The 107,554-nt window shown below is 36.5% G+C and overlaps 6 protein-coding genes and 1 long non-coding RNA gene across 8 annotated transcripts; 6 read left to right on the top strand and 1 right to left on the bottom strand.

The window, feature by feature from the left end:
- Window positions 1–298: 298 nt before the first annotated feature.
- On the top strand, window positions 299–3,212 carry LOC110817138 (cytochrome P450 71B35-like). 2 transcript variants are annotated; one of them, XM_022045554.2, is made up of 3 exons: window positions 299–487; window positions 1,100–2,041; window positions 2,389–3,212. In XM_022045554.2, the coding sequence occupies exons 2-3, from the start codon at window positions 1,139–1,141 to the stop codon at window positions 2,995–2,997; spliced, it is 1,512 nt and encodes a 503-aa protein (XP_021901246.2). In that variant the 5' UTR covers window positions 299–487; window positions 1,100–1,138; the 3' UTR covers window positions 2,998–3,212. The 2 variants fall into 2 exon arrangements, with proteins under 2 accessions (XP_021901246.2, XP_021901245.2); XM_022045553.2 differs by having other exon boundaries at window positions 300–487; window positions 1,072–2,041.
- Window positions 3,213–5,266: 2,054 nt separating this feature from the next.
- On the bottom strand, window positions 5,267–6,938 carry LOC148252768 (uncharacterized). The gene is made up of 2 exons (XR_015813794.1): window positions 6,798–6,938; window positions 5,267–6,285 (listed from the first exon to the last, which is right to left on the bottom strand). It is a non-coding gene; the product is annotated as an uncharacterized LOC148252768 (long non-coding RNA).
- On the top strand, window positions 5,714–7,487 carry LOC110817110 (cytochrome P450 71B35-like). Its single transcript, XM_022045510.2, has 2 exons — window positions 5,714–6,433; window positions 6,760–7,487. The coding sequence occupies exons 1-2, from the start codon at window positions 5,714–5,716 to the stop codon at window positions 7,375–7,377; spliced, it is 1,338 nt and encodes a 445-aa protein (XP_021901202.2). The 3' UTR covers window positions 7,378–7,487.
- Window positions 7,488–13,223: 5,736 nt separating this feature from the next.
- On the top strand, window positions 13,224–15,243 carry LOC110817111 (cytochrome P450 71B34-like). Its single transcript, XM_022045511.2, has 2 exons — window positions 13,224–14,224; window positions 14,329–15,243. Exons 1-2 carry the CDS (start codon window positions 13,331–13,333, stop codon window positions 14,935–14,937), a joined length of 1,503 nt encoding a protein of 500 aa, XP_021901203.1. The 5' UTR covers window positions 13,224–13,330; the 3' UTR covers window positions 14,938–15,243.
- Window positions 15,244–30,594: 15,351 nt separating this feature from the next.
- On the top strand, window positions 30,595–32,554 carry LOC110817181 (cytochrome P450 71B37-like). The gene is made up of 2 exons (XM_022045612.2): window positions 30,595–31,566; window positions 31,707–32,554. The coding sequence occupies exons 1-2, from the start codon at window positions 30,673–30,675 to the stop codon at window positions 32,319–32,321; spliced, it is 1,509 nt and encodes a 502-aa protein (XP_021901304.2). The 5' UTR covers window positions 30,595–30,672; the 3' UTR covers window positions 32,322–32,554.
- Window positions 32,555–39,869: 7,315 nt separating this feature from the next.
- On the top strand, window positions 39,870–41,637 carry LOC110817177 (cytochrome P450 71B34-like). The gene is made up of 2 exons (XM_022045606.2): window positions 39,870–40,848; window positions 40,990–41,637. The coding sequence occupies exons 1-2, from the start codon at window positions 39,964–39,966 to the stop codon at window positions 41,614–41,616; spliced, it is 1,512 nt and encodes a 503-aa protein (XP_021901298.2). The 5' UTR covers window positions 39,870–39,963; the 3' UTR covers window positions 41,617–41,637.
- A 7,343-nt stretch (window positions 41,638–48,980) lies between these two features.
- Window positions 48,981–52,274, top strand: LOC148252767 (uncharacterized). Its single transcript, XM_088210368.1, has 4 exons — window positions 48,981–49,138; window positions 49,531–49,615; window positions 51,266–51,399; window positions 51,905–52,274. Exons 1-4 carry the CDS (start codon window positions 48,981–48,983, stop codon window positions 52,272–52,274), a joined length of 747 nt encoding a protein of 248 aa, XP_088066494.1.
- Window positions 52,275–107,554: the final 55,280 nt, after the last annotated feature.

Raw genomic sequence — 107,554 nt, 5'->3', positions numbered from 1 at the left:
AATTGATATTTCAAATATCAAATAAGATAAAAACTTTACTTTTAAGAACATTTAAATAAGTGAATAATTAGAAAAAGTAATAGAAAGGGATTAAATAAATAACTAAAATGCAGTTGATGATTTTTTTATTTTTTTATTTAAAAAAAAAAAAAAAACAAGTTGATGGAAGTGTGATTATATGTTTATGGTAGTATACGATATAGCTCTTAAAGATTCGAAAAGAGTAATTAATTTTTAATTAAACAAACCGATTTTCCATAAAATATAAAATGTAAAATATGATTTGTCAACTTTCTTGGGAAGAGAGTCTGAAAACGGCCGCTACCTCTCTATAAAATATGTCAGAATTGGAAGACCGGAGCAGGAAGCGAACCACGGCAAACCTCTCTCTCTCTCTCACTCTCGCTAGCTGTTTCTGAGTTGTTACAGGATTCTTACTCCTCATCTTCCTTCGGCTTCGCATTTTTCATTTCAGCCTCAAATTTCTGTGAGTATTCATGAGTTTTTTCTGTTCTCTTCTCTTCTCTTTTTCTCTTTAAAGAGCCTGTTTGGGTGTAGTTTTCTGTAGATCTGGTGCCAAAATGGTTGTCTGTGAGAAAAATAAGCGAACATCTCTGCTTCAAAACTCTTTGCTGGATTGGATTGGTAGGAGTAGAAGTGTCTAATTCATGAGTTGTGGAAATGGTTCCTTCTTCATTATTGAAAAGTTACTGGTAAAATTGCGTTGGTTCTTAATTTAGTCATAGAAAAACTGAGATAACGTCGACTCTGATTAACTCCCGTTTTGGTGATGTTTCATAGAAAGAATATTTGGATTACTTCTGTGTTCAATGGAAGCTTGCTAATTTTCCTGATTGTTTGTTTAGATACGCAAGAGACGTAAATTAATTACAGACAAGTCACATTTAAGAATCATTAGCAGAATACTTACCTGAGTTAATGGAAAATAACTAAGAATTCTGTTTTTTTTTTTTTTTTTTCTTTTTTGCTTTTGCATTTGAGATGAGTGTATAAATTAGTTCCCAAAAAATACAATCTTATATTGACTGGGATCATACGAAATGTTTACAGGTAATTTGACAATCTAAAATTCATTTAGGAAGCTCAGAGGCAAGGATAATTAAGACAGAGTTGCAAAATGATTGCTAGCTTCATCCCAGGATGGCTTTTGTTGTTGTTGCTCTTTACTGTGCTTGTTGTTGTGAAGAAGAAGATAGGATCAAGGAGACAAACTAATCTTCCTCCTGGTCCACCTAAGTTGCCTATTATAGGTAACCTGCACCAGCTGGGTTCATTGCCCCATCGTTCCCTAGCACAGATGTCCAAGAAATATGGACCCGTCATTCTTGTGCAGCTTGGTGGCGTTCCAACAGTTGTTGTCTCCTCTGCAGAGACCGCAAAAGAGGTCTTAAAAGTTCATGATCTTGATTGTTGCAGTAGACCCAGCTTGGCAGGCACTGGAAGACTTTCTTATGATTATCTTGATATAGCTTTTTCTCCCTTCTCTGAGTACTGGAGGGAGGTGAGAAAAATCTGTGTTCTTGAGATTTTTAGCACCAAAAGGGTGCAATCTTTTCGATTCATCAGAGAGGAAGAGATTGCTTCGCAGATGAAATTTATAGCTCAATCAGCTTCTACCAGTTCTCCTGTTGATCTAAATCAGAAGTTACTTGCTCTCACGGCTAATGTGATTTGTAGAGTTGGTTTTGGGATGTCTTTCCAGGGCAGTGAGATTGATAATGATAGATTTCATGAAGTGATCTATGAAGCCTTGGCAATGTTAGGGAGCTTCTCTGCTGCAGATTTCTTTCCGTATGTTGGTTGGATTGCTGATAGGCTCTCCGGTCTGCATGCTAGGCGTGAAAAGTCCTTCCATGATCTGGATGCTTTCTACGAAAGAGCGATAGATCATCATCGTAGAAGCAAAAAAGCCGAGGAGGGAAAAGAAGATATTATTGATGTGCTCCTCAAGTTGGAGACAGAGAAAGTTGAAATTGGGGATAAACCACTTAGCGAACAACATATTAAAGCAATCCTTATGGCAAGTTCTCATCGTTTTCTTAAATAATCTCTGCTCATGTTCCTTTCAATTTATTTCTTCATTTTATTGCTCCAACGTAATTACTCAATTTTGGAAACATGGCTAACTTGATGACTAAAGTATCTCGGTCTTGGGTAAATATTGTGTCAAGCCAAGAATTTATCACCTTGATTAGATCTTGCTTCATAATTATCAGGCTGCAGAGAGATGTTGCTTTGATTATATATATATATATATATATATATTCATATTCATTGTAGTAAACATGATTTAGAAGGATATGCGCATACATGTATATGCTTCATAATTATAATCTGCTTGCTTCTAATACTTGTATACTGCCTTAGGATGTCTTTCTTGCTGGAATAGACACTGCTGCACTTACCATGACTTGGGCCATGACTGAACTAATTAGAAATCCAAGAGTGATGAAGAAAGTGCAAGCTGAAATTAGAGAGAAGATTGGAAACAGAGGAAAAGTCCGTGAAGAGGAATTAGATCAGCTTGAATACTTGCAGTTAGTGGTGAAAGAAACTTTCAGACTGCATGCTCCAGGTCCACTTCTAATTCCAAGAGAGGCCATGACGGAATTTAAGATCAGTGGGTACACTATATACCCAAAAACTCGAATCCAAGTTAATGTATGGGCAATTGGACGGGACCCCAATATCTGGAAAGACCCTGAGGAATTCATTCCAGAAAGGTTTCAAAATAGCTCAATTGATTTCAAGGGGCAGAATTTCGAGTTGTTGCCATTTGGTGGAGGACGAAGAGGTTGTCCCGGTGTATACATGGGGGCAGTTATGGTGGAGCTTGCACTTGCTAATCTCTTGTACTGTTTCGATTGGGAATTGCCACAGGGGATGAAGAAGGAAGATATCAGCACAGAGGAAGCAGCTGGTCTAACTGTCCACAAGAAGGAACATCTCAGGCTTGTCCCAATCACTTATAACTAGTTGTTCGTAAGTTCATGTCATCATCCATATATATAAAGCAAATATGGAGCAGTTCGCATTTTATATTTGTCATCTAATACATATTGCATCCTCGTGTTTCTTTAAAACCAATTGAATTTCCATCTGTTCTGCTAAAAAATTTATGAAGTTAATTTGTATGATCGATTATTAAAATTCTAAAAAAGAAGTTATTAGTGAAAGTTGATTCCTGGAAATTGTATTTATTGATATTTTTTCATACCATTGCGGAGTAATATCTGAATAGGAATCGCAACTTTCCAAGTATCTGTCAGCAAAAAAAAAAAACACAACTAGTGAGGCGAATTTCCAAAGGAAAGAAGATGTGGCAATGTTCCGAATGGGAGAAAAAAATATTACTGCCTTAAATTATCAAGAGGGATTTGGTCGCGAGAACATAATTCGTTTGAACCCGCGATTTGTTTTTATAGAAAATAAGACATTTTCAATTATAATCGAATTAAGTTGAAAATGATGATTGGGAATGGATTCATAAGTTTCATGTGTTGGATAACTAATTTAATATTCCATGCATGAAAAACGTGATATGTCAATTTTTTGAAGGTCGATGTTGAAGTTTCATTATTATTTTAGAACATAAGAAATTGATGATGGTTACGAGTAATTAGGATTTGATTTGATTTTGTCTTGACTTTAAGACGATTAATTATATATTGAAAATTGTACTATGACTTTGCAGTATTAATTGACGGATCTAACACCACGTATACCGCGTGGATGTGGACAAGATAGGAAATTGGCTAGGAGACAGTGTCCTGTTTCGGTAGATTAATTTCGTGGTGAAACAGTATTTATGATAATGATGTTTGTCTGTGTTTGCTCTATAAAAGATGTGAGAACTGGAGGACTGGAGCAGGAGACGAACCAAGCAAGCCCATCTCTCTCTCTCACTCCCTCGCTCGCTCGCTCGCTATTTCGAAGTTGTTAAAGAATTCATACTACTCTTCTTCCTTCCGCTTTGCATTTTGCAGTTCAGCCTCAAATTTCTGTGAGTTTACGCTCATCAGTTTTATTGATTATTTCGACTTTTCTTTCTAAATGATCTGTTTGGGTATAGTTTTAAGTAGATCTGGTGCCAAAATGGTTTTGTCAGCGAGAAAAATAAACGAACATCTCTGCTCAAAACTCGTAGCCAGATTAGTAGGAGTAGAAGTTACCAGTTCATTGGTTATGAAAATGTTGCTTCTTCATTACTGAAAAGTTATTGGTAAAACTACAATGGTTCTAAATTTATTCATAGAAAAATTGAGATGAGTTCGAATATGATTTATAAAAAATTTGATGTAGGAGTTAATTTATCCATTTTTATTGAATTTAATACATTTTAAGAAAATAAAAAAGAATCATAATTACATATCATTTAAAAATAATTTAGCCATTAAAATAGTTTATAATTATTTTATAAACTGTTTGAGTGTAAACAAACAATGAAATCACAGCAATTGGATGAAATTTAGGACGAAAAAGAATATGCTCGCGAGCAATTTGGGGAAGAAAATATCGACTTGTCATTAAACGAGGGAGATTACATTATTTATACAAAGGTAACCTATGATTATTTAAATAAGCACCCCAAAGTTAAATAAAATTATATAAAAAATCTCATACTTTGTAAAATTACAAGATTACCACATATTCTAATAGACCCCTCAAATTGAAGTATACAAATTTTGAATATCCATCTTGAATATTGCATCATGAAATTGGGAAGAAGATAGAGTTTTGTAAAATGAGCAACCAAGTGACCAGACGACGAAATAAGTCATTCAGTAATCTTTTATTGAATCACGTGACAGTCAATCTTAATATATTTTATACGCTAATGAAAAAATGGATTCTCAATAATTTTAATTGTAAAAAAATTATCACAATAAATTAATACAGTCTACAAATAAGTAACATACAAATCATGAATTAAATAACCCAACCACGCTAACTCATATGTAACAACAATAAGAGCACGATACTCAATTTCGGAAGAGAACCATGAAACAATTTGCTGTTTCTATATTTTATATGATAAAAGAGATTCACTAATAAAAATGCAGAAATCAATAAGAGATTTATGAGAAACCAGTAATTTTATTTTTAAAGTTACTCATTTCATCAATGTATTTTTTTATTTATAACTGTTATTTATTATTTAAATATATTTTTAATTATTTTCACCTGTTATTATAAGTAGATAAAAAAATAAAATATTAAATTAATAGATCGTTCACTTAATTACTGTAGTTAATATGATTAACTTCTGTTCTTATAATGCTTAATAAAAAAAACTATAAATTAACTACAAACAAGGCACATTAATGAAACATTAACATAATACTTATCTCTCTTAATAGAAGGAAACTAAGAATTTCTTTTCTTTTTTTGTTGTTTTTGCATTTGAGAAGAGTGTGTAAAATTAGTTCCTAAGAAATACAAGCTTATATTGACAGGGTATTATGCGGAGTATTACAGGTATTTACAGGCAAGCATTTTGAAGACAGAGTTGCACAATGATTGGTAGCTTTATCTCAGGATGGCTTCTGTTGTCGTTGCTCTTTACTATGCTTGCTCTTATGAAAAAGAAAATAGAATCAAGGAGACCTAAGTTGCTCCTGGTCCACCTAAGTTGCCTGTTATTGGTAACCTGCACCAATTGGGCTCATTGCGCCATCGCTCCCTAGCACAGATGTCCAAGAAATATGGACCCGTCATGCTCTTGCAGCTTGGTGGTGTTTCAACAGTTGTTGTCTCTTCTGCGGAGACTGCAAAACAGGTCATAAAAGTTCATGATCTTGATTGTTGCAGTAGACCCAGCTTGGCAGGCACTGGAAGACTTTCTTATGATTATCTTGATGTGGCTTTTTCTCCCTTTGGTGACTCTTGGAGGGAGCTGAGGAAAATCTGTGTTCTTGAGATTTTTAGCACCACAAGAGTGAAATCTTTTCGATTCATCAGAGAGGAAGAGGTTGCTTCGCTGATGAAAGTCATTGCTCAATCAGCTTCTACCAGTTCTCCTATTGATCTAAATCAGAAGTTACTTGCTCTCACGGCAAATGTGATTTATAGAGTTGGTTTTGGGACGCCTTTCCAGGGCAGTGAGATTGATAAAGATAGATTTTATGAAGTGTTTTATGAAGCCATGGAAATGTTAGGGAGCTTCTCTGCTGCAGATTTCTTTCCTTTTATTGGTTGGATTGCTGATAGGCTCTCTGGTCTGCATGCTAGGCGTGAAAAATCCTTCCATGATCTGGATGCTTTCTACGAAAAAGTAATAGATAATCATCTTAAAAGCAAAAAAGTGGAGGGAAAAGAAGATATTATTGATGTCCTCCTCAAGTTGGAGGGGGAGAAAGTCGAAATTGGGGATAAGCCACTCAGCAAACAACATATTAAAGCAATCCTTATGGCAAGTCCTCATCACTTTTTTAAATAATTTACGCTTATGTTACTTCAAATTTATTTCTTCAATTTATCGATTTAACGTAATTACTCAATTTGGAAACATGGTTAACTTGATGACTAAAGTATCTCGGTCTTGGGTAAATATTGTGTCAATCCAAGAATTTATCACCATAATTAGATCTTGTTTCATAGTTATCTGGCTGCAGAGAGATGGTGCTTCGAATAAATATATATATATATATATTGTAGTAAGCATGATTAGAAGGATATATGCATGGGTACATTCATAATTATAATCTTCATGCTTTTAATACTTGTATACTGCCTCAGGATGTATTTCTTGGTGGAACAGACAGTGCTGCACTTACCGTGATTTGGGCCATGACTGAACTGAGTAGAAACCCCAAAGTGATGAAGAAAGTCCAAGCTGAAATTAGAGAGAAGATTGGAAACAAAGGGAAAGTCCATGAAGAGGAATTAGATCAGCTTGAATACTTGCAATTAGTGGTGAAAGAAACTCTCAGACTACATCCTCCAGGTCCATTTCTACTTCCAAGAGAGGCCATGTCTGAATTTAAGATCAACGGGTACACCATATACCCAAAAATTCAAATCCAGGTCAACATATGGGCGATTGGACGGGACCCTAATATCTGGAAAGACCCTGAGGAATTCATTCCAGAAAGGTTCGAAGATAGCTCCATTGATTTCAAGGGGCAGAATTTCGAGTTGTTGCCATTTGGTGGAGGACGAAGAGGTTGTCCCGGTGTATACTTGGCGGTACTTATGGTGGAGCTTGCACTTGCTAATCTCTTGTACTATTTTGATTGGGAATTGCCACAGGGGGTGAAGAAGGAAGATATCAGCACAGAGGAAACAACTGGTCTAGCTGCCCATAAGAAGGAACATCTCAAGCTTGTTCCAATTATTTATAACTATTGTCCATAAACTCGTATCATCATCCATATATATATATATATATATATATATATAGACATTTCGTCTTTATATTTATCGTCTAATATAGATATTGCATCCTAATGTTTCTTTAAGACCAATTATATTTCCATATGTTCTGCTAAATAAATGTGTATGTTGGTTTGTATAATCAATTATTAAAATAATACAAAATAAGTTATTAGTGAAAGCTAATTCTCGTAAGTTATAGTTATTGGTATTTGTTCATGTAATATTTAAACAAGAATAGGACTTTTCAATTATCTATAAGCAAAAAATTACAACCATTAAAACAAATATCCCAAGGTAAGGCAATGTGGCAATGCCCGAACAGGAAGAAAAAAAAAAATATTTCCGCCCAAATTATCCAACAAAATTTGATTACGGAAAAAGAATTCGATCGGACATATAATTTATTTTTTCTTTTTTTAGTAAAAAAATGAGACGTTTTCAATTATAATTGATTCATAAGTTTTATGTGCTGGGGCATTGAGTGATTAATTTAATATCACAGGCATGAGAAATGCGGTATGTGAATTATTTGGGGACATAAGAAATTGATGGGTACATGCGTGAGTAATTAGGATTTAATTTGTTTCGAGTTTAAAATTATTAACTATCCGTTGATATTTGAATTATGAGTGGAATAATAATTGATTCATCTATAATGCCACGATGACGGCGGACGAGATAGGAAACTGGCCTGGAGACTCGTGTTGGACACTTGAAATAGTTTCCTGTTTCGGTTTACTTTTTTTTTAGACCGACAAGTTGAGTTCGTGGGAATGCCAAAAGACGAGAATCTGTAGGCTTTTTTTAGCAAGTGTATAAAATTTTTATTGGATGTTCCAAAACTCACAACTAAACTTCTCGATATTTTTATTAAAAATCCAATAGGTTGAATTAAATTACAGTTTAAACCTTACAGATACTAAAAGCCAGAAATAAATACAATTGCAACTGAGAAAACTAAAATATATTAATAGTTTATTTTAAAAAATAAAGCAGCAAATCTTATCCATAGATTTGCCCCTTTGTTTTTTGGCAGCCTCTCTGCAACACCAAAAGCATTCAATAATGAAGGATGGGTTAATTTAGAGAAAAAAAAAAAAAAAAAAAAAAAAGCCTCAAAAATTGACGAGTACAAGGAGACGCCTTTTAATTTGTTTAAATTAAATAAAAACATAAATTATTAAGCGACGTAATAATAAACACGTCATAAATTTTTTCAAAAAAATAAAATTTCTTTTATTTTCTAAAAAGTAGTTGATTCGCCACCCTGAGGCTCACAAGTCAAATACTAGGATGGTTTATTCTATTTTTAAGCATATTTTAACTTTTTGTTTTAATTTTTTAATTTAATAAAATACATAATAATTCAAATTAGAATGAATAATTTACATTTTAAGTCCGAATTCACGTTTATATTTTTAATTTTCTTTAGTCAGATCAATCAAGAAATAAATAATCAAATTATTGAACATTTTTATATGCCAACAAAATTGTCATTTGGGTTCTACGGTATCAAATGAGTTATTTTGAAATTTACTTGCAAATTTAATACTTACAACAAAATTAATTATGGAAAGTGTTATGAATTAGGAAAGTGCGGAAGAAGCAAATGGCGACCATAATGTCGGAGCTGTGCGGCGCGTCAAAGGGAGTTGTCGGTTTGGCTTTTTCTAAAAGATGAAGAATGACGTAAATGCGTATGTCATCAGCCATTCACAGAGGTCTGGATTCTTCTAAAGCAAATCTAAGCAAATCTAAGCAAAAAGGAAAGGGATGAAATCATATTGAATTCGATGTGAAAAAAATAAAATAATTCATATCACGTTTTTTTTTTTTTTTTTTCTTTTTCCTTTAATCTAAAAGCCCTTTTATTCAAGATTAGAAAATATTATTATATTATAAAAAATTCACGTGAAGAAGTAATTAGGTTCACACCATCTCTTTTCCTATTTAAGTTAGTTTGGTGCTTTAGTTTAATTATAATTGACTTGGTTACTATTCCTTAATATATATATATATAAAACTAATTACGTGCTTATTTTTTCAATTGATAAAATATTAATCATTTTTTTTTTATTTCTTTGCTTCCCTAATATGGTATTGTAATATTATTTTTTCTGTTAAACTCACAAAACTTCTTTTTTCTATTTTTCTTTAAAATTTATTTCCGTTTCTAAAATTCTTCAATTTTTGTCTCTTTAATCTCATCCTCTTCATGGAAATCCTCAATTTAAAATTCTTTACTTCTTGCATTACTCTCATAATCTGAAATTCGTTTTGCTTTCGTAGTATTTAATTTGAAGATAACTGCACGTATTGAATTTGTACCAAGATAATTATCTTGTTAGTGAAGAATAAATTTAATTTTATTAATGGTTATATTTTTAAACTAGATAAAAGTTATTTAAATTTGTTCGGCACTTAGGTTCTAAATTTTAAAATATATCTCTAAAAAAATCTTTCAATTCAAATGAGAATTAGTTAGTCTTGTACAAAATCAATAACTGATAAGTATATATTTTATCAAAGTTAAATTTTTATGAAAAAAACTGAGTAACTTTATATTTATCTATATTTTTTATAAATTTACATATAGGAAAGTTAATGAACTTAACTTACTATTACAAAATAAAGTATATCATATTATTTTTAATGAGTTTCGATAAGTTTTTTTGCCTAAATTTAAGGACAACTAATGTTGATAAATCATTTATCGCCAGTAAATAAGTTTGAGGAAAGACTATGTAGTATTGTTCTAAAATGTTTGACAATAATATAAAATTTGTGCACACTTTCTACATTCATTGTAATTTTTATGATCACATTATATATAAATATTATAACAAAATATCAAAAGCTATTAATATTATTTTCTAACTGTCTCGCTTTTTTTTTTTAAGAAAAAAACATAAATAATCTGTGCAATTTATACAACATATGTTTCGGATATTTATTTTTTAATTTTAATATTTTCAAATTCAACTATAATAAATAAGGAGATATAATAAACTCTTGTGCGTCTAAATACATATGCTCAATTAATTGCTAAAGAATTTTTATCTCTCCTACTTAGTAAAGTCACTGTTATGCTTAAAAAAGTTCTATTTATTTCTTCAATTTGAGTGTATTATCTCATCTTTAAGCGCGCTTATTGATGATTCTTCTCTTAAACGGTTTAGAACTTAATATGTATATAATTATTTTCCCAATTAATGAAATATTAGTACTTCTTTTTATTTCTTTATTTCCTTAACATTTCCGAAAAGAATAAAAAAAAAGTGTAAGGCCGTTTAACTAAAGATGTATATAAATTGTATTTTATGGACTATTACTGTTAACATGGTATATATATATATTTTTTTTTTCATTTTAGATAAAACTTATTTAAAAGAAAAACAATAAACTCCAAAAAAAAAAATGCCCTCCAAATGCAATAATGTAGATTCACGTGTTCTTGTGAAACTCTAACATAAGTGAGTTACAAATTGAATAATTATAATTTCTCTTTTTTATTTCAGAGTATAATTTTAAATTTTAAATGGTATTTTTTTGTCAGAAAGCAATTAATTTTTTTTTTTTTAAATGACAAGTTGTTGTCTAATTGGGTTAATATATTTCGTGTGGATGGGGATTTTGGCCGCCCAAAAAATAGTGTTAAAAAAGTTTTAGTTCAGCGAATCAGTCGCGTGGGAAGTGCTTGCCCCCCCCTTGCCCGGCTGCCCGCTCTCCATGAAAAAGCCGTACGCCATAATTGAGTGGGGGCCACTCGTCATCCCGCTTTATTCCATTTTCTAATTTAAATTAATCACATGATCGAAGAAATAAAAAATTAATTAATTAAGTGATCACCGACCAATTGCTTATTCTTTCCACTTCAATTTTGTATTTAATAATGTTTTTCTTTGAGAGGTATCTAATTTAATTTTTTACCATTAAAATTAATTGAGAGCTTAAGGCGATGAAATATTATCACGTTCTTAAAATTTTTAAATAATTTTTTTCTATTAAATAAATATTTTTATTTTGTATAGTTTAAACTTTTATTTAAGAAAAAAAAATATTAAAAAATAAATTAAACTAACAATAATTATTTAATTTATTAATAAGAGATAAAATTGTAGGTAATTTTTAAAAATAGATATCGATATCAAGTATGTTATGAACTTCTTTAATCAATACATAAATTATTTAATTACAATCAATATAATATATTTTGTTCTACGATTAATTGAGATAAATAAAAAAAAATATTTATTTTGCATTCGACTCCATTACAGTACATACAAATACTTTGCACGCAATCTTTAAGTCAAAATGCAAGAGCCAAAGTTTCATGAATCTCTACCATACCATGAATTTGCACACATCTCATCCCTAACAAAGATAATATTTGCATTTCAATATCTAAATATTATACCGAAAATCAACAAAACCATCATCAAGAATGGAAGCATCCATATTACATTTGATCACACTTTATAAAGGAGGTAACTATGACATAGTTTTTATAGGTAGTTGTCCGTAATTTTCTAATATATCTAGTTAATTTAATTTAGATTATTATTTTAAATCGTAAATTATTCGTTATTTATAAATATAGATTCAAATTTTTTAATTATAATTTGATGCTTAAGTTAATAAAATTATCCATGGAACTCTAGAAATTTGATAATAAACAACATAATTTATTTTTGTTTTATCTACATTTTATTTTGTAAAGAGCTTGAAAGATAACAATTAAATATCAAGCTTAATAAGCTAAATATTAATATATGTTACAAAAATAATGCAAGTGTAATAATAATAAATGTTAAAGGAAAAAAATAGTTGCGATAAGATGTTTTTTTTTTTAAAATCATTTTAAAAGTTGTACCCTCAAATAAATGTACTATGTTTTTTAAGTTATTTTTGTATAATTGTGTAATTATTTTATTAAAGGTATAATGATTGTGGTAATATATACCAAGAAAAATATGAGACTTGCAATGATACTTTTTTGTTCTTTAAACTTTGACTCCAAACAATTTGTATTCCTAACTCATTTTAGTAAAAAAAAATTTAAATGTGTTAAAATAAATTTATAATGTTAGAAACAAAATCATAATATAAAATTAAAAATGGTGACATAAAAGATAGGGTAAAAAATTAAATGGTAACGTAGAAGATTAAATTAATAATTTATATTATTACAATGTTTAAGATTATTAAATTTAATTAAATATTATAAATTTAATAAGTTAATTTATCAATATATTAATAGAACTTATGTCACCTGATCACAATAAGTTATAGTAATAAAACAGAAAAAAACATTTATGAATAATTAAATTTTAAGTGCAGAGAACACGTGAATGGTTTACAAGATTGGCGCACATTGTATGGGCAAAAGTGGTATTGGATTTCCTAAAAAAATTAAGTTACATAATGTCAAATACAAAAGAGAGGATCAAGGATATATATAATGTTATTACTCGATGTTTAATATTAATTAATCTTAAATATTATAATTACCCTTTAAATTAATCTTAACTATTAATCTGTCACATGCAAACCACTTCAGGCTGTTTCCGGCACACGTTTGCCACGTACAGAAATTTCAAGAATCTTCTACTATCATTTTAATTAAATATTATTTAAAAATTGATAATACAAATAAAAATATTAGCCAATAATTATGAAGCCGACAATCTTGTTTTCGTTTTGATGATGATTAATTAAAGAAATTAGGAAGGTGCAGGAACTCAATTACACTTGAACTTTCCATTATATTAAATAATATTTTCATTATACCCCAAAAAGAAAGAAGAAATGCAGAACCTCCGGCTATAAATACACGCGCTGATTGAGAAAGACAGTCATCGGAGTCTCCTGATTTTATTCAAGAAAACTTCCTTATTCACAAAGACACACGTTACCATACGACATCGTTTCAATGGTTCCGTTCACAGTCCCTGCATGGCTTCCTCTCTTGCTGCTACTCTCCTTTCTTGTTGCTGTGAAGAAAGTGATGGAATCAAAGAAGCGACATCCGCCGGGTCCTCCTGCTCTGCCTCTCATTGGTAACATGCATCAACTGGGTAAACTTGCTCATCAATCTCTGTACCAAATGTCCAAGAAATACGGCCCCGTAATCCGATTGAAGCTTGGAAGTGTGCCCTTAGTCGTCGTCTCCTCTCCCGAAACTGCAAGAGAGATTCTCAAAGTTCACGATACCGATACCTGCAGTCGACCCAAATTGTTAGGCACTGGTAATTACTCTTACAATTATCTCGACATAGCTTTTGCTCCTTTCGGTGAGTACTGGAGGGAGATGAGAAAAATCAGCGTTCTCGAGCTTTTCAGCAACAAGAGAGTTCAGTCTTTTCGTTTCATCAGAGAGGAAGAGGTTGATTCACTCGTTGAATCAGTTTCTCAATCTGCTGCTTCTAAATCCCCTGTAGATCTAAGCGAGAAGCTGCTTTTTCTCACGGCGAATGTGATTTGGAGGGTTGCATTCGGAGGAAGCTTTGAGGAGAATAAATGCGAGAGTGGCGTCTTTCAGGAGAAGGTCAATGAGGCTACATCGCTTATGGGATGCTTCGCTGCTTCTGATTTCTTTCCTTGTGTTGGGTGGATAGTTGATAGGATCACAGGTCTCCATGGCAGGCTAAAGAAGAGCGCCAAGGAAATGGATATTTTTCTGCAAAAAACAATTGATAAGCATGAGGGAAAGAAGGTAGAAGAAGGGAAGGAGGATATTGTTGATGTGCTGTTAAAGATAGAGAAGCAGCAGAAGGAACAAGGCTCCGTTACTCTCACCAGAAGTCATATCAAAGCAATCCTCATGGTATATATATACTTGTATACATGGCTTTTTTCTTCTTATCCAATCTACTTAATTTACTGAACATTAGTATGAACTAACATTTAATCAATTTAAACTTGTGTCAGGATGTATTTATCGCTGGAATTGACACTGCAGAAATCACAATGGTCTGGGCGTTAACAGAGCTTATGAGGAACCCAAGAGTGATGAAGAAAGTACAAGCTGAGATTAGAGAAGTTGTCGGAAACAAAGGAAAAGTGAGTGAAGACGACCTTGAAAAACTTGCATATCTAAACATGGCGGTGAAAGAGACATGGAGACTTCACCCACCAGGTCCACTTCTAATTCCAAGAGAGGTCATTTCCCCATTCAAAATCAATGGTTACAACATATACCCAAAGACCCGAGTCCAGGTTAACGCATGGGCCATTGGAAGAGATCCCAAGGTTTGGAAGGACCCAGAAGAGTTTTTGCCAGAGAGATTTGCAGGAAGCTCGATTGATTTCAAAGGGCAGCACTTTGAGTTGTTGCCATTTGGTGGAGGACGAAGAGGTTGTCCAGGTATCAACATGGGAAACACATTGTTGCAGCTTGCACTTGCTAATCTTTTATATCGATTTGATTGGAAATTACCAGATGGGATGAGCAAGGAAGATATCGACATGGAAGAAGCTCCTGGTCTCACTGTTCACAAGAAGACCCATCTTGAGCTTATCCCTGTAAGCTGTATTTGAATTATCTCATCTTCACAAGACACATGTATGATATGTGTGCTGAATGGTCTGTAATTTGTGAGATTTTTTTATCTGTTTAATTCGAGACTTTGCCCTTAGATGGTTTACTTTTTAATTTCTTGGGATTTTCCATTTTGTTTTTCTCCTTTTATGAGTAAAGAATAACGATCGAATCCCCACTAGAATTGTGTGTTTAATTATGAATACTTTTTGTGAAGGATTTACTCAATTGATCAGTTAGCTTTTCGCCTATTGTATTAAAGATTACTTGAATTTTCAGATTAAAAAGAAACTATTTGAATTTTATGTTTGTCACTTGTTACACTTATGTACTTATGGGGACTACTAGTCCTTAAAAACGTTTCATGACAAGAAATATTTTGATTGAGCCAAGTAATTTTTGTTATCTCACATAAAATTATAATATGTGTCACAAATTTTGAGTTTGAATAATTTAAAATGATGAAAAGAAGTTATGCGGAATAAATTGTTAAGGAAAAATTAATGATTTTTTTTCTTATTATGAGTTTGAATCAAATTATAAATTTTATGTAATTTTATTAAAAATTATGTTATAATTAATATATTTTTATTAACTTATTAATAAAATATATAAATTTAGAAATTGAATTTTTTAAAAAAAAACAAGAAGGTAAAATAACAAAAGGTGAATAATCATTGCTTCTAGTCATATTAATTCGTTGCTCAAATAGAGAGAAATTGTAAAAGTTCGGAACCTTAAAGGAAATGAATTTATAATTTAAATGCGGAAACGAATAATAGAGTTAAAGTTTACATTCCTTGCACAATAATTTAGTATGTCAAATTGGGATACGAGAATGTTCATTTTAAAAGATAAATAGTAATTAAAAAAATAAAAAAAAAGAGCGAATAAATAAGCATTATAGGACAACCTTCACTAGCACTTGAAGAGAGTCCGGGTGGTGAATTACTCACAACCCTCTTACTGATCGGGATCTGAATCTTAGTCTTCTTGATCTGAAATAGTTAATGAAAGAGTGAGGTATATTAACCTAGCAAGGATATTACTGTAACGACCCTGAAATTTTAAAATGAAATATGTGTATTAAAAAGGTCAGATGCGGAAGCGTAATAAAAACTTTGATTAACATCCCTTACACCAAAACTAAAAAAGTGCTCAAAGTATAAAAGAACAAACTAACTAAAAGAGAAACTCGAAAATAAAAGCTATAAATATAACTACGGAGTCTTCAAGCGTCCCCTTTGCCGTCTTCCTGCGGAACGGGGTCGGGAACAATGTCTTTCTGATCTGAAATAATTAAATAAGGAATGAGCTACACCAGCCCAGTAAAGACATCACACTATCTCACCGTCACGGAGGTAAAAGTGGGTAGAAAACACAAAAAGACCAATGGAGCATAATTTACAACAAATTCTTTTATCAATAATAAAATCCTTTACTATTAATTTACCTCGATGAAGTTCATAAAATAAGATACGAAAGCAATAACATTATCATCATCATGAAATCATATGAATTGTATAACATAATGCTTATCACACCTTTTGCATTTCAATCGTTACACAACATATTTTTCCTCATTTACCAGCCTATTAGTATCCATGGGGATCCATAGGGGTCCCGCTGCCCGTGAACCCTTAAGACTTGTAATCAGATTCCAGGGCCGTCTCCATACCCCGTCCGGTATGGGCACCAAAACAATAAACCTCAATACCCCGTCTGGTATGAGGGTGAAACGGGCCGTCCCCACACCCCGTCCGGTATGGGCGCTAAAACACATAAGGTCTCCATACCCCGTCCGGTATGAGAGACCACAATCCCGCTAGGGTTCCCTACGGACCCGGTCCGTCCACCATCTCCTAAGATATCTAGTCAGGCTGACCACATCATACAATTATCAATTTACTTAATATTTCATTCCCCTTTTTCCTCAGTCAGCATCATCAAATCACACACAAATAAGCAAACCAGTAATTTATGCCAAACAAGACAACATACAACATCGGGTTCTCAGTCATTCAATCCATAATCAATAAAACAGTGATATATGCACACGAAACTATGAAATAAAAATATCAGACCTCATACTGCATTTAAAAACTGTAAAATAGGCCAAACAATAGCTGACCGACAAACACACCAGACTCGGGCTCCATTAGCGACCTTAAACAATTTCACACATCTATTGATTCATGAAATACCGTTTTATCATTTATTGAACTTTAATACCGTGATAGGAAATAGGGTGAGGGGTCCTTGTTTTGGGGTCTGAATACAGTTCTACAGTGCGCCTACAGGCTGTCCCTAATTTTCCCTGAATTTTTTCTGGGAAACTGAAACGCACTACTGGTACCTGCACGTGTCCCAAAAAATCCCAAATTAGACCCAGGGCCCCTTTCGACCAATATTGCAATTCCGGCACAGCACTGTCACTGTGTTCCGGCGATGACACCGCCACCCGCAATGGTGGTTTGCCTCGACCTGGTCGTTTTTGACCGTTTTGGCAAGTTTTGGCCGACTTTACACATTTCTACGGAAAAACAAGTTAGGGAGTTTCGGTTGCTCGAAAAAATCAGAAAACTAAAACCTACCAATGGTGGGATATTCAATTTCAAGCCACGGTAAGGTTTCCTATATACCCAATCCGTCCACTATTTCCTTTGCGGTTGGGATTCCTCCTTTGGTCAATCTATAGAAAATAGAATAATGAACACAACAGTGAAAAAATTTCATAAAACGGGAATCGAGAAGGGGCTCATCGGAGGAAGTTGCGGGTTTTGGGCCGTGGCAGTCCCGCTGGGCTTTGCCCGTGGTTTTCTGCTCACTTGTCGTTCGCTTTGCTCCGATATAGCCACATGGGTGCTTGGAATTGAATTCTGAGTGGATAAGATAATTTTTACCTTTTTTGGCAATCATAGGTGGCTCCGATGCAGAGACGGTCAGTTTCCTTCTTCGGTATTTGGTCCTTTTTCTCCGGTGAGGTGGGGGGTGAGGGGGGCTGGCGGCTAGGATTCGAATTTCGTGTGATACGAAATATTTATACTCATCCCACATTAATTTACGCTCATTGCAATCAATCTCGTCCGTCCGATCGCGCCTAAGGAGGAAACGAATCTAAATCGTTCATCGCGTTTGATCTTGATCGTTCGATCGCGCCTAAAGGAGAAATAGATCCGAACCGTCCATACGCACGGGATCGATCTTGGACCATTCGATCGGGGGGCACATGGATCACCAGCGTGGCCACCCACATGACACCTACGTCAGCGTGCCTTGCCACGCAATGCCCTCTGGTTCGTTGAAGTTGCTGACTTGGCAGTTCTACGTGGCCAAACTTTTTTTATTTGTACTTTGACTCCCTTGTTTCTAATTTTTCTTTCAAAAACACCAACAAAACCTACATTTTCACCTTTTTCTTCAAAATTATTTTCAGTCTCGTCCCTAATTTATTGTTTTTCTCAAATATAACAAAAATTAAATTAAATTAATTTGTAAAATATTTTTTTTATACATTTTTAAATTGCTAAAATTTATCCGAGGTCAATTTCTGGGCCCGAGTAGTACACTCTCAAAATGAATCATCCCGGGTTGCTCGGTTTAGTGGGGGCCTTCCTCTCCTCATATCCTTCCTGATTCTCGTTCGATGTGATTTTTCCACCATTGTGACAATCGTTTCCTTCTCTACAGGTTGACCGGAGCAAAACACCCAACCGCAACGTGAGCCGGAGGAGCCGCCGCACCAGAGAGCCCCACCGCCGGTGAGTTTCGGTTTTCTACATTTTTTTGGTCTACCGAGGGCCCTAAGTATGTTTTCTCGCAGGAACCGGTGCAAGTTTGACTGAATTCGGTCGAAAACAGCCAACCCGAGGCGGATCGCCGCCGCTTATGGCGACGCCGTCACTGGAGCACGGCGGACCCGTGCTGGATTTTTGAAATTGGTCGAGTAGGCCTTGAGACTGATTTTTGGGTTTATTTAAGACACTTGTAGGTACTGTAAGCGCGTTTCAGTTCCCGAAGGAAAATTCAGGGAACCTGAGGACTGCCTGTAGGCGCAGTAACCATCTAGTTTTCAGCGACAAATCAAGTAAGGACCCCTCACCCTATTTTTTTATCATGGAATTAAAGTTCAAATAAATAATAATACAGTCATTTGTACAAATTAAATCGATGTGCTTGATTAATTACGAATTACTAATGGAACTCAAATCGGACATTGTTTTCTGTCGATTACTGTTGATTTATTGTACAGTCTAAGAACATGATAATATATTATTTATATATTGTATGGTTTAAATGCATGTATTACTGTCTTACTTGACTACTGTTTGATTTTGGGAATCTAAGATATGATTGTATTGTTGGATGCACGTTACTTGTTTATGTATTTATGTTTAATTTGGTGACGGAGACTAATGACAGATAGGAATGGGATGTAATCTGATAAATGGATAAGATTACAGCCTCACTAGATATCCTGGGAGATGGTGGACGGACCGGGTTCATATGAAACCCTACCGTGAATGTTGTCTCATACCGGACGGAGTATGGAGACTTAGTCATTTGGCGCTTATACCGGACGGGGTATGAGGACGGCCTGCTTTACCCTCATTTTGGACGGGGTATTGAGATTTTATGTCTTAGTGCTCATACCGGACGATGTATGAGACGACCATGGAATTAAGATTGTTGAGGAAAAATGGTTCACGTGTAGCGGAGGCATCCCTATGGATCTCCATGAATACTAGTAGGCTGGTGAAACGAGAATCGATGATGATTAGCTATTGTTAATGAATACGAATTTATGATATGTTCTATGTTACTGATTATGCATGAAATTATGATCTGTATGATATTATTACTTCTATAATTTGTTTCCATAAATTCCCCAATGGTAAGAAAAATGATAAATAGTTTTATTTTAAATAAATGTATTGGTTTAAATCTACTGCTCCATTGGTTGTTTTAATTTTCTATCAACATTTGCTTCTGTGACGGTGATATAGTGTGATGTCCTTACTGGGCTAGTGTAGCTCATTCCTTATTTAACCATTTCAGATCAGAAGGACCTAGTTACCGAACCCGATCCAGAAGAAGATTGTAAGTAGATGCTAGATACTTTATAGTTTCTTTTATTTTTCTCATTTTTCGTATTTCTCTCAGAGAACTTATTCTGTGATGTTTGTTTAGTACTTTTAAGTTATTGCGTAAGGGATATTAACTTTAACCTTTATTTTATTTCCACACTCAAATTATTATATACATTTTCTTTTAAATTTTTTGGGGCCGTTACATTTGGTATCAGAGTCGCATTCCTCGGACCCATCCTTTATATAATAATACTTAGAGAAACACTAAACAATGAATTATCACTCAAACCTTCCTTGTGAAATGTAGGTATAAAGAGATGAGAAGAGGAAGGCCCCCACTAAATCGAGCAGCCCGGGATGGTTCGCTCAGGGAAGACGTGGACAAGATATTTGAGATGTTAGAGAGACTCATTGCGGCCTAGCAGGGCCGAAAGGAGAGGAGGGAGCTACCTGACCCTCCCCCGCTGCCACAGGTTGAGCCACCACTACAACGAGAGGATCTTGAGCCACCCCAGTATGACCCTGCTCCTCCACAGTACCACACGGCACCACCGTAGTATGATTCGTTACCCCAACCACAGTACTATCAGGCACCGCCACTGTACAATCTGAAGCCCCCACCGTATCAACAAGGACCACCACAGGGCCCCCTAGTCTACCATCAGCCTGGCCCAGTCCCTTTTCCACGGGACCCAGTTCATTCCATGATTGACCCGGCCTATATAAAGAGGTACAAGAGATTAAACCCATCCACTTTTGCAGGGGAGTCTTCTTTTGAAGATGCTAAGTACTAGTTGGCAAAGACAGAGAAGGCCTTTAAAACCTTAGGGGTGACTTCTGAGCAAAAGGTCACCCTTGCAACCTACATGCTAGTGGGAGAAGCAGATCGCTGGTGGGAACTCAAGTAGACCACCAGAAGCAGACTGCTGGTGGGAACTCAAGTAGACCACCCTGCTCGTTCCAGTTACTTGGGAACAGTTCCTAGCAGCCTTTCATGTAGAGTACCTCCCAGAGTATCTTCGACATCTGAAGGAGATGGAGTTCGTCCACTTGATCCTAGGGAATATGACTGTATCAGAATATGCTTGTAAGTTCCTGAAGTTGGGCCAATACTCCCTTAAGACGCTGTTGGATGAGGGCAGGAAAGCTAGGAGATTCCAGTGGGGCCTCCGCCCAGAGATCAGGCAGCATTTGTTCTTGCTGGGGCTCAAGACATATTTAGCCGTTCTGGCCAAGGCACAGTTGGTGGAGAGGAGCTTCCACACCCTCCCTCAGGCAGCAGGGAACCTCAGACCCTCAGTTCCACCCTACAGACCAGCACCTACTGTGTCTGTCTAACAGAACAAGAGGTCCAGGCCGGTGATCCAGACTCCCCCTCAGGCTCCAGTGGTAGGACATGGTAAGATCTGTCAGCATTGCAGCAGGGATCACGGGGACCGACCCTGCTACCGCCTCAATAACACCTGTCGCATATGTGGTAGTGCCCAACATTATGCGAGAGAGTGCCCAAAGAACCAGAATCAAGACAGACCTCCTATTCAGGGCAGAGCTTACAACCTCATCCAGTAGGATGTCAAAGCCGACCCAGACGTGGTACAGGGTATATACACAATCTGTAACCATCTTGCTCATGTTTTGATTGACACTGGTGCATCGCATTCATTTGTTTTACCTGTCTTTGCATCAAAATTTAATATATTACTTAATAAACTTGATTCTATGTTGTTTGTGTTTATTGCTGAGAGTATAACACTATTGGGAGAAGTTGTCTACAGGGTTTGTGCCGTAGAGATAGCAAATAAAAAACTGAGTGTAGACCTAATAGAATTATATATGGGGGATTTTGATGTAATTTTAGAGATGAATTGGCTAGCGGCGTATCACGCCACCGTAGATTATTTTAGCAAGAAGGTTGTATTCAATCCTCATAATGAGGAGCCATTTACAAATTAATAAAATCATTTAGTACTTATTCCTTGATGGCAAGTTTTCTTATTCGTCGAGTACCTCAACCTTGCTGTTTTCTCTAACTAGGCAAACCCAAGAAAGAGAATTGTATTCAAGAGATTCCGATAGTCTGAGACTTTTCAGATGTATTTTCTGATGAACTACCCGGACTACCAGTGGATATAGAAGTCGAGTTTACCATAGATCTGCAGCCAGACACCCAACTTATTTCGGTTACTCCTTACCGCATGAGCCGCGTTGAGATGGAGGAGCTGAGGAAACATATCATTAAATTGTAGGACTATGGTTCTATCAGACATAGTGTGTCCCCTTGGGGTGCCAGAGTCACTTTTTCCAGAAAGGGAGATGGAACGTTGAGATTATGTATTGATTACAGAGGATTGAAGAGGGTCACAATCAAGAACAAGTATCCCCTTCCCAGGACTGATGACCTCTTCGATTAGTTGCAAGGTGCGCAAGTCTTCTCCAAAATAGACCTGCGATCAGGTTACCATCAGGTGAAAATAAAGATAGAAGATATCCCCAAGACAGCTTTCGAACCAAGTACGGACACTTTGAGTTCTTGGTCATGCCATTTGTGCTAACCAATACCCCAGCCATCTTCATGGATCTGATGAATAGGGTCTTCAGATAATTCTTAGATCAATTTGTTATCGTATTCATCGATTACATCCTTCTCTATTCAAAAAGCATAGAGGAACATGCTCACCATCTAGCTCAAGTTTTGTAGGTTCTTAGAAGAAAGAACCTGTATGCAAAGTTGAGTAAGTGTGAATTTTAGCTTGAGCAGACCACCTTCTTGGGACATATCATATCAAAGGATGGAGTATCAGTGAATCCTGAAAAGGTTGAAGCGATACTCGACTAAAAAATTGACATCAGTTAAAGAAATCCGTAGCTTTCTGAGAATGACGGGCTATTACCGCAGATTTGTTGAAGGATTTTCTAGTCTAACTGCTCCCCTAACCCGAATCACAAAGAAGAATGTCAAGCTTGAGTGGAATGAGGACTGTGAAAGAAGTTTTTTAGAACTAAAGAAGTGGTTGACTACTGCACCTGTGCTGGCCTTACCGAGTGGATCGAGGGGATCGAGGGGATATACAGTTTACAGTGATACCTCATATCTAGGTCTGGGTTGTGTTCTAATGTAGTATGGGAAGGTCATAATCTATAGGTCCAGACAGTTAAAGAGTCATGAGAAAAATTATTCCATCCATGACTTAGGGCTTGCCGCAATCATACACGCCTTGAAAACTTGGTGCCATTATTTATATGGAGAGACCTTTCAGATCTATACCAATCACAAGAGTTTAAAACACATATTCACTCAAAAGGATCTCAATATGTGTCAGAGAATGTAGATAAAACTTTTTAAGGATTATGATTGTGACATCTTGTAGCATCCAAGTAAGGGCAACGTGGTAGCCGATGCACTCAGCAAAAAAAGTGCAAGTATATTAGCCCATTTGATGGTTTCAGAATGCAGGCAAATTGGGGCCATACAACAGGTTCGACTTCAAGACTTGAGGAGAGTCACATGTTTGGGTCATCTGACCGTCCAACCTGAGTTAATCCAGAGAATAAGGAAAACTCAGTCAGCTAATCCCGCCCTATTAGCCCTCAAGAACGATGTAGAACAGGGAGTTAGCTTAGAATTTCGAGTCGCCGTCAATGGGTTACTCCGATTCCAGGACAGGGTGTGTGTTCCAGGTGATAGTGAGTTAAAGAGAGACATCATGACATAGGCTTATGCCTCAAAGTTTTTCATGCATCTCGGAAGTACTAAAATGTACCAAAGTATGCGACCCCGGTTTTTGTGGAATGGGATGAAAAGAGACATAGTTGACTTTGTGTCTAAATGCTTGGTATGTCAACGCAGAGCATCAGCGCCCAGACGAGTTACTTCAGCCATTACCAATCCCAGAGTAGAAGTGGGAACATATCACCATGGACTTCGTGACAGGGTTACCTAAGGCACGCTCAGGACATGATGCCGTCTGGGTAATTGTTGACCGGCTTACCAAGTCTTCCCACTATTTGACCATCAGGATGACCGATCCCTTGGACAAGTTAGCAAGAATGTATATCCGAAAAATAGTCAAATTGCATGAAATCCCAGTGACAGTGGTGTCTGACAGGGACCCCAGGCTCACTTCTCAGTTTTGGAGTAGCTTTCAGCAAGCCATGGGAATGAAGCTATCCCTCAGTACTGCCTTCCACCCTCAGACGGATGGACAGTCAGAAAGGACAATCTGTACACTTGAGGATATGCTCCGAGCTTGTGTCCTTGACTTCAGGGGCAATTGGGACGACCATCTACCCCTGGTAGAGTTCGTCTACAACAACAGCTACCAAGCGAGTATTGACATGGCTCCGTATGAGGCATTATATGGGCGTCCATGCAGATCGCCAATTTGTTGGAAAAAAGCGGGCGATAGAAAATTGTTCTGCCCGGAGCTGGTAGAGGAGACTACATCTGAAATAGTTAAGATCAAGAAGAATATTCAGACGGCTCAGAGCAGACAGAAGAGTTATACGGACACCCGAAGGAGAGATTTAGCATTTGAGGAAGGCGACCGGGTGTTCCTTAAGGTCACTCCTTTCAAGGGAATCAGTAAGTTCGGTAAGAGGGAAAAATTAAACTCTCGATTTATTGGAACATTTGAAGTCTTAGATAGGATTGATACCGCTGCCTACAGATTAACACTACCTCCAGAACTTTCTAAGGTCCACAATGTGTTTCGTGTGTCCATTCTACGCAAGTACAACCCGAACCTCTCTCATGTCTTGGCCCATAAACCTCTTCTACTCCAGGAGAATTTATCCTATGAGGAAGTACCAGTCGGCATTGCGGATCGAAAGAGTAGATTACTTCGCAACCGGGAGATATCCTTTGTGAATGTCATATGGCAGAACCACACATCAAGGGAGGCCACATGGGAGCTAGAATCAGACTTTAGAGCCCAGTACCCCCCAGCTGTTCAATCGAGAGTAAGAGACAAATTTGAGTGATCAAATTTGTTTTAGGGGGGAGAGTTGTAACACCTAACATTTTATTTATTATTATTTTATATAAATATAATTATTATTTAATTAAATTGAATTGAATTGAATTTATTTTAATTTGATTTAATGAAAATAATAATAATGATAATAATAAAAAGAGTGAAAAAAAATTAAGAATTTAATTGAAAATAATTTTAGGAAAAAGGGGTGAAAATTAGGATTATGGGGGTATTTTTGAAAGAAAAATCGAAAATCAAGAGTCAGAACGCAATTTTAAAAAGTTACGCCACGTCAGCAGCCCCGATCAACCAGGACGCACCAGGTGGCAGAGGCGCTGACGCGGGAGGCCACGCAGGGGGAGCCTCGTGGGCTATCCACGTGCGCGTGATCGAACGACTGAGATCCATTCCCGCGCGCATGGACGACCCAGATTGAATCGCGCACGGACGTTTCAGATTGAATTGCGATGAACGGTCCAGATACACTCCCTATTTAATCCCGATCGAACGGTCCAGATCAAAAGCGATGGATGACCCAGATCAAAAGCGGATGGGTATAAATAACCCCATCCGCACCCAAACCCTAACCCTAGCCACCAAAGCCCCTCGCCGGAGAAGACAACCCAGCCGCCGGGGAGCCGATCGCCGCCACCCGCCGCTGTACCGGAGCAATGTTTGACCGCCAAACAAGGTAAAAATTTCCTTTCTTGCACGAAATTCAATTTTAACCCATCCATGGCCAAATCGGAGTGAAAGAACTGGCCAATTGGCCGGAAAACGTCGCCGCAGGGTGTTTCGGGAAACACCTCCGATGAGGCCCTTCCCGATTCCCGTTCGATGTGATTTTTTCACTGTTGTGTCCACCGTTTATTTCTCTATAGGTTGACCAGAGCAAAACACCTAATCACAACGTGAGCCGAAGGAGCCGTCGCACTAGAGAGCCCCACTACCAGTCAGTTTTAATTTTTTACATTTTTTCAGCTCACGGAGGGCCCTAAGTGTGTTTTCTTGTAGGAACCGATACAAGTTTAGCTGAATTCGGTCGAAAACGGCTGAAAAAAGCCAACTCGAGGCGGATCGCCCCCGCGGGCGGCGGCGCCGTCGTCGGAGCGCGGCGGAGCTGCCATGCTGGATTTTCAAAATTGGTCGAGTAGGCCCTGAGACTGAGTTTTGAATTTATTTGAGACACTTGTAGGTACAGTAAGCGCGTTTCAATTTCCGAAGAAAAATTCAGGGAACCCAGGGATCGCCCGTAGGCGCAATAACCATATAGTTTTCGGTGTCGAATCAAGTAAGAACCCATCAGCCTATTTCCTCTCATGGAATTAAAATTCAAATAAATAATAATACGGTCCTTTGTACAAATTAAATGGATGTACTTAATTAATTACGGATTGCTAATGGAGCCCAAATCGAACATTGTTTTTCGTCGATTACTGTTGATTTATTGTACAGTGTAAAAGCATGATGATATCTGGTTTATATATTGTATGGTTTAAATACATATATTATTATCTTACTTGACTACAGTTTGATTTTGGGAATCTAAGATATGATTGCTTTGTTGGATGCACGTTACTTATTTATGTATTTATGTTTGATTTGGTGACGGAGACTAAGGACAAATAGGAATGAGATGTGGTCTGATAAATAGATAAGATGATAGCCTCACTAGATATCTTGAGAGATGGTGGACGGATCGGGTTCATAGGGAATCCTACCGTGAACGTTGTCTCATACCAGACGAGGTATGGAGATTTGGTCATTTGGCGCTCATACCAGACGGGGTATGAGAACGACCCGTTTCACCCTCATACCGGACGGGGTATTGAGGTTTCAAATCCTTGTGCTCATACCGGACGGGGTATGAGGATGACCATAGAATTAAGATTGTTAAGAAAAATGGTTCACGTGTAGCGGGGACACCCCTATGGATCCCCATGGATACTAGTAGACTGGTGAAAGAGAAACGGTGATGATTAGTTATTGTTAATGAATACGAATTTATGATATGTTCTATGTTACTGATTATGCATGAAATTATGATGTGTATGATATTATTGCTTATATAATTTATTTTCATAAATTCTCCAATGGTAAGAAAAATGATAAATGGCTTTATTTTAAATAAATGTATTGGTTTAAATCTACTTCTCCATTGGTTGTTTTGATTTTCTACCAACATTTACTTTTGTGATGGTGATATAATGTGATGTTCTTACTGGGCTAGTGTAGCTCATTCCTTATTTAACAATTTTAGATTAGGAGGACCTGGTTCCCGAGCCCGATCCACAAGAATATTGCGAGTAGATGCTAGATACTTTATAGTTTCCTTTATTTTTCTTATTTTTCGTATTTCTTTCAAAGAATTTATTCAGTGATGTTTGTTTAATACTTTTAAGTTATTGCGTAAGGGATGTTAACCTTAACCTTTATTTCGCTTCCGCACTCAAATTATTATATGTATTTCCTTTTAAATTTTCCGGGGTCGTTACATGTAACGCCTCAATTTGAGAGTTGAGCACATTACAATGCTACATTTTTTTAGAAAATTTTATAAATAGGGAAGGATTAAAACAATATTAAACTTAATTAAAGCATATCTTAAGTTTTAATAATCAATAAACTCTTTTAAATTAAAACCTTACCTTAAATATCAAAGCATTCAACTCTTTAAATAAAATAATTTTTTAATTCAAATAAAAATTCACTAATATAATTTTGTTATCTACATAGAAATTCAAGTGAGTCACACGTTTTAAGTTTCTATATGAATCTTATATTTTTGAAATCTGTTAGGAAAAAAATGAATTGAGTTCATAACTTAGTGAATTATTAAAAATCTAGATCAAACAAACATAATTAATTAACCAAAAACAGATTTAATGCATAATTAAAAAACAAAGCAATAAATAATTTCAAAATTATTTTTTAAAATAAATATTTAAAATAATTACATTAAGTTTTAACAAAATATCAATAAATAAATAAAAATCTCGCGGTAGTGTTGCATTATATTCATGTTATAAGATGTAAAACTATATTTAATATCTGTGATGAAGACGATACATATCTTCCTATATTTAAAAAATATATTTTTAACATTATTTACTAAATATTTATCTTCATTAATGGAGTCAACTTATAACTAGATTGAGTTTCTAAACAAATTTGTAAATCACTTTTTATTATCGTCAAATTGTATATATTATTTTTTATTATTTTTAAAGTAGATAACTTTTTGATCCGAAATTTATAATTGAAACAAATAATAATATATAACATGTACTTTCAAAAATTTTGTATAATTCATAAATAGCTCAAAATTTATTAAATAATTTAAATTTTATAAAATATGAGAATAGGTTGAGGAATACTCGCTTGTAATGTGAAATCAAAATTTTTCAATAAAATGACAAAACTTATTTGAAATCCTACTTATTTAAAGTATCAAATAAATATTATTCCTTTTTATCTGGGAAAGTAGTTGAGTCCTTGCTGTAATAAAATTTTGTCATTGAACACTGAAAAGTAACATAAAATATGAGATTGGTCGTGGACATTTTGGGCTTGGGCTAAGTTTAAGTTGAGATTAATGGATTTATGTTATTGGATTTATGGGTTTTATGATTTGAAACAAGTTTAATGGATTTGGGCTTTATCGTCGGGGTAAACTTTATTTTATTTTATAGGAGGCTTTCAAATTTTCTTAGATATTTATAATTTTATTAATACTTTTAGTTCATCGTATAATGTTAATTTTAATTAATATTAAAATTGATTCAATTAATTTTAGATGACTATAAAAATGTGATTTAATGCATTTATAGTCAATAGAAATAAAATCCTATTTTTATTTTTTTAAAAATTAAAATAGATAATTATTATATAATATTATTGTATTAATTTTATTTTTATATTTAAAAATTACTTCAAATTTTTTTTTAAAAAAAAAAAATTGGTAAATGACATATTTTCTAATACAAATAAGAACGATTTGGGATGGGATGCGACGTAAACCAAGAGTCTCCGGAGGAAAAGAAAATAGAAAGATGGATATTAAAAGAATAAAATATTATTTTTCTGCTGACAACACTTTCAACAGCTTCTTCTACTTCTTTTAAAATCTTTTCTCTCTTTTTTTTGTTGTTGTTGAGATTTTCTAAAAATAGTTTGTCATTACGTAGAGAATTTTGTTACAACAACACATATGTATATATATATATATATATATGTATATATCAAATTTCAAACATTGAATAGTGCCCATCTTCTTGCTTTTGTTTTTTTCTTCTTTTTTAGAAGATGCCACATCTCTTGTTACTTGATTATTACTTTCAATTCTTCTTTATTTATAATGTACTTCCAATTATAATTTTAAAATTAATTATATTACGATATATAAATTATAATTAATTTTATTTTTATGCTTAAAAAATTTAAATAAATAATTATTTTTATATTTAAAATTTTATTTTTTATATAATATAATATTATTATATTTTTCGGTATTTCATTTATTATATATATATATATATATCCCTATCATATATAAATTGAGTTTTAAAAGATTACTCTTGCCATATTTCCTTGAGATGATATTTTTGCTGATGTGAGAAGCTTCTCCGTATATTCCCGAACACTTTTCAACAACTCATCCTCCTCTTACGTGAAAATATTATATATAAAATTTTATATATTTCTAATTTAATTTGGATTTACAAAATTATTTCAAAATACGAAATTTTATAGTTTTTGCAGGAGAACAATAGAAGCATCATTCATAAATATATTATTTGGTTTGAAAAAAGTACTTGAGAGACATAAAATTTTTGTTAAACATGGTGGTGGTGATTGAGTTTAGACTCTGGAGTAAGCTTTATTCTATTTTATTTTTTATATTTTTAAAAACCTTCATATTTTTATAGAAGTTCATAAATATTAGTTATTATGAAATAAAAAACATCACAAGGAAGCATATTTAATCACTTTGTATTGTATTAAAATTTTTTACGCTCAATTAATTATCTAATGTATTATTATTATATGGTTTTCAAATCTTGTATATATTTCTATTTCAAGTAATTATAATAATTTATTAAAGGAGTAGTTTTTGAAAGCTTTATCCACTCAGCCTTCTAGAATATTATTTTCTTCTCAACTGATTGTGTTAAGAGTAGGGCATTTTTTATGGTAAAGATTTGTAATATATATATATATTTATAAAGACCATTATTTGTAAGTAATTATTAAAAAAAGGCAGAGATTGTAATTTGGATGTAAAGCTACGTGGAACAGGCGGCGAGGCGGTAAATCAAAGTAAGAAGGTTTAGGATGTAACGTAAAATATAAAGGTGGGAGATGATGATGATGTTCTATCTAACTTATGCTTCTTTATTTAATATTTTCCAAATTGATGAGAGATGTTTTCAAATTTATTTTTTAAGATTTTTCTAGGTGTGTGTGAAGTTGAAAAAAGAAATATGGATACAACTTCTATATATATATATATATATGTATACATACTCTATTATTATAATTTGATAATAAATACAAACCATTAATGGCTATAAAAATCTGTTATCTATTTATACCTAATATCTACTTTCCACTAAAAACATAAAAATAAAAGAGGCTATAAAATATCAATAGCCAAAAATAAAAAAAGGTTATGGTAGCTATGGAATCTTTATGGTTTCCTCTTCTCCTCCTTGCTCTTGTGCTCATCATCTTCTTAAGAAAGCCACAAAATAGGAAGGTACCACCAGGCCCTCCTAAACTTCCAATAATAGGAAACTTACACCAATTTGGTGACTTGCCTCATCGATCTTTGTGGGATCTTTCCACTAAATATGGGCCTATCATGTCTTTCAAAATTGGCTCTCTATTCACTTTCGTAGTCTCCTCTGCTGAAACTGCAAAAGATGTTCTTAAAAGTCATGATCTTCAAACTTGCAGTAAACATAAATTTGTTAACACTAAGAAACTCTCCTACAATTTTCTTGACATTGCATTTTCTCCATACTCAGATTACTGGAGAGATGTAAAAAAATTAGCTATTCTTGAGGTTTTTAGCATTAAAAGAGTGCAGTCATTTCGATTTATTAGAGAAAATGAAGTCGCTCTTCTTTTAGATGCCATATCCCAAGCAGCATCTTCTTCGAATCCAGTTAATCTCACATATCAAATGTTTGGTTATAGTGCCAGCATACTATTTAGAATAGCTTTGGGCTATAGCTTTCACGGCAGTGACCTTGACAAAGGTAGTTTTTACTGTCTGTTTCATGATATTTCCACCTTGTTGGGTGAAGTCAATGCAGAAGATTATATACCATATATAGGTTGGATTGTAGACAGGATTAACGGCCATCATGCAAAGCTTGAAAGAGTTTTTCATGAAATGAACTCCATCTTCGAGAACGCCATTAATATCCATCTTGATCCTAAAAAAAACAACCAACAGAGTAAAGACATTATTGATGTGATGCTAGAATTAGACGTGGATAATCAAGGTCGCTCAGCTGAACCATTTGTCCAACGTAATCATATCAAAGGATTGCTCATGGTATGTTACTTGTTCAAGTATTATATATATATATATATTTATCATGCATACTACTTTTACATAAATGTTGATTTTTTTGCAAGCTGACCTATTTTCTGCACAATCAACCAATTTGCATGCTTATGATGTTTGTGTAACAGAACATCTTCTTTGGTGGAATTGATACTAGTTCAAATATTGTAATATGGGCAATGACAGAACTTATTCGTAATCCCAGAGTGATGAAAATCGCACAAGATGAAGTTAGAAGTTCTATTGGAAAGAAAGAAAGAGTAACAGAAGATGATTTATATCAACTTCAATATATCAAATTAGTAATAAAAGAGACCCTAAGAATTCACCCCGTGGCTCCTTTGTTGGTTGTAAGAGAAGTCATGTCTCATTTTAAGATGAATGGATATGACATCTACCCCAAAGACTTGATAATTGTTAATGCTTGGGGAATTGCAAGAGATCCCAAATATTGGGACAAACCTGAAGAGTTCTTCCCAGAAAGATTTATAAAAAATCCTATTGATTTTAGAGGGCAACATTTTGAGTTTCTTCCATTTGGATCTGGTCGAAGAATTTGTCCAGGAATAAATATGGGACTAGCAGCTGTGGAGCTTGCACTTGCCAATCTCTTGTATTACTTCAATTGGGAGCCACCGAAAGGCATGAAAAATCACGATATTAGCTTAGATGAACAAAGAGGTATTACTCTTTCTAAAAAGATACCTCTTGAACTTGTACCTATTGCTTATTCAGAGTACTGAGCGCACTGAACTTCACTATAGAAGAGTGATTAGTTTTATACTATTATATTTTATTCTACGTGACTATAATGCTACTATATATATATATATATATTACTTAAGGTTAAAATATGTGAAAGCTTTGTGTAGCTAATTTATTTTGTGATCAGTGATGAAGTGATAACTTTGTATGCTTACTCTTATGAAAGGGATTTTATTTCTCATTTATTGCAATTCTTTTAATTGCTGCTTTACTTCAATTCTACTATCGTTTCTTTTATCATCTAATTTTTTTGAAAGAATTTTTATATGTTTCATATATAATACACATATTGAAAAGACTCAATCTACACCTAACGTAAAAAGAAGATGAAAGGAACCATGTATCATCCAACAAAAATGTTGTTGGTTTTATATATTTGTTTAATCAGTAAACATTAAGAACATCAGTTAATTAATTGATTTCTTATGTGAACTTAATGGTTATTAAATCCTAGTTTTTTGTATTTAAAATTTTAGAAGTTAAAAAAATTTAAAACCAAAGACGCCATAAAATTTTAACTCCTTAAAAATCATTCAATGGGTTCATCGCTGAGAAAATATAATACACCGAACACCTGTACATACATAAATATACTTTCTAATTAAATTGGACTAGATTAAACATTTAATAAATAAAAAATTAAAAATACATTTTATGAAAAAAAAATATATTATATTTAATTTAAAAATAAATAAATGAATAATACAAATAAAGACGGTGCTGCAAAGGGCGGTGACGGTTCCGGTGCCGGCCCCGCTGCGTATGGTTAAAATTGGGATGTGACGTTGCATGATTGTCTGTGGACAGCACTTCTACTTCTTTTAAGATTTTTTTAGAAGGTTTTCGAAAAGTATTTGGGGTAAACTTTGTTCTAATTTATTTACTCTCTTTAATAAAATTAGCTCTTAAAAACAAAATTTAGATGAAACCTTATATTATTTTAGTTACAAGAAGAAATTTATACCTTATTCTTTTATAGATGTCCGCAACTATTAGTTATTACGAAATATGAAACACTACTACAAGCATACTTGAGATTATGATATTCAACTCAAGTAATTATCTAAAATAGTATTACAATTAGAATTATATTAATCAAATCTTATTTATGTTTTTACTTAATAAAAAAATATAATAATTTTTTAAAAGAATTATAAGATCTTAAAAGTTTGATCCACTCAAGCTTACAAAATATTATTTTCCTATAAATTAAATGTGCTAAGAATATATCATTTTTTATTGTAATTGATCAAATTACTACTAATACCATTTTTTTTGTAATTAATTATTAAAAAAAATTCAAAAAAGGGCTAAAATTGTAGTTTGGATGCAAAGCAATGTGGAGTGGAGACGAGAGGTTGTAATTTCTTAGACATTAGCTTCTCGTTTTTATTTACATTATTAAAGAGAACTAAGAAAACTAACTATTCTCTATGTGAGGTTTTTAGCATGAAAAAAGTGTAAGGATCTTGATTGATTAGGGAAGACAAAGTTGCTCTTCTTTTGAATATCATCTCCCAAGTATCTGTGAATCCAATCAATCTCACACACAAAATATTTACTTATAGTGCAAGCATAATATTCAGGATAGCTATTGGTGATAACTTTTATGGCAGTAACTATGATAAAGGTAGTTTTCATAGCTCATTTTATGATATTTCTAGTGTATTGCGTGAGTTCGCTGTAGAAAATTGGATACCATATATAGGTTCGATCTACACAGGATTAACAATCATCGTACAAAATTTAAAAAGTGACACCATCTTTAAAAAAAAATCATTAATGTTCATCTTGATCCTAAGAGAAAAAAATCAATATATTAAAAAAAAAAAACTATAGATGTGATGCTAGAATTAGATGGGATAAACAAGATCTCTCAAATAAATTATCCGTCCAAAGTGATCATATTAAGGAACTGCTCTTGGTATGCTACCAATTCAAGTATTATACTTTTTTTTTTTATCATATTGGCTACTTCTATATGAGAAGTTTTATCAATGTTGATCTTTTGTGAAATAATCTATTTTTTACATTATCAATCAATTTATATATTTATGATGTTTATTTAGTAAAACATCTTCTTTGGTATAATAGATACTAGTATAAATACTCTGGTCTGAGCAACGACAAAACTTATTCGTTATCTATAATGATGAAGATCACACAAGATGAAGTTAGAAATTGTAAAGAAAAGAAAGAAAAAGTCAAATAAGACAATTTAGACTAGATTCAATATCTCAAGTTGGTAATAAAAGATACTCTAAGAATTCATAATGTGGGTTCTTTGTTGGTAGTATGAGAAGTCATGTATCAAATATAAGATAAATAAGTATTATGTTTTATCCAAAGACTTGATAATTGATAATACTTGGAGAATTACAAGAGATCTCAACTATTGCGATAAAATTAAATATTTCTTTCCAAAAAGATTTACAAAAAAAATTGTTGATTTTAGGATAACATTTTGAGTTTCTTTCTCTTTGGATCTGGTGGAAGAATTTTTGAAGACATGAATACATGGATAGTAGCTATAGAACTTGCACTTGCCAATTTTTTCTATACGCTTCAATTGCTCTTTTCTTTAATTATGTTATTATTTCTTTTATCATTTAATTTTTTTCAATAAACATACATATATTTCATTAATTTTTCAAGATGTGTAGATAATGATAATAAAATTTTTGAGCTAATTTCAATTTAACTTCTTGTAGTTTAACTTATTTCACTTTAACACATTGTGTTTTTTTTCTTTGCAATCTACTACCTCATAATTTAGTTGTTAGACATAACATGTAAGTTGTTAACAGGAAAGAAAATTTTATTGTGTGACCACTCAATAAGCTGACACACGGCATAAGAAAAATTAAATTAATGAATTTTGACATTAGTGACACTAGTTAAGATTGTCCGTAATTAAATTTTTTTTAAAAAAATTGTTTAAGTTAATCTAAAAAGAACATAATCGAGAATCAAAGCTGTCGAATTCTTCCTTCTAGCTTTTTTTCTATATCGTTCTCCATTTTTTCCAAACTTCTTCCACATTTGATTGAGAATCATAGCATATTTGCGAGCACTCTTCATCATCATCTTTTGCTTCTTCTTGGCTTCCAGATGTAAATAGTAGAAGGATATTTGTGTATGAAGTCAGTAGTAATAGTAGAACGATCCCTCAGCTGCATCCAAGTAGATTGGTATTGGACATTTTGGGCTAAGTTCAATGGGTTTCGGTGATATATGGAAGTGGTTTATGTTAATTGTATATAGATGGGGTTGATTTATGGGTTTTATGAATTGAGTTTTTTGGGCTCTGCAAACCGAAATTAAAGTAAGTTTAATAAATTGGGTTTTTACCGCCCGGGGGGGGGGGGGGGTGTAAACTTTATTCTATTTTGTGTAGCACCGGGAAAGGAGGAAAAAAAAAAAAAAAAAAAAGGGGGGGGGGGCCACGTCAGCAGCCACGTCAGCAGGCCCGGTCAGCAGTCCCGGCCAACCGGGGCCTGCCACGTGGCAAGACCGCGTCACTCCGAAAGGAGCCACGTTGGCGATCCGCGTGGGTGCGATCCGACGGCCCAGATCAATCGTGCGATCGGACGGCCCAGATTCAATCGCACGGACGGCCCAGATTCAATCAAAAACGAACGGCCCAGATTAAAACGAAATGAACGGCTGTGATCAAAAGGCAAGGGGTTATAAATAGAACCCCCACACAAGACCACAAACCCTAGCCGCCCGCCGCTCGCCGGAGAAGACGAACCAGAGGCCGACCGCCGCCACCCGCCGCCGCATCGGGGAAATTTCCGACCGCCGATCGAGGTAAATTTCATACTCCCGACTCGTTTTTCTCCGCTGATTCCTCCTATGGCCAAATTGAGGCCGAAATCCCGGCCAAACGGCCGGAATACGCGGCCGAAACCCAGCGGCGCCGCCGCGCCCCTCTCGGTTTTTGCCTCCGACGAGGTCCTTCCCGGCCTCCGTTCGATGCAATTTTTATATCACCGTGATCACCATTCTTTTCTCTACAGGTTGACCGAAACCGAATCACCAAAACACGAACCTCGCCGGAGAACCGCCGTACCCGAGAGCGCCGCCGCCGGTAAGCTCCGCTTTTTTTTCCGTGATTTTTGGCCCCCCGAGGGCCCTAGGGTTGTTTTCTGACAAGGACCAATGCGAGTGTGGCCGAATTCGGCCGAAAACGGCCGAAAACAGCCAACCCGAGGCGACTCGCCGCCGCCAGCGGCGGCGCCATCGCCGGAGCACGGCGGAGCCGCCGTGCCGGAGTTGCGATTTGGTCCGAAAAGGGCCCTGGGCCTAATTTGGATTTTTTTTGGAACACGTGCAGGTACTGTTAGTGTGTTTCAGTTCCCCGGGAAAAATTCAGGGAAAATTAGGGACGGCCTGCAGGCGCACTGTGAATCGTATTCGGATCCCGAAAACAAGTAAGGACCCCTCACCCTATTTCCTATCACGGTATTAAAGTTCAAAATGATAAAACGGTATTTCTTGAATTAACGAATGTGTGAAATTGCTTAAGGTTGCTAATGGAGCCCGAGTCTAGTGTGATTGATGATTTACTGTTATTTGGCCTGTTTTACACTGTTTTACAGCTTTAAATGCATTATGGGGTTTGATGTGTTCATTTTATAGTTTCGAATGCATATATTACTGTTTTATTAATTATGGGTTGAATGACTGAAGAACTGATACTGTATGTTGTATGTCCGGCATGAATTACGATTTGCTTGTTTAAATGTGAATTGATGATGCTTATTGAGGAAAAGGGAAATGAAACATTGTGTAGACTGATAATTGTATGATGGGGTCAGCCTGACTAGATATCCTGGGAGATGGTGGACGGACCGGGTCCGTAGGGAACCCTACCGGGATTGTGGTCTCACATGCCGGACGGGGTATGGAGATCTTATGGTTTTGGCGCCCATACCGGACGGGGTATGGGGACGACCCGTTTCACCCTCATACCGGACGGGGTATTGAGGTTTATGGTTTTGGCGCCCATACCGGACGGGGTATGGGGACGGCCCTGGAAACTGATTATGAATGTTAAAGGTTAACGGGTAGCGGGACCCCTAGGGACCCCCATGGATACTAGTAGGCTGGTAAATGAGAAAAGGATATGTTGTATAATGATTGAATTACAAAAGGCGTGATAAGTGCTATGTTTTACAGCTTATATTATTTCATGATTATGATAATGTTATTATTTTTCTTATATTGTTTTCATAAATTCCACCGAGGTAAGTGGATGGTAAAGGTTTTCATGTTAATAAACGAGTTTATTGTAAATTATGCTCCATTGGTCTTTTTGTGTTTTTCTACCCACCTTTACCTCCGTGACGGTGAGATATCGTGATGTTCTTACTGGGCTAGTGTAGCTCACTCCTTATTTAACCATTTCAGATCAGGAAGACATGGTTCCCGAGCCCGTTCCGCAGGAGGACGACGAAGGGGATGCCTAGAGACTCTGTAGTCATACTCATAGTTTTATTTTCGAGTTTCTCTCTTAGTTAGTTTAATCTTTTATATTTTAAGTACGTTTTTGGTTTTTCGTGTAAGGGATGTTAACTGAAATTTTGATCTCGCTTCCGCATTTGATATATTTAAATACTCATTTCATTTTAATATTTCCTGGGACGTTACATTTTGTATAAGAGTCTCAAATTTTCCTACTTTTTTTACTAAATTAGATGTTTATTTCGTGCTATTTATGAGTTATAACTTTATCAATATTTTCAGCTAATTGTAATAGAAATCTTAATTTAAAATCTTTAATTAACATCATTTTATAAATTATATTAATTAATTTTAGATGACTATAAAAATTGTCATTTAGTGCATTTGTAGTCAATGTAAATAAAATTTACTGTTTAGTTTAAAAATTAAATATATAACTGTGTTATGATATTATAACATAAATTTTATTTCTATATTTAAAAATTATTTCAAAAATTCGAAAAATAAAATTAACAAGTGACATGTTTCTAACTCTTACTTCTATAATAGATCCTAGAAACTGTTTTTTCTAATGTAAAGTGCAAATATGACAACTTTTATTAATATTTATATAGTATTTGTATACAAATGATAAAAATCTAAAATTAGAATATAATAAAAAAACAAAAATAAGATAATTATAACAGCAATTCACAGTGATCATAAAATTATATTTTAAAATATAATAAAAAATTTATAATATGAATAAAGTACGAGATAATAAATATCATAATAAAATTTATATAATGACTAAATATTAAATGATTATTTAGGTTATCAAATGATTAATAACTTTTAGTTGGATTAGTTAACATATATATATATATATGTATATGCGAATTTTAGTTTTTTTATTTACCATAGCCTGCTGCTAACATTAAAATGAGACGATGTCCACATGCACTCTGTGGTCCATAGAAGTGGATATTAAAAGAATAAAATATTTAATATAATATTATTTTTTGTGGACAACACTTCAACATCATCTACTTTTCGAATATTTTTTGTCTTTTTTTTTAGGTTTTCTAAATGTACTTTGTCATTTTGTGGAGAATTTTATTACAACAGCAAACATATTGTCACTTTTATATATATGTATATATTATTTATCATATAAAGTATATTAGATTTTTATTTTGTATTACGCAAGAATTATAGTTTTAAAATTAATTATATAATGTATAAATTAATTTATTATATTTTTATGTGTAACAATTTTAAACGAATAGTTATTATATATCTATCAAAATTGTTTTTATATTTAAAAATTACATAGTATACACATATTTGCATAATATTTAATATTTTATTTTTATATAATATATATTTATAATTAATATTAATATATTATTTCTATGTTTTATTTTAAAAAATAAGAAAACTGACACTCTCCGTCTTTTATAAATATATATATACATATTATAAGGAAGGCTATTTTATATATATTTTTTATTATAGTAAGTCTTTATGACCTCAACTCAATTGCTTATTTAAGGTACTATTACAAGAAGTTTCGTAGTTTTAAAATTTATTCATATTTCTATTTAGAATAATTATCATAGCTTCTTAAAAGAGTACGTTTTTAAAAGCTTGATACGCACAGCCTTCTAGAATATTATTTTCTTCTGAACTGAATGTGTTAGAGCAGAGCATTTCTTATGGCAAAATTGGTAATATATATTATAAAGACCATTATTTGTAATTAATTATAAACAAGGCCAAGATTGTAGTTTGGATGTAAATCAAAATAAGAAGGTTTAGGATGTAATGTAAACAAAGAGATTTCAAGAGGAAAAGAAAATAGAAAGATGGATCTAATTTATGGTTCTCTATTTCATATTTCAAAACTAATTAGAGACGTTTTCAAATTAATCTTTTAAGATATTGTTATGCATGTGAGGTTGGAAAAGAGAACATGGATATATATATATATATATATATATACACTCCATAAAATTTATAACTTGATACAACTTGCGAGAGATATCTCAATAAATATAGACCTCTAATAGTTATAAAAATCTATTATCCCTTTATACTCGCTATCTATATTTTATTAGAAGAACGGAAATAAAAAGGGGCTATGGTCATAGATAAAAAATTATAGTAGCTATGGAATCTTTATGGTTTCCTCTTCTCCTCCTTGCTCTCGTGCTCATCATCTTCTTAAGAAAGCCACAAAATAGGAAGGTACCACCAGGCCCTCCTAAACTTCCAATAATAGGAAACTTACACCAATTTGGTGACTTGCCTCATCGATCTTTGTGGGATCTTTCCACCAAATATGGCCCTATCATGTCTTTCAAAATTGGCTCTCTATTCACTTTCGTAGTCTCCTCTGCTGAAACTGCAAAAGATGTTCTTAAAATTCATGATATTCAAACTTGCAGTAAACATAAATTTATTAACACTAAGAGGCTCTCCTACAATTTTCTTGACATCTCATTTTCTCCATATTCAGATTACTGGAGAGATATAAAAAAATTAGCTATTCTTGAGGTTTTTAGCATTAAAAGAGTGCAGTCATTTAGATTTATTAGAGAAGATGAAGTCTCTCTTCTTTTAGATGCCATATCCCAAGCAGCATCTTCTTCGAATCCAGTTAATCTCACATATCAAGTGTTTGCTTATAGTGCCAGCATATTATTTAGAATAGCTTTGGGCTATAACTTTCGTGGCAGTAACCTTGACGAAGGTAACTTTCACTGCCTGCTTCATGATATTTCCACTGTGTTAGGTGAATTTAGTGCAGAAGATTGTATACCATATATGGGTTGGATTATAGATAGGATAAACGGCAATCACGCAAAGCTTGAAAGAGTCTTTCATGAAATGGACACCATCTTCGAAAACGCCATTAATGTCCATCTTGAGCTTGAGAGAAACAACCAACAAAGTAAAGACATTATTGATGTGATGTTAGAATTAGACGTAGATAATCAAGATCGCTCAACAGGATCATTCGTCCAACGTAACCATATAAAGGGATTGCTCATGGTATGTTTATTCAAGTTTGCACTTTTATTTATCATGCATGCTACTTTTGCATAAATGGTTATATCAATATTGATTTTTTGTGAGATAACTTAATTTTTGCACATTTAACTAATTTACATGTTTTTTATATTTGTGTAACAGAACATATTCTTTGGTGGAATAGATACTAGTTCAAATATTGTGATATGGGCAATGGCAGAACTTATTCGTAATCCAAGAGTGATGAAGATCGCACAAGATGAAATCAGAAATTGTGTTAGAAATAGAGAAAGAGTCACAGAAGATGATTTATATCAACTTCAATATCTCAAGTTACTAATAAAAGAGACTCTAAGACTTCACCCTGTCGCTCCTCTGTTGGTTGTAAGAGAAGTCATGTCTCATTTTAAGATGAATGAGTATGACATCTTCCCTAAAGACTTGATAATTATTAATGCTTGGGGAATTGCAAGAGATCCCAGCTATTGGGACAAGCCTGAAGAGTTCTTTCCAGAAAGATTTATAGAAAACTCTATTGATTTTAGAGGACAACATTTTGAGTTTCTTCCATTTGGATCTGGTCGAAGAATTTGTCCAGGAATTAATATGGGGCTAGCAGCTGTGGAGCTTGCACTTGCCAATCTCTTGTATTGCTTCAATTGGGAGGCACCAAAAGGCATGGAGAACCATGATATTAACTTAGACGAAAAAGGAGGTATTACTTTGTCTAAAAAGATACCTCTTGAACTTGTACCTATAGCTTATTTTGAGTCACGAGCTTCGGTATAAAAGTGTGATTAGTTTTCTACATCCCATATGACTATAATGCTACTATATATATATATATATTACCTAAAATTAGAATATGCAAAACTTCTGAGTAGTTGATTCTTTTTATGATCAATGATGAAATAAAAACTTTGTATGCTTACTCTCATGAAAAAGATTATACTCATGAAAAAGATTATACTTCTCTTTCATTATAATTGTTTAAATTACTTGGGGTAAACGTTATTTTATTTTATATGGGAGTTTCAGAATTTTTGTAATACAATCACAACTATAGAGTTCAATTTTATTCATATTTGATTTAAAAAATTACAATAATTTTTTTAAAAAATTGTAGCATTTTAAAAGCTTGATCTCTCAGCTTTAAAGAATATTATTTTTTTATAAATTAAATGTGTTAAGAATATACATTTTTTTATTGTAATCGGTAGTTATTACCGTCAGTTTTGTAGTTAATTATTTTTTACATTCTCAATAGTATATCTTGTTCCTTTATCATCGTCACCATGCACTAAATATATAGGTGTAAGATCTGTTGGTAAATATAGCTCAATGATATTCCCTATAACAAGCTTTTTATGAATTAAACATCATTATCTAAACCTATTTCAGTTAATCTTAATTCAGAGCTTAAATTAAGTGAGATGAAATAAATAGCTCCACATCCTTTGAAATCACCAAAAGATTCAAACATATCTTGAAATGTAAAAAACATTAAGTAATCTTCATCACAACGATCAAACACATTAGTTTTTCCTCCAATATATCTAAGATTTGGCTTGAAAATAGATTGTTTACCGTGATGTAGATGGATATCATATAATTTTGACATCTGTTACATATTTTAAAACAACAAACAAGTATAAAAATTGTGAAATAATTAATTCCATATTAACACATTAACAAAAATAACCATACAATATTGTTTTCAAACTTAGTGAATTATCCAATGCATTAGATGATTTGAAGTATTATGCTAATCAATTTAAGACTGTGTGACATTAGGTGAGTTAAAATATCATGCTTTTGTTGCAAAAGATATATTTTGAGCAAAGGAAACACATGGAGAAATAATTTAATTAGGAAAACCAAATAAAAGCTAAAATTTAATTAACAAAAAATATATTATTGAAAAGCAATTATCATGTCGAAATAAAGTATCCTAAGTAATGAAATGCAAAAGGGAAGGCAAATAGGTCATTCTCGATTAGAGTTTCTCTATCTTGATTTTGGAAGACAAGGAGAAACACAAAGAAGGGTGTTCGCAAGTATCTTACGATTCTCAATTAAATATGGAGAAAGTTTTGGGATGCAAAGAATGACGAACATAAAAAGCAAAAAGGAAGAATTTTTTTTGGCTTCGAAAGCCAAGAGATTATGTTTCATTTTTTTTTTGTTTTTCACATCTAATATAGATATTTTATTAGAATTAATCTTAATTAGTATCATTAATGTCAGAGTTAGTTACTTTGATTTATTTGGTATCATGTGTTACTTTCCGAGTAATCACGTATCAATTTTCTTTCATGCTAACGTTGTTCATGTGTAGGTTTAATGACTAAACTACGAGGTAATGGATTACTCAAAAAAATTATATAATGTAAAAGTGAAAAAAGTCAAACCATAAAGAATTAAACTAAAATTAATCATAAATGAACCTTAAAATAAGAGAACACAAAATTTGTTCTCCACGAAAATCATTTAATGGGTTGTACTGTCAAGAAAATACAAAAATGGATATATAGGCAAACATAATTATCTTAGCTAAACATTCTACTTCATGAACCAAATTTAGTCATCTGACTTGATCTTACTTGTATAATCTAAAATATATGTAAGAAATTAAATTATAGACTTTTTAATGAAAAAAATTAGAAATAAATAAATGAATAGTACAAAAAAAAAACAGTGTTGTCTAGAGCAGTTGTATATGGTTAGATTGTAGGGAATAAAATTAAATTTGAATCTAAATAAATCCAAAACACGCATATTGAATCATTGATATTTAAGTCTAAATCAGAAGCATAGTTGAATACATGATGGAAGAGAACAACGCATCATGTGGTTGATACTCCAAATTGGTACGTACTCCTTTGAAGTTATCACACTCTCTCTATTCCTGATGATGAGATGTCAGTATAGAAAAATTCTAACTGTAATCTGAGGACCATAACCGCATTTTATAGCCTTAATTTTTATTATTCCTAATTTGATTCATCACAAAATTAGAAATAACACTTTAGTCTCTATACATAAAGGTCCATACTTTATTTGATGCATTAAAGTCCAAAATGAACTTAACCGTATTATATCACTTTTAAACGGGTTCAATTAATTTGATAACCTTTTATGCATAATAATTTTCACATATAAGCCTACATGGTTAATTAAAACCTAACAATCCCCCACTTGGGTAATATATCACCTCATAATTTTGCATTAGAAACTTTATAAGTACTTAAAATTATGCTATCATTATCTCAACGCATCCCTAAATAATCCGGTCCATCAATCATATCAACATAGGATCAAAATAATCTCCCTACATCCATTGTAACTAAATCCATCAATTGTCATGTATATTAATATAACTAAATGACCTGTATCAAATATGGATGTGTAACATGGAAATTACATGCAATGTTATCCGAGCATGCATATTTACAACTGATCATGCCTTAAATCTTAGTGAGATCAACTTTAAGAAAATTCAGAGATAAAATAAACCAAATTCTTTATAACTGAAATATAATAACCAAATATACATAAACCATATCCAAAGTTTATTAAAAGATATATGTGCTCTATAGATATATGTATACTCTGAATTCTTTCTTTAACAACTAGATACTTGATGTATATATGCTTTGACTTCATCAAGCTCCTATGATTATTGTAATACAATAATTGCAGATTTATTGTCACAAAATAACTTAAGTGATCTTTCAATGTCATCTATAATACGCAATCCAATGAAAAAAATTTGCAGTCATATCCCATAATTAGATGCCTCATAACATGCTATAAAGTCTGTTGCCATGGTGCAAGAAGCTATGAGTGTTTACTTAACACTCTTCCAAGAAATGGCTCCCTCAACAAGCAAGTAAATATAGCTCTATGTAGATCTCCTACTGTCTTGGCATTTAGCAAAATTAGAATCAGAATAACCAATGATCTCTAAATGATCTGATCTCCTACTATCTTTCGTTCTCTATAAATACCGCTTGACTCATTTGGCTACTTTCCAATTATCAATTCCTAGATTACTCAAATATCTTTCTGGCATCCCAATAATGTAGATAATATTCAGACGAATATAAACTCGAACTATAAAAAAACTCATATAGTTGAAGCATATGAATTTTTTGCATCTCCTTAGTTTCATAGTCACTCATGGGGCATTGACTTAGAGTGAACTTATCTCTCTAAGACACAAGAGTGTCACCTAGTTTACAATCTTACATGTCAAATCTCTTAAGAATTTTTTTTATATAACTCTTTTGTGATAATCCAAGACTACCCAGAGAGCGATCTTGGAATATCTAAATCCCTAAAACAAAAGAGGCATCTCCAAAATCTTTCATTTCAAATTTCTTTGTTAGAAATCTCTTGATTTCGTACGATAAACCTATATAATTACTAGTAAGTAGAATGTCATCAACATATAAAACTAGAAAAATATGGTTACTCCCATTGAACTTATGGTATACACAATCATCCACTATATTCATCTCAAAATTGAACGGAATGATAACTTGATGAAATTTATGATACCATTGATAAGAAGTCTGTTTTATTCTATAAATGGATTTCTTTAATTTGTAAATCATTTGCTTCGCATCGTCTGAAACAAAGTTTTTGTGTTGCACCATAAAAATTGTCTCATAAATGTCACTGTTGAGAAACACGGTCTTAACATCCATATGATGCAACTCAAGATCAAAATGTGCCACTAAAGCTGTTATAGTTCTGAAAGAGTCTTTCGATGAAACCGAAAATAAAATCTCTTTATAATCGATGCATTATTTCTATGTGAAGCCCTTAGTGACAAAATGTGTCTTGTACCTCTCTACATCACCTTTTGAGTATCTTTTGATCTTAAATATCTATTTGAAAGCAATAGTTCTCGCATATTTAGGCAATGAGACCATATCCCATATGTTATTGTCCTTTATGGACTTGATTTCTTCATTCATGGCATCAATCCACTTTTGAAAGTTAAAACTTTCCATGGCTTGATGAAATTTGATTGGATTATCTTCCACAATTTCAATGTCAACTTCATATTCTTTGAGAATATAATGTAATCATCTAAACTTGCCCTTTTTCTCTCTTTAGTAGATCTTTTTAATGGTATTAGTTCTTGATATTATGGAGTTTGTTTTTTTGAAACTTCCTGAGCATGCACGGGAGGTGCTATGACATTTTCTAGATTTATAATTATTTCTTGAGCAATGTCAAGTATAAAATTATGATCCTGATCATTATAAATAGCAGTCGAGAGAATATCAAAGTATTATTCTTCAAAGATAAGGTCCCGAGCTCTTTTTCACCCTGCAAACTTAACATCCTCAAAGAACTAAACATTTTTCTTCTCAAAAGTTGATTTAGTTGTTAGATCATAAAATTCACAACCTTCAGATTCTAACAAAATGACAATTGACAGTTCTTAAGTCTAGTTTCTTTTCATTTGACCTATAAGGTGTTACTTCAGCTAGACGTCCCCAAATATATAAATGCTTTAAACTAGGCTTCTTGTCCATCCAAAGCTTATAAAACATCTTAGTAGTTGCTTCAGTTGGAACTCTGTTAAGTATATATGCTACAGTCTTTAATACTTCTCCCTATAAAGATTCAGATAAGGTAGAATGACTAATCATAGTCCTTACCATATCCTTCAATGTTCTGTTTTACCTTTTACCAACATTATTCATGTTAAGCAAACTTAACATTGTGTACTATAGGACGATAATGTATTCTTCTAGAAATTTAGTAAATGGCCACGTTAGTAGGACCACGACTTAGAACACACTGCGTGGCAGACACGCTGGCATGAAATCCACGAGGGAGTCACGCTAGCGATCCATATGCCACAGTGATCCAATGGCCCGTGTTCACTCCCGCACGCACGAACGGTTCAGATTGATTTCTCATATAAGCGCGATCAGACAGCGTACACATATTTGATCGAACGACCCAGATCTGTTTTCTTAATAAACACGATTGGACGGTTGAAGAGGATCCATGCGAGCTCAGATAGACGACCCAGATCGAGGGATGGGGGTATTTAAGTGTCTCTTCCAACTGAAACCCTAACCCTAGCCGACACCCACTTGCCGAAGAAGAAGAAGAAGGGCGACAAGAGGAGAAGTCCAGTCAATGGTGCTGCCACACTAGAGACCCAAAATGCATCAATGAGTACGATTTTTCTTCCTATTTTTCTAGTTTCTCTACCCATTAACCACCTAATGCATTTTTGATGCAGAATAACCGAAAATAATTGCGATTTGCGAAGAAGAATGACGGGGCTTGGCTGAGCCACTGCACTTAAAGGCCAAAATCACTGGTTAACTTTGGTTTTTCCCCTCTTTTCACCGATGAACACCTCCTAACCATGATTTAAATACATTTTCATTGATAATCAACCGAAAACAGCTTGACTGAAAGGAGGAGTCGCTAGAGAAGGAGGACTAGGCAGCAGAGCACTGCAGCACCGCTGTGTCGGAACCCCAACCCGACCCCCTGGTGCGAATTTTATCCTTTTTTGGCCGTTTCTCATGTATTTTTGGTCTATTTTGACATAGTTTCGATCTAATAAGAAAAACTCAAGAAATTCAAGAATCGAGAATTGTCGGGAACTGTAGTGAAAAAGATGGTGTTCTAGTCTTCGACCCAGTGTAAGAATCCATCACCCCTTTTCTCTGTTACGATTAAATTAAATCTAAACTAATAATAAATGAAAATTTTTATTAAGTTATGGTCTTTTAATTTATTATTTACAGGTTGCCAATGGAGCAAGTAACGGTTAGTCTGTGCCTTTTTTGAATTTTAATTGAAGTAGTTATTTTTTCAATCATTTATTATGCCTATATATTCACTGTACTGGTTAATTTAATTTATTTGTTTCAATTATATGGTTAACGTGATAAAGTTTCTTATTCTATGTTGTCCTGTCATTTTTTTGTGTGTATAATATGTTTTTATTGGTATAATACATGCTTATTTTATGTACGTACCCAAAAATATGAATTTCATACTCATGTGTCATTGGGGATACAGATATACGTGTTTATAAGGCCAAATAGTAAATAAAAGAAAAGATATGCGTGAATTAACAATGTTGAATGAAAAAGGTTTACAGAGTATCTTAGAAAAGAGTGTACGGACTTGGTGCATCGGGTGAACTCTACCATAAACTTTACCATCAGTTGTATGGGGCTAAGAAGTCCAATATCGGAAGGGGTTGGAAATTATTTTAATTATGCTTTTACCAGATGGGATATTGAGGTGGTTGTGTGTTTTGACACTCATTACCGGACGGGACATGGGAACGACCAATTAATTATAGAATGAATGTTCATGTCAATGTGTAGTGGAGATCCCTATGGACCCCAGCGACATCGGTAAAAAAGGTAAAATGATAGAGATGAATATGGTGAGGAATCCAGTTTTAGGAAATAGTGTAAGGTTAATTGTTATATGTCCTTTAGAATGCGTATTGTAGATTACTATTCTGATTCTTACCTTAATAAATGAAATTTAAGAATTTATAGGTGAGTTGAGAAAATATTAACATTTTCAGTAAAACGAATAATGAATGCAGTAATGTTCTTATTTTTTAAAAAATGAGCTCAATTAGTTGTTTTATATTTTCTACAACCCTTTAATTTTTTATATCAGTGGTAAGGTATTGATATTTTTACTGAGCTAGTGTAGCTAACCGCTTTATTATTAATCATTTCAGATCAGGACGACCAAGATCCAGATCCTAAACAACAAGAAATTGGTTAAGAGATTGCTTCTTCTCCTTTTTCAGTTTTGACTTGAGGTTAATCATAATTATTTTCTCTTATGTTTTTCAATTAAAGTTTTCAAGGGCATTCACGTAGCGCTATTGGACATTTTAAATAAACTGTGAAAGGAATGTAACCCTAAACTCTAATTAGAACTGCTAAATTATAAATTTCAATATTTTTTATTTCACTATTTTTGAGTTATACATTCGGAATCCCTAATAGAAGGTTTGAACTTTTACAGTTAGTATCAAAGCTGCGTTCCTCGAAACCATTTCTTACACATAGGGTTAGAGTAATTTAATGCAACCCGAATCTCAAACCATTGTTATAATATGTAGGTAAAGGAACATGATGAGAGGAAGACTCTCGCTAAATAGAGCAGCCCAGGAGGGATCACTTCGGGTGGATGTTGATTGGCTCTTCGATATATTTGAGAGACTCATTTTTGCTCAGCAGACCAGAGAGAAGAAAAGGGAGTTGTCTGATCCCCCTCCACCATTGCCACAGTATGAGCCACCTCAACACCGAGAGGATCTAGTGCTCTTGTGGTACAACCAGTGCTACCATAGGGCCATCCGGTACCTCCCCAATATAATCCAGTTCCTTTTCAGCAGGACCCAACTCCGCCTATGATGGATCTGAGCTACATTGAGATGCATAAGAGACTTAATCCATGTACTTTTATAGGGGTATCTACTTTTAAAGAAGCCGAGTACTGATTAGCAGAGACAGATAAGGTCTTCGCGACCCTTGGGGTAATTCTTGAACAGATGGTTATCTTGCCACTTACATGCTCGTAGGTGAGGCAGGGCATTGATCGTAACTTAAACAGCTACTGCACCTACTCTAGTCACCTGGGAACAATTTTTAACAGCCTTCAATGTTGAGTATCTTCCAGAACATCTCCGACATATGAAAGAAATGAAGCTTACACACCTGGTTCAGTGAGATTTGTCAGCATCAGAATATGCTCAGAAATTTCTGTAGTTAGGCTAATACTCCCCTGAGAGCATGATAGATGAAGTCTGGAAAATGAGAAGGTTCAAATGGGATCTTGGTCCTAAGATCAAACAACAACTATATATCTTCGAGTTTGACACTTATTTAACGGTATTGGCCAAAACACAGTTAATAGAGAGAAAACTCTATATTTTTTTCTCAGCAGTGGGCAACTCAAGGCCCTCAGTTTCGTATCATGGGCCATCACCCACTGCACTGAACCAGCAAAACAAGAGACCAAGACCTGCAACTCAGGCTCTTCCCTAGGCCCCGACAGCAAGACGTGACAAGATTTACCAGTATTGTGGTAAAGATCGACCTTACTATCGCTTCAACAACACCTGTCGCATATGCATGAGTGCCCATCACTACGCGAGAGAGTGCCGAGAAATCATAATTAAACTAAACCCGTAGTCTAGGACAACATCTACACACTCACCCAGTAGGATCCTGAAACTAACTCAGATGTGATACATGGTATATATACTATCTGCAAGTACCTTGCACATATTTTGATTGATATTAATGTTTCGCATTATTTTGTTTCACATACTTTTACTAAAAAATTAAATATGTTACTTAAAAGTCTTGATTTTATATTGTTTGTGTCTATACCTAGGAACGAAACATTATTAGAGAATATTATATACAAAGCTTGTATAATAGAAATAGCAGGTAAGGAATTGAACATAAATCTAATAACACTTGATACGAGAGATTTTAATGTAATTCTGGAAATGAACTACTTAGCGACATATCACGCTACTGTAAACTGTTATCATAAGAAACTTGTATTTAACATTCCTAATGAATAATTTTTCACTAATTAATAAAATCTTAGATATTTTTGACCTGGTAACTATATTGTTTATCAAATGCATTTAATTTAACTATTCTTTTCCACATTAGGCAAGCCTAAAGAAAAGATTTGTATTCAAGATATCCCAATTGCCCAAAATTTCTCGAATGTATTCCCTGATGAACTACCAAGACTGCTACTAGATCGCGAAGTTGAATTCACCATAAATCTTCCATTTGGCACCTAACCTATCTCGGTTGCCCCATACTGAATTAGTCGTGTCGAAATAAGAGAACTAAGGAAACAGATCAAAGAGTTACATGATAACGGGCTCATCCGACATGACATATCTCTTTAGGGTGCCGGAGTCACGTTCGCAAGAAAATGTGATGGGTCCTTGAGATTGTGTATAGACTATAGAGAATTAAACATGATCATAATCAAGAGTAAATACCTCCTTACTAGGATTGATGATCTTTTTGATCAGTTACAGGGTGCCCATATTTTCTCTAAGATTGACTTGCATTTAGGATACCATCAGGTAAAGATCAAGGCAGAAAACATTCCTAAGACGGCCTTCAGGACCCGATATGGGCATTATGAGTTCCTTATTATGTTATTCGAATTTACTAACGTGCATGCGTTCTTTATGGATTTGATGAACAAGATCTTCAGACCATTCTTAGATTAGTTTATTATAGTTTTCATTGATGATGCCGTGGTTTACTCTAAGAGCAGAGAGAAACATGCTCAACATTTGACTCAAGTCTTACAAGTTCTCAGGAAAAAGAAACTATATGCAAAGTTGAGTAAATGTGGATTCTACCTTGAGCAGGCTTCCTTCCTAATAGTATCGAAAGATAGAGTGTCAGTAAATCCCGACAAGATTGATGTAGTGATGAGTTGGAAGCAGTTGACCTCGGTCAAGGAAATTAGAAGCTTTTTGGGTATATCAGGTTATTACCGCAGGTTTGTAGAAGAGTTCTCAAGTATAGCAGCCCTCCTGACATGACTTATGAAGAAAAATATCAAGTTTGAGTAGAATGAAGAATGTGAAAAGAGCTTTACAGAACTTAAGGAATGACTGATTACCACACCAGTGTTGGTTTTACCGAATGGGACAGGTGGGTATAAAGTATACAGTGATGCGTCCTACAAAAAACTGAGTTACATTCTGATACACCACTGAAAAGTCATAACTTATGGGTCTAGGCAGTTGAAAGTTCAGAAAAAGAATTACCCCATACCACAACTTGAAGATTGCCGCCATTATCCATGCCTTGAAAGCCTGGCGCCATTACTTATAAGGGGAAATATTTGAAATCTATAGGGACTATAAGAGCCTAAAGTATATATTCACCTAAAAAGACATCAACATGCATAAGAGGCGTTGGATAAAACTCCTTAAAGATTATAATTGTAAGATCTTGTACCACCCAGGTAAGGGTAATGTGGTAATTGATGCCTTTAACAGGAAAAATGCAGATATGTTAGCTCACATAATGGTCTCTAAGCGCAGGATGATAAAGGCCACACAGCATATACAATTCCAAGACTCGAAAAAAGCCCCTTGTCTAGCTCACATCGTAGTCCAACCTAAGTTAATCCAGAGAATAAGAGAGGCTCAACTGGCTGATTCTACTATTGCAGCTCTCAGAAAGGATACAGAAGAAGGTTTGAATTCAAAGTTCAAAGTCTCTGCAGATGGTTTCTTCAAGTTCCAAGATAGGTTATGTGTTCCTAATGATAGCGAGTTAAAGAGAGATATGATGATAGAGACTCACAGTTCGAAGTTTACCAGGCACCCGGGAGTCACCAAGATGTACCAAAGCATACAACCCTGATTATGGTGGAGTGGGATTAAAAGAAAAATTGCTGATTTCGTCTCCAAATGCCTTACATGCCAACAGGTCAAGGCAGAACATCAACGGCCAGGTGGATTACTTCAGCTGCTGCCAATTCTAGAATAGAAATGAGAACATATCACAATGGACTTTGTAACAAGATTGCCTAAGGCACGTTCAGGACACGATGCGATATGGGTAATTGTTGATCAACTCACTAAGTCGTCTCATTTCCTGGTTATCAGAATAACAGATCCCTTAGACAAGCTAACTATAATTTATATTCGGGAGATAGTTAGACTGCATGGAGTTCTAGTGATAGTGGTATCAGATAGGGACCCCAAGTTCACCTCTAGGTTTTAGACAAAGCTTCAACAAACAACAAGAACGAAATTGTCTCTTAGTACAATATTCCACCCCAGACAAATGGACAATTAAAATGAATTTTCTGCATACTAGAGGATATGCTCAGGGCTTGTGTTCTAGATTTCGAAGGGCACTGGAATGACCACCTATCCTTGGTAGAGTTCGCCTACAATAACAATTATCATACAAGAATTAGTATGGCTCTATATGAGGCATTGTATGACCGACCTTGTAGGTCACCGATCTGTTAGGAAGAAGTGGACGACAGAAAATTGATTTGCCAAATCTTATCTATGAGATCATAGTGAAGATTGCTAAAATTAGGAAAAACATTCAAACGGTTCAGAGTAGAAAGAAGAGTTATGTAGACACACGAAGGAGAGATTTAAAATTTGAGAAAAGAGATCGAGTGTTCCTTAAGGTCATCCCTTTTAAGGGCATCACTAGGTTAAGAAAGAGGAAAAAGTTGAATCCCCAGTTTATTGGATCATCTGAAATTCTGGACAGAATTGGGATATCCACCTACAGAGTAGTACTGCCTCGAGAACTATTCAGAGTCCATAACATCGTCTATATGTCAATACTATGTAGGTATAACCCTGAGCCGTCACATATTTTGTCTTACAAGCCACTTTCACTTAAGAAAGATTTATCTTATGAGGAGGTACCAGTTAGCATTTTGGACCAAAAGAGCAGAGTGTTCTGCAACATAGAAATTCCCTTTATCAAAGTTCTATGAAAAAATACTCACAGGACAAGGCCACTTAGGAGTTAGAATAGGACTTCAGGGCTAGATATCCTTAATACTTTGACTAGGGGAAGTAATTTGAGGGACCAAATTCTTTTAAAGGGAGGAGATTTGTAACATCTAGAGACTGGAATTTAGACTCGTAATGATGTAACTTAATTTTTAAAATAATAATAAAAATTAAGTGTAGAATTAATTTTATTTATTTTTGAGATATATGAATTTTGGATGAAATTAAAAATAATTTTAGAAAACAGGGCGAAACTATAAATAAAGGGTGTGTGTATTTGAAAGAAAAGTTTGAAAGCATCGGTCAAATAGTAAAAAAAGAGAAATGCAGGCCACGTAAGATGGACACTTCAGCAGTATGTGAGTTAGAATATGCCACGTGGTGGACACGCTAGTACGGGCTCCATGTGGGAGCCACGCGGGTAATCCAAGGACCCGTGTTCACTCTTCCACGGATGAACGGTCCGAATTGATTTCTCATATAAGCACGATCCGATGACCCACGTATCTTTGATCGAACGACCCAAATCTATTTTCCTACTAAACGCGATCAAACAGCTGAGAAAGATCCACGCGGGCCCGAATGGATGGCTCGGATCGAGGGAGGGGGGTATTTAAGCGTCTCTTCTAACCAAAATGCTAACCTTAGCCAACACCCACTCGCTGGAGAAGAAGAAGAAGGGTGGCCGGAGGAGAAGCCCAGCCACTGACACTGCCCCACCGGAGACCAAAAATGCACAGGTGAGTGCAATTTTTCTATATGTTATTCTTGTTTCTCCGCCCATTAACCGTCTAACACATTTTTTATTTATAATAACTGAAAACAACCACGAACTGTGAGGAATAATGGCGGAGCTCCACTGCACCAAAAGGTCGAAATCACGAGTAAGATTCGGTTCTTCACCTTTTTTCGCCGATAAACACCTCCTAACTATGATTTAAATATATTTTCACTGATAAGTGGCCGAAAACAGCCTGACTGATAGGAGAAGCCGCCGGAGAAGGAAGACCAGGTGGCACCGCTGCACTAGAACCCCAGCCTGACCCCCGATGAGAATTTTGTCATTTTTTGGTCATTTTTTCCATATTTTTGCGCTATTTTAATGTATGTTTTGATCTTAATAGAAAAATCCAAGAAATTCAAGAACTAAAAAATCATCGGGAACCATAGTGAAAAAGGCGATGTTATGTACACCGACTCAGGGTAAAAATCCCTCATCCCTTTTTCTTGTTACAGTTAAATTGAAGCTAAACTGATAATAAATAAAACATTTAGTTAATTTGCGGTCCTTTAATTGATTAAGTACAGGTTGCCAATGGAGCAAGTAACTGGTTAGTCTGTGCCTATTTTGAGTTTTAATTATAGTAGTTATTTCTTCAGTCATTTATTATGTTTATCTATTCATTGTACTACTTACTTTAATTTATTTATTTTAATTCTATAGCTAACATGATAAGGTTTCTTAATCTATGTTGTCTTGTCATTCTATTATGTGTATAATACGTTTTTGTCGGTATAATGCATGCTTATTTCACGTATGTAGGTTAAAATATGAATTCTATGCTCATGTGTCATTTGAAATACAGATATACGTGGTTTATAAGGCTAAATAGTAAATAAAAAAAAAATGCATGAATTAACGGTATTGAATGAAAGAGGCTTACCAGATGTCTTGAAAAAGAGTGTACAAACTTAATGCATAGGATAAACCCTATCGTGGACGTTATTCTTAGTTGTACGAGACTGAGAAGTCCCATACCGGAAAGGGTTAAGAATTGTTTTAATTACGCTCATACCAGATGAGGTATTGAGGCGGTTGTGTATTTTGGTGCCTATTACCGGACGAGGTATGGGAACGACCGTTCGATTAGAGAATGAATGTTCGTGTCCATGTGTAGTGGGGATCCTTATAGACCCTCAGTGACACCGTTAGGAAATGTAAAATGATAGAGATGAATATGGTGAGGAATCCAATTTTAGAAAATATCGTAAAGTTAACTGTTATATGTCCTTTAAAATGCGTATTATAGATTGCTATTATCATTCTTACCTTAATAAATGAAATTTAAGAATTTACAGGTGAGTTGAGAAACTACTAATGTTTTAGGTGAAACGAATAATGAATGCACTAGCGTTCGAGTTTTATTAAAAATGAGCTACATTGGTTGTTTTATGTTTTCTACAACCCTTTAATTTTTCATATCAGTGGTAAAACATTGATATTCTTACTGAGTTAGTATAGTTGACCCCTTTATTATTAACCATTTCAGATTATAACAGCCAAAACTTGGATCCTCAACAGTAAAAAACTAGTTAGGAGATTGCCTATTCTGCTTCTCCAGTTTTGAGTTGAGATTAATCATGATTGTTTTATCGTATGCTTTTCTATTAAATTTTTCAAGGGTATTCTCGTATTCCTATTGGGCAATTTAAATAAATTGTGTAAGAAATGTAACCCTAAAATCTAATTGTGTATGCTAAATTATAAATTTTAGTAGTGTTTATTTCACTATTTCTGAGTTATACGCTTGGAATCCCTAATAGAGGGTTTGAACTTTTACAGAGAATATAAAAAAAATACTAGTATGAACTAATTCAATAACATTCAAAATCAATTGAATTAGCTAATACAATAGAATCAAGAAGGAAATGGTGGCCAAACTCTAGCGACTTGATCACAAGCCAAATTCACTTAAACATGAAGGAAATTAATCTTACGTCTGTATATGTTACGTCTGTATATGTGACTTACATAAATAGCCTCAAATTTGTCTAATGAAATAAAGTGGTTAGTGAATAAAAAGAAACAACTCCATCCCTAATAAGATTTACTACTACCAAAGAGTTATATTCCAGCATCCGAAGGGATATAACCTAATGTTTTCTATGTTTTACTCTACCTACTTCATTATCCAACTAGGTAAAAAGATATATACATATCCTAGATTAAAAAAAATAAAAAAATTATACAGAAAAATCTCTACCAGTCTGGAGAGGAGGGATTGTCTTTCTTCTCATTGACTATGCCTTTGTTGTTCCATGAAGTAGAAGAACAAATATTGAAAGAAGAAAAAAATCCATTTGAGAGGCTTTCAAGAGATAGGGTCTTGGACATGTTTGGAGCATCATTTGGAGGTTAGCGGAAATGATTTTAAGTTGAGTAGTGGATTTAGATTAATTGGCTGCAATTTGGGGTGATATATGGAAGTGGTTTATGTTAATTGTATATAGACGGGTTGGATTTATGGGTTTTGTGAATTGAGTTTTTGGGCTCTGCGAACCGAAATAAGACCGAGTTTAAGGGATTTGGGTTTAGACAGCCGGGGGAAGGGGGGAGGATATTGGTATTTTACTTTACTAAAAAGAAATCTACCTTATTCTTTTTTACAAACCGACAAAAATTATATTATTAAGAAAAATCAAACATCAAACCTAAATTTATTTAATTTAGAATGTAAATAGTTTTTCTCGTATTATATTTTTATGATAATTAATTCAATTAATTATTTAAAATAGTTTCAGAAGGGAAAAATAACAGAAAAAAGTTGGATCTAACCTATCCCTTTCCTTTTGATGTGTTCCTCATGTGATTAGATACGTTTTCAAATTGATTTTTAAATTGAAAAATCTTGGTAAATCTGCTACCTGAGTGAACTGAAAAAAGAAACATTATTAAGACTAATATATATATATATATATATATATATTCATACGTATGTATAATATGGAGTTAATTGGCGGGCAGCTTATATCAAGCTGATTACTTCGTGGGTCTTTCATTCTTATAAAAGTCTTGCTATTGCTATCTACTTATATAGTGAAGTCTTCTATATTACTTCATTCATTTGTCCAATTTTTAGGATGTAATATCGGACGATTAATTAGTAACATATTTTATAATTAAAATAAAGCAGATCATTAATTTTGTATACTATAAAGAATTTAATGTCTCAAATATTGAATTTTATCTACTATCTATTTTATATAAAAATATAATTTTATTTAAGCTAATAATTTTGACTATTCTTTTTTTTTTTTTAAAAAAAAAAACTTAGAAGCATGGAAATAAAAAAGATGCATGGTAGCAAATACATGGTATCAGACTAGAAAAGGGAAAAAGTTAGGTAGCCACGGATTGTGTTTGGTTTCCTCTTTTTCTCCTTGCTATCATGCTCATCATCTTGTTAACAAAGCCACATAACATGAAGGTACCATCTAGACCTTCTAAGCTTCCCATACTAGGAAACTTACACCAATTTGATAACTTTCCTCACCGATCTTTATGGGATCTGTCAATCAAATATGGGTATCTCATGTTTATCAAAATTAGTTATCTATCTATTTTTGTAGTCTCCTCAGCTAAAACAGTAAAAGAGATTTTTAAGTTCTATGATCTTCAAACTTGTAATAGACATAAGTTGATAAGTAATTGGAAATTATCTTACAATTTCCTTGATATTGGCTTATTTTCATATTCAAATTACTGGAAAGAGATAAAAAAATTAGTTGTTCTTGAGATTTTTATCATCAAGAGAGTGCAGACATTTCGATTTATTAGAGAAGATGAAGTTGGTCTTCTTTTGGATATCATCTCCTAAGCAACATCTTCTGCAAACCCAATAAATCTCGCACATCAAGTGTTTATTTATAGTGTCAACATAATATTTAGTCTGACTTTAGGTTACCGCTTTCGTGGCAGTGATCATGACAAAGATAATTTTCATCACTTGTTTCATGATATTTCTTGCTTGATGGGTGAATTCAATGTAGAAGATTATATACCATACATGGGTTGGATGATCGACAGGGTTAACGACCATCACAAAAAGCTTGAAAGAGTGTTTCACGAACTAGACATCATCTTCTAAAATGCCATTCATGTCCATCTTCATCCAGAGAGGAACAACCAACAAAATAAAGACATTATCAATGTGATGATGGAATTAGATAAGAATAATGAAGATCAATAAATTGAACTATCCATCCAATTTGATCATATCAAAGGATTGCTTACCGTATGTTACATGTTCAAGTGTTATATTTTTCTTTATCTTGTATAGTACTTTTCCATAAGGGGGTTTGTTATTTTCAATGTTGATTTTTATTGAACTATCTATCTTTTACAGTGCAAATTAATTTACATACCTCTAATATTTGTATAACAGAATATCTTATTCAGTAGAATTGACACTAATGCAAATACTATAATACAAGCAATAACAGTCCAAGGGTAATGAAGGTTGCACAAGATGAAGTTAGAAGTTGCATTGGAAAGAAAAAAAGAGTCTTAGAAGATGATTTAGACCAGCTTCAATATCTCAAGTTGGTAATAGAAGAGACTTTGAGAATTCACCATGTGGCTCCTTTGTTAGTTGCAAGAGAAGTCATTTCTCATTTTCAGATAAATGGTATGGCATTTTTTCTAAAGACTTGATAATTTTTAATACTTGGAGAATTGCAAGAGATCTTAAATATTGGGATAAACCTAAAGAGTTTTTTCTAAAAATATTTATAGATAATCTTTTTTTATTTTAAAGAACAACATTTTGAGTTTCTTCAATTTGGATCTGGTCGAAGAATTTGTCCAAAAATAAATATAGGCCTAGCAATTATAGAGCTTGCACTTGCCAATCTGTTGCATTGTTTCAAATGGGAGCCACTAAAGGGCATGAAAAATTATGAGATTAGCTTGATGAACAAGTAGGTATTGTTCTTTTTAAGAAGATACCTCTTAAACTTGTGTCTGTTACCCATCATTACTCATGAGCTTCATTATAGAAGAGTAATTAAGTTTTTATATATTCTCTACGGCTATAATGTTATCACATATGTGTGTGTGTGTACATCTATATACGTACTCATGTGTATTATATAAGATTAAAATATGCAAAAAAATGTATTATGAAATAAGAACATCAATTGCTCACTTTCACAAAGAAAAACAGTTTTTTTCTCTGCAATTCAGTTGTTTCAATTACTCTTTTACTTTAGTTCAATTATTACTAATTAATTAATTAATATTGAGCAAATAAGTTAGTTAATTAATTTGTTATATGAACTCAATGATTATTAATTTTATTTTATTGTATTTAATAATTTATAACTTAAGAAAAGACTTAAAATCATAAACACTATTAAATATCATATATAATTTTAGAATTAGTAAATAAATAATATAATTCAATGCACAAACACAATATTGTGCAAATTATATCATACATAATTTCTCATATTTATTTTTCTAAAAAAATTGTCTTTGTCAACAAATCTATTACTTTTTTTAAAAGAAAATATATAAGAGATTAAGTCATATTATGACTTTTGTATGGAAAATAATATATATAAGAAATATATATTATATTGAATCTTAAAATAAATAAATAAATTATACAAAGAAGCAATCCTGCTATGTAGAGCAGTGGCTGTTTGAAATGAGACAATATGATAACCGGATATACCACTTGTCATGGATCACACCCTGTCTTATAGGGTAATGACTGGAGCATATTTTTTTAAATCATATAGACTCAGTTAAATAAAATAACTTAACTTTATTAATAATAAAAGAGTAGCAGAAGCATTACATTCCTTAAATATAAAACATAAACATATATACGATACTCTAAATTTTCTTACTTATATTAATAAATAAAAATAAGAAACAGTAACTTTAATATCATAGTCTATTCTTCAGAGATTTTCTCTGTATCACCATTCACTCTGCAGCAGTATCTTCTGTATCCGGAGGGTGATAGGAGGGGTGAGATAAAATATCCAAATAAATAATATTATAAAATTACTACATAGTACATACAATATATAATTTCTTTACACACAACAGAACATATATCATATAATCTTTTCAAAATAGATACGAATCAAAAGGTAAAAGCACAAATCATAAAACAGATGCATCTTATATACTTCATCACTATTATGGAGGATCAATCAGTTACCATAAATTATTCATAGATACAGATACTTATCATTGATTTTTCATGTACCCGAACATAGAATGACATACATGAGTACCTTGAAATACTAATACTTCTTGAACACATAACTGTTAGGGTACGCACATCAGACTATTTTTTTATACACCTGAACAGAGAACGGTTATGTATGGGTACACACTTATCACTTCGCTAATACACCCGAACACGGAACAATTATGTACAGCCAGATTGAAGCCTAACATAATGCAGGTGCTTTCAGATAACTTCTTTCCATAATGAGTGATACACACATATCAAAATCACATTTCGAAAACATAAAATGAAATAACATTTATAACGAAGTAAAACTTTAACAAATATAAAAGACAAATTAAATATATGCACATTTTTATATTGAAAATATGTAAAATACTTCAGAACTACGTAGGCTATGAACTCATAATATCTACTTACCTTAGGTTCTTAGCAGTCGTAATCTTAATTTTGGCAGAGTTTTGACTTTATTTATAACTTTTTTCTCTAAAAATTCGATAGAGTTTCAAGATGATTTTTGGTCACTCTCTTAACTAAAAAATATACAACACAATACTAAAAAATTAATCTAAAAAATCAAAGAGAAACTGAACTTCAAAACTTAAGAAAAACTTACATTTCTAACGGTTTATAACTTCTTTTTTATCATGAACCTTATATTCTTCTCTTATTCTTTCTCTGCTTTCACAAATTTAGCAGAGTTTTTCTGAAATTTTTATCTAAAATCTCAAAATACTCTCAAATATCACACACTTTGTATTCCTGCTTCTTCCTTCACCTCTATGCTTCTTACTATTTTTCTCTTATATTTATAGGAGTGTGGAGCCACGAGAAAAAAGTTAACACCATTCCGTCTTACTATTTCATCTAAGAGTTGTCACTTTTCATCATGTCACTTCACTTAAAAAGTTACCACTCTTCATATATCGTTTTATCTAAAAGGCCTTTTAACATGCCACTTTCTCTACAAAGTTACAACTTTTCACATGCCGTTTTATCTAAAAAATATTTTCACAAGTCATTTAATTTAAAAGATTACCATTTTTTACGTATCACTTCATCTAAAAGTTGTCATTTTTTGTTATGTCATTTTGTCTAATAGTTATCACTTTTTATTATACTACTTTATTTAAAATATTCTCATATTTTCTCATGCTTCTTCATAGTTATTCCAGCTCCTTCATCCTCATCCATCATTTTTTCGTTTGACTCTATACTATGTTCTTAACCTAATTATATATTTTTAAATACATGCAAAACTAAATTAAATATATCAAAATATTTATCATTGTATTAAATCTTATTATTTTCTATGGACAACAATTCAAGAGTGCTAGAATTTTCTTTTCTTGTTCAGGTTTTTGAAAATTATTTCTCATTATGTGGAGAATTTTGTCTCATCAATACATATATATATATTGAAAACACACAATGAATATATTGTCACTTATAGTGATAATATATCAAACTACTAACATCAAATACATTTTTATTTTTTGAGACGACTTTTAATTTTCATTACTTCAATTCTCTAATTGAACGCATATGGAGAAATAATTGCCCAACTTTTGAGGCTTTTCTAAAGAAAGATTTGCAATAATTTGTTATTAATATTTTTAATATTTTCGTATTTATTTTATAAATATTTGAACTCTTCTTAGTCATATATTAAGTGTTAAAAATAATTTATAATTAATGTGTATTTCATTAAATATTACAATTATATATATAAATTTATTATGATGAAAAAAATGAATAATTAATTATGAAATATATATTTTTTCCTTTTAATTTAATTTATTTTATTTTTAATATTCTAATTTATTTTCTTTCTAATATCCTGATTTATTTCATCTTTAATATTTTGATTTATTTATTTATTTTTAAAATATTGGTTTACTTCATTTTAGATGTCATGATTTTCTTCGTCCTTTAACACTTCCTTTTAAGCTGAAAAATAAATATTGTTCATCCTCATCTTAGCGATAAGAAATTTGAATGTTGGGTTGCTTACACCTTTAATTAATATGTTTATAAGTTTAGAAGTAGCAGATATGTATGAAGTACATATTAAGCGGATACTAATTTTTTTAATAAAATATTTATTAATCTCAATGTATTTAATTTTATCGTGTTGTATTGGATTCCGAGCGACGTTTAACGTCAACTTGTTTTATTCTTGTTCTTCGAGTTTTGGATAAACATGTTTTGATTTCCAAGTAAGGGGAACACTTAATTTCATGTCATGAGCTCCAGTGGGTAGTTTCTAAGGGGTTGTTGAATTTTATCTATGAGATATAGCTCAAGCTTTAGTGTATCTATGGATGTACATATTAAGTGCAGAGATTTCTAAAAGGTGTTCCTTAAAGTAAAGGCTTTAAGTTTCTCCATATATGTGGATGTAACTAATAACATAATTGTCTTCCACTATTACACATTAGTAAACCCAATAATGCCGACAATTTAACTTACATTAGAGATTGCAAGTTTCCATTTATGTCATAATTTATAATATAGATTTTTAATATGGAAATGTATTTTTGCCATTTTTTAAGAAATTCCTACCATACTCTCTTCAATCAAACAAAAATTTCTAAGTTTTTAATATAATTAACCCTCAATCCAAGAATCTTTACTTTACTATACTCTATTTTCAGTCTACATTATTTTACAAATCTTGAAGTAGCATAGTGAAAGAGAACTAACTTATAGCAAGAGAAAGGCGGTAATTTATGAGGATATGATAATTAACATCCGAGACACAATTCTAGGAGAAAGAAATTATAATGTTTCTAATACTATTTGTTTGAGCCTTGTATATTCCTAACATGATTCCTGAAACACAAAAATCTCTAGTAGTTTCCTCCACATTCTACATTAGCCTTCAATTCAAGAGTTAGTTGAGGGAATTAAGATGACATTAATCACCTTTACTTCAGTACCTTCAGAGTCCCAAATTCTACTCCCAAGAGAACAGTGTCCCACTATACGATCAATTATTACAACATCCATTCAAAAACTAATGATTCAAGTTAATGTTTTTGGAAAATTTTAAAAAACCCTAGTTATTGAGAGAACTGATAAGGTTTCCTTCTGATAGAGGTTCTTGAACAATTCCATTTCTCTAAGAAAAATGCCCTCCAGCGAATACAACTTAACAGATCCACTAATCAATGATGAGCTTAAGGGCAATGCCAGCCTTGCCTTTTTAGGAAGATCTACTCTTTCATAAATCTTATATTTCTCTTTATTAGTGAAATCCTCTATCTCATTTGATTAGTAGAAATCACCTAATCCATATTTTTTTTGGACAATGCAAAACTAAAATCTTAGATGTAGTCATACCTTTGTCATGCTTTTTCTTGTAAACAGCATCATGAACAAAATCCTGCCATTTATCCTGTTTTCACTTTCCCATGAAGATTCTCCTTGTCTTTATGAGTATACAGCTTTCAATTTATGGAGAATAAGTTCATTAGTGTTAGCAAGTTATATGGAACTTACAAAATAGTCTAAACCATATAACCCACTTGCATTCTTACTGGAAGCACCAACCATTTTTGTAGTGTTGAATATCTTCACCTCCATCTTCAGCTTTATACTTACCAGATAATGCAGTATTTTGCCCTGTAATAAGTTACAATTTGATACATTACAAAGATCTGCAAAGACAAATGGTACCCAGATATGATCAAATAGTTGCCGAAGCAGTTCTCAGCAGTTCATGATCAGATAATTTCAAGTAGTTTATTTACAGTCATTGTATGTTCAGATTATCAGGAAAACAGTTGTATTTTCTCTTCTATTTAAGCATTTCTTCCAGAAAGGAAGTGTATGAAAATTATTAGCAAAACAATTCTGGTTTATTTCTCACCTTAAGAAAAAGCCTTTTCATGATTTTCTTTCTGTTATGATTGGTACCATATTATAATTTTTGAGATTAAAAACAAAACCGTAGGTCAACAGGAGTGATTGGGGGTCAAGAAGAGAGCAAAAGTGTAATGTCCATATTTAATTTAATGTAAATTAAATTAATTTATAAATATAATTTTTTAATTTTTTAATTTTAATTTAGTATAAAAATGAAGAAATTCGATGGAGGATGAAATTGGAAATAATTTTAAGAAAAAGATGTGAAAATTTGGGTTTTGAAGGTATTTTTAAAAGAAAAATCAGAAACTGGGGGGTCAAAATATAATTTAGAGAAGTTGTGCTATGTGGGATGTCTGGTCAGCAGCCCTGATGAACCAGGACGTGCCGCGTGGCAATGGACGCTGACGCGGTACCACGCGGGAGGCCATGCGGGTGATTCGCGTACCCACGATCGAACGACCCAGATTTATCCTCGTGCGCATGGACGGCCCAGATCCGTTCCCTATTTAAACGTGATCTGATGGCCCAGATTGGATCGTGATGAACGGTCCAGATTCACTCCTAATTTAATTGCAATCAGACGGTCAAAATCAAATACGATGGATGCTCCAGATCAAAAGGAGACGAATATAAATAAGCCCCTTCACACCAAACCCTAACCCTAGCCACCAGACCCCCCTCGCCAGAGAAGAAGATCTAGCCACCGAGAAGGAGGCCACCGCCACCCATCGTCGCGCTGGAGCTCTTTCCGACCGCTAAAAGAGGTAAAAAAAATTTTTTTGCTCGGAAATCAATTTTAAACAACCCCATGGTCAAATCGGAGCAAAAAGACTGGTGGATTGACCGAAAATCACGAGCAAAGCCCGGCACTGCCGCTGCAAGAAATTTTACAAAACGCCTCCGATGAGGCTCTTCCCGATTCTTATTATGTGTAATTTTTTCACCATTGTAATTACCGTTTCCTTCTCTACAAGTTAACAAGAGCAAAACACCAAATCACAACATGAGCTGGAGGAACCACTGCACCAGAGAGTCCCGCCGCTAGTGAGTTTCAGTTTTTTGTATTTTTTCGTTCAACCGAGATCTTTTAACGTATTTTTTGTACGGATTGATGCAAAATTTGACTGAAACCGGTCAAAAAAAGCCAATCCGAGGTGGACCTCTGTCGCGGGTGGCAGCACTGTCGCTGGAGCACAGCGGAGCCGCCATGCCAGATGTAACGAACCCCGGAATTTTAAAATGAAATATGTGTATTAAAAAGGTCAAATGCGGAAGCATAATAAAAATTTTGATTAACATCCCTTACACTAAAACCAAAAACGTGTTCAAAGTATAAAAGAACAAACTAACTAAAAGAGAAACTCGAAAATAAAAGCTATAAATATAACTATGGAGTCTTCAGGCGTCCCCTTCGCTGTCTTCCTGCGGAACGGGCTCGGGAACAATGTCTTCCTGATCTGAAATGATTAAATAAGGAATGAGCTACACCAGCCCAGTAAAGACATCACACTATCTCACCGTCACGGAGGTAAAGGTGGGTAGAAAACACAGAAAGACCAATGGAGCATAATTTACAACAAATTCTTTTATCAATAATAAAATCCTTTACTATCCACTTACCTCGGTGAAGTTCATAAAACAACATACGAAAGTAATAACATTATCATCATCATGAAATCATATGAACTGTATAACATAATACTTATCACGCCTTTTGCATTTCAATCATTACACAATATATTTTTCCTCATTTACCAGCCTACTAGTATCCATGGGGATCTATAGGGCTCCCACTACCCGTGAACCCTTAACACTTGTAATCAGATTCTAGGGCCATCCCCATACCCCGTACGGTATGGGTGCCAAAACTATAAACCTCAATACCCCATCCGGTATGAGGGTGAAACGGGCCGTCCTCGTACCCCGTCCGGTATGGGCACCAAAACACATTAGGTCTCCATACCCCGTCCGGTGTGAGAGACCACAATCCCGGTAGGGTTCCCTACGGACCCGGTCCGTCCACCATCTCTCAGGATATCTAGTCAGGCTGACCACATTATACAATTATCAATTTACATAACCTTTCATTTTCCTTTTCCTCGGTCAGCATCATCAAATCACACACAAACAAGCAAACCAGTAATTTATGCCAAACAAGACAACATACAACATCGGGTTCTCAGTTATTCAACCCATAATCAATAAAACAGTGATATATGCACACGAAACTATGAAATGAAAACATCAGACCTCATATTGCATTTAAAAACTGTAAAATAGGCCAAACAACAGCTGACCGACAAACACACCAGACTCGGGCTCCATTAGCGACCTTAAACGATTTCACACATCTATTGATTCATGAAATACCGTTTTATCATTTATTGAACTTTAATACCATGATAGGAAATAGGGTGAGGGGTCCTTACTTGTTTCGGGGTCTGAATATGGCTCTACAGTGCGCCTACAGGCTGTCCCTAATTTTTTTTGAATTTTTTTCGGGGAACTGAAACGCACTACTGGTACCTGCACATGTCCCAAAAAATCCCAAATTAGACCCAGGGCCCCTTTCGGCAAATATCGCAATTCCGGCACGGCGGCTCCGCCGTGCTCCGGCGACGGCGCTGCCGCTTGTGGCAGTGATTCGCCTCGGGTTGGCCGTTTTCAGCCGTTTTCAGCCGAATTCGGCCACACTTGCATTGGTCCCTGCGATAAAACAACCCTAGGGCCCTCGGGGGCCCAAAAAATTACGAAAAACTGAAGTTTACTGGCGGCGGTGCTCTCGGGTGCGGCGGCTCTCCGGCGAGGTTCGTGTTTTGGTGATTTGGCTCCGATCAACCTGTAGAGAAAAGAATGGTGATCACGGTGATATAAAAATTGTATCAAACGGAGGCTAGGAAGGGCCTCATCGGAGGCAAAAACCGAGGAGGGGCGCGGCGGCGCCGCTGGGTTTCGGCCGTGTTTTTCAGCTGTTTGGCCGGGATTTTGGCTCCGATTTGGCCACAGGAGAACTTAGCATTGAAAAACGAGCTGGGGGTATGAAATTTACCTCGATCGGCGGTCGAAAAACTCTCCGGTGCGACGGCAGGTGGCGGCGGCCGGCTCCTCCGGCATCTGGTTCGTCTTCTCCGGCGAGGGCAGGCGGCTAGGGTTTTTGTAGTCAGGTGTGGGGATTTTATTTATACCCTTTTGCCTTTTAATCACAGCCGCCTATCTTGATTAAATCTGGGCCGTTCGTACTTGATTGAATATGGGCCGTCCGTGCGCGTGCATCTGGGTCGTCCATGCGCGTGCATCTGGGCCGTCTGTGCGCACGGGGACGCATCTGGGCCGTCCGATCGCGCGCACGCGGATCGCCCACGTGGCCCGTTTCTGGGTCGACGTGGTATTGCCACGCAGCAGGTCCTGGTTGGTCAGGGCTGCTGACTGGGCCGCTAACGTGGCTGCTGACGGGGCGCAATTTTTCTAAATTGCGTTTTGACCCCTGGTTTCTGATTTTCTTTTCAAAAATACCCCCAGAATCCAAATTTTCACCCCTTTTTCCCAAAATTAATTTCAATTAAATCCAAATAATATTTTTACCCAATTTTATCATTCTTATTATTTTATTTTTATTAAATTAAATTAAATTAAATTAAATTAAATAAATCAATTAAAATTCAAAAATTATAAAATAAACTAAATAAAATAAATAAAAAAATTAATAATAATAATAATAAAAATTATAAAATTAGTGGGCGTTACAACTCTCCCCCCCTTAAAGAAATTTGGTCCCCCAAATTTGCCTCTTACTCTTAGTTGAACAAATGGGGTTATTGGGCTCTAAATTCTGATTCTAGTTCCCAAGTAGCCTCCCTGGGCGTGTGGTTCTGCCACACGACCTTTACAAATAATATTTTCTGGTTGCGGAGTATTCTGCTCTCTCGGTCCGTGATACCGACTGGTACTTCTTCATAAGACAAGTCCTTTTGGAGTGGAAGCGGTTCATGAGCCAAGACATGAGAAGGGTCCGGGTTGTACTTACGTAGCATAGATACGTGAAACACGTTGTGAACTCAGGAGAGCTCGGGAGGCAGTGCTAGTCTGTAGGCAGCAGTACCAATCTTGTCTAAGATTTCAAAGGGTCCAATATATCGGGGGTTTAATTTTCCCCTCCTGTCAAACCTACTAATTCCCTTGAAATGAGTGACCTTAAGAAACACACGGTCGCCTTTCTCAAATGCTAGGTCTCTCCTCCGGATATCTGCATAACTCTTCTGCCTACTCTGAGCTGTCTGAATGTTCTTCTTGATTTTAACTATCTTGGACGTGGTTTCCTCTACCAACTTCGGGCCGAATAATCTTCTATCGCCCACTTCCTCCCAACAAATCGGTGACCTGCACAGGCGCCCATATAGCGCCTCATGTGGAGCCATGCCGATACTTGCTTGGTAGCTGTTGTTGTAGGCAAACTCTATCAGGGGTAGATGGTCGTCCCAATGGCCCCCGGAGTCAAGGACACAAGCTCGGAGCATATCCTCAAGCGTACGAATTGTCCTCTCTGATTGTCCATCAGTCTGGGGGTGGAAGGCAGTACTAAGAGACAGCTTTGTTCCCATAGCTTGCTGGAAGCTACTCCAAAACCGAGAGGTGAACCTGGGATCTCTGTTGGACACTACTGTTACTGGAACCCCATGCAATTTGACTATCTCCCGGATATACATCCTTGCCAACTTGTCCAATGAATCGGTCATCCTGATGGCTAGGAAGTGGGAAGACTTGGTAAGTCGGTCAATGATTACCCATATGGCATCGTGTCCTGAACGCGCCTTGGGTAGCCCCGATACGAAGTCCATGGTGATATGTTCCCACTTCCATTCCGGGATCGGTAAAGGCTAAAGTAACCCACCTAGGCGCTGATGCTCTGCCTTGACCTGTTGACATACCAAACATTTAGATACAAAGTCGGCTATGTCTTTCTTCATCCCATGCCACCAAAATCGGGGTCGCATGCTTTGGTACATTTTGGTGCTTCCTGGATGCATGACAAACTTCGAGCCATGGGACTCTGTCATGATGTCCCTTTTTAACTCACTACCATCTGGGACACACACCCTGTCTTGGAAACGAAGTAGTCCATCGGCAGATATTCGGAATTCTGAGCTCCCTCCCTGTTCTGCATCCTTCTTGCGGGCTACCAGGGCGGGGTCAACTGTTTGGGCTTCCCTTATCCTCTGAATTAACTCGGGCTGGACTGTCAGGCGGCCCAAACATGTGACCCTCTTCAGATCATGAAGTCGAACCTGTTGTGTGGCCCCAATTGGTCTGCATTCTGAAACCATCAAATGGGCTAAGATACCTGCACTTTTCCTGCTGAGGGCATCTGCTACCACGTTGCCCTTACCTGGATGGTATAAGATGTCACAATCATAGTCCTTAAGGAGTTCCATCCACCTTCTCTGACGCATGTTGAGATCCTTCTGAGTGAATATGTGTTTCAAACTCTTGTGATCGGTATAGATCTAAAAGGTCTCTCCGTACAAATAATGGCGCCAGGTTTTCAAGGCATGAATGATTGCGGCAAGTTCCAAGTCATGGGTGGGATAGTTCTTCTCATGATTCTTTAACTGTCTGGACCCATATGCTATAACCTTTCTATGCTGCATCAGGACACAACTCAGCCCCAGATAGGAGACATCACTATAAACTGTATATCCTCCCGATTCACTCAGTAAGGCTAGCACGGGTGCAGTGGTCAGCCGCTTCTTTAATTCTGAAAAACTTCTTCCGCAGTCTTCATTTCACTCGAACTTGACATTCTTCTTTGTGAGTCGGGTTAGAGGAGCTGCTAGACTGGAGAATCCTTCAACGAACCTGCGGTAATAACCTGTCATTCCCAAGAAGCTACGGATTTCCTTAACTGATGTCAGTTTCTCCAAACCAAGTACCGCTTCAACCTTTTCAGGATTCACTGATATCCCTTCCTTCGATATGATGTGTCCTAGGAAGGCAGTCTACTCAAGCCAGAATCCACACTTACTCAACTTCGCATATAGCCTCTTGTTTCTAAGGACCTACAAAACTTGGGCCAGATGGTGAGCATGCTCTTCTCTGCTTTTTGAGTAGACTAAGATATCATCGATGAACACGATGACAAACTGATCCAAGAACTCTCTGAAAACTCCGTTCATCAGATCCATAAAGATTGCTGGGGCATTGGTTAGCCCGAATGACATGACTAGGAACTCATAGTGTCCGTACCTGGTTCGGAAGGCCGTCTTGGGGATGTCTTCTGTTCTTATCTTTACCTGATGGTAACCTGATCGTAGGTCTATTTTAGAAAAGACCTGTGCACCCTGCAACTGATCGAAAAGGTCATCAATCCGGGGAAGAGGATATTTGTTCTTAATTGTTACCTTGTTTATCCCTCTGTAATCAATGCACAGTCTCAACGTTCCATCTCCATTCCTTGCAAAAGTAACTCCGGCACCCCAAGGGGAAACGCTGTGTCTAATGAAACCACTGCCTTGTAACTTAGTGATCTATTTCCTTAGTTCTTCCATCTCAATGCGGCTCATTCGGTAAGGAGCAACCGAGATGGGCTGGGTACCTGGCTGTAAGTTTATGGTGAACTCGACCTCTCTGTCCACTGGTAGACCGGGCAGTTTATCCGAAAATACGTCTGGAAAGTCTCGGACTACTGGAATCTCTTGGATACAAACTTCCTTCTTGGGCTTACCTAGTTAGAGAAAATACAAGATTAAGGCACTGGGAATTAGGAAAACTTGCCATCAGGGAAAATCAGTACTGAATGATTTTATTAACTTGTAAATGGCTCCTGTTGGGAGGATTAAATACAACTTTTTTGTTAAAGCAGTCTATGGTGGCGTGATACGCCGCTAGCCGATCCATTCCTAGGATTACATCAAAATCCCCTGTGTCTAACCCTATCAGGTCTACCATCAGTTTCCTATCTACTATCTCCACGACACATGCCCTGTAGATAACCTCTCCTAGCAATGTTTCCCCCCCAGCGGTAGATACAAGCAACAATGAATCAAGTCTATTAGGTGATACACAAATTTTGGAAGCAAGAACATGTGAAACAAAAGAATGTGATGCACCAGTGTCAAACAAAATATGAGCAATGTGGCCAGATATAGTATACATACCATGTACCACGTTCGGGTCTGCGTCGGCATCCTTCTAGGTAAGGCTGTAAACTCTGCCCTGGATTGGAGGCCTTCTTTGATTCTGGTTCCTCGAGCATTCCCTTGCATAGTGCTGGGCACTGCCGCATATGCGACAGGTGTTGCTGAGGCGGTAGCAGGGTCGGTCCCCATGATCCCTACCGCAGTGCTGGCAGATCTTCCCACGTGCTGCCCCCGTAGCCTGAGGAGGGGCCTTGATGGTGGGTCTGGGCCTCTTACTGGGTTGGACAGGCGCGGTAGGTGCTGGCCTGCGGAGCGGGGCTGAGGGTCGGGAACTCCCTGTTAGCTGAGGGTGAGTGTCGAAGCTCCTTTCTATGATCTGCGCCTTTGCTAGGACTGCTGAATATGTCTCGAGCTCCATTACCAGTAAGTGCTGTCTGATCTCCGGGCGGAGACCCCACTGGAATTTCCTGGCCTTTCGGCCCTCATCCATCAATGTCTCCAGGGCATATCGGCCCAGCTCCAGGAACTTACGGGCATACTCCGATACTGTCATGTTTCCCTGGACCAATTGAGCAAACTCCATTTCCTTTAGGTGTCGGATGTGTTTAGGGAGATACTCCGCGTGGAAGGCTGCTAAGAACTGCTCCCAAGTAGCTGGTGTAGGCAGGGTGGTCCGCCTGAGCTCCCACCAGCGTACTGCTTCCCCTACCAGCATGTAGGAGGCAATGGCAGCCCTTTGCTCAGGAACTACTCCCAAGGTCTCGAAAGCTCTCTCAGCCTCTGCCAGCCAGTATTGGGCCTCTTCAAAATAGGATCCCCCTACAAAAGTAGAAGGGTTCAGTCTTCTGTACCTCTCTATGAAGCCGAGGTCGATCAAGGAAGGAGCGGGGTCCCAAGGTAGAGGGACTAGGGCCGGCTGAGGGTGAGCTGGGGGGCCTTGTGGTGGCACTTGCTGATGTGGTGGGGGTACTGGAATGTGCTGTGGCGGTGCCTGGTGGTACCGTGGCTGTGGTACCAGGTCGTACCGCGGGTGTGGTGCCGGGTGGTACTGTGGAGGAGCAGGCTCCTGCCGGGGTGGCTCGGGATCAGCCTGCTGTAGCGGGGGCTTAACCTGCGATAGCGGAGGAGGTCCGTGTAACTCCCTTCTCTCCTCTCGCCTTTGCTGGGCAGCTACGAGAGCTTCCACGAAAGCTACTAGGTGGACCTCTGTCGTGGGTGGCAGCACTATCGCTGGAGCACAACGGAGCCGCCATGCCAGATGTAACGAACCCCGGAATTTTAAAATGAAATATGTGTATTAAAAAGGTCAAATGCGGAAGCGTAATAAAAATTTTGATTAACATCCTTTACACTAAAACCAAAAACGTGTTCAAAGTATAAAATAACAAACTAACTAAAAGAGAAACTCGAAAATAAAAGCTATAAATATAACTACGGAGTCTTCAGGCGTCCCCTTCGTCGTCTTCCTGCGGAACGGGCTCGGGAACAATGTCTTCCTGATCTGAAATGATTAAATAAGGAATGAGCTACACCAGCCCAGTAAAGATATCACACTATCTCACCGTCACGGAGGTAAAGGTGGGTAGAAAACACAAAAAGACCAATGGAGCATAATTTACAACAAATTCTTTTATCAATAATAAAATCCTTTACTATCCACTTACCTCGGTGAAGTTCATAAAACAACATACGAAAGCAATAACATTATCATCATCATGAAATCATATGAACTGTATAACATAATACTTATCACACCTTTTGCATTTCAATCATTACACAACATATTTTTCCTCATTTACCAGCCTACTAGTATCCATGGGGATCCATAGGGGTCCCGCTACCCGTTAACCCTTAACACTTGTAATCAGATTCCAGGGTCGTCCTCATACCCCGTCCGGTATGAGGGTGAAACGGGCCGTCCCCGTACCCCGTCCGGTATGGGCGCCAAAACACATAAGGTCTCCATACCCCGTCCGGTATGAGAGACCACAATCCTAGTAGGGTTCCCTACGGACCCGGTCCGTCCACCATCTCTCAGGATATCTAGTCAGGCTGATCACATTATACAATTATCAATTTACATAACCTTTCATTCCCCTTTTCCTCGATCAGCATCATCAAATCACACACAAACAAGCAAACCAGTAATTTATGCCAAACAAGACAACATACAACATCGGGTTCTCAGTTATTCAACCCATAATCAATAAAACAGTGATATATGCACACGAAATTATGAAATGAAAACATCAGACCTCATACTGCATTTAAAAACTGTAAAATAGGCCAAACAACAGTTGACCGACAAACACACCAGACTCGGGCTCCATTAGCGACCTTAAATAATTTCACACATCTATTGATTCATGAAATACTGTTTTATCATTTATTGAACTTTAATACCGTGATAGGAAATAGAGTGAGGGGTCCTTACTTGTTTCGGGGTCTGAATACGGCTCTACAGTGCGCCTACAGGGTGTCCCTAATTTTTCTTGAATTTTTTCCGGGGAACTGAAATGCACTACTGGTACCTGCACATGTCCCAAAAAATCCCAAATTAGACCCAGGACCCTTTTCGGCCAATATCGCAATTCCGGCACGGTGGCTTTGCCGTGCTCCGGAGACGCCGCCGCCGCTTGCGGCAGCGATTCGCCTCAGGTTGGCCGTTTTCGGCCGTTTCTGGCCGAATTCGGCCACATTTGTATCGGTCCCTGCGATAAAACAACCCTAGGGCCCTCGGGGGGCCAAAAAATTACGAAAAATCGAAGCTTACCGGCGGCGGTGCTCTCAGGTGCGGCGGCTCTTCGGCGAGGTTCGTGTTTTGGTGATTTGGCTCCGATCAACCTGTAGAAAAAAGAATAGTGATCACGGTGATATAAAAATTGTATCAAACGGAGGCTGGGAAGGGCCTCATTTGAGGCAAAAATTGAGGAGGGGCGCGGCAGCGCCGCTGGGTTTCGGCCGTGTTTTCTGGCCTTTTGGCCGGAATTTTGGCTCCGATTTGGCCACAGGGGAACTCAGCATTGAAAAATGAGCCGGGAGTATGAAATTTACCTCGATCGGTGGTCATAAAACTCCCCGGTGCGGCGGCAGGTGGCGGCAGCCGGCTCCTCCGGCGTCTGGTTCGTCTTCTCCGGCGAGGGCAGGCGGCTAGGGTTTTTGTGGTCAGGGGTGGGGGTTTTATTTATACCCTTTTGCCTTTTTATCACAGCCGTCCATCTTGATTAAATCTGGGCCGTTCGTACTTGATTGAATCTGGACCGTCCGTGCGCGTGTATTTGGGCCGTCCGTGCGCGTGCATTTGGGCTGTCCGTGCGCACGCTTGATCTGGGTCGTCCGTGCGCGCGCGGACGCATCTGGGCCGTCCGATCGCGCGCACGCGGATCTTCCCCGTGGCCCGTTCCCGGGTCGACGTGGTCTTACCACGCGGCAGGTCCTGGTTGGCCAGGGCTGCTGACTGGGCCGCTGATATGGCTGCTGAAGGGGTACAATTTTTTTAAATTACGTTTTGACCCCCGGTTTCTGATTTCTTTTCAAAAATACCCCCAAAATCTGAAGTTTCACCTCTTTTTCCCAAAATCAATTTCAATTAAATCCAAATAATATTTTTACCCAATTTTATCATTATTATTATTTTATTTTTATTAAATTAAATTAAATTAAATTAAATAAATCAATTAAAATTCAAAAATTATAAAATAAACTAAATAAAATAAATAAAAAAATTAATAATAATAATAATAATAATTATAAAATTAGTGGGTGTTACACCAGAATTTTAGAATTGGCTAAAAATGGGTCCTGAGACTGATTTTGGATTTTTGGGACATTTGTATGTACTTATAGCATGTTTTAATCCATGAAAAAAATTCAGGGACCCCGGGGACCGCCAATAGGCGCAATCAACAGCTTAACTTTTCGAGCATCAAATTGTGTAAGAATCTCTCATCCTATTCTCTGTTATGGAATTGAAGTCTAAATAAATAATAATACGATATTTTGTGTAAATTAAAAAATATTTATAATTAATTACGGGTTACTAATGGAACTAGAATTAAAAATGATCTATTGTTGATTCTGTTGAATTATTTTACAGTTAATTGCATGATAGTATTTCATTGATCGATTCTATAGTTTTGAATGCATGTATTGTTTGATTTATGTGATTACCATTGAATTGGAAAATTGAGACTAAAAAAAACAAAAAATTGTGTGATTAAGTGAATTGATGAAACGACAGCCTTACTGCATATCCTGATAGATAGTGGATGGACCAGGTACAATAGGGAACCCTACCGTGAATGTTGTCTCATACCAGACGGGGTATCGAGACTTGGTAATTTGGCGTTTATACCGAACGGGGTATGGGGTCGGCCTGTTTCACTCTCATATCGGACGAGATATTGAGGTTTAGTAATTTGGTACTCATACCGGAAGAGGTATGGGGACGACCCGTTAATTGAGAATGTTAAAGAAAATGGTTCACTCGTAGCAGGGACATCCCTATGAACTCCCATGGATACCAGCAGGCTCAGTTGTTGTTTGATTTATTGAATATAGATTTATAATGTGTGCATGTTACCGATTGCATATGAAATCATGATAAGTACTATGTTATTGTCTCCATAGGTTGTTTTTATAAATGTCACTGCGGTAAGTGGACGGTAAATAGTTTTATTATTAATAAATCCATTTGTTTAATTAAGTGCTCAATTAGTTGTTTTGATTTTCTACCAACCTGTATTTTTGTGTCAGTGAGTAGCATGATATTCTTACTGGCTAAGTGTAGCTCATTTATTATTTAACCATTTAAGATCAAGAGGATCAGGATTCAGAGCCCGATCCACAAAAGGGTTGCGAGTAGGATGCTAGTTTTATTTATTTTCCACTTATTTCCTTATTTTTTGTATTTCTTTCAAAAGGATAATTCTCGTATCACTATTCGGTACTTTAAGTTATCGTGTAAGGAATGTAAAATTTAACAATTCATTTTGTTTTCACACTTAATTTATAATTTATTTCTTTTGGACATTCTGGGATCGTTACAAAGAGTCTTATATAAACTTTAATTTTGTGTGTATCACTTATTACAGTTATGGGAAGGAGTTACTCAATTGATCATGAAGCTTGTCATCTAATGTATTAAAGGTTACTTGTCTTAGAAAGATAGCAACAAAATTGATCGACTAAATTATACTGAAATATGTACCTTTTGTAATGTTAATTGACATATCAACATGATAAATTTGATGAAATTTGTCAAAATATTTTTTGATAGCCCTCAAATTATTTTTATATTTAAAAATATTATAATTTTAAAAATTATTTCAAAAAATTAAGAAAATACAACGTGACAATTGTCGATTATATATATAAGTTAGCTCTTAAAAAAAATTAATCGTATTGTATTTTATTTACAAAAGGAAATTAATACCTTATTCTCTTATAGAAATATTGTTTTTATTTTCTGCGATCCATAGAAGTGGACGTTAAAAGAATAAAATATTATTTTCTTGGACAACACTTCAACAGCTTCTACTTTTTTTAAAATCTTTTTTGTCTTATTCTTTTTTTATAAAAAGTAGTTTGTCATTGTGTAGACAATTTTGTTACAACAAGCAATATATTGTCACTTATATATAGTGGTCAGATGACACCCATCTTGTCAGTCGATTATTTACTTTCAGTTCTTTTTATTTTGTATTATAAACGAATTATAATTTTAAAATTAATTATATTATACAAATTAATTTATTCTATCTTTTATGTTTAGAAATTTTAAATCAGTAGTTATTTTATATTATCAACATTAGTTTTACATTAAAAATTATTTTAAATTTTGAGTGCATAATATATAATATTTTATCATTATATAATATATATATATATATACTCGATGAAGTTAAGATATATAAGATATATCTCAATAAATATAAGCATCTAATAGTTATAAAAATATGTTATCTACTTATATCCATCATCTACTTTTCACTAAAAGCATGAAAATATAAGGGGTCATGGTCATAAATGTGAGGTATAATTAGCCAAAAGTAAAAAATTATGGTAGCTATGGAATCTTTATGGTTTCTACTTCTACTCATCTTCTTCAGAAAGCCACAACATAAGATGTGCCACCAAGCCCTCCTAAGCTTCCATTAATAGGAAACCTACACCAATTTGGTGACTTGCCTCATTGATTTTTGCGGGATCTTTCTACGAAATATGTACCTATCATGTATTTTAAAATTAGCTCTTTACACATTTTTGTAGTCTCCTATGTTGAACCTATAAAAGTTGTCCTTAAAACTCATAATCTTCAAACTTATAGTAAACATAAATTTATCAACACTAAGAGACTCTCCTATAATTTTCTCGACATCTCTTTTTCTTCAGACACAGATTACTGGAGAGAGATAAAAAAACTAGCTATTCTGAGGTTTTTAACATTAAAAGAGTGCAGTCATTTCGATTCGTTAGAGAAGATCAAGTTGCTCTTCTTTTAAATGCCATATCCCAAGCAGCATATTTTTCAAATCCAATTAATCTTACACACAAAATGTTTGCTTCTAGTGTCAGCATATTATTTAGAATAGCTTTAGGCTATAGCTTTCAGGGCAGTGACCTTGATAAAGGTAATTTTCATTGTTTGCTTTACAATATTTCAACCTTATTGGGTGAATTTATAGGTTGGATTATAGACAGGATTAACGACCATCATGGAAAGTTTGAAAAGAGTCTTTCATGAGATAGACACCATATTTGAGAATACCATTGATGTCCATCTTATCTTAAGATAAACAACCGATAAAGTAAATACATTATTGATGTGATGCTAGAATTAGATGTGGATTATCAAGATCGCTCAGTTGGACCATTAGTCCAACATAATCACATCAAATGATTGCTCATCGTATGTTACATGTTCAAGTATTGCACTTTTATTTATCATGCATGTTATTTATCAATAATCAAACTATTTACCGTCCACTTACCTTAGTGGAATTTATAAAAACGACCCATAAAAACAATAACATCATAGATATCAAAAGTTCATACATAATCTGTAACATAATACATGTGATACTTTTATATTTCAATCATCAAACAACAGTTGCCCCCTTTTTATCAGTCTATTAGTATCCGTGGGGATCCATAGGGGTCCCCGCTACCCATGAACCATTCCCTTGACAAACTTAATTTTCAAGGCCGTCCCCATACCCCGTCCGGTATGAGGGTGAAGTGGGTCGTCCCCATACCCCGTCCGCTATGAGCGCCAAAATATTTAAAGTCTCCGTACCCCATCCGGTATGAGACAACGTTTCCAGTAGGGTTCCCTATGGACCCGATCCGTTCACTATCTCCCAAGATATCTAGTGAGACTATCAACTTATCCATTTATCAATTCACATACATTTTCTACTTTTTTTCTTAGTTTTTTGTTTCTCACATAAACATGAATACTCAAACCAGTAACGAGCATCTAACAAGGCAAGCATATCATCAGATTCACAAAATCAAGCCATAATAAAGTAAACAGTGATTCATGCATTCAAAACTATAGAATAAATAAATCGCATACCATACTGCATTTAGACTGTAAAATAAATCAAACAAGAACTGACATAGAAATATATCCGGTTCGAACTCCATTAGCAACTGTAATAATTATATATATCTATTTAATTCGTACAAATACAGTTTTATCATTTATTAGACTTTAATCCCGTGATAGGAAATAGAGTGAGGGGTCCTTACCTGATTCGAAGTCGAAAATAGGATTTTCACTGAGCCTACGGGCAGTCCGTGGGTTCCCTGAATTTTTATTCGGGAACTGAAATGCACTTACGGTACCTATACATGTTCCAAATAACTCAAAAATCAGACCCAAGGCCTATTCGACCAATTTCAAAATTTTGGCACGGCAGCTCCGCCGTGCTCCGGCGACAGCACTGCTGCTCGCGGCGGTGATCCGCATCGGGTTGGCTGTTTTCAGTCATTTTCAGTCGGATTCGGCCAAACTTTCATTTGTTCCTGTGAAAAAACACCCATAGGGCTCTCGTTGGGCTGAAAAAACATCGAAAACCAAAATTTACCGGCGACGAGACTCTCTGGTGCGATGGCTCCTCCGTCTCGAGTCGCGATTTGGTATTTTGCTCTGATCAACCTGTAGAGGAAGGAACGGTGGTCATAATGGTGTAAAAATTACATCGAACGGGAATCGAAAAGGGTCTCATCGGAGGCAAAAATTGAGAAAACCTGCGACGACATTTTCTGGCCAATTGGCCGGTGTTTTGGCTCTGATTTGGCAACAAGTGGGTTCAGCATTGAATTTTGAGCCAAAGGGAGAAGTTTTACCTCGTTTGGCAGCCAGAAATTGCTCCGGTGCGGCGGCGGGTGGCGGCGGTCAGCTCCCCGGCGGCTGAGTTGTCTTCTCCGGCGAGAGCTCTGGCGGCTAGGGTTAGGATTTGGGTGTGGATGACATTATTTATAACCTTCCGCTTTTAATCTGAGCCGTCCATCGAGATTTAATCTGGACCGTCCGATGGTGATTAAAAAAAAATGAATCTAGACCGTTCATCGCGATGCAATCTGGGCAGTCCGTGCGCGATTCAATTTGGGTCGTCCGTGCGCGCGGGAATAGATCTCAGCCGTTCGATTGCGCACACGCAGATCGCCCACGTGGCCTCCCGTGTCAGCGTCTCTACCACGCGGCGTGCTCTGGTTGGCCAGGGCTGCTGACCGAGCAGCTGACGTGGCGTAATTTTTCTAAATTATATTTTAACCCCCAAATTTTAATTTTTTTTTCAAAAACACCCCCAGAACCCAAATTTTAACCCATTTTTTCCAAAATTACTTTTAATTAAATCTCTAAAATAATTTTACCCATTTTTATTATTATTATTATTGTTATTTCTATTTAATTAAATTAAATTAAACTAAAACTATATAAAAATTTATATATTCATATAAAAATTACAAAAAATCAAAATAAAATAATACTAATAATAATAAAAATAATTAGGGTGTTACAGTTTGAGTATAAAATTCATTCTCTATGAAGTTACAGTAAAATTAAATTGCCAACATCTGGTATCAGAGCATAAAGTTCGATCAATATGGTTTCTAATTTAACAACAAGAGTCCAAATTCAACATGTGCAATCATCAATTTTCAATTTTCATGCCAAAAATAATTTTGCAATGTGGAAGCACTTAATGGAGCTATATTTGAGAAGCAATGGTTATGGTAAAACTTTAAATAATGGTCTTATTGAAAAGAAAAAGCCATCAGCAGCAATATTACAAGACTTAGTTTGTGACTGTTCATTAAATGAGAAACATGAGTCCAAATTCAACTGGTGTAATAATCAATTTTCAAGTTTGATGGCAAAAATAATTTTTACAATGTGGAAGCACTTAGTGGAGCTCTATTTGAGAAACAATGGTTATGGTAAAACTTTAGATAACGGTCTTATTGAAAAGGAAAAGCCATCAGCAGCAAGGTTACAAGACTTAGTTCGTGATTGTTCATTAAATGAGAAAATTTTATTTTTAATTTGTTAATTTGTGAAATTGTGAGTCATGAAAAAAATATTCCATGCCAAAACAACAAAAGAGACAATATTTTAGTCAAAATATATGAAGGTGCAGATCCAGTCAAACGAATGCGACTGTAAAGATTAAAAAGGCAGTTCGAGCAAATGGAGCAAAGAAAAGACAAAAGTATTCATGATTATTTTTCATGAATGGAGAAATTAATAAATGAGATGAAAAATAATGGAGACTAAATAAATGAGAGAGATGTCATTGAGAAGATCTTATGCACGTTGTCTAATCTATTCTATTACATGGTGACAGTTATTGAAGAGTCTAAAAACTTAGACACCATGACCTTTAATTATTTACAAGCGTTATTAGAGTCATAATGTGGATGAATGAAAGGTCTCCAAGCATAATTAAGCAACCTTTGAAGGCGGAAGTAAATCTAAAGGATGATAAGGAAATGCTTGGATTGCAACATAATAAAAAAGGCTCAACTTTCAAAGGTAGGGGAGAAGAAAATTTCAGAACAATTTCAATACTCACAATAAAGAATGAATCTTCTCAAGATAAGTCTTGCATCCAATTTCATAAATGCAAAAAATATAGTCACTATCAATTAGAGTGTAAATCACATATTCAATGCCATAATTGCAAAAGATATGATCATTATAGTAGAAAATGTCATGCAAAGAGACCAGAACATAAAGAAAATCATGTAGGAATAGCCCAAAATGGTAGTGTAGAGACTTTGTTGATGGCAGACCATGATACTAATAGAAGTAACAATAATAAGTGGTTACTATACTCAAGTTGCAACAATCACCTAAGTGGAAATAAAGAAGTATTCTTTGAAGTAAATGAATCGTTTCGCTCTTCAGTGAAACTAGGCGACAACCACGAAGTCCTAATTTTAAGAAAAGGAAAAATTGCCATTAAAATAAAGAATGAGTCTACAGTTTATTTTTTTGAAGTTTAATATGCTCGTACTATTTGTCAAAATCTATTAAGCGTAGGACAACTAGTAGAAAAATGTTATGACTTGTGTTTCAACAAACACGGGTGCACTATAAGTGACATAAAGAAATGGATAATTCTAAAGATAAAGATGTCATCCAACCATTTATTTCCAACGCAGATCAATTACGGTAATGCCTCTTACTCTAATTCTATAATTATCAATGATAATTGCTATGGTATATAGGGCTCAAGCACTTGAATTTTGGGAGAATCAAATTTCCTGCAAATAAGGAGTGAGTTTTGGACTTACCAACTATTCAAGTTTCTGACCAACTTTATGAGCATTTTGTCTTGGGGAAAAAGCACAGAGTCCATTCCTTATAAAGCAGGCATGGAGAGTCAAAAGCCCACTTGAGCTTGTGCATTTAGACTTATGCTGCGTAGATGTTCCTTCTAATAGAGGTAACAAATAATTCATTACCTTCATTGATGATTTTAGTAGAAAGATATTAGTATAGTTTTGAAGCATAAATCATACACATATAGAGTAGTTGAGAATTTTGTGGCATTATTGAAAGACAAAGTGGTTACTATCTCAAAACTTTAAAAACTTATAGAGACACGACATATATTGTTTGTGATGATTTCTTGAGAAAACATGGAATTAAGCATTAATTAACGGCTAGGTACACTCCTCAACAAAACAAAGTGGCAGAAAGAAAAAATAAAACTATTATGGACATGGTGAGAAACATGATGTATTGTAAAAAGTTACCTAAGAGTTTTTGGGTAGAAGTTGTTGCTTGTCCAGTTTATATTTTGAACAGATATCCTGTTAAAAATATTCATGATAAAACACCACAAGAAGTATGAAGTGGACAAATGCCTAATTTAAGCCATATGAGGGTGTTTGGTCCTATCATTTATTCACATGTACCAGATGAGTTAAGGAAGAACCTTGATGACAAAGAGAACATCTACATCTTCATTAGTTATAGCATTGAAACGAATGGCTAGAAGGTGTACAACCTAAATACCCGAAAGGTAATCATTAGTCGTGAAGTTACTTTGATGAAGATGGAGTATGGGAATGGCTAGAAGACGAAAAGAGACTGTTATTAGTTTTGGTGTTCATAAACAACAAAATAAAAATAAGTGATCACACTGATGAACAGCCTTCTCCTCCAATTTTTGAAGAATCATCTAGTGTTATTTCATAAGTTTCATCTCCTTTTGTATTTAGACGTTCAGAACGAGATAATCATCCACCTACCTATTTAAAGGATTATGAAATTAATAATAATCCCAACGATGATGAAGATATTGTTCATTATGTTTTCTTTGTAGATTGAAATCCAATAGTGTTCGAAAAGGCGTCTAATAATGATTGGTGGATTAAAGTAATAGATGAAGAAATTTTTGCCATTGAGAAGAATAATACATGGGATCTAACTACTCTACTGAAAGGGAAGAAGCCAATTGGAGTCAAATTGGCATGCAAAATAAAGTACAAGTCTATCGGAGAAGTGGAATGGTTTAAAGCGAGGATAGCTGCAAAAGGATATAAGCAAAAGTTAGGTATTGATTACTTTAAAGTATTTGCACTTGTTGCTAGATTAGGTACTGTGCATATGATTATCTTACTTGTTGCCCAAAATTATTGGAAAATATATCAAATGGATATGAAATCAGTATTTCTAAATGGTGTACTCGAAGAAGAAGTGTACGTTGAACAACCACCTGGTTATGAAAAGAATGGTGAAGAAGATAAGGTTTATCGGTTGAAAAAGTCTTTTATGGGCTTTAACAAGTGCCAAGGGCATAATACACTCGTATTGACACCTATTTTCTTGATCATGATTTCCAAAAATGTATGTACGAATATACTCTGTATATCAAGACAAATAAGGACAGAGATATTATTGTTGTTTGCCTTTATATGAATGATTTGATCTTCACCGGCAATTATTCAAGTCTTCTGTCAGAATTTAGGGAGGATATGATTGCCCACTCTGAGATGACATATATTAGGTTAGTGTTTTAATTTCTTGGTATTAATGTCAATCAAAAAGATAAAAGCATATTCATTTCTTAAAAGAAATATGCAATAGATATCTTGAAGAAATTTAAGATGGAAGCATGCAAATCAATACTAACACCAGTAGAAGGAAGGTTAAAGCTTATAAAAGACGGAAGTAGTGATTTGGTTGATACAACAAACTTCAAGAGACTTCTTAGAAGCTTGAGGTACTTAACAACAATTGGACCTGACATTATTTATGGAGTTAGTATTGTGAACAAATTTATGGAATCACCATAAATGTTTCATTGGCAAACTGCAAAGAGAATATCGAGATGTATTAAAGGAATGCTTGATAAAAAGATTTTCTATTTAACCACTAACAAGATGGAATTAATTGGATATACAGACAGTGATTGGGCAAGTGATACTGAAGAAAGGAAAAGTGCTTCAGATTATGTGTTTAATCTTGGTTAAGGTGCATTTTCTTAGACCTCTAAAAAATAAGTGGTAATGCTTTCAAGAGCAAAAACAGAGTATATAGCTGCTGCAAGTTGCGCTGCGTAAGTAGTTTGGCTATGAATGATGCTTAATGAGTTAAAACATAAAAAAGATGGTCTAACAAAAATCTATTGTGATAATAAATCAGTTATCGCCTTAACAAAGAATCCAATATTTCATGGTCGTAGCAAACACATCGACGTCAAACATCGTTATATCCATGACTTAGTGAAAGATAAAGAGAGCGTGGTCAAGTATTGTACATCTGAAGATCAAATCGTAGATATTTTCACAAAGCCACTTAAAGCATATATATTTATCAAGTTAAAAAAATGTTAGAAATAATTAAATCAAATTTAAGGGAGGATGTTAGAAAATTAAACTTGAGTTAATTAATGGTGAAAAATTAAAGCTTGAATTAATTAACAATAAACAAAGGAATGAAAGAACGACAACAGTAAAAGGGGAACGACAACAATAATAGAAGGAAAATATAAACTGGCAATAATAAAGAATGAGAGACAAAATGACAATATTTCCATTTATATAAATAATTTTAGACATAAGAGAAATATACATTAGTGTGAAGAAAAAAATAATTGGAGACGTGAGGTGAAAAAAATATTAAATAAAATTTATTAGGTTTAACAAACTAATGCATAACGAGTTTGGGGTGTGAAATTTTATTTTATGAATATTGTAAAAATTATGTTATTTATGTTAATAAAATTTTGAGTGTTTGAGTATAGAATTCATTCTCTAAGGAATTACAACAAAATTAAATTGTCACAAGTGGATTTAGGTTAAGAAAAATCAAATATCATGCTTATAAAATTTAAAATGTAAATATTTTTCTATCATATTATATTTTAGGTAATTAATTCAATTAATTATTAAAAATAGTATTTAAGCTGAATCTTGAATGTCATCTTTTTATCTAAATAGCAATAAATTTTTTTTTTAAAAAAATAACAGATCATGCTTAATCACTTAGCTTTATAAAATAATATAAACTGAAAGTTAGAGAATATTATTTCTTATAAATCTAACTATAAAAAAAATTAAGAAAGTGTTAAGATTGTAATTTGGATGTAAACCCACAATAAGAAGACAAGAGAGAGAGAGAGAGAGAGAGAGAGAAGATCTGAGATATGATCAATTAAATCAATAGTTTCAGAAGGGAAAAAAACAGAAAAAAATGGATCCGACTTAATCTTTTCCTTTTAATATATTCCTCATGTGATCAGATACGTTTCAAAATGATTTTTCAATTTGAAAATCTTTGTAAATCTGCTCCGTGAGTGAACATGAAAAAGAAACATGATACGACTTATATATATATATATATATATATATAATATGTATAATATGGAGTTGATTGGCAGACAGCTTCTATCAAGTCAATCACTTTGTGAGTCTTTCATTCATATAAAAGTCTTGTTATTGCTATCTACTTATATAGAAAAGTCTCCCGTATATTACTTCATGCATTTGTCAAAATTTTAGGTTGTGATATCAAAGGAATAATTAACAACATATTTTATAATTAAAGTAAAGTAAATCATTAATTTTGTATACTAAAAAGAATTTAATGTTTTAAATATTTATTTTTGTATACTATCTACTTCATATAAAAACATAGTTTTGCATAAAAAGGGTGCATGGTGTTAAGTACATGGAATCAAAAGCTGAAAGTGAAAAAGTTAGGTAGCAATGGATTGCGTTTGGTTTCCTCTTTTCCTCCTTGCTATCCTGTTCATCATCTTGTTAAGAAAGACAGATCACCGAAAGATACCACCCTGCCCTTTTAAGCTTCCCATAATAGGAAACTTACACCAATTTAGTAACTTGCCTCAGATATCTTTATGGGATCTCTCTATCAAATGTGGGCCTCTCATTTTTTTTACCCACCTTTATAGTCCTCTACTGAAGCTGCAAAGGACGTTCTTAGAATCTATGATCTTCAAGCTTTAATAAGCAATAAAAAATTCTCTTATAATTTCCTTGATATTGGCTTATCCCCGTATTCATATTACTAGAGAGAGCTAAGAAAACTATCTGTTGTCGAGATCTTTAGTATTAAAAGAGTGCAATCGTTTCAATTCATTAGGAAAGATGAAGTTGGTCTTCTTCTGGATAACATCTCCCAAGCAACATCTTCTGCAAACCCAATCAATCTCACACATCAAATTTTTGCATATAATGCTAGCATAATATTTAAGATGGCTCTGGGCTATAACTTTCGTGGTAGTGATCACGATAAAGATAGTTTTCATTGCTAGCTTCATGATATTTCTAGCTTGTTAGGTGAATTCAGTGTAGAAGATGGCATACTATACGTGGGTTGGATCATTGACAGAGTTAATGGCCATCACAAAAAGCTTGAAATAGTCTTTCATGAATTAGACACCATCTTCCAAAATACCATTCATGTCCATCTTCATCCAAAGAGGAATAACTAACAAAATAAAGATATTATTGAAAACGAATATGTTAGAGATGAAATAGAAAATTATTTTGAGAAAAAAGGTTGAAAATTTGGGTTCGGGGGTTGTTTTTTTAAAAGAATTAGAAATAGGGAGTCTGAGTGCAAATAGAAAAAATTGTACCACGTAGGATTCCCCAATCAGCAGCCCCAACGAACTGAAGCACGTTGCGTGGTGAGCCGCTCTGACATTGATGTCACGCTGGATGCCAAGCGGGAGATCCATATATCCTGCGATTGGACGGCCCAGGATCGATCCCCCGTGCGTGGACGGCCTGGATTTATTTCTCTCTTAAGTGCGATAGGACGGTCGAGATCAAATTGTGATGAACGATCCAAATTCATTTCTTCTTTAGACACGATCGAATAGATGAGATCAACTCGATGGACGGTCTAGATCAACATGGGATGGATATAAATATGTCGCATCACATGGGAACCCAAACCCTAGCCGCCAGTCCCTGCTGGAGAAGAAAACTCAAACGCTGGATAAGGAGGTCGACCACCGACCCGCCCCACCGAAGCCACCATCAACCACCAAAAAAGGTAAAAATTCTCCCTACCCGCTTGAAATTCGATTCCGAGCATCCCTGTGGCCAAATCGGAGAAAAGAGAACGTTGAATGAGCTGAAAATTGCGGGCGAAGCCCGGCGGAGCTATCGTAGCTAAAACCCCAAAATCCCTCCGATGAGCCCTTTCGCGATTTTCGTTTCACGTGATTTTTTTATCATTATGTTTACCGTCCTTTTTTTGTGTAGGTTAGCTGAAGAAAGAGCCTCAGCTACGAAAGAGAACCGACAAAGCCACTGCCCTTGGAGGTCTCCCCTGTCGGTAGGCTCGGTTCTTTGTGATTTTTTGACCAACCGAGATCCCTAATGTATTTTTTTTTGCAGGGATACAACCAAAACTAGTCAAAATTGGTCAAAACTGGCCAAAACGAGGTAAACTGCCATCGTAGGCGCTAGAACCAGCGCCAAAAAACAACGGCGGTGCCGTGCTGGAACCCCAAAATTGGCCGAAATGAGTTTTGGACACTGATTTTGGATTTTTAGGGTATTTTTAGGTATGTGATGAGTATTTTGGATTCCGTATGAAAAATTCAGGAAATCCGGTAACTGTTAGGAGACGTAGTAAGCAGTGCGACGTCTCGAACACTAATTTGGGTAAGAATCTCTCACCATATTCTCCGTTATGGTAAATTGAGGGTTAATAATCGATAATTGTGTTTTGTGAAAAATTAGAAAATTTTAAAAATAATTGCAAATAGTGGAGACAAAATCGTTTAGTTCACATTTATCCTAATTCTCTGTTGATTTTTATGTACTACCTAAATTACTCACTATTGCATTGTGCATGCTTACATTAATAGTATGTATAGTCTTAACGATTATCTAGGTTAACTGGTTCCTTCCTACATGGTTTATCTGATTATCTGATTTCTCGATTGTTAGTTATGATATGTTTAATCGCTTGCTTAAATGCTATTTTATTGACGTGTGAATATAAAATAATATATTGGTATTGCGTGGTTGATTGTTATGTTAATGAAAATCTATTTGTGAAAGACTTATTGGGTAGTCGGGAAAGGGTGGACGGGCCTGGTACATAAAGAAAGCTACCGTGAACGTTATCTTAGTCAAACAGTGTTAGGAAGTCCCTTACCAATAAGGTCTAAGAGATATAGTTCACCCTCATATCGAACAGGATATCGAGGTGGTGGATTGTTTAGCACCCATTACCGGACGGAATATGGGGACGACCAGTTAATTATTTAATTGGATATTGGGTTCACGAGTAAGAGAACATCTCTATGGACCTCCAAAGGTACCGGTAAGCGGGTAAAAATAAAAAATGATCGTCTCTTGTTATTTTATATGTGAAAATAAAAAGTGTATGAATATGGGTCTTCATAGGTTGTTTTTGAAAAAAAACTTATTACGTAAATATGGAATAAATGACTTTCTTTATAATAAATGAATTTACATTAAATTAAGGGCTCCATTAGTTATTTTTCTGATTTTTTATCGATCTTCTGTTTTCCGTATATGTGATTAGTGTGGTATCCTTATTAGGCTAGTGTAGCTCACCCTTTCATTAACTGTTTCAGATCAAGAAGACCAAGATCCAGATCTTGATCAACAAGAGGGTTGAGTAGTTCACCACCCGGACTCCCTTCAAGAGCTAGTGAAGATCGTCCTAGGATGCTTAATTATTCGCTTTTCATTTATTTCTTTAATTTCTGTTTCTTCTTTTAGAATGGACATTCCCGTAGCCCTATTGAGCATTTTAAATTATTGTATAAGGAATGTAAACCCTAACCCTATTATTCGCTTCCGCATTTAATTTATAAATTTATTTCTATTTAAGTTCTGAATTTTTACAGTTGCTATCAGAATTGAGTTCCTCGGAACCATTACTTATACAATGACCTAAGAAAACACCAAAAATGCATTATCACTCAAACCTTCCTTGTGAAATATAGGTACAGATAGATGAGGAGAAGAAAATCCCCCACTAAACCGAGCAGCCCAGGAGGGTTCACTTCGAGAGGATGTTGACCGACTCTTTGAAATGCTGGAGAGACTCATTGCTGCCCAGCAGGCCTAAGAAGAAAGGAGGGAGCTAGCTGACCCTCCTCCACTACCACAGTTTGAGCCACCCTTACAACAGAAAGATCCAGAGCCATCTTGGTACAACCCTGCTCTTCCACCATACTATTCGGCACCACCACAGTATAATTTGATGCCTCCATCACATTACCCGGTGCCACCACAGTATAATCTGGTGCCTCCACCGTATAATCTAGTATAACCATAGAGCCATCCAGTCCCTCTCGATCACAATCCAGTCCCCTCCTCCATGAGACCTAGTTCCACTAATGATGGACCCAAACTACATTAAAATATACAAAAGACTAAATTCATCTACTTTTACAATGGTATCATCTTTTGAAGAGGCTAAGTACTAGTTAACTGAGATAGAGAAGGCTTTCACGACTCTTGGGTTGGTTCCTGAACAGAAAGTTATACTTACCACCTACAGGCTTGTGGAAAAAATAAGTCGCTGGTGGTAGCTCAAGTAGGCCACCTTGCCTGTTTCAGTCATTTAGGAATAGTTCCTGATGGCCTTCAATTTAGAGTACCTCCTAGAGTATCTCCGACATCTGAAAGAAATAGAGTTTGCACACCAAGTCCAAGATAATATGACTGTGTCAGAGTATGTCTGAAAGTCTAGAGTTGGACTGGTATTCCTTTGAGAGCATGATGGATGAAGGTAGAAAGGCAAAAAAGTTTTAGTGGGGCCTCCGTCCTGAGATTAGACAGCAACTATATGTATTCGAGTTCAGTACTTACTCAATCGTTCTAGCCAAGGCACAACTAGTAAAAAAGAACCTTTACATTTTTTTTCCAGCAGTAGGGAACCTTAGGCTCCCAGTTTTACACCGCAGATCAGCACCCACTGTTCAGCAGAACAAGAGACCTAGGCCAGTGACTCAAGCTACTCCTCATATTCCGGCAACAGGACGCTGTAGGACTTGTCAGCACTATGACAAGGATCATGGAGATCGACCCTTCTATCGCCTTAACAATACTTTCCGCATATGTGGGAGTGCCCAACACTATGCGAGAGAGTGCCCGCAAAATCAGAACAAGGCCAAACCTCCTATCTAGGGCAGAGCTTATAACCTCACTCAGCATAATGCTGAAGCCAACCTAGATGTGATACAGGGTACGTACACTATTTGTAATCACCTTGCACATATTTTGATTGATACTGGTGACTCACATTCATTTGTCTCACATGCTTTTACATCAAACTTGAATGTATTACCTAAAAGGATTGATTTTGTATTGTTTGTGTCTACTCCTAGGAGTAGGACACTACTAGAGGAGGTTATATACAGAGCTTGTATCATAGATATAGCAGATAGAAAATTTAGTGTGAACCTAATAGAGATTGACACGTGAGACTTTAATATAATCCTAGGAATGAACTAGATAGCGACATATCACGTTACCGTAGATTGTTTTCACAAGAAACTTGTATTCAACTCTCCTAATGAAGAATAATTTACAAGTTAATAAAAATTTTAGACATTATTCCCTCATGGCAATTTTTCTATTACAAAGTGGTTTAACTCAGTTGTTTTCTCTAACTAAGCAAACCTAAGAAAGAAATTTGCATTCAAAAGATTCCAGTAGTCCGAAACTTTTTGGATGTATTTCCTGATAAACTACTCGGAGTGCTAGTGGACATAGTAGTTGAATTCACTATAGATCTTCAGCTAGACACCTATCCTATCTCGGTTGCCCCTTACCGCATGAGTTGTGTTGAGATGAAGAGCTGAGGAAACAGATCAATGAATTATAGGATAGTTGGTTCATCCAACATCGTGTTTTTGGGGTGTTGGAATCACATTTACAAGAAAATGGGATATGACGTTAAGGTTATGTATTGACTACAGGGGATTGAACAGGGTCGCAATCAAGAACAAGTACCTTTTCTCCATGATCAATGACCTTTTTGACCAGTTGCAAGGTGCTCAAGTCTTATCCAAAATAGACTTGCGTTCAGATTACCATCAGATAAAGATCAGGGCAAAGGACATTTTCAAGACAGCCTTCCGAACCAGATATGGACACTATGAGTTCCTGGTCATGCCATTTGGACTAACCAACGTACCAACCATCTTTATGGACTTGATGAATAAGATTTTCAAACAATTCTTAGATCAGTTCGTCATTGTATTTATCGATGATGTCCTGTTCTATTCCAAAAGTAGAAAGGAACACACTTACCATCTGACTCAAGTTTTGCAGGTTCTCAAAAAAAAGATGTTGTATGTAAAGTTGAGTAAGTGTAGGTTCTGCCTCGAGCAGACTACCTTCTTAGGGCACATCATATTAAAGGATGGAGTGTCAGTGAACCCCAAAAAAGTTGAGGCATGCTTGGTTGGAAGAAATTGACATCGGTCAAAGAGATTCGTTGCTTTCTGGGAATGACAGGTTATTACCGCAGGTTTGTGAAAAGATTTTCTATTCTAGCTGCTCCTTTGATCTGGCTTACAAAGAAGAATGTTAAGTTTGAGTGGAACGAGGACTCTGAAATGAGCTTTTCAAAACTAAAGAAATGGTTGACTACTGCACCTGTGTTAACTTTACCAAGTGAGATAGGTGGATATACAGTTTATAGTGATACCTCCTACTTGGAGTTGAGTTGTGTTCTGATGTAGCATGAGAAAGTCATATCCCATAGGTCTAGACAATTGAAGAGTTATGAGAAAAACTACCCCACCATTTAGAACTTGCTGCTATTATCCATGCCTTAAAGACTTTGTGCCACTACTTGTATGGGGAGACTTTTTAAATCTATACCGACTATAAGAGCTTGAAACACATATTCACTTAAAAGGATCTCAACATGCGTCAGACACATTGGATAGAACTCCTCAAGGACTACGTTTGTATCACCCGGCTAAGAAAAATGTGGTAGCTGATACACTTAGCAGAAAAAATGCAGGTTTGTTAGCGCACCTGATTATTTCAGAATACAAAGTAATAGGGGTTGCACAACAAATACAACTTCAGGTTAGAGAGAGCTACATATTTGGCCCACCTGACTGTTCAACCTGAGTTGATCCAGAGAATAAAGGAAGCTCAATCCACTGATTCCATCCTAGTAGTTCTCAGGAACGATACAGAACAGGGAGTAAATTCAGAATTTTGAGTCTCTGTCGATGGGTTGCTCAGATTTCAGGATAGAGTGTGTGTTTAAGATGATAATGAACTGAAAATGGATATCATAACAGAGGCTCATAGCTCAAAGTTTGTCATGCATCCCAGAAGCACTAAAATGTATCAAAGTATGCGACTTCAGTTTTAGTGGAACATGATGAAAAGAGAGGTAGCCAACCTTATTTCCAAGTGTCTAGTATGTCAATAGGTTAAGACAGAACATTAATGACCAGACGGGCTACTTCAGCCATTACCGATCCCAAAGTGAAATTAGGACATGCTCAAGACATGATGCCATTTAGATATTTATTGAATGATTCACAAAGTCTTCTCAATTATTGGTTATCAAGATGACCGACCCCTTGGATAAATTAGTAAGAATATATATCCAGGAGATAGTCAGGTTACATGGAGTGTTAATGACAGTAGTATCCGATAGGGACCCAAGTTCACTTCTCAGTTTTGGTCTAGTTTTTAATAAATAATGAGAACGAAATTATCTTTTAGTACTGCATTCAACCCTTAAACTGATAGTAAATAAGATAGGACGATTCGCACACTGGAGGATATGCTCTGAGATAGTGTTCTTGACTTCGGGGGCCATTAAGATGATCATTTACCCTTAATAGAGTTCGCCTGCAATAACAGCTACCAACCAAGTATCGGCATGGCTCTGTACGAGGTATTGTATAACCGCCCATGCAAATCAGTGATCTGTTGGGAAGAGGTGGGTGATTGAAAATTGTTCGTCTTAGATCTTGTTGAGGAGATTACAACCAATATAGTTAAGATCATGAAGAACATACAGATGGCTCAAAGCAGGCAGAAGAGTTTTGAGGACATCCAGATGAGGGATTTGAAATTTAAGAAAGGTGATCGAATTTTCCTCAAGGTTACCCATTTCAAAGGAATTAGCAGGTTTGGCAAGAGGGAAAAACTAAATTTCCAATTCATTGGACCATTTGATATCTTAGATAGAATTGGTACCGCTGCCTACAGATTGACACTACCTCCAAAGTTATTCAAGGTTCATAATGTGTTTCATGTGTTCATGTTACGCAAGTACAACTCGGACCCCTCACACATCTTGGCCCACGAGCCCCTTTCATTCCAAGAAAATCTATCCCATAAGGAGGTACCAGTGAGCATTATAGACCGAAAGAGAAGAGTACTCTGCAATAGAGAAATTCCCTTTATCAATGTCCTATGGCAGAATCACACACAGAAAGAGTCCATATGGGAGCTAGAATAAGACTTCAGAACCCAAGATCCCAAACTATTTGATTAAGTGAAAGAGCGACAAATTTACAGGACCAAATATCTTCTTAAGGGGGAGGGGGAGAATTGTAATGTCCAGACTCGTAATTTGGCTCGTAATCAATGTTAACATTTAAAAATATATAGAAATTTATTTTTAAATTAATTTATTTTAATTTTTTTGAATTTATTAAAAAAATAGGTTAGGGATTAAATTAAAAATAATTTTGGAAAAAAAGGTAAAAATTTGAGTTCGGGAAGTATTTTTAAAAGAAAATTTAAAAATAGGGGGTTAGAGTGCAAATAAAAAAATTGCACTATATAGGACTACCCAGTCAGCAGCCTTGATGAACCGGAGCACGCCGCGTAGTGATGCGCTGACGTCAGTACCACGCAGGATGCCACGCAGGTGATCCGCATGCCCCCGCAATCGGACGACCCAGGATAAATCCCTCGCACGTGGACGGCCCAGATTTGTTTCTCTCTTAAGCACGATCGAACAACCAAGATCAAATAGTGATGGACGATCTATATTTATTTCCTCCTTATGTGCGATTGGATGGATAAAATCGATCGCGATGGATGACCGAGATCAACACGGGATGGATATAAGTATCTTGCATCACATGGGAACTCAAACTTTAGCTGCCAGCCCCTGCCGGAGAAGAAAATCCAGACGCCAAAGAAGAAAGCCGACCGCCAACCGCCGCCGCATCAGAGCCACCATTGATTGCCAAAAAAGGTAAAAATTCTCCATACCCACTCAAAATTCGATTCCGAGCACCTCTGTAGACAAATCGGAGTAAAGGGGATGGCAGGTAAACTAAAAACTGTGGGCGAAGCTCGGCAGAGTCACAGCAACCAAAACCCCTCTTATGAGCCCCTTCCCGATTCCCTTTTCACGTGATTTTTTTTATAATTGTGTTCACTGTCCTTTTCTGTATAGGTTAGTCGAAGAATGAACCTCAGCCACGAAGGAAAACCGGCGGAGCTGCTGCACCCAAAGGTTCCCCTGCTGATAGGCTCGGTTTTTTGTGATTTTCTGGCCCCTTACGTATTTTTCTGCAGGGATACGACCAAAATTGACTAAAAGTGACCAAAAACAGGTCAAGTCAAGGTGAACCGCTACTGTGGGCGGCGGAGCCGGCACCGGAGCACAACAGCACCACAGTGCCGAAACCCCAAAATTGTCCGGAATGAGTTTTGGATACCGATTTTTTATTTCTAGGGTATTTTTTAGGTATGTAACGTGTGTTTTGGATTTCGCATGAAAAATTCAGGAAATTTGGTAACTGTTAGGAGACATAGTAGGCAGCACAACATCTCGAAACACTGATTCGGGTAAGAATCCCTCACCCTATTCTCCATTATGGCAAACTGAGGCTTAATAATCGATAATTGTGTATTTTGTAAAAAATTAGAAAATCCTAAAAATAATTGTATATTACTAGTGGAGTTGGATCCAATTAGTTCACATTTATCCTGGTTCCCTATTGATTTTTATGTACTGCCTAAATTGCTCATTATTGCATTGTACATGCTTACATTGATAATTTGTATAGTCTTCACGATCATCTGGATTAATTGGTTCCTTCCTGCATGGTTTATCTGGTTATTTGATCTCTCGATTGTTGGTTATGATAAGTTTAATCGCTTGCTTAAATATCGTTTTATTGACATGTAAATTATAACGGCCCCGGAAATCCAAAAAGAAATATATAATAATTTAAGTGCAGAAGCGAAATAAAAAGTTAAGGTTTACATCCCTTACACAATAACTTAAAAGTACTAAACAAACATCACGGAATGAATTCTCTTTAAAAAACACGAGAAATGAGAAAAGCAAAGGAAAATATAAAGTATCTAGCATCTACTCGCAGTCTTTTTGCGGATCGGGTTCGAGAACTAGGTCCTCTTGATCTGAAATGGTTAAATAAGGGATGAGCTACACTAGCCCAGTAAGGACATCACACTATATCACTAGCATAGAAGCAAAGATTGGTAGAAAATCAAAACAACCAATGGAGCACTATATTTAAACCAATACATTTATTAAAATAAAAACCATTTACCCTTCACTTACCATTGGAGAATTTATGAAAATAACCTATAAAGACAATAACATCATACAGATCATAACCTCATGCACAATCAATAACATATAACATATCATAAATTCATATTCATCAACAATAACTAAATCATAACCGTTTCTCATTTCTCCAGCCTATTAGTATCCACGGGGATCCATTAGGGTGTCTCCACTGCACGTGTACTATTTTCCTTAACAATCTTAATTACAGAGCCGTCCCCATATTCCGTCCAGTATGAGGGTGAAACGGGCCGTTCCCATACCACGTCTGGTATGAGCACCAAATTACCAAGTCTCCATGCCCCCTCCGGTATGAGACAACGTTCATGGTAGGGTATCCCTATGAACCCGCTCCATCCACAATCTCCTAGGATATCTAGTGAGGCTGTCATCTTATCTATTTATTAGATCACACCCCTTTCCTGTTTTTCCTTAGTCTCCGTTACCAAATCAAACACAATCATATAAACAATAAACATGCACCCGGTAATGCAATCATATCTTAAATCCCAAAATCACACAGTGGTCAAGTAAGACAGTAATACATGCATTTAAAACCCTAAACCAGATACCATCATACCTTTAAACTATAAAATAAATCAACAGAAATCAACAGAGAACAATGTCCAATTCGGGCTCCATTAGCAATCTGTAATTAATTATGCATAACTATTTAATTTGTACAAAAGACCGTAATATTATTTATTTAAACTTCAATTCTATGATAGAAAATAGGGTGATGGGTCCTTACTTGATTCGACGCTGAAAGCTAAATGGTTACTGCGCTTACAGGCGGTCCTTGGGTTCCCTAAATTTTTCTTCGAAAACTGAAACACGCTTACGGTACCTACAAATGTCTCAAATAAACTCAAAATAAGTCCTAGGGCCTACTCGGCCAATTTCAAAAATCCAGCACGGCAGTTCCACCGTGCTCCAGCGACGGCGTTGCCGCACGTGACGGCAATCCACCTCAGATGGCTGTTTTCGGCTGAATTCAGCCAAATTTGCATTGGTTCCTAAGAGAAAACACACTTAGGGCCCTCGGTGGGCCGAAAAAACGTAAAAAACCAAAACTCACTAACGGTGGGGCTCTTTGGTGTGGCGGCTCCTCCGGCTCACGTTACAGTTGGGTATTTTGCTCTGATCAACCTGTAGAGAAGGAAACGGTGATCACAATGGTAGAAAAATCACATCGAACGAGAATCGAGAATGGCTTCATTGGATGTGGTTTTTAAAATACCATGCGGCGGCGCCGTCGGACTTTGCCAGCATTTTTCGGCCAATCGGCCGATCCTTTTGCTCTGATTTTATTATGGGTGTGTCTAAAATCAAATTATGAGCAAATAGTAAAATTTTTACCTCGTTTGGCGATCGAAAATTGCTCCGGTGCGGCGGCGAATGGCGGTAGTCGACTCCCCGGCGGCTGGGTTGTCTTCTCCAGTGAGGGGCTCTGGCGGCTAGGGTTAGGGTTTGAGTACGGATAGGGTTATTTATACCCATCCACTTTTGATCTGGGCCGTCCATCACTTTTAATCTAAACCGTCCGATCACGATTAAATAGAGAGTGAATCTGGAGCGTTCATCGTAATTCAATCTGAGCTTCCGTGTGCAATTCAATCTGAGCCGTTCGTGCACGATTCAATTTGGACCGTCTGTGCGCGATCTCAATCTGGGTCGTCCGTGCGCGCGGGAACGGACCTCAGCCGTTCGATCGCGTGCACACAGATCACCCACGTGGCTCCCCCCTGTGTGGCCTCCCGCGTCAGCGCCTCTGCCACCTGGCATGCCCTGGTTGGTCGGGGCTGCTAATCGGGCATCTGACATGATGTAATTTTTTTAAATTATGTTTTGACCCCCTAATTTCTGATTTTTCTTTCAAAAATATCCCAAGAACCCAAATTTTCACCCATTTTTCTCAAAATTATTTTCAATTAAATCATCAACTAATTTTTTACCCTTTTTATTATTATTATTATTATTTTTTATTAAATTAAATTAAAATAAAATAAACTAAATTAAATTCAATTAACAATAATTATATATATATAAATAAAAAAAAATTAAATGTTGGGTGTTACATGAATATAAACTAATATACTAGTATTGCGTGGTTGATTGTTATATTGATGAAAATCTGTATGTGAAAGACTTAGTAGATACTCAAGAAATAGTGGATGGGTCGGTGAACGTTATCTCAGTCGAACGAAGTTAGGAAGTTCCTTAACAGAAAGGTTTCGGAGATATGGTTCACTCTCATAGCGGACGGGGTATCGAGGTGGTGGAATATTTGGCACCCATTACCGAATTGGGTATGGGGACGGCAAGTTAATTTTTTAATTAGATATTGAGTTCACGAGTAGAGAGACATCCCTATGGACCCCTAGGGGTACCGATAAATGGGTAAAAATGAAAAGTGATCGTCTCTTATTATCTTATATGTGAAAATAAAAAGTATATGAATATGGATCTTCATAGGTTGTGTTTAGAAAAAGCTTGTTACGTAAATACGGAGTAAATAATTTTCTTTTATATTAAATGAATTTATATTAAATTAATGGTTTCATTAGTTATTTTTTTTTATTTTTTTACCAATCTTCAGTTTTTTGTATCTGTGATTAATGTGATATTCTTATAAGGTTAGTGTAACCCATTCATTCATTAACTATTTCATATCAAGATGACAAAGATCTGGATTCCGATCAACAAGAGGGTTGTGAGTAGTTCACTATCCGGACTCTCTTTAAGAGCTAGTGAAGGTCGTAATAGAATGCTTAGTTATTCGTTTTTCGTTTAGTTCTTTAATTTCCATTTGTTCTTTTAAAATAAATATTCTCGTAACTCTTTTGAACATTCTAAATTATTGTGTAAAGAATGATTCTATTATTCGCTTCCGCATTTAATGTATAAATTTATTTTTATTTAAGTTCCAAAATTTTACACTAGAAGTTGTGGAACTTACACTTGCCAATCTGTAGCGCCTGGAGAAAAGGGGCCGAAAAAAAAAAAAAAAAAAAAAAAAAGCCACGTTGGCAGCCACGTCAGCAGGCCCGGTCAGCAATCCCGGCCAACCGGGGCCTGCCACGTGGCAAGACCACGTCACTCCGGAACGGGCCACGTTGGCGATCCGCGTGAGCGCGATCGGACGGCCCAGATCAATCACGCGATCGGACGGCCCAGATGCAATCGCACGGACGGTCCAGATTAAAACAAAATGGACGGCTGAGATCAAAAGGCAAGGGGTTATAAATAGAACCCCCACACCAGACCACAAACCCTAGCCGCCTGCCGCTCGCCGGAGAAGACAAACCAGAAACCGGCCGCCGCCACCCACCGCCGCGCCGGGGAAATTTTCAACCGCCGATCGAGGTAAATTTCTTACCCCCGACTCGTTTTTCCACGCTGATTCCTCCTGTGGCCAAATCGGAGCCAAAATCCCGGCCAAACGGCCGGAATACGCGGCCGAAGACCAGCGGCGCCGCCGCGCCCCTTCTCGGTTTTTGCCTCCGACGATATTTGGCCACAGGAGGGGCCTTGGGGGCCCTGGGCCTAATTTGGGATTTTTTTTGGAACACGTGTAGGTACCAGTAGTGCGTTTCAGTTCCCCGAGGAAAATTCAGGGAAAATTAGGGACAGCCTGCAAGCGCACTGTGAAGCCGTGTTCGGACCCCGAAACGAATAAGGACCCCTCACCCTATTTCCTATCACGGTATTAAAGTTCAAAATGATAAAACGGTATTTCTTGAATTAACGAATGTGTGAAATTGCTTAAGGTGGCTAATGGAGCCCGAGTCTAGTGTGATTGGTGATTTGCTGTTATTTGGCCTGTTTATAGCTTTAAATGCAAAATGAGGTTTGATGTGTTCATTTTACAGATTTGTGTGCATATAGTACGTTTTTATTAATTATGGGTTGAATGACTGAAAAACTGATACTGTATGTTGTCTGTTTGGCATGAATTACGATTTGCTTGTTTAAATGTGAATTGACGATGCTGATTGAGGGAAAGAAGAATGGAAGATTGTATAAATTGATAATTGTGTAATGGGGTCAGCCTGACTAGATATCCTGGGAGATGGTGGACGGACCGGGTCCGTAGGGAACCCTACCGGGATTGTGGTCTCACATGCCGGACGGGGTATGGAGATCTTATGGTTTTGGCGCCCATACTGGACGGGGTATGGGGATGGCCCGTTTCACCCTCATACCGGACGGGGTATTGAGGTTTATGGTTTTGGCGCCCATACCGGACGGGGTATGGGGACGGCCCGTTTCACCCTCATACCGGACGGGGTATTGAGGTTTATGGTTTTGGCACCCATACCGGACGGGGTATGGGGACGGCCCTGGAAACTGATTATGAATGTTAAAGGTTAACGGGTAGCGGGACCCCTATAGACCCCCACGGATACTAGTAGGCTGGTAAATGAGAAAAAGATATGTTGTATAATGATTGAATTACAAGAGGCGTGATAAGTGTTATGTTTTACAGCTTATATTATTCCATGATTATGATAATGTTATTGTTTTTTCTTATATTGTTTCATAAATTCCACCGAGGTAAGTGGATGGTAAAGGGTTTTATTACTGATAAATGAGTTTATTGTGAATTATGCTCCATTGGTCTTTTTGTGTTTTCTACCCACCTTTACCTCCGTGACGGTGAGATATCGTGATGTTCTTACTGGGCTAGTGTAGCTCACTCCTTATTTAACCATTTCAGATCAGGAAGACATGGTTCCCGAGCCCGTTCCGCAGGAGGACGACGAAAAGGATGCCTAGAGACTCTGTAGTCATACTCATAGCTTTATTTTCGAGTTTCTCTTTTAGTTAGTTTAATCTTTTATATTTTAAGCACGTTTTTGGTTTTCGTGTAAGGGATGTTAAATGAAATTTTGATCTCGCTTCCGCATTTGATATATTTAAATACTCATTTCATTTTAATATTTCCAGGGTCGTTACCGTTGGTATCAGAGCCGCGTTTCCTCGGACCCATCCCTTACACAATAGTGCCTTAGATAAATACTCACCGATAGATCGTTACTCAATCATTCCTTGCGAAAACAGGTACACGGGAATGAGGAGAGGAAGGCCCCCACTAAACCGAGCGGCTCAGGATAATTCGCTTCGGGAGGATCTTGACAGACTGTATGAGATGGTAGAGGCTCTCGTAGCTGCCCAACGAAGGCAAGAGGAGAGAAGGGAGTTACCCGGACCTCCTCCGCTAGCGCAGGTTGAGCCCCCACTATAGCAGGCTAATCCCGTACCACCCCGGCAGGAGCCTGTTCCTCCACAGTACCAACCGGCACCACAGCCGCGGTACGACCTGGTACCACAGCCACAGTACCAGCAGGCGCCGCCACAGCACTTTCCAGTACCCCCACCACATCAGCAGATTCCACCACAAGGTCCCCCAGTTCACCCTCAGCCGGTCCCAGTCCCTCTACCTCGGGACCCCGCTCATTCCTTGATCGATCCCAGCTTCATAGAGAGGTACAGAAGACTGAACCCCTCTACTTTTGCAGGGGGATCCTCTTTTGAAGAGGCCCAATATTGGCTGGCAGAGACTGAGAGAGCTTTTGAGACCCTGGGAGTAATTCCTGAGCAGAGGGCTGTCATTGCCTCCTACATGCTGGTAGGGGAAGCGGTACGCTGGTGGGAGCTCAAGCAGGCCACCCTGCCTGTACCAGTTACTTGGGAGCAGTTCCTAGCGGCCTTCCATGCGGAGTATCTCCCTAAACACATCCAACATTTAAAGGAAATAGAATTTGCTCAATTGGTCCAGGGTAATATGACAGTGTCGGAGTATGCCCACAAGTTCCTGGAGCTGGGCCGACATGCCCCGGAGACATTGTTGGATGAGAGCCGAAAGGCCAGGAAATTTCAGTGGGGCCTCCGCCCGGCGATCAGACAGCACTTATTGGTGGTGGAGCTCGAGACATATTCGGCAGTCCTGGCAAAGGCGCAGATCATAGAAAGGAGCTTCGACACCCGCCCTCAGCTAGCGGGAAGTTCCCGACCCTCAGCCCCGCTCCGCAGGCCAGCGCCTACCATGCCTGTCCAACCCAGTAAGAGGCCTAGGCCTGCCGTTCAGACCCCTCCTCAGGCTATGGGGGCAGCACGTGGGAAGATCTGCCAGTACTGCGGCAAGGATCATGGGGACCGACCCTGCTACCGCCTCAACAACACCTGTCGCATATGCGGCAGTGCCCAGCACTATGCGAGGGAGTGCCCTAGGAACCAGAATCAAGGGAGGCCTCCAATCCAGGGCAGAGTTTACAACCTTACCCAGAAGGATGCCGACGCAGACCCGGACGTGGTACATGGTATGTATACTATCTCTGGCCACATTGCTCATATTCTGTTTGATACTGGTGTATCACATTCTTTTATTTCACATGTTCTTGCTTCCAAAATTTGTGTATCACCTGATAGACTTGATTCATTATTGCTTGTATCTACCGCTGGGGGGGAGACATTGCTATGAGAGGTTGTCTACAGGGCATGTGCCGTGGAGATAGCAGATAGGAAATTGAGGGTAGACCTGATAGGGTTAGACACAGGGGATTTTGATGTAATCCTAGGAATGGATTGGCTAGTGGCGTATCACGCCACCATAGACTGCTTTAATAAAAAGATTGTATTTAATCCTCCTAACGAGGAGCCATTCACAAGTTAATAAAATTATTCGGTACTGATTTTCCCTAATGACAAATTCTTTTCTCCTTAATTCCCAGTGCCTTAATATTGTATTTTCCCTAACTAGGTAAACCCAAGAAAGAAGTTTGTATCCAAGAGATTCCAGTAGTCCGAGACTTCCCAGACGTATTTCCGGATGAACTGCCCGGTCTACCAGAGGACAGAGAGGTCGAGTTCACCATAGACTTACAGCCAGGAACCCAGCCCATCTCGGTAGCTCCTTACCGAATGAGCCGCATCGAGATGGAAGAGCTAAGGAAACAAATCACTGAACTACAAAACAGTGGCTTCATTAGACACAGCATTTCCCCATGGGGTGCCGAGGTTACTTTTACAAAGAAAGGGGATGGAACGTTGAGACTGTGCATTGATTATAGAAGAATAAACAAGATAACAATTAAGAACAAGTACCCTCTTCCCCGGATTGATGACCTTTTCGATCAGTTGCAGGGTGCACAGATCTTTTCTAAAATATATCTACGATCAGGTTACCATCAGGTAAAGGTAAGAGCAGAAGATATCCCCAAGACGGCATTCCGAACCAGGTACGGACACTACGAGTTCCTGGTTATGCCGTTTGGACTAACCAACGCCCCGGCCATCTTTATGGATCTAATGAACAGAATCTTCAGAGAGTTCTTGGATAAATTTGTCATCGTGTTCATCGATGATATCTTAGTCTACTCAAAAAGTAGAGAACAACATGCTCATCATCTTGCCCAAGTCCTACAGGTACTCAGGGAAAAGAAGTTGTATGCAAAGTTGAGCAAGTGTGGATTTTGGCTCGAGCAAACCGCCTTCCTAGGACATGTTATATCGAAGGAAGGGGTGTCGGTGAACCCCGAAAAGGTTGAAGCGGTACTTGGTTGGGAAAGGCTGACAACAGTTAAGGAAATTCGCAGTTTCCTAGGGATGGCAGGTTATTACCGCCGGTTTGTCGAAGGGTTCTCCAGTCTAGCAGCCCCTCTAACCCGACTCACAAAGAAGAATGCAAAGTTTGATTGGAATGAGAACTGCGAAAGGAGTTTTTCAGAATTGAAGAAGCGACTGACTACTGCACCCGTGCTGGCTCTACCGAGTGGATCAGGAGGGTATACAGTTTATAGTGATGCCTCCTATCTGGGCCTGGGTTGTGTCCTGATGCAGCATGGAAAGGTTATAGCATATGGGTCTAGACAGCTAAAGAACCATGAGAAGAACTATCCTACCCATGACTTGGAGCTTGCCGCAATCATACACGCCTTGAAAATCTGGCGCCATTATTTGTATGGAGAGACCTTTCAGATCTACACCGATCATAAGAGTTTGAAGCACATCTTCACTCAGAAGGATCTCAACATGCGTCAGAGAAGGTGGATGGAACTCCTCAAGGACTATGATTGTGACATCCTATACCATCCAGGTAAGGGCAACGTAGTAGCCGATGCCCTCAACAGGAAAAGTGCAGGCACCCTAGCCCATCTGATGGTTTCAGAATGCAGGTCCATTGGGGCCACGCAGCAGGTTCGACTGCGAGATCTGAAGAGGGCCACATGTTTGAGCCACCTAGCAGTCCAACCCGAGTTAATCCAAAGAATAAAGGAAGCCCAGTCAATCGACCCCGCCCTAGTAACCCGCAAGAAGGATGCAGAACAGGGAGTGAACTCAGAATTTCAGATCTCTGCCGACGGATTGATTCGTTTCAAGGACAGAATGTGTGTCCCAGACGACAGTGAATTAAAAAGAGACATCATGACAGAGTCCCATAGTTCAAGGTTCGCCATGCATCCAGGAAGTACGAAAATGTACCAAACTATGCGACCCCGGTTCTGGTGGAATGGGATGAAGAGAGATATAGCCGACTTTGTGTCTAAGTGTTTGGTATGTCAGGAGGTCAAAGCAGAACATCAACGCCCGGGCGGGTTACTTCAGCCTTTACCGATTCCAGAGTGGAAGTGGGAACATATCACCATGGACTTCGTATCGGGACTACCCAAGGCACGATCAGGACATGATGCTATATGGGTAATTGTTGACCGACTCACTAAGTCTTCCCACTTCCTGGCCATCAGAATGACTGATCCTTTAGACAAGTTGGCAAGAATGTATATCCGGGAGGTAGTCAGACTGCATGGAGTTCCAGTAACAGTGGTATCCGACAGGGATCCCAGATTCACTTATCAATTTTGGAATAGTTTCCAGCAAGCTATGGGAACAAAGCTGTCTCTTAGTACTGCTTTCCACCCCCAAACCGATAGACAATCAGAGAGGACAATTCGTACGCTGGAGGATATGCTCCGAGCTTGTATCCTTGACTCCGGGGGCCATTGGGACGACCACCTACCCCTGATAGAGTTTGCTTATAACAACAGTTACCAAGCAAGCATCGGCATGGCCCCATACGAGGCGCTATACGGGCGTCCGTGCAGGTCGCCGATCTGTTGGGAAGAAATGGGCGATAGAAGATTGTTTGGCCCGGATTTGGTAGAGGAGACCACGTCCAAGATAGTTAATATCAAGAAGAACATCTAGACAGCTCAGAGTAGGCAGAAGAGTTATGCCGATACCCGGAGGAGAGACCTGGCCTTTGAGAAAGGTGATCGGGTGTTTCTTAAAGTCACCCCCTTCAAGGGAATTAGTAGGTTCGGCAGGAGGGGAAAATTAAACCCCAGATATATTGGACCCTTTGAAATCTTAGACAAGATTGGTACCACTGCCTACAGACTTGCACTGCCCCCTGAGCTCTCCCGGGTTCATAATGTGTTTCATGTATCTATGCTACGCAAGTACAATCCGGACCCTTCTCATGTCGTGGCTCATGAACCGCTTTCACTCCGAGAGGACTTGTCTTATGAAGAAGTACCGGTCAGTATCACGGACCGAGAAAGCAGAATACTCCGCAACCGGAAAATATCATTTGTAAAAGTCATGTGGCAGAACCACACGCCTAGGGAGGCGACTTGGGAACTGGAATCAGAATTTAGGACACAATACCCCCATCTGTTTGATCAAGAGTAATGAGGCAAATTTGGGGACCAAATTTCTTTAAGGGGGGGAGAGTTGTAGCGCCCGGAGAAAAGGGGCCGAAAAAAAAAAAAAAAAAAAAAAAAAGCCACGTCGGCAGCCACGTCAGCAGGCCCGGTCAGCAATCCCGGCCAACCGGGGCCTGCCACGTGGCAAGACCACGTCACTCCAGAACGGGCCACGTTGGCGATCCGCGTGAGCGCGATCGGACGGCCCAGATCAATAAAAAACGAACGGCCCAGATTAAAACAAAATGGACGGCTGAGATCAAAAGGCAAGGGGTTATAAATAGAACCCCCACACCAGACCACAAACCCTAGCCGCCTGCCGCTCGCCGGAGAAGACAAACCAGAAACCGGCCGCCGCCACCCGCCGCCGCGCCGGGGAAATTTCTGACCGCCGATCGAGGTAAATTTCATACCCCCGACTCATTTTTCCACGCTGATTCCTCCTGTGGCCAAATCGGAGCCAAAATCCCGGCTAAACGGCCGGAATACGCGGCCGAAGACCAGCGGCGCCGCCATGCCCCTTCTCAGTTTTTGCCTTCGACGAGGCCTTTCCCGGCCTCCGTTTGATGCAATTTTTATATCACCGTGATCACCATTCTTTTCTCTACAGGTTGACCGGAGCCGAATCACCAAAACACGAACCTCGCCGGAGAGCCGCCACACCCGAGAGCGCCGCCGCCGGTAAGCTCCGTTTTTCTGTGATTTTTTGGCCCCCCGAGGGCCCTAGGGTTGTTTTCTCGCAGGGACCGATGCAAGTGTGGCCGAATTTGGCTAAAAACGGCCGAAAATAGCCAACCCGAGGCGAATCGCCGCCGCTTGCGGCGGCACCGTCGCCGGAGCACGGCGGAGCCGCCGTGCCGGAGTTGCGATTTGGGCCGAAAGGGGCCCTGGGCCTAATTTGGGATTTTTTTTTGGAACACGTGCAGGTACCAGTAGTGCGTTTCAGTTCCCCGAGGAAAATTCAGAGAAAATTAGGGACAGCCTGCAAACGCACTGTGAAGCCGTGTTCGGACCCCGAAACGAGTAAGGACCCCTCACCCTATTTCCTATCACGGTATTAAAGTTCAAAATGATAAAACGGTATTTCTTGAATTAACGAATGTGTGAAATTGCTTAAGGTGGCTAATGGAGCCAGAGTCTAGTGTGATTGGTGATTTAATGTTATTTGGCCTGTTTACAGCTTTAAATGCAAAATGAGGTTTGATGTGTTCATTTTACAGATTTGTGTGCATATAGTATGTTTTTATTAATTATGGGTTGAATGACTGAAAAACTGATACTGTATGTTGTCTGTTTGGCATGAATTACGATTTGCTTGTTTAAATGTGAATTGACGATGCTGATTGAGGGAAAGAAGAATGGAAGATTGTATAAATTGATAATTGTGTAATGGGGTCAGCCTGACTAGATATCCTGGGAGATGGTGGACGGACCGGGTCCGTAGGGAACCCTACCGGGATTGTGGTCTCACATACCGGACGGGGTATGGAGATCTTATGGTTTTGGCGCCCATACCGGACGGGGTATGGGGACGGCCCGTTTCACCCTCATACCGAACGAGGTATTGAGGTTTATGGTTTTGGCGCCCATACCGGACGGGGTATGGGGACGGCCCGTTTCACCCTCATATCGGACGGGGTATTAAGGTTTATGGTTTTGGCGCCCATACCGGACGGGGTATGGGGATGGCCCTGGAAACTGATTATGAATGTTAAAGGTTAACGGGTAGCGGGACCCCTATGGACCCCCACGGATACTAGTAGGCTGGTAAATGAGAAAAAGATATGTTGTATAATGATTGAATTACAAGAGGCGTGATAAGTGTTATGTTTTACAGCTTATATTATTCCATGATTATGATAATG

This window comes from Carica papaya, chromosome 8, assembly GCF_054855325.1.
Source record: "Carica papaya isolate Zhongbai chromosome 8, ASM5485532v1, whole genome shotgun sequence".
NCBI lineage: Eukaryota > Viridiplantae > Streptophyta > Magnoliopsida > Brassicales > Caricaceae > Carica > Carica papaya.
Note: the sequence above shows the minus strand (reverse complement) of the source record. Positions and strands in the feature narration are given on the sequence as shown.

Bases quoted from the DNA above. Each gene is read 5' to 3' on its own strand.
- LOC110817138 (XM_022045554.2), top strand. From the start codon at position 1,139: ATGATTGCTAGCTTCATCCCAGGATGGCTTTTGTTGTTGTTGCTCTTT. The intron at 2,042-2,388 runs GCAAGTTCTCAT...ATACTGCCTTAG, and splicing joins ATATTAAAGCAATCCTTATG to GATGTCTTTCTTGCTGGAAT.
- LOC110817110 (XM_022045510.2), top strand. From the start codon at position 5,714: ATGTCCAAGAAATATGGACCCGTCATGCTCTTGCAGCTTGGTGGTGTT. The intron at 6,434-6,759 runs GCAAGTCCTCAT...ATACTGCCTCAG, and splicing joins ATATTAAAGCAATCCTTATG to GATGTATTTCTTGGTGGAAC.
- LOC110817111 (XM_022045511.2), top strand. From the start codon at position 13,331: ATGGTTCCGTTCACAGTCCCTGCATGGCTTCCTCTCTTGCTGCTACTC. The intron at 14,225-14,328 runs GTATATATATAC...AACTTGTGTCAG, and splicing joins ATATCAAAGCAATCCTCATG to GATGTATTTATCGCTGGAAT.
- LOC110817181 (XM_022045612.2), top strand. From the start codon at position 30,673: ATGGTAGCTATGGAATCTTTATGGTTTCCTCTTCTCCTCCTTGCTCTT. The intron at 31,567-31,706 runs GTATGTTACTTG...TTTGTGTAACAG, and splicing joins ATATCAAAGGATTGCTCATG to AACATCTTCTTTGGTGGAAT.
- LOC110817177 (XM_022045606.2), top strand. From the start codon at position 39,964: ATGGAATCTTTATGGTTTCCTCTTCTCCTCCTTGCTCTCGTGCTCATC. The intron at 40,849-40,989 runs GTATGTTTATTC...TTTGTGTAACAG, and splicing joins ATATAAAGGGATTGCTCATG to AACATATTCTTTGGTGGAAT.
- LOC148252767 (XM_088210368.1), top strand. From the start codon at position 48,981: ATGATGAGAGGAAGACTCTCGCTAAATAGAGCAGCCCAGGAGGGATCA. The intron at 49,139-49,530 runs GTATGAGCCACC...AGTATCTTCCAG, and splicing joins CCCCCTCCACCATTGCCACA to AACATCTCCGACATATGAAA. The intron at 49,616-51,265 runs GTAGTTAGGCTA...TACCTTGAGCAG, and splicing joins GAATATGCTCAGAAATTTCT to GCTTCCTTCCTAATAGTATC.